This window comes from Scomber japonicus, chromosome 20 (genome assembly GCF_027409825.1).
Source record: "Scomber japonicus isolate fScoJap1 chromosome 20, fScoJap1.pri, whole genome shotgun sequence".
Lineage (NCBI taxonomy): Eukaryota > Metazoa > Chordata > Actinopteri > Scombriformes > Scombridae > Scomber > Scomber japonicus.
Genome location: NC_070597.1, coordinates 8132614 through 8252613, shown reverse-complemented (window position 1 = coordinate 8252613; position 120000 = coordinate 8132614). Strand labels below are relative to the sequence as shown.

The following is a 120000-nucleotide window of genomic DNA, read 5'->3' as shown; positions in this document are numbered from 1 at the left end:
GTGCCATTTTCTTCTTGAGTACAATATCTAAAAACTGTCTCCTGATTAAACAAGGAAACATCTCAGGGATTTCATAATGATATAAAGTGTTGATATTAGGCTATGTATTAGATTCATATTTAAATAAGGTAAACAAGTCAGAATTGTAAAAAGTGTCCCACATTACCCTAATCTAGCCTACGTATATGTACACATTTGACTCGTGTTTATTAAAATATATAAATAAAACATTTAGCATTCAAGCATGTTGTATTATTCACATCCTTTAAAATGTTCTCCTGGGCCATAAAATAGTGATTGTGAATGTCTTTTTTCCCCCATAAGATTAATCAAATTATGAAAATGAATTGGTGTCGAGACTAATTACAAGTCAGAATATGAACAGTAGGCTATGTTAAGGTTAAATAAATAAATAATACACAAAGTATTTTATACAATCTATGATCAAAGTCGTTTTGAACCTTTCATGATTGAAATAAGAAAATATTTTGAGTCTTACAACTTATAAACAATAAGAAATGTGCACATACAATTAATATGCTCCAAGATTTTTCTAAAGAGATTTTCCTATTAATTTCTGTATCTTTTGTCCCTTTGTTCTCTTACAATGCTGACTCTGTCTCCAAACTGAAAGTGAAATCATGTCCTTTATGCTGTCTTCTTTTCATTATGACTAATTGTTCTGTCATTGTATCATTGTCACACATGCTGTAAGTGACAATTTCTATTAATAAAGTGATGAGAAAAAAAAGAAAGATGTCATTTCTTCTGTCACGACCATGAATGTATAATAAGATACTAATATAATACATAATAATCTTATGATACATCCATGGTCACACCATACCAAACTAATGAACCAGCAACTAGAGGGTTTTTGAGACTTTAAAAAAAATACATGTTCTTCCAGTGTGAATCTGTGCAGGATTTTGGCTTTCATTCATTTCTGAACTGGCTTCAATCTTAGGACATACTGCTGCACCGTTTAAATGTGATGATGATTAAACGTGGAGTACCGAAGAAGCATAACATTTTATGGTTAACAACTTGATTTAATTAATTGATGTAAATATTTAAGATAAGATAAGATGTATCTTTATTGATCCCCGTTTGATATTCCAATCGACACAGCAGTATAGTGGAAAAAAAGTAGCATTATGAGGGTGAAAGTGTACCAAAAATAGAATAAACAATAAATAAGACATAATAGGATAAAATAAATAAGACACTATCAACTGGATCTTTGTGGAAATAAATCTGCAACATATAAATGTGAAATATGCAGTTCCTGAGATTATATACATGTGAACGTTCCTGAGATTTAGGCCTACACAGTAAAGCCCCACATAAAACAAAAATAACAACAATTAATAAATAGCAATAATAAATCACAATCATAATTATTATTTGTATAAAATGAATAAAAACTGAATTAGATAATAATTTTTATTTACTTCTTCTTTATGATTTTTTGTTGACACTCCTCTATTTTTACTGTCCACTCTGTTCATTTCACTAAAGGAATATCTTATCTTATTTTATCTTATCTTATGAAGATGATGATAAAGATAATTTAATAATAAAAATGAATGAAATAAAAAAAAATTAAACTGGTAAACAACTAGATTTAATTCATAGATGTAAATATTTAAAGGTTAAGCCCCATATAAACAGATGGGAGAATCAATAATAATCATAATCATAATCATCATCATAATTCATTTAAAAAATGAATGAAATTTAAAATATGGAAACGTAAACGTTCTACTGTTACCAAGACAACGGGCTCCCTCTACTGGAGGTGTGACGTCACTGCCTCCTTATGTGCAGAAGTAAAAAAAAAAAAACCAGGATATATATTTTTATTGCAGCTGCATGTTTTGAGGGAGAGGAGTGCGTGATGGAGGCTGTTCACACCGATGGCATTTGGATGGCAGAGAGTCTCCAGCAGATGACGAGCAGTTACGAGAAATTCTGGCTAGTTGTGACTCACATTGGAGACCCTAAAGCTGCTTTCCTGCTGGTGTTTCCCTTCACTTATTTCATCAGCAGACCAGCTGGAGTGACTGTTGTTTGGGCGGCAGCCATATCAGAGTGGTTTAACCTCGTGTTTAAATGGTAAGAGTCAGTTATAAACAGTTTTTAAATAAACATAGGTTTAATTCTCTGAACATTTTAGTTTTTATGGACGGTTAGCATGTAGCTAAATGTGTTGCTGACATCCAGATTAGTCAGTGTGAGTTAGACAAAATGACAGCTGCAGTATATTTTTCTTTTCAACCCTTTTTCATAACTAAAGCGTTTTGAACAGTATGTATTCTGTTGATCATGGATGTGTTACGTCCCAACTTCCGGTCCAGCTAATGCAGTCCGAGGTGAAACAAGTGATAGCGGAACCTTAAACGACAGGGTCACAATTTTTCAATGATGTCTTAAAACAACAGTCTGGTACCCAAATGAACATTAAAATAGGGTTTCCCCCTGATTATATTAACCATTAAATGATCCCTCCATAATGCACTTTGTATGTATTTTTACATAGAGTCTAGCAGTCTTATTTTGGATGTGCAAGGTGACACCCTGTCTAGAAAAACATGTCTACAGTGACAAATATCAGACCAGAATAGCTGGCAGAGCAACAGCAGGATGCATCAGATTCTGCTTAAAATGCTTACTTGAGATATCTGACCTATCTGTAAGAGTATAAGAACCTTGTACTCTGGAGCAAATCTGTGTTAGTGTCTCATGCATGCAGACATGAACCGGTTTCGAATAAACCATGTATTAATACAGAATTCCTGATTTGATTCATCTTTGCCTATCAACAGTCATCACAGACAGAACACGTATCATCACAATGCAAGTGATGCAGGCAAAAATCCACACAGCAAGGCCCCGGTTCAAAAATGTGTTTAAAAGTTGACCTGAAGCTAATATGAAGCTTCAGCTATCCAAATTAGTCAAATCAAGTAGATATATTTTTAGAGCCAAAGTCCCTCTTTTTGTGACTATATCTCCATCACAGCTTAACAGAGGAACACAAAATTGGAATTTGATATTAAAAAGACTCTAAATGTGGCAAATATCCACACAATATCCTCTTGATATGACTAACTCTGCCTACTGAAGCCTCACAGAGTTAAACACAACATAAAGTCATCATGTTATCCAGTAATATTAGGTGACAGCTCTTACAGAAGATTTCAGAAATGTGCTTTATTGTAGGTTATGTGTTGTAATATAATCATTTTTTTCCAGGATGCTGTTTGGAGAAAGGCCGTTCTGGTGGATCGGCGAATCAGGTCTCTTTGTCAACAAGCAACCCAACGTCCGCCAGTTTTCCTCCACCTGTGAAACCGGGCCAGGTGAGAAGACACACGTGCAATTAATAGTGCACTTAATCCACAGCACAGTCAGAGCTCTAAGGTTGGTGTCGGTCTTTCAGGCAGTCCGTCGGGACATGCGATGGTGACTGCGGCAGTCTGGTGGGTTGTGGTATCCTCCCTGGGGTCATATCTGTACTCCCGCACTCGAAGGTGGGACAAACTGTATTACCATTTTTTAGAGATACTAACCACATCAGTCCTGTTCTCAGTTGTTTTCACTGGCTTCCTGTGCGTCAAATAATTGATTTTTAAAATACCACTGTCGATCTGTAAATCATTAAATATTTTAGGGCCAGAATACATTTCCGTGGAACGTCCAGACCTCACAGATAATCAAGTAAAGGCTTGCTTTCCATCTCCAGAGTCAAAGCTAAACACGAAGCAGCATTTAGTTTTTATGCACCATGTATTTGGAGCAAACTCCCAGAAAATGTATGATCTGGTCCGACTCCCAGTTCTCATCAATCAAAGTTTCTCTGTTTGCCACACAATTTTAGACTATTGGTTTATATCTCATATTTAAACAGTTGTATTCTGTTGTAGATTATTTTTAGGATCTATTTCAAGTTCTGTTCAAATTGTATCTTTTTGTGTCTTTTTGTATTTCTTTGTTTTTACCTTGAATGGTGCTATACAAATAAACTTGCCTTTCCTCTCTCCAGTATGCTGTTATCTGCAGCTCCTTTCCTGCTGTATGTGGTGATGCTGGTGGCAGTGGGAATCTCCAGGATCTTCATCCTCGCCCACTTCCCTCATCAGGTCATTGCTGGCTCCATTACAGGTCTGAATACAGTGTCATGCACGAGCTGAAACATGCGTATGGATTAAATGCTCTATTATGGTATTTATGGTTTTAGGCACTAAAAGTAAAGTGAGGAAGCTTTCAAAAATAATAACATGAGTAGTTTATTTGTCAATTAACTTCATACAGAGTTGAGTAAACAGAAGAAACCTAAATTAAATCAATATTTGGTGTTAGTGCGTTTTACCTCATCATCATCACCCACTCCATGGAGATTGATTGTGTCAGCTGTAAAAAGCTGCTTTTTAAAATCCTATGTTACCACCACAGATGTTGAGTGAGAGCATACAGCATATTTTTCATTCTAAATATATCAATTGTCCCTTTCAGGGTTCATTTTGGGGGTTATTCTGAGCCGCACAGCACCTGTAGGTCGCCCCCTGCTGTTCTTCTTCAGCTTCAGCATCGGTCTGCTGCTCAGTGCTCTGATGCTGCACGCTGGACTGCAGCAGCTGGGAATCGACCTCTCCTGGTGAGTCTCTTTTATTGTATTGATGTGTGTTCAGTGCTTATAATCTCTTTTAGGTGAAGCTGAAGACATACTCTGTTTTACTCTGTAGGTCTATTCATTTGGCTAAGAAATGGTGCAGCCGTGGAGAGTGGATTCGGTTGGATCAGGCGCCTTTCTCCTCTCTGACTCGAGACTGTGGAGCCCTTCTGGGTTTGGGACTGGCCCAGTACTGGAAGCCTGGCGGATGGTCTCTGCCCTGGGCGCCACGGGCTTTGTCTCTGGCCATTTCATCCATGGGACTGTACCACGTGAATCGTCTGCCACTGCCGGTACGACCACAAGGACTCTTCTATGGCCTGGTCTTTGTCAAATTTGTCATAGTGCCTCAGATTGTAATTGTGCTCGTGCCTGGACTGGTTCACCTGTTCACAAACAAAAAGAAGAAGGACTAGAGACAGTTTCGTTCTATGTTACAGGTGTCTAACACGTCGTCAAGGATGACAGCTTCCGTCTGAGTCTATGTAAACACTTGCAATGTCTATTCAATATATTTCATGGCTTTTCTTTTAAGTATACACTATATGACGGTTATTCCAAGATGATTTTTCTTCTTCTCAACAAGAAAGATTAACAAATGGTTAAATGGTCCACAGTCTGTGATTTTTTTGTCTTTTTTTCAGAATCATGCATCAAGCCTACACATGTCAATAGGACTTTTTGATGTGCATGAACTTTGTAGGAATTGTCACCCTGGGAAAGGTTCAAATGTAAAAACATAAAATAATACTGTATAAAATTCAAGTTTAAAAACTGGATGGATATTTTATAGAAAAATAGCGCCATCTTTTGGTCAAACTGGTGTTCATAGTTGGGTTAAATGGTCAACAGACGTATGATGATGTACATCACATGAACACTTAATATAATGCAATCCAATGCAACACATCAGTATCAGCTTCACAGATGTGGTATTTTGCAAAGCAGTTGTATTGTATTGCATCATACTGTTACTATGTCGACACAGTGGAGTTGTTATATGTTTTTTGGACCAGAATGAATAAATAAAATGTCTTTATTTCCACATAATGAGTAAAATAAATGACATGCAGGGTGTTTTTCAGTTGGTAACCATTTATAAATATCTTATTTTTTTCCAATACATAGGTTTGACTGTACAGATTACAATCAGTTATCATGAGATAAAAACACATTCTTTTTTATTGTTTTTAATTAAACTTTTTATCACAGCGATCTGAAAGCTCACATTTACAGACAAGAGAACTCTGCTCAGCAAGCAAATACATTAAAAATAAAATAAAATAACCTTTCGCGTTTGTCTGGTGAGGCTGAAGGAAAATGATAAGGATAGTTCAGGGATAGCAGTCTCCTTATCTTAATCCAAATGTTATTTCACACACCAGCGTCAGGACACTGCTATACATGTTTCTGCTTGAGCTCATGGAAAGAATATAACATGCATCAGACTATTTACAGCAAACTAATATACACAGACAGCTTGAAACCATACACCCTCAAATATCTTCAATTTAGAAGTTTAAATTAAGTATAATACAGTTTATACCTTCATTTCTGTAAAGATAAGTAGGGCATCTCTCTGGTAGCAGGTGGAGCTGAGGACGAGCAGTCAGGAGGAACTGTCTCTCTTCAGATATTCTTTTATCAGAGAATCAAAATAAAGGGCTACAGACAAATGGTCTATAACTTTTTCCACATATACAAATAACTATTTTCTCATTATGATACTTTCTTTATCAGTTCAACTCCAGATATGGAGTTTCTGGGTATTGAAACCTCAGTAATCCTTTATTTTGTTGCAAAAGACTTATTTTCCAGATGTGCACAAGACCAGTGCATTAAACTGGCCACTTTGGAGTTAGAGGACTGTAACAGATTTTTTTTAAGGATGTGGAATACTGAAATATGACTTGCTTGATTTAGGGAACCCGAGCTGGACTGAGTGGAATATCCGAGCCAGTATATACAACTTGTGCTAGAAAGTCTATACATCTTCATCAGTTTAAAAACATTGTTTTCTCTTCATATTTTCATTCATCACTGCGTTGTAAATCATATAATAGTGTCTATGATAGTCTGGTATCACTGGTCAGAAGGTCTAACCGCTCACACACCCACTTTCTCCAAGTTCAACAATCATAACAACAAAGTAAGTAAAATACATAAAGTGCACCCTTAGTTAAGAACTTAACAGGCATTTTTAGTGCAGAAGTGGCGGAATAAAAATGCAGAATGGATTGAAAGAAATGGCACAAAAGAATGCAGGAGAGAGGGGGAAACGTCTGTAACAGTGGTTGTGTATGCATTTGCTTGCTTTTAGTCGCTGAGCACTATTCATGTTACCCCATCACTAGCATATGCACTGCATGTTCAACTCTCTTCTAGGAGCATACAGTGTCATTATGTACGGAGGAGGGACAGGGGCGAACTTTGATACTCATCTACCACATGATAAAAAAAAATCACCCGCCACAGGATTTTCTATTCATACATTGAACACGCATCATTCTGACTGTTCAGAGTAGAAACGAATATATTGCTCTCAAGGCCTCGGTTTGTGTCTAATGCAGCAATCTGTCCTCAAAACAAGTTTTTTATGAATTCTGCAAAACAATCATCATAATGAGCTCGATAAAAACTATAGCAACTGATGATTTTGCGTGTTTATTTAAGCAGATGGTTAAGCAAGTATTCAAAGTTGTTTATGGAGCAGGAGCTGGACAAATATCAGAAGTTGCAGCCATGTCGGTTGGTTTAACGTCACAATGTGGCACGTTATAAAGCCTGTGACAGAGTAATGAAACTGTAAAGAAACAGAGTAGATGGTAATCTATGTAAATGACTGGTTTGGAACCATGTTAAGTGTTTTAATATAAGCGTTAAGCCTGGATGTTTAAAAAGATGCATACATACACTTTCTGATATTTTGAGTAAAAGTGAAATCTATTTGTGCGTTTATTTAGTCTGTTATTTCAGATAAGAGCTAAATAATCAGTAGATTGACTGGAAAACATTTTTTAAATCATATTTTTCAACAAAAATGTCAAACATTCATTGGTCGCAGCTTCTTCCATGTGAGGATTTGCTGCTTGTCTCAGTTTTATATCACTGTTTGGGTTTTCCACTGTTTGCCGGACAAAACAAGACACTATTTTCTGACATTTTACACAATCAATGATGAATGAATGAATCGAGAAAATAATCGCAGGTTGAATACTAATGAAAATAATCTTTAGTTGCAGCCCTAGTTCATATTATTGAGGACCTATTGCAGCGTAAAAAAAGTATTTTTTTTGCATTATACCACAACAAAAACTTCTTTATTTTGACACAATGGAGGTAATCATATCATTCAAAGTTGGTCAGTGTCCCTCCTTCCTTACCCTGGTTGGTTTTCCACATCCATATGACTAGCAGTGGGACACAAAGGCAGGGTTAACAGAATACAATTCAAACGCAAACTATGTTTTGTTTTATTTCTATGTACAATATATAACTTAATTATAAATATTGTCATTTTTCTCTAAGTACTGAGTTGTTGAGCCATTTGTATTTTCTGAGCAATGTACAGTATTGAACATATAATATTGTATTACATAGAATAGAGCCTACTAGCAACCTTGGTTAAGAGCACACTTTGAAAGAACAGAAGATGGATACAGAGTCCACGAGTAGAGTCCGATGATAAGTACTTTCACTCTTTCAGTCCCACGCATTGTGTTCACCTGTGGGAACTTTGTGCCTCTCAACATTTTTGGAAGTGCACTGGTCTTTGATTTAGTATGAGATCAGAACTTAGGACCCTCCTGTTATCCTACCTGTGTGCGGAATATGATAATGAAATAATCGTTTCTCACTGTTAGTTATGTTTTTCATATAAGATAATGTCTAATTCCCTAAATGTGTCTGTGCCCGCTCTGTGAGCCGATCTGTGAGTTCTTTAGGATGAGTTTGTCTATGTCACATACACAAGAGTCAGCAGCATCTGCTGTTGAGCTAAATATTTTTCTTCTCTCACTCCCACAAACAAGCCCAGTCCAACCAACCAATCACAGACAGGCCATCACACATTTGACTCCACAAATGGTCTCTTTGGTTTGATGGGGGAAGTGGGGCCTTGGGTCCGGGAGTCACGGGAGAGCTGACGGTACATGTTGTCCTGGTAGGCTTGTGCCACGGGCAGAGTCCTCGCCACTTTCACATCTGGGTAGGTGGGCACCTGGCTGACCCGCTCCAGAATGTCCCCACTACCGCGAGAGCCGTTGGCCAGCTTGCCCAATGAGGGGGGCTGAGTCTGGGAGTAGTAGTCCTCCTCCAGCAGGTGTCCGTTTTGGGCATTGTTGGTCTTGTTGTAGTAGGCGATATTGCCCAGTGAGGTGGGGGGACTGTAGGTGGAGCCTTGCTGGACCAACTGGCCAGGCGAGGTGGGGCTGATGGCAGAATCCATGGACGTCATGCCCCTGGACCGAGAGGGCTGATGCAGGTACTGCTGAGTCCGTGCCGTCTTGTCTATTATGCCCATGAAGGGCGTGTTCCGAGAACGGGTGGTCTCGCCCTGATACAGCCCCCCGCCACCCTGGGAGGGAGAAATGGGAGAGATGTCATCACAGGTGCGCTCATACGTGGCTTGCAGGGGGATCTCCATCTGCTGAATGGAAGAGGAAGGTCTGAAGCCCGGCGCTAAATTTGAGGTGGATCCAGTTGAAATGTTGTTGCTGGAGGGGGAGAATCGAAGACCTACGCTCTGAGAGTGGATGAGAGGCCTGGGGGTGGGCACGTGCTGCTTCATCTCAGTAGTATTGGCACTGACGGGGCGTCTCACCATATGTGGGATCTCAGGAGAGCCCAGCTGGCAGGGGGGCATGGCATTGGCGCGCTCCAGCACATGCTCAGAGACAGGGTAGTAGGCGGCTGACTGGCTGCGGCTAATTTGAGGTGTCTGGCTGTAACGGATGCCCCCCGGGCCCCCACTGCTGGCGCGGTAGGCAGAGGAGGGGCGCTGGGGTAGCTCATCCTTCAACAAGCCCGACTCCATAACCCCTCCTCGGCCGCCGTGCTGACAGAGGGCCCCAGAGCTGAGGCTGGCCTGGACTTGGGACATGGACCGACCATCCAGGGAGGGTTGGTACACTAGGCGGCTCTCCACATCTACCGAGCCCCCTTGGTAACGACTGCCCATGGAGTGGCCCATCGGACCCCCGTAACTGCTGTTGCCCATCACATTGCTGGGCTGGTTTGTGCGGACTATTTGGGCTATAGAAGGCTGAAGACGAAGGCCTTGGGCTTGGTGGTGCTGGGAGGACAGAGAGGGCTGGGAGCTCAGCTGAAAGGAACGCTGGCTGCTCATCTTAGACAGGGGAGATTTGGGTCGGCCTGGGAGCTGCTCTGTCTGGTAGCGCACGGGTGAGCCGGACTGTGACCTATACAGACAAACACTCTCTACTGGCGGGCTGGCTCTATACTGAGCAGCCCGACGTAAAGGGGAAGGCGGTGGACTCTGGTGGTCCATTCCTTGTCCACCACTACCCATAGGAGGCGGGCTGAAGCGGTAGGACGGCTGGTGCACCGGGGAGGTATGAGGCGGGCTATGTCGGTAGTGGGAGTTCTGATGCGTCGGGGAGAGCGAGGGCGACGTAGGCTGGTATGTCCCGCGGGTTGGGGAGGACATGGAGGAGGAGGTGGGGTGATATTCGTAAGGCTGGCCCATGGGTAAACCTCCAGCTAAGTAGATCTGATCCGGATGTGTGGGGGACAGTGGAGGGCTCTGAATGATGGGGAGGCTGGAAGGATTGGAGTGAGACTCAGGTGGGGGTAGACCCATGGACATGGCCTCCAGCTCCTGCGCCAGGTAGTCCTCGTCCTCAAACAGGTCCTGGACGGGCTCCATGTCCTCCAGACGGGGCTCAGGTGGAGGGGGAAGAGGCATGGAAAGGGACAGGGACTCCTCCTCTTCTGGGGGAGGCGTAGGAGGAGGCGAGGGAGGAGGCTCCAGCTCCAAGTCCTGCTGTTGGTGCTCCTCCTCGTTGAGCTGGTGACACTCCTCCTCCACCCGCTGGAGCAGCCGCTGGATCTCTCGGTTGTTGGGGCACTGCTTTATGGCTTCATTCAGGTCCTCTAAGGCTTCAGGAAATTGTCTGGAAATAGAAAAAATATATTTATTTACTGGAGAAAAATCTAATCCAAATCAATCAAAAGAACTGATTAGATTTCCAGAAATGTATGGAAGAGCATATGGAAGTCCCATGCATGTATAAATGTGAATAAGGAATAAAAATGAAGGACAAACATAGAAAGTATTTCACTCTGACTATGATAGAGGGATAAAAGGAGCGTACCTGCTGCTACGCTTGGCGCGTGCTCTGGCATAGTACGCCTCATACGATTTTGGTTTCAGTTCAAGTGCCTTAGTAGCAAATTCCTCAGCCATCCCAAAGTCCTGGAGAGATAAATAAGAAGAGAGCACAACTGAATAACACCCAACAAATCAGCATTTATCCTCATTATCATCAGATACTGTTTGATTTGGTTACTTCATGCTATAAAAGGTCTCAAAATGTGAATCTAAAGCCCTTAAAACTGTGACATTGTGGCATTTTTTTCACCATTCACTGATACCAGTCCTCTCCAGACTTACGTTCATTTTCCTCCGACATCGGGACAGGTTGAGGAAGAGCGATACTTTGAGTTCCCTGAATGTCTTGAGGTCCTCGCTGAAGCCTTCGCGTGGAAACTTTTTTAGAGCATACTGATAACGCTGCGCTGCCTCCTTCACCTTCCCCTTCTGTTGGACAAACACACAAAGAAGTCTGGATTATCCTTCCTTCACAGTCACAATAATAAAGGTAATATGAAACATAATAAACTCATAATAAAAGCCTGAGCTAGACATAAAGATACATAACATCACAATATTTGTTTAATAAGAATGAACTCCATCACAAAGAGATCAAGCTTTTTTCATTATGGGTTATCTTGTATGGATCTGTTTGTTTGGAGGAACTATTCAGTTTTTATTGATTATAAAATTCTTCTAGAAGAATTCAATAATGTAATTTTCTATGTGCAGAGTCATAATTAATGATATTAATGAAAAAAGAATCATCATTTTCTATTAAAGTCAGTAGAAAGCTGTATATAATATATAGAATTTTGACCCCAAGCTAAAACTATTTTGATCCCAACAGTAACAGAAGAAAAATAAAAAAAATGTTCTGTTATATTGGTGATTTGTACTGCTTAAATCTAAAGAATGATCAGATTTATTTTTAATTCACACAATGATATCCGAGCTGCAGAGTTCACAGTGTGTCCTCTGACCTTGTAGAAGCTGTCCCCCTCCTCGATGAGTTTGCTGAGTAAGATGATCATGATGTCGGGTTTGGAGGTGGCCATGGCCCATGTGGCTGGACCTGGGTAACACAGGAAAGAGAGGATGGGAGAAAAACCCCAGTGAGAAAGACACACAGTAACAAGCACAGGAGAAAGGAAGGAAGTAAGGAAGGAAGGAGCGACTGGGAGTCACACTACACACAACGATAATAACAGGGATGAGTATCACAGCAAAAATGGGGAATGGAGGAGAAAAGACAGGCAATCCACTGCAGAGAAAATATTACAAAAACCTGCTCTGACACCTCGAGAACTGTGACCTCGCTATGGGACATCAGGCCTGGGTCAAACACTATTTGCCAAGAATTATAAGTATTTTATAAGCCAGCTGATTTAAGTGCAAAATGAGCACAATTATAAATCTGAAATTTTTATTTAAAGACATTTTGAATTGTCTTCAAACTGTAGATTTAAGATTAATAGTAGTAATTGCCTGCAAATATATTTTGGCCCAGGTAAACACACAGTGTAGATGTACAGTACGAGAAAAAAAAAGAAAGGAATTACACTTTCATGTCTTTCTGTTGAGACACATTTTCTTGTCTTGTCAAGAAGTGCAGATGTACAGTAATTCTTTGTACTACTGACTAATTCAGGGATGTGATCAAGACAGCAGAAAATCAAGAAAAACACTAATCTCCCAAAACAAATGGGAGTTAGGTAAAGAAACTTCATCCCTGCAGTTTGTTTTATGACTGGGAGAAGGAAAAAAAATCAAACACAAAATACTACAACTGATGTGTATTTTCAGTATCTGCGCAACAGCAATCCTTGACACATGTACACACACCACAGAGATGTAAAGGGAAGGGGGGAGGAGGAGGAGGAGGAGGAGGAGGAGGAGGAGGGGGGATCTTGCACAAGGAGACACAGGGCAGGTACAATAAACAAAAAAAGAGGCAAGCAGGAGGGAAATAACAAGAGCTCTGCAAGCGTTAGCTGTCCTCTGAGCTGGTGGTAGTGGTGGTGGTGGTGGTGAGGTGGTCATGTGGGGGGTAGTCGAGGGTAGGAATGCTGCTGACTGGCCTAAGCTGACACTGAGAAAACGTCTGGAAGATGAACGATGCACAGTACAGTGGTTTATCGCCTCAGTCTGTGGTGACGGTGGCACAGAGGATTAACAAATACATGCACGTCTGCTAAATCACTACCACGCAAGTGTTACTGAGGGCTTCCGTCATGCATCTGTGGGATGGAAAGTCAACACCTCGATACGATGTCACAGGCTGGAGGCCGGGCATGCTGTCATTAACAACTTGGACGTTAGCATCTACCTCTAGGCAATCCCGACTGCATCACTGTCAGTGCTAATACCTTTGCATGTTATTATTTGTCAGTTTGAGAAGGTTTTGGTAGCTAAGCTCGCCTGCCGACACTTAGGACGACACAGACAACACAGAGAGAGGAGATAGAGCTGTCAAAATGCCTGGTGGGGTGAGAAGTCGACAGCCTTGGCTTTACCTCGGGGCCGACTGGGCAGCGTCTGACATCCTGGGGCCGGAGAGAGAGGCGGGGGAAAGGGGGGCAAAAGGGGGTAAAGGGTGAGGAGGAAGGAGCGGGGGAAAGGAGGAGGAGGAAGGAGGTCATGAGCAAGGGAAGGTGTATAAGATAAGTGGAAGGGCAGAGCAAGGAGAAGAGGGGAGAGGAGGGGAGAAGAGGTAGGGGGGCAGAGTTGCCAGAGAAAACAGGGGTGTGGGAGTGCGTAGGAGCGAGAGGAAGAAAAAGAGATAGATCCAGCGGGAGGGTGAAAGAGAAAGAGAGGTGATGGCGATGGTGGTGGTGGAGGAGGAGAAGAAGAAGAAGAAGTGAGAAAAGGAACACAAAAAAAAAGCAGCAGTGAGAAGCGGAGATAAGTGCCTTTGCAAAAAAAAAAAAGGAAAGAAAAAAAAAGAAAACATAGATACTGAAAAGAAACACCACAAGCGCTAATAACAACCTGTCTCTGAGCAACCGCGGAGCAGCGGAGAAGAGAGAGAGAGAGCATGATTGAGAGAAAAACAGGGAGATAAAGTGAGCGATAGAGACAAAAAGAGGCAGAGAGAGAACATGACAGAGAGAGTGAGAGAGAGAGATAGAGAAAGATAGAGAGAGAAAGCTAAACAATACAACAGCAACAGTAGTACAATAAAAAGAAATACACATCAGAGCCATAAATAGCTGAGGAGAAGCAGCACGGTGCAGCAGTTGGGGGGCGGATGACATACAGTAGCAGGAAGTGGTTTGAACTACATGGAGACACAAACATGAATCCATGGCTTATTGCAGTACAAAGCTACAGTGTTCTATAATGACCAGCAGGAGGTGTGTATATAAAAAAGGGAGTGTGTTTTCATCTTTGGGTCCCTTCATAGACTCATGCAGCTCATGTTTTTTGAACTCCAATGCATGACCTTATCAACCAAAAATACAATCACCAAATTGTATCCCACTTCACGGCAGGCAAATAACCTTTTATTATGCTAGAGGACAACAATGCCACATTTAGAGGAGGTCCTTTGTGTGCTAAATAGTATGCTCTTTAGTCCGTCAAACATGTTCTTACCTATCTTGGCTCCTTTCTTGAGCAGAGCGACCACCACCGATGTGTTTCTGCAGCCCACCGCTCTGTCGAGAGGTCGCATCCCGCTGTAGTCTACATGCTCTATCATGGCCCCGTGGTCGACTAAGAACTGGACCTGAAAGAAAAAAAGAAATGAGGTGAGAAAAGCTTTTTTTTTTAAGAATGCACATCTGTCTTCCTAAAGGATTCACAACACATCTGTCATCTGCTCCCATTAAAATTTAGTACCGAATAATTGAAATATACTGTGTGTGTGTGTGTGTGTGTGTGTGTGTGTGTGTGTGTGTGTGTGCGTGTGTGTGTGTGTGTGTGTGTGTGTGTGTGTGTGTCATTAAAGAAAAATGTGTGGGTGCAGCCAACTGGATAACCACACACATAAACGTGAAATTATGTATTTTTGAAAATGTAATAAAGAAGAAATGTTAAAGGAAGCAGATGGCATGTCGCAAGTCCTTTAGCAGACAATTTAGATTTACTTTGAGTTTTAATGTCACAAGTAAAGGTCGTTCTTATTACCTAATCATATGATGTCAGCATTAATCATGTCAGCTAGGAAAGGAATGAATCCACCTGCATACATTTCACTTTTTAAAAAGAAGGAGGTATTGTGGCACCCATCTAAGTCTAAGGTCATCTAAGAAATCAAAGAGATCTGAGATATATAGAGTGACGGGTGGATGAAAAGATGAACAGAGGGAAACGACGACAAGCTCCACTCATATCATTAAAGGAAACATGAGAGTAGTGGTTCCTCTTTAAGACTTCAGTGATGGGAAATAAATCATTGAGAGAGCTTTATATTTAAGATTTGATATGATACCCAAAGTTCAGGGCCGTAAGTTTAGTTTGAAGAATATAAGTTCATATGTCTTTATACAAAACTCTTTTCAAATTGATTTAAAAATGAAATGAAACAAGTTTTAAAATGTTATAAGCTACACAAGAACTTCTGAATAAAATAGTCCAAATTCAGCCTTGACTTGAATAAGAAATTGCCTGATCAAAAAGGAAGTGGAGTACGAATCATAACAATAATTTGATCTTAACTTTGGGTGCTAAAGTGGAAACAGACTCATTTCACTCATAATGCCACACAAGTATTTGAATTTGAAATTTGATACCTGGCTCTATTCATTTCTGAATCCACACTCTGTTTTTCTTACTGTTCACTCACCACATCAGAGTCGCCGTAGAAGGCAGCCAGGTCGAGGGGCGTGCGTCCATTCTTGTCTGCGTGGTCGGTGGCGGCTCCGCTCTCCACCAGGCAGCGGACGACAGGTAAGTGTCCTTTCAGACAGGCCCAGCTCAGAGCGGTCAGACCCTCCTTATCCATCAGAGACAGAGAGGCTCCTGGGAAGAAAAGAAAAAGGCAGCAGTGAGACTAAGCCAGGCATGTTTCATTCTGAAAAGAAGTATGCAGCATCTGCGGGTTGCCTGTTTGTACATTTTAGCTATTTTATAACCAACTGTTTAATTTATTTTGACGCAATCTTTGAAATCTGTTGTTGATTTAATTTGGCTGTAATTATTGCAAACATCATTTGAAGACTGTAATTTACTGGTTTCTATTAGTGCAGCGGCAGTGTGTTTTGTATGACAATGGGTTTTAGACAGTGTTGATGTTGATCAGTCGCTCCGCAAGATCTGCCAAATCTGACTCCACTGTGCTGTACATCTGTCAGGTCTGAGTTTCTGTTTGCATCCATTTCCGAAAGAAAAACTACATACAAGAATAGCTTTCAGAAATCCTTGTTCAAAAGATGCCGTACCCATCCTTTAAACTGTGAACATCCATTGTATTTCTGATGTACATACTGTATTTACTGCATTATATTTACACTCTGAATACAAACTGCTATGTAAACTGATTTCCTCACCTGCTAACAAACTGAGCGTCTACTTGGTTTCAGTTGTGTCAAAAATGCTCTTTAGGCAAACGCATGAATTCTTAATTCTTAATTGACCTGGAATTTATTCTAAACCCAGGTTTTTATATCTTACCTTGAGCTAATAAAAATTCCACAGTTCCCAGGTGTCCCTCTGAGGCAGCCATCATTAGAGGAGTACGACCCTGCTTATCAGCCAGGTTGACATCTGCTCCGTGTGTGAGGAGGAGGTCGACGATCTGAAACACACCAAATACACACTCAGGTCATTACATAACGGCAAACAGATACCTTCAGTGCTTAGAGATTAAGCAAAAGGGAAATAAACCAAACATTATTTTGAACACGTTGATGCCTGTTGGAGTAAACAAAATTCAGCCTAGGTTAAGCTTTTTAAAGTGGTCTAAGGTGGCCACTGACCTGCCAGTGTCCCTGTCGGACGGCGCTGAACAGCGGGACGATGCCTCGCCTGTTGGGCTGAGCCACGGCCGCGCCTTGTTCTAGCAGCAGGCGACAAACCTCCAGCTTCCCCCGACCAGAGGCTGCGGTCAGAGCTGCAACAAACATACAGGGAACATGAGGATAAGTAGTTGGTTGATAGAAATCTGATTTTTACATTATCTGAGGCCTTCATGCATGTGTTTCAAACGGAGATTACATCGGTTGGGGCAGGCGGGCGGTACAAATTAAGTGATACTTTAAGTGAACCTAGAGCACATTTGAAAAAAAAAAAAAAAACTTGAATAAAACATGTCCAGTGGGAGAAGAGAAGAGAATACACTTGAGACTTTTTGGGAGCAAAGGCCTTTGAAAAGACATCTACTCAAATGTAATGATTATAATTGGAATAATTTAAGCACAGTGAATACATTTCTTTTCAGTGGTGTGGTTACAGCCCTGGAAGGGTGACCTCAGTTTCAGCCTATTTATCCACTGCTGGAAGAACACTTTGATATACACAGTTCAGTAACTATATCTGCACCGACGTACATGATCTCCCTTTGGCTGTTGTAAAGAATAACGCATTTTCAGTTGACCTATCTAGTAACACCGGGATTAGGAATCATCTTCCAGAACAACTGTTATCCTTGTGATCCTTTATAAACAATGAAACTACGGCTGAGTAAGTACAAGACCCCTTCTCTTCAACTGACAGCGTGAAGCAGCCTTTTCAGCGGTGCGGTGGGGGAATAAAGCTCACAATGAACTTTCATAGCTTTAGGTTACAATGATACATTACATTTCTCAACACCCTGCCACAGTGCAATCAGACTAGTCATTTCCAAGCACCCCGGAGCACACTCATCCTTCCCCTCCCCTCCCCCCCTCCATCTCCCCCTACCTCGTCTGTGTGAGCCCAGCCCTGTCTATGCTCCAATGACACCACTGCACTGCCATCAGCATCTGACGCAGCAGCAGCAGCAGCAGCAGCAAGCAGCAGACACACAAGAACGATCTCTCATATCCGCACTGCAGCGCTCTGCCTCACAGTGCCACAAAGAAAAAGCCCTCTCACAAAATACTTCATAAATCCTTTTTTAAAAAAAAGAGCATTATTTGGATTGTAGGTCTCAAGATAAGCTACTGCATATATTTCCTTTTGTGCAGGGGGGGATTTCATTACTTAAAAAAACATTTGCAATTCAGGATTAGGACATCAAGCATCACATCTATATATCAACCTGCACCATTAAGTATTGGCAGTCATCAGTTAGTTGTATCCCGGGTTTTATTGGTTTAATGTCTGGCTAGGTATGCTCACCTGTCTCTCCCCACAGAGTGTCAAAGTTATTGATTTGAGCGCGCTCCACCTCCTCTTCATCTTTCTCTGGCAGGTCCAGCAGGTAGGACACAATCTGACGGGGGAACAAGATGCAAGATGACACAGATCAATGTCTCAATGTCGACGTTTCCTTCAGCCAGACTAAGATAAAGAGGTTAAATACAAATACATCAATGCTTCTTTAAAACGTGGACTCATTTGTTGCAATTTGATCTTAAAAGGCAGACATCATTAGAAACTATATCGACTGCCAGACCTCCGTCAATCAGTCGCTGTGCAAAATTGTTTCTGCTTTGAAGCATTTAGAGCCTTAAGTAGGAATTACTACATGAGAATAATTCACACCTCCATATCCCATTTACACCTCTCAATTCCCCTAACTTATTTTCCCTTCTATCACAGTCTCCGTCTTTCCCCTCCCTTCCTTCACAAATTCAAATTAGTGCAAGTTAACTGGCTCGCAAAGTGCTGAAATAATCACATTCCTCTTTTTTCTCTCCACTTTTTTTTTCATCATCTGATTCTGTCTCTTCTGGCACTCTTAACATACACTCATTAGTGTGTTGGGAGCAGAATAAATAACATTAAAACTCATGACAAAATGAACAAAGTGTCACTAAGAAAAGCAACTCCACACTCCGCTGCAACGAGCTGAGCATTTTAATGTACGAGTAGGTGGTGTAAAAACTATTAAAGGAGTCAGTCTGCACCTTCACCTGCACTTAGCACGCAAATCATTATCTCCATTTAAAGTTTTAACATTTGAATGTGATTCTTTATTCTTCTCACGTGACCAAATGAACTACACTTTTGGCAACTATACTTTTGTTAAAACTGGATGATAAAGTATCACATAAGTATAGCTTATTTTACTGCATCATTTAATCTATATTATGATAAACTTAGTGTGGGTGTGATTGAAGAATTAGTATTTGAAGGATTAATAACTATTCATGGATGGATTAATTCAATAATTTAATTGCAGTTAGCTTTTTATTAGTTTTTTTTTAATATCAGCTTCAAAACTGAGCACAATCAAGGGACTAGTTATAGTAACAAGAAGTCATCATAAGTCCCTCAAATAAAAACCATCACACCACTTTGACCCCGGTCGACCAGCCCCTGCCATACCTCTGTGTAGCCCATGCTGGCTGCAGCGATGAGGGCCTGCTGGACGGCGTGGCTCTTTGTGAAGGGTGCCTGTTGTTGGGTCTGCGGTGACTGCTGCTGATGTGGCCCCATGCTCCAGTCACACTGAATGAGGTATTTCACCACCTCCATGTGGCCCCGCAGAGCTGCATGAACCAGAGCGCACTGGCCATTCTTATCCAAGTGGTCCACCTGTTAGCAGGGACAGAAATATGTTTGGAAAGCAGAAAAGGCTAAAAATAATCTTCTTTTATTAAGACATTCACTTGTAACCTTGATCACACACAGAAAGAAAGAAAATCCAACTCCTCACACACTCTCCATCTCCCCTCACAGTTTCTTTAACACACCTTTGCTCTCCTGCGACAAAGTGCCGTCACAATTGCCATGTGTCCCCCGGCGGCGGCGTAGCCAAGCGGCGTGAGGCCGCTCTCAGAGGGGGCGTCGACAGAGGCGCCGAACTCAAGCAGCAGAGCCACCATGTCCATGTAGCCCAAATGGGAGTGAACACACAGGACGGGGGCGTTGTTGAGCACCTCTGTACGATAGTTCACATTGGCACCACCCAGCATCAACAGCCGACTCACCTGGACACACACATCACGAATGAAGAAATAAAAAGTTAATACGGTAATGTGCAGCTTGTGAGAGTGATACTAGTTTTGTCAAGAGAGAGAAATCTATCAGTGAAGCATATTTTACAAACTACCCTTGTTTTTGTAGCCAGAACATGTCCAAATATTATTTAAGTATGACTATTTTCTGTAGAGCTTAGCGTCTGTACCTTGATGTTGGGAGTGTAGAGGTTTCGGAGTGAAGAAAGTGCAGCTGAAAGGCCCTCTGTGCTGTAGGATACCCACAGCCCTTGCAAGATAGATGAGGAAACCCCGACTTTCTTGCTGAGACCCTTGAACAGAAAGATTGAGTGTAAATATTCATTATATCAGAGCTTGAGTGCGTGTGTGTGTGTGGGTGTATGTATGTGTGTGTGGAAGACACATAATGGCATACTTTGAAGATATGTGCTTTGAGGATGTGATGGCCCAGCTCAATAGTCTGCTGCCTGTTCAGCTTGTTCTCCTGCCGAGAGAACCAGAAGGCCAGTAGGGTGTGGCCGCTCCTGCAGAGACGACAAACATAGAATCCTTCAATATTTGAGACTGACTCATCAGATCATTTCACAGTTGATGCAATCACTTAATTATAAAACAGGATATAAAATGTTCTGGATGAAAATATGACGCACAAAATTTCCTCTGCTCAAATATCATAATGTACCAGTGACTGATAGAGATTTCTATTTATATGACTGATTGATGACATAGTCTGTGGTTTTAAAAGGTACATTTCTGCATGTTATGCACAATATAGCAGCGACTGACTGAAGGAAGAATCATTCATAGTTTTTTGGTATAATAGGAAATGATAGTAACTTTGACTGGGGTTAGGTAGATTAACTTTCTCAGTCTGTAATTAATTCCTCATTTCATAACATAAATGTACCTTTTCATACTTTTAACCATTTAACTTTACTTCTTGGAAAACAGCTGAGATTGTGTGGCAGTAGATCCCATCACAGATCTTTAAATCACCTCATCCCGACGGGACACAGGTCTTTACGACACAGGACCTCACATTAGCAGAACTCAAATGTAATATTTTTTTCTATACATATGATCATCTTCAGCGTCACAGATAAAAGAGCGTCTCCTCTCATTCTTCCTCTAGCTCGTCCTCACCTCGGATCACAGAGGAACTTTGTCTTTTCTCCCTCCTCCCTCCATATCAACCACTCCCTAAAGGAGGGGTGGACAAACATCCTGGTACCGTCCCTCCTCTTCACCAGGAAGACTGACAGGTTGTCTACGCGCTGCTGGAAGTCCTCCCAATCCAGTGTGCCCTGTAACCACATACATATCTTTAATGTTATTTGATATCTACAGCTGGAACACACAGATTACTTAGCGGGAAGCAACTTAATTGCATTTGGAGGTATGATAAAGGATGAAATATTTACTATTTACACATTTACGAACACAGGAATCATCAAGAATCCAAAACAGTGTGCATATTAACAGTATCACTCTGATTAAGCAATATACATCAATGTTGCTCAGCACCTAAAAACCTCATGTTTCCTCTTGAATGCAATTACAATACAAATAATACAACTAAATATGCGTTAAATCTACTCGTGCAAAAATAATATATCAAACTGTTATACCCACATGGCTGTGTTTAATAAAAAATAACATGCTAAACAGACTCATTTATTTTTAATTCATCTCAAGGGTGGAGAAAAGTTTAGGTAAGCCAAATCTCTCTTTTCATACATCTCAAATTTCAAACATTTTCTGCTTAAATTGTGTGCTTTGGGGAGAAAGTCGGCTTTGATACTGTCTGGTTCGTCAAGGCCATTTTATTATACATTCATGCCATTAAAAGGTTTTGAGATAATAAAAAGATCTCAAGGTACGAGGTCTTGTTTATTTTTAGGACTACTACCTGCAGCGAACCAGCGTTGATGGCCTGATATATCTGCTCATCATTAAGCGGATGAAGCGAGGCCACGGCCACGTTGAGCAGAGGAAGCGCCCGCTCGAACGACGACTGTGTGGGGAAGCGCATGTTGCACTGCAGCAGGTAGACTTCTGCCAGGTTGACTGGAACCACCTGAGGACACAGAGCATCTGAATGGTAATGCTGATTTCCTTTGGATCGGCTCTACAGAACATGAATAATGCAGCGTGTTTGTACTGCACGTCTTAAAATATTCCACGTTGTCTTCCTTAGAGAGGAGAATGTGAATTTATCATTTGTCATTTTTTATGGAGTCTTGAAGCACTTCTGAATACATGAAATTAAATGAATCTGGGGGTGCGAGATAACATATTTCATTATGAAATGCACACTAAAATCATTCGATTGCATTATTTCTATTAAAAACACATCGGGCTTGGACTGTCAAAAAGAGAGACGTTATATGAATTAACCACATGACTTTACAAAACTACTTTCAGACAAAGCCCGTCAGAGTGGAGCAAAAAGACAAACTCACCTTATAGCTGGAGCTTTTGAGGACAAGGTAGCCCTTCTCAATGAGGTCAAAGGTGAGCTTGAGGTACAGATAGGAGCCCTGGCTCAGGGCCTTGAGATGGGCGCTGAGCTTCCCAAAGGTTGTGTTGTCCATCTTGCCATTGAGGGAGATGTTGTTCTGGATCTCTGGGCTGCTGTGGATGCGGTGCAGGATGTAGCCCTGCAGGTCTTGGTCTATGGCGTCGTTCTCCTCCAGGCTGTCCAGAGAGATGCGGTGGAACGGTAGCGAGTTTGTGATCTCCTGAGGAGTCAGAATGATGTCAGTGAGGAATACTAGTGACGAGATATATTGATATATTGATTAAGTACTAACAACTCATATACAGGTGAAAAAATAATGTACAATATGCTATGAATAACTAGTCAACATGGATCTCTCTCTCTGTGAATGAATGACAGAGAGCGAGGAGACACAGATAGCAGAAAAGAAACATCTATTGATATCCTCTGAAAAATGTACGTAGAGTAAACATGGAAGGGTCAGACAGAGAGGTGAAGCTGTATTCAAGGCAACTTCAATATTGTCAGTTAGAGGCCTCCAGCTGAAGTAAAACTAATCCATAGAAAATGTTGATGTGAAATCCTCTTAGCTGGCAGTGGTGAAGACAAAACAAATAAAGAGCTATTAAAGCCCTTTCACGCTGTTTCAAAGAAAAGAACAGCAAAACAGCAACAGAGTGAGTGTAGGCTACAGGAGTTATAGCTGTAAATCTGTATGCTCGAAGATTAACTCCTGACTGACTTTTCTGTGTTTTACCTGTAACGTGGTTCTGACTGTGACCACCAGTTTGAGCCAGGGAGGGAACTTGTTGATGGTTTTGGTGAGGAAGGAGACAATGGTGTCTCCGTAGTCAGGCTTGTGGAACTCCGCCTCGTTCAGACCATCAATGAGGACGATGAGGTCCTCCTCAGAGTTGATCTTCCTCTCTGTAAACAGTCGGCATTAAAACAAACGATTTAGCATTATTATATACAGTAAACATGCATTAAGCTGAATGAAAAAAGCTGTTGATAAAAATCTTTGACTTTCTGGACAACTTCACTAAATATTCAACTAGAAATACCTCCTTGTGGTCACTAACCAGTCAAGATGCAGTTTACACACATCTGTCCAGACTCATATATGACTTTGAAGGTATTTAATAAAACAATCACCACAGTGTCAAGGTGGACACCCAAGATTAGTGTCACCAATTCAGTATTCAATCGAATGTGAAATATGGTCACAACCTTGAGTTATGATGTGCAATAATGGCCAAAACTGTGTTTTTGCAGAAGATTATGATGTCACGGTGACATTGACCTTTAACCTTTTGGAAATAAAATCACCAGTTCATTTTATTTTATAGACATTTGTCATAATTAGCTAATTCATTCTCGAGCTATGGCCAAAAACATGTTTTGTCATTCACAAAAAAGGGACGGACTGACGGGCAACCCAATAACATCTGGCTATCTCCAGTGCAGTGGCATTCAAAAATTAATCATCACAGATTTTGTTTTCATCTCTAAATGAAAGCTTTGAACAGGAACACCTCTGAAGCTCAGGTCTGGTTCAATGAATAAGCAGGTCTAAGAAAAAAAATGCCAGCATTAAGATTAAGAATTTAATCTTGACTGCATTTGAGAACATTGTGCATAGGAGGCATCTAACATCATGCACCAAGGACTCCAGTCAAAAAATCTATTAGGTACTGAGGTCTGAGGAGGCATCAGTTATAAATTGTCAAAGCACTGTGTTTGAATGGGGAGCAAACACCTTTGAATTATTACAAATTCCAGTTTAATAGGAAGACTGTGAAGACATTCAGAGTAAATTAATCAAGGTTATCCAATAGAACAAGACGATGGATAACCTTGAAATGCCTTTTGAATCATTTAGAGTTATAGATTGCTATATTTTCCAACTCTAACTGAATATTAAGTCTGTAAGCATTCCTCTCTCTGCGTTGGGGTATAAACTACATCAATAAATTCAGATTTTAGAGAGCTTGAATTTGAATCACCCTGACTTTCAACCAGTATATTTGATGCAACCAATACAGACAGACACAACTATTCTCGACTAATGGGACCCAGCAAGCGTGTCACCTTTGTAAAGTGCATCCAAGGGCTCGAGGACCCCCCTCCTGAAGGAGGCCAGGGGGTCCTGGACACAGGAGCGTAGACTCAGGATGCTCTGTAGGTGTGGCTCCCTCAGCAGCTGCTCCCTGTAGGCCACGAGGTGAGGTGAGCGGCACAGCAGAGCCGCCACGTTGTGCACAAACTCCGGTACCAAGCAGGTGTAGGCATTATCTGCCTGGCAGTAGTGATACGCCACCACCTGGGGGCGACAGAGAGTTGGGAGAAGATTGCAGCCGGGTCACTAAGAGAAATACAAAGGTGAACACTTTTATATCCTTGATTATCCCTTAGGTATTGGAAAACTGACTATGAATCAGTGTCAACGAGCACTAGAGTTACAGTAGACGACACAATTTTAGAAATAACATGTTTTTTAAGGGTTCTGTCAGTGCAAAGCTGGTTTTCCCAGTGTCTACTACAGCTACAACTCATTTGGGATTGAGTCAACTTCATGGTGGATGATTGCAGTATAATGAAACATAATACTTCTCGTTTCGCTGTACGGTTTTAGCTATTAATAATTCATCGCTTCCGGCTGCCAAGAGAGACTGATTCTGAGTTAGCTCATGCATGCTCATGTGTGAGATGACTGTGGCATGAAGGAGTCAAGTGTTAAACTGTCATATTTCACAGCCACGCATTCGAAACATGTTGAAATGAATGATTAAATGAAAGAATGAATGAATGATTAAATGAATGAATGAATAAGTAAAAAAGTTATCTTTGCAAGGGCATGTAGAAAGATTTGCTGAGAGGTTAGACGACTAAACAATACCAGCAGCAGGTGCGACTGAGCGCTCCCGGGGACTGAGAGATCACAAAGAGTTTGAATTTTCAGAGGCGGTGGTAGTGATCACAGGGCAGTTAGAAAAGGGGGGGGGGGGGGGGGGGAGGTGATGGGAACTTGAATGCTAATTTTTGGTCACAATGGAAGAAAGGGGCTTTAAAACAAAAGGGGTGAAAAAGGGAGTGAGCTTAATTATTAATGCACAGAGTTAACAAGATCTAATAGCTTGGCTGGGAAATGGCTTTCTGCAGGTATACATATTTCATAAGGCTCCCTGGCAAAGTTGTTTTTTCTTTTTTAAACACATCTGCATAATGCATCAGGCTGGGACTGGGGATGCAGATGGCTAAGCAGCAGGGGAGTGGGGCTGAGGTGCAAACGCAGACAGGAAGAAGTCAGGAAAAAGAGCCGGTGTCACACATCGTGGAGGTTTACATTGGAGGCAAGCTAGATGACATTAAATACTTCAACGTCATATCTTTTAAAAAGTAAATATTTAAAAAACAAAAGAGCTGCATGTGACTATGAATGTTTTGAAGTCTGCCACCTGAGGAGCAAAAAAACCTGTGTGAGCCGATGAGAGGTCATTGGTGGCACGAAACTTTTGACTTTCTTTCAAAAGCTGGAAACCACATTACATCCTGACAGAAACCCGAGTTGTGCCCGTGCATTTTACTTTTGAAAGGGCATTTTCAAAAGAGTGTATCACTGGTTATCTTGCCACCTGTGTTGTCACTAATTGAAAAATTAAGACATAAAAAGGAGCCATTTAAAAATTATCTCGCTGTTTTTGAATTAATGATAGAGTGAGGCTGGAAAACTTCACGCTGAACCACAAACAGATGAATGGACCTTTATACTAAAATGACCATTTTAATGATGCAACACTATTTCCTCTCAATGATAATTTATGCGGTGCTACGCTATTGAAAAAAATGAAAGAATTTGTAGAAAAGAACAGTACACTAGTATGCAAATGAGACTCTTGAAACAATACTTGGCTATTTCTTTTTCTTTCTTTTTTTCATTTAACACAAATACAATAAGAGAAAAGGGGAAATGGAGGTGTGGGGAGGTGGAAATGTTCATAAGTGGTTCAAGCTTGTACATTTATCTTCTTGTAATATACAGCAATCAAATGAGAGCTGGAAATGTCATATTAAAGTTATTTTTGGAAAGAATAAAGTGTTACCTTTGTTTAAAAAAAAGGAGCCAAAGAGAGAAGAATAAGTTGAAAATGCACCAACTGACTATAACAGAGCACTTAGAGACAAACATTCCACTTTCATTCTTGTGGAAGTTTGGTCTGTAAATATGAGGCTGAGATTCAAGCGATGCAATGTGAGCAGTTTTTGTGGACACAGGTGTATACTGTACCTGAGACGCCAGCCTCCTCATGGCTTCTTCCTGGCGTCGCCTCATCTCAGGGGTCCCGGGACAGCTGCCTCCTCCCAGGGTGCCGTGCGTGGGCTGGGGCTGGGTCAGAGGGAGCCCCTCTCCATCTGGACAGGCGACAGCAGAACACACTCAGGGACCGCTCGGACACGTGTCACATTCATGCTGTCTTTATACACTGTTCTTCTCAGGGAAAAAGACCAAACTAAAATTATCCAAACTTCTTTAAAAAGCTATTTGACATTAACAACATTGTCAACGTTTCCAAAACAAAAATCTTCTCTACAAAAAAAAGACTTGATGCATAAATAAGTGGATGCTCACGTTTGGGTGAGGCCTGAGGGCTGTCGGAGGCAATCTGTCTCATGCGGGTGCCGTGGCAGCTGAGCGCTACCAGGCGAGAGATGATCGCCGTCTTGCCAAAGCCGATGTTGCCGACTACCACCACGCCACGGTTGGTGCTTGCGTTGGGGCTGTTGAGGTGAGCATCGATCTCCTGGAAGAGCCACTCACGGCCGGTGAAGACGGAGTCCATGGTGATGCTGGGCACCTCAAACAGCAGAGGTTTGAGGGCGATGTCTTGAGGCCGATAGGGTGCAAAACGCACTGCCGAACCAGGAAAATAGACAATTAGTTGGTGATATTACAGCTGTAAGCCACAGTTATGCTTGTTAATGTTTTGCAATTGATGTCTCTCCTCTTTTCTTGCAGTAATGCATCTGGAAACTGAAATAGGCTGAGTTATAGCCCGTACCAAGGCCCTATACTTGCTTGCTAACAACATTCAATCATGGGTTTACATTTACTGAATATGATAAGTTCCTTTGTGCAACCACATAAACATAAACAGGTCAATAACTATTTTTCTCATACGCAAATGCAATCAATACATGTACTTTCTAATAAGGAGATAATGTAGATTTATAGGACATTTAATCCAAATCTTCAATTTGACATTGCAGGATTATATCTATGACCTAAGCACATTTATCTACAACAAAATAAGTATGTTGTTTAGCATTAAAGATTGACATTCTGGCACATAGAAAGAATTCAAATATAGTGATGGGTCAATGATAAATAATTAACAGGTAGATTATTTTGCTCCAGGACTGACAAAATTCACCCTTAACACCTCTTAAGATATATTGAAGGGCTTGCATTAAAATATACTAGCTATGTTCAAATTGAGCACTTTTGTAAATATACTAAATACGCTAAAGATGAAACTGTTTTATAATGCTATTTTACTAATTTTACAGTGTTTAATTCACATTAATGTATTTCACTCCCACAGTTTAATAAGCTGGATTGATAATTAAAAACAATCAAAAATAAATCTGCTTTGAGGTTATAATGTAGCAAATAAAAGTTGCAAAAAGTCAAGGGAGTGACTCTTTTAATAGCCACTGCTGACTGTTGATTTTACTCAGAAGGGGGAGTCATTAAACTAAATTCCTCCAGAGGTTGGGCATCTTTTCAGCAGAACATATGGACCATTAAAGACTAATGAGGGTAAAATGAATCTGGTATGAACTTCTGAAGATGTGTGATGAATTCAGTGTAAAATTTAGTCTGCTGCTTCTGGGTGTCGTCTCATGGGTTTAGTTTTTTTTTTAAAGCAATTTTGAGCTTTGACAATAAAAAAAACATGCTCTCTTCTATCTGGTGTGTCATTTCTTTAAATGTTATACCAGTATCTGGCAATTAACGCCTGATTTGGAATGTGGGCTGTACGTGAATAATCCAAATGGTTTGCTGGCAAGAGTTTGCACCACTTGACTAAAGCACTTTGACTTGGAAAGCACTAGCAAATAAGCAGGGAAACTGCGAACAGCATGTGCAGCCTGACGCAACAAATGAAAATTAAAGTAACTTACGTGACTGGGATTGCCAGGCATGGGTGTTATTAGCGGAAGCTGAGACAAACAAAAGAGCAAGCGAGAGAGAGAGAGAGAGAGAGAGAGAGAGAGAGAGATAGAGAGACACAAGAAGAGATTGAAAGGAGAGAGAGAGGAGTGAGAGAGGAGAGAAAGCAAAGCCGTGAGGACAGGAATGAAAACTGGCAGCAGTGTGCAGTGTATCAGAGCACAAGGCAAGGTGTAGCTCAATGAAAAAAAAAAAAAAACAACACAAAAAAAAAACAGAGGAAGCAACAATAGCATCAGCACACATCATGATGTCAGAAATATGGGGAACCACCAGACCAAGGTCGATTACTAATTGAAATCCTTTGAATTACATTGAGCGTATTCTTCAGGATGTCTGGAGGGTAGGTTGGGGAAGGTTTGCACTTTTGGGAGAATCTAATTGGTTCCATTGCACCGGGCAAGATCAATCAATCCTCATAAAAAGTAATTGAATCCAGTTCCTGTAGTAATTCGACCCTGGGAGGGAGACTCCAACCTCAACTCCTCAGCTTATTGTTTGTAAGTGTGTTTGTAAGTGTGTGTGTGTGTGTATGTGTGTGTACCAGGCTGCTTAAGTTAGCCATATTCTTAACATACAGCAATCAACCTCAGCACCAGACAATTCTCAAATTTAGAGTTATTACATCAAACCTCTCTCTCGCTCTCACACACACATATAAAATTTGATTTTCACCTCAGTCTCTCCGTTGGCTTTTACTGAGTTTAAAATTGATCTCTCAGTGTCTGCGATGAGAAATAGCTGCTGGTCAGACGATAGCCAGTGCAGTAGTTCATTTCACACTCTGCAGCATATTAGTAATAAGCACACTGTGAGTCAGAGCTGTAGGAAATGTGTATCATACATTAGACTGGTGGGATAAGATGAGGAGAGTGTGCAGATTTTTTGTGTGTCGGCAGAAATGTTTGAACCGTGTGCAGGTGCAGCACTGCAAAATATGTCAGAGAAAGTGTGGGGGGGGGGGGGAGGGGGAGGGCAGGGATGGAGTGAATGTTGCATATTTGAGCTGTATGTTTTTTTGCAAATGACTTCAGTGTGCTGATTAAGAGCATGGCTACATAATATAATGAGCTGATATGGCTCTTAATGTATTCTTTTACCACACAGCACTCCAAAGTGCTGTTGCAAGCATGACTCTCTTCCAGGAATGCTAATTATAATCGCCGAATGAAAAGAAACGCGATGATCAAGCTGCTGAGAATAATCTTACTTACGCAATCAGCAAAAACTACAACAGATCAACCTGGATGTGGGTGAGAAGCTGCTCTCGGTTTATACTGACTGCACGGCCAGCGCTGCATTTTACTGCACTAAGCTCTGTGCCTGCTACATCCCAGTGTAATAAAAGACATTTCATCCATATTCCCCGGTCAGATTATTTTAGTGCACACTCAACACACACACACACACACACACACACACACACACACACACACTTAAACACACAGAGTCAGAGAGCGACTACTCTACTCTGTACTGTCTATAATGCACACACTGATGTAATATTCGTCCAATTGAGTGTCACACTGTGAAGGAATGGACCTGATGCAATGTTGGTGATGGGGAATACAAAAAGTACCCAGTGCTGCCATTTACAATACCATAGGCCGCCAAACTAAGAAGCTAAATTCCCCTACAACTACTCTGTTTTAAGTGATGCCAATCCAATTATCTTGAGGGCAACTGGATGCCAAACGTGCCTTTAAAGCTACTTCCGTCCTCATGGATTTACTAAACACACCCCCGCACTATGTGACATCGTCCTCCAAACGGCAAAGACGATTACACTTCTTCATGCGCGTCAGGTCGTGCAGCTACTACTGCTCCACTGTGTCAGGTAGTCCAGGAAAAACATGGCAGCCATGTTGTGAATGGGGGCTGGGGGAGTTGTTTCCAGTTCTAGGACGGCGAGAGCAAATGTGTGCGTGTGCATGTGCGTGTGTGTGTGTGTGAGGGATAGATGGATGGATGGCAGTTGCTCATAATCCTGCCTATAACACTCCCCCTCAGGCGTCGTCGAGCAAGGTATCACCCCCCCTCCTCCATCTCCACCCCACCGCCTCCCTTCCTCCAGCATCAAAACCTCCGTGGCCAGACGGAGTGAGAGTCTCAGACGTTTTAATTATTCACCAGGTGAGGATGATTCACGGTGGCTGAACAGCCTTGAGAAGGAGGAAGAACAGAAGCAGAGGAGGAAAGGAGCAGAGGATGGGAAGTGGAGGTGGGGGATGACAAGAGAGGGAAGAGGAGGAGGAGGAGGAGGAGGAGGAGGAGTAGAGAGTAGAGTTGGCACAGAGGTGGACGAAGAGGGGAAATGATGGGAGGAGGGAAGAGGAGGAGGAGGAGGAGGAGGAGAGGAAGTTTATACGATCAGTCTGCTTCTTTTTCTGAGGGGTCTGGGGAGTGTGGTGATGGGTTATCTTAGGTCAGGTGATGCCTGGCGTGGGTGTTTGTGGATATGTGAGTTTTTCCAAAGGATAGTGATTTTCTGCTGTCTGGTTTTATCAGACACGCAGTTAAAATTCGAGTCATTTCTTCAAACAGTCGATGTAAGGCTACAGCTAGCATATGCAATACCAAGGGGATCTTACATAATTACTGTCTAAAAAAATATTAATCTAATCTTATATAATTTGCACATCAGGCCTAAAGCAATATGAAGAGGCCAGAAACACTTGCAGTATACAGAACAGCTTTATTATTATCAATAAAGTTGTTTTATATACTACAAATGCCCCTGGAGTTTTGACCTCTTTCTCTCTTCTCGCACCTTGAAAGTAGGTAAAGTTGTGCCAGAAACCCCCTACTCTGCTAAAGCAATATAATAAACCTGGATGTGATTGAGGTTAATGCATTTCTTCAGACAAAAAAAAAAAGTGTCCTTATCTTCCTTAAGGCTGATAAATCTAATACCATTTCTTTCCTGGTAGACCATGTGTTGCAGCCAAGCAACAGAAGACAATTATTTCATTGTTACATAACATGTAAAATCCTCAAATAAACCCCAAAACAGACCTACATATCAAATCTAAAAAAAGACTATCTCAGATTAGAATTACAGATAAAGGCTGTAGATTGAGGCTAAACAGTGGTTGCTTTCAGTTGCTTTGTTGTAAACATGTTAATGCACTGTCATCACATCGAGACTTCCTTGACTAAAACAGCAATAAGGGCATCCTTTAGTCTGTTTTTGTTGTAAATAAATGCTAACTATAAACAGCTCATAATTCTAGTTCATGTAGACCCGCAGCTCCGTCTTTCTAACAATGGTCTAATAAGAGTTAGACCATTCTGTTCTTTTTCTTTTTCTCATTTTCAACAAATCTCCCAAGAAAACCAAAATCAACAAGGTGTTCGCCCATTTTTCAATCCTCACTGATTTCCCTACCCTGTGTGTGGCACTCAGCTCCAAGCCAACAGGTTCCTACTGAAGAAATATCTCAAATACATAGTTCATTTAATTAAAAAAAGGATCTGCAATTTCCTAAAATAGCTAGGCATTGTACTTGTTAGCAAATATGACTTAAACAGGAGTGAATAGAGGATTTGTTGGGGGACTATTTTCAACTGTGGACTAATACTCATTTGGTGAACTAGCGAGTATTTAGAACAGCAGGGAAATGGATGTGGGTTGAAGTAAAAAATAAACTGCATTGCCCATATTTATGGTAAAAAAGGAACATGTGATCAAGTGCCACAGTATGGCTCATTGAAGTGGTTTCAATCATTTCTGGACAACAGCAGAGGAATATGCTACATCAGGTTTTGGCTACATAAAAAACACTCAGTGGGATCAGTTCATTTTTTCTGTTTTGATATTTTCATGGCTTTTGCTGACAATATGAAAAATATAGAATATCCAGCTATACCATTTAAATGCCTAATCAATTTCTAAGAGTTATTATTTAGGTTACACGTCTGCCAGGGAATATATATGGGAGTAATAAAACCCTCTGGAGTTGAAAATGTTTTTATGATCCAAAAAGCTGCAGCCATCAGCTAATACAAAGCCTGTTTTGTATATGCGAGCAGAGGTAGAAAAACAGCGAGGAGGGGAGGGCAGAGAGTGACAAAGACAAAGAGAGGGAAAGTAAAGATAAACGAGGGAGAAAAATGTGTGTGCAGTGTACAGTTATGTGAGAGAGTTTGCACTGAATAGATAAGGTGGGTGGTAAATCTTAGAGGTAGGCAGGAACACAAGAAGGTCCATTACTGTCTGACTCACACTCCTCAAAACAGCAGCACAGCTCGAGCCCCTGATGGCCGGCATCAAAAGAAGCTTCGACAAAACCAACTGGAGAAAGAGAGAGCTGCATCTGTCAGCTGGTTACCACCTGATCAACACATAACCAGCAGTCCTCTTCTCCTCTAGTACATCTGCGACTCTACGTCTAACAAAACAAACCAAGTCTTATTCTGTGAGGCCCAATGTGTCAATGTGCTTTTTTTTTTTTAAGGCATGAGGCTGCAAATAATGTAACACATGGAATAAGACCAGTTGCTTTGTGGCAGGCAATGGTTCATGTGCCAGAAAAAGTAATGCCTGATAATCTAGAATAATCACAGGCTACAGCACATCATTGGCAATTGTACATTTTCTTTAAAAGGTGAAGTATGTAGAATTTAGTAGCATCTAGTTGTACAGACTTAGCAGATATGGAATATAGTATTGAGAAGTATGTTTTGATTAGTGTTAGTATAATCACTGAGCCCTTTTATATCCTGGATCCTTTTCCACAGAGCCTGCCAGGTTTCTACAGTAGCCCAGAAAGGACAAACCAAGCAGGTTCTCCTAATTGCTGCACCTGTAAACAACTTTATTTATCCAGTTATATATATTTATGTTTGTGATTTTCTAATATGTTATTTACTACAGCATATTATGCAGCATCTTGTGTCAAATCGGACACTTTGGTGCAGGATTAAAGGCCGTAGCAACACCACAAACATCCTATGTGCACAACGAGTATCCACGATGTATTTCAAGGCAATGCAGCCAACAGATATCTTGTGTACAAGTAGAAACTTTGAGTGGCAGTAGACAAAGGGTCGCGGCTCACTAAATCATGATTCATCATCTCGCCTGAATGCTCATGCCAAATTTCATTGCAATCTGTGCACTAGTTTTCTTGCTATAAACCAAAAGACCCACCAATGGGACGACTGACAGTGCTATTATTCCCAACACGGCCATCTTAACATTCACTGAATGTGTGACGCAAACTGGCTGGATCACACACAATCACATAAACAACTAATTCTTTATTCAGGCATTCCCTCTGTGTGTCTATTACATCTATTTTAAGGATGAAAACAATGGTAATGTGTCCTCAGATCATCTGCAGGGAAAAACCCTTTTCTTTAAGTCATTTGCCTCCACATCCTGTCTCCCTCTGTCTCATTCTCTGTCTCTCCTGGTGAACCCACAAGAGCAGTGCACTCAGGACGCCTCTGACACTGATCCGAGGAGGCAGAAAGCATGCTAGGACGCAGTTGGTTGGCTTGTAAACACACTTGGCTGCCCTTAGAGGAGGAAGGTTGAAACAAGTGGCTCTGGCAGTAACAGGGAAGCTCTGAAAGGACCTTACTCTTCCCTACCTTCTTCTGTCTTTTTTCTCTTCCTATGTGTCCATCTCCATCTCCTGACCTACCTTTCTCTTTCTTCCTAACGATCTCTCACTCTGCATTTGTCTGCAGCTAGATGCCCTCAGGCAGGAGAATCACATCGCAACTCAGCCGAGCGCACTCTCAGCTAAGTGGGGTCTTAACAGGTGTTTAAAACACACAGGGACGCATATTTGTGTTCACTTGGATGGCAGAGAGCTGCCATTATGGTGCTCATTACTGGCTAAGTGACAGAGGAAGAAGGGCGAGAGGACACATAATGTTGTGACATAAGGCCCTTCGGCCATGTGGTGAGCAGGCTGAGGAGATTTGCTTGATCAAGAAGGCGCTTGCCGTGTGCTAAACTTGAACAGTGCGCAGTGAGGCGCACACTGACTGTGATTGTTAAGCACTGGATAAGACAAACTTTGGAAAAGTAGTGATCCAACCTGACAAAATGCTCTTTGTGCACTCCAACAGTGCCTCTCACACAAAAACACAAACACATGGTCTCATCAAATAGCTGACAATGTCCAGCACCAGCAGCTCAGCAGCATCACCGCTCTGATACAGAGCAGAGACATACGTACTTGCAGAAATTTGCATCTGAAACACATTTCAAACCGCAAATCTACCATCACTGACTCTCATTTGAATTTTAAAAATAACTTGCTTGTCATGCAGCTTTGCCTTGCGATGCTCAGCTGCTTTGAGTTGTGTTATTGTTTCTGGATGAAAACAGGAGAACAGAGTCCTATTGTGTGTGTCTGCACTGTGTTGCACTGAAGCAACTAGCCAACCACAGCCATTTTTTTTTAAAATTAAAGTGAAAGTCGATGCTGGTTGATTGCTTTAACTTCAAGTCTTCAATGCTTTTCAGCTGCAAATATCTGCAGATATACTGCAGGCTCTATATCCACAGCCAGCACTTACAATGCAGTTTTTCTTGTATAGCAAAACTATTTGCCTGCAGTGTTTTGTTGCAGTTTGACATCGTGAGCAACAGATAAACTGGAATCTTCTTAAAGATAACCACTATATGTTTTTTTGATATAAAAACTAGAATTTTGGGCATCCTGAACCCTAATGGATTAAGTCATATAACTTCAACATCCCCAGTTCAAGTCCAGTTCAGGAACTCTGTTGCATATCACCCTCCTCTCTCTCGTTTGATTTCCTGTCTTTCTTTAAAAAAAGCAATAAAAATTGTAGTCTATTTTTAACAGAAAAATAAACTCAATGCTTTAGGTTTTATTGAGTGAAAGTAGAGGCACATAGGAATAAGGAGAAGATGGGAGTGACATGCAACAAATGTCTCTGTCTGGAATCAAACCAGTGACATTGTGTAAGCATCTGAACCACTGAGCTCACAGAGTGACACCAACAACTCTTGATGTTTAACTGTATTTAGCACTTCTTTATTATTCTACTACAGCAGAATATAATTTGTGTATCTTCATGTTGTATTTGAATTTTGAATGATGCCTTTAGGAAAAAACACTCCGATCTTTCTCGTACAGTATGTATTCATGAAATTTACATGTCATTATATTGTTAGCGACACAGAGGCGTGACTGTTTCACATGCAGCTCTCATGAACACTGAATAAAATTGCTCAGTGTCAGCAGCACCTCACAGACCGAACCAGAGAAGCTCTCAGTGGACATGATGGGTGAGGAGAGTCTGTGTGTGTGTGTGTGTGTGTGTGTGTGTGTGTGTGTGTGTGTGTGTATGTGTGTGTGTGTTTCTGTGTGTGCGAGCGCAGTCTTTGACACTGCCATTGACACTGCCTTCTTTCTTACCTCTCAGGTCCTGCCCGGAGCGACCCGGCCCGCAGGTGGTGCTCTGTCTGGGCATGCGCAACGAGGTGCGTAATGGAGTGTGTCTCTGCTCATCCAGGTATGCCAGATCCTCCAGGTGGGCTGAACTGGTAGCTGTTTTTGATAAAAGGAGGGGGACAGACAGGGAAAGAGACAGAGGAGAATGTTTTTTTAAGAAAGGACAAAAAAAGATACTAGTGTCAGCATGTGTAGGTACACTGAGATATACACTACATACAATACACAAGCTTGTGCAAACACACAAGGCAAGATGGCACTGGTGGAGGCCACTGTCCCGAGGCAGTTGTCAGTGTCCAGCTTTCATACTTGTTAACTCCTACAGGAAAGAGCAAGCCAGCCCCATATGGTTTTGTCCTAAAATTCCCTCCTCTCAGTGTCTGTCACGCGGCACGGAGGCAGATGCCATCCGGCCCCTCTCAGGATTAATTAGCTCAGCAGACAAATGTCTTATTCATGGAGTGAGCGCCGTCTGACGCTGGCTGCTGATTGTTCACACCACGCTGTGTCTTCAGGGCCAACGCTCAGAACCAGACACCACCAGTGTGAGTAAGCACCAGACTTGATTCTCCGTCACACCTGAACCCTGCGGTTCAGTTAGAGGTGAGGGAAATGAAAGGGAAGTAACTTTGAAAAATAAAAGCCAGGAGGGATTAAAGGACTTAACAGTCCACAGGTTGCTGGTTCCCTGACAGGCGAAAGCTGAGACAAGTAGTTAGTCATCGATTAGATCAGTTAGTTTGTCATTCATAAAAGAAGTGCTTTGACAGGCAATCTGGTTAGAATAAACTCTACTAATGCATTAGTCATGGGAAAGCTCAGTAGACAATGTTAGAGGACACAATATGAGAAAGAATATTAGAAAGAAATCATCTGAGTATCTTTTAAAACCTGTGTATTTCTTCAATTTTAACTCAGTGACAGTTCCTATTTATATCAACTTGGGTTTGATTTTTGTAGCTGTAACCATTGTTTCCATTTGAGATCAGGTAACATCGAGGTGACATTGCTACAACAAATGAGTAAAGTGAGGTAAATAAGAGCAGCCTGGTGATCATTCAGGTTTTAAATAAGCCAGCAGTTATAGACCAGATGAATTCATTACAATATTTGAGTGGTGAAACTGAAGCAGGAAATGTATATCAGTCTGTGAGCTGTGACAGGTGTTTGCAGCTGGATGTTTGGGTTATAATTTTGCAATTTATGATAATTTTCTCTCCCAAATAAGTGCAGCTGTTTAAAACCCAATTATATGATTTTCATGTTTCCTATCAGTCTAATCCTTTGCGATGTCACTGCAGTCATCCGCTGAGTAAAATGTCCAACTGAGTTAATGCACAAAGCTACAAAAATAGCATGCAAGTTGCAATAAGCTGGATTTATCCTTTATTTATCACAAATCATTAAGTATTTATTTCTGTTAGTGAGTAAAATCAGAACTGCTTCTTCTCTGACACTATACCTGAGAAGTCAAATTGAAGGAGCTGCGAGAAGGTGTGACTGCCAAAGCATGGTTCTTTTCTCTCTTTGCCTCCAGTCACTCCAAAAACTGAGGCACAGTAATCTCTCCAAGTAGCTGCTCACCTCGTCCCAGTATAAAACTTCACCGGCACCTCAACACTGATCCTGTACTGTCCTTTGATTCAAAGAGTGATTTCTGTGCCGCTGCATTTAAGCTCAGCGAAGTACTAAGCTTGTGTATATCTGTGTGTCACTCTAGCCATGGACCCAAAAATGAGCCACATGGGCTTCCCAAAATGGAGGGAAAATGGCAGCTGAGAATGCTGGAGGCTTGGCCGTGATGGGAATGGGGGTGCCGGTCATCCAACTAGGCTAAAAGTGGAGACAGAGGAGGCATTAATCTGCTGCTAAACCAAGGAAGAATGACTCAGGGCAACAGAGCTAAAAAGTCTCCTTTTTTCTCTCTTTCAACTGTGTTTGAATCTGAGGACTCAAATCTGTGCACTCATCATCTCTATCTGCAATGCAGCAGGCTGCTGGGGATCACATTCACAGTTCCTGTGCCAATGCGCTAAGACTGCACGCATAGTGAAAAGAAGTAAAGAGGGGAAAAAAGTATGGAATAAGGAGTGTGTGGAGAGAGTAAGAAAAAGAAAGTGAGAAGAAGTCTAACTGTGCAGCAGAGAACTCAGCTGCTTTGGGCAATGACAGCCACATCAGACACTTCCTGTTTGAAGGAGTGACTGACAGCATGAAAGCATGCGTCCACACGCACGCACGCACGCACACACACACACACACACACACACAAAGACCAGCTGGGCTGCTGTCCAGATCCAGTCACAGTATCAGCCAGGGAGTGAACTAGTCATCACAGATATGAGGTGGCTGCTGGTGCTCTAAACGCCTCTCCGTTCTCCTCTCATCTCCCCCAGAGATGACTGGAGATGATAAATAATGGAGGTCCTGGTAGTTAAACAATAATATTTCCGGTATTACACGGACTATGTAAGCTGAAGGTGAGACCAGGGACCTATAAGGAAATCAGTTTAAAAAAATGGATGAAAAGATAATCGATGACACTTCTCCGCCCCCGTAATTGAAAAATGTTATCTTGGGTGAGCTGTTATATTAATTTACTGAATTTAGAGACTATAGTGTGAGTTCACTAAAGAGTATCTTTTATGCTCCTTTAGTCTTCATCTAAGCAGGGAATTAAATAAGCTAGTGTTTATAGCTTCTCCAACATGGCAATGTCCTCAAGGGTCATTTCCACAAAATGATATACATATTAAAAAAAACAAACTTCTCTGATATGTAACCACAAAAATATTAACCTTTTGTCTTATTTCCTGAGTGAACCCATGTGAAAACTGTTTCTGGAAAGACATTACCTCATCCCAGCACTGTCTACATAGTTTGATATGACTAAAGGTAATTGCGAACATGTTTTGGCATTTTTGCAATTTGTATGAATCAACCCTTTAAAACCATCCAGTTTACAAGCCTATGTAGACCAAATTATGACTGCAATTTTTCAGAGTCTGAGTTGTTTCATCCTACTCTGTGACATCTCAAACTGAATTTATCATTGTTTCATTTTCATTTAACCTCATGAGGATGTTGCTGTGGCTCTGGAGGAGCTGAGTGATGTCATCAGTGTGACCGCATTGTTAAAAAAAAAAAGAAACCTGCAGAACAAGTTAAAAGGTTACCTGACTCATCCTCATCCTGCTTCCTTCCAGGATAGGTTCAACACTGTTTAACTGTGTATTAAAACAACAGTCAGGTGCCTGTGTGAACACTGAAAGAGGTTTTGCTCGCTGTAATCATTCCTTCTCTTCATACTGATCATTAGAAGATCAATTTCAAATGTGCTTACAATGGAAGAGTCTTCATTTTATGCAGAAATATATTTAAAAGTTTATCTAAAGTCAATATGAGGCTCCAGCAGTCTGAGTTAATTAAATCAAGTGGATATATTCAAGTGTTATTTTCTGTTTGTGTTTCATTATTGAGATGCAGTGAAAGGACAGTTGCAAAAAGTGGGATTTTGGCAGTAAAAAGACCACTTTAATGACTTTATTTGAAATATCTGGATGACTGAAGCTTCATATTAGCTGCATTTTTCAATTTTTTAGAAATGTGGATTTTGTCTCATTATGGTCAATACAAACAAGGAGAATGATTACAACAAGAAAAACATGTCAATATTCATCTGGGCACCTGAATAATGTTTTACGACAGACATGAAAAATTGCGAATCTTTCTTTTAAGCTGCCCCGCAAATGCCACTATTCTTAGTAGTGGCAGCCATAAATTGGTTTAAAAATAAATCACTCAGTTCATAGCATTGCTTCCCTTGGCCTGGGATGCACCATGTTTGTGTTTTAAATGCAAAGGCTCATGGGTCTGATGCCATTAGGGGCCTAAAAATCAGGAGTTCTTCTCTCTGCTGCAATCAATCGGTCTCCCAAGTTTAGTACAATGCTAAATCTCTGGAGTCCCCCTTTAATTTCCTTTTTCAGAAACATCTAACCTTTTTAGTAGACCTGATAAGTCCTATTATGGTCAGAAACCTCTTTAGCATGGCAGACCAGGGCAGATCAGGTACATGAATAAAACAACAGTATAAAGAATAAAGAAAATTACAAAAAGAGATACAAAAGCTGAAATGAGCTAAAAACATAGACAAATAATAAAGGAGTAATTAACCAGATAATTTACTATAGTCTTTAATTCAGATGGAGATTTTTAGGGATACTACTGTAGCAGTGAATAAGGATCTTTTGCTCATTTTGTCCTTACTTATTTTTCACTGGATAAAAAGCTTTACAAAAAAGCTTAATTCCTGGAGGGCAATTAAGACTTATATCTTAAAATTCAGTCTAACTCTGCTCCTCTCAGGTGAGGAGGGTTAGCTACATGAAGGGAGAGGAAACAAGGGATACTTGGTTTACTCCTTCCTCCATATCCATCGTCAGCTCTACCAACGCACTGCCTTCATTAGGTAATAGAGTAGCTGCCTCCCTCCTCGTTTTTCCTCCCCAGTCACCTCCTGCTCTCGCTCCGTATCTCTCTCTCTCCCTCTCTTTCTCTCTCTCTTTCTCTCTCTCCACACATCAAAGCGAGTCTCTCTGTCACTCTGGGGGATAGAAATGGTTAATGCCTGGGGCTTTGATGTTCCACTGCTGTGTGAGCCCAGCCAATCCTCAGCCTGTGCTTTCCTCCCATCCCTACATCATCTAATAATTCTTTGTGGAGGAGAGAGAGAGAGAGAGAGAGAGAGAGAGAGAGAGAGAGAGAGAGAGAGAGAGAGAGAGAGAGAGAGAGAGAGAGAGAGAGAGAGAGTGTGAGAGAGAGAGAGAGAGAGAGAGAGAGAGAGAGAGAGAGAGAGAGAGAGAGAGAGAGAGAGATTATGAAACTCTTTTTCACTCCTCTTCCACATGCATCCATCTCGCTCTCCTCAATATGGAATTTCTGTTTTTTACAAATGCCTTCATAAAAATCATAACGTTTAAAAAAAAAAACCCAAATCTCTCACTGCCTCCTCGATTTTTTTTTTTGCATCATCTGTCGCTTATAGCATCTCTTTCAAGCCGTCTCCAGCTCATCCAGCCTCCCTTTTTTGAATGTCTGGGTATTGAGGGGCGGAGAGGAGATCGAGAGTGAATCTCTAAAACCCAGCGGAGTCACTGTGCTGCCAGACAGCGGTGTCCAACAGCAGAACATGACCAGCATAAAGAGAGGGTCAGAGCTGCAGTGATGGGCCTTGTCAGACATATTATGGTGTTTAGTGAAATATATATCCACGTCTACAGCATGTACACACAGACCTTTTTTTTCCAGTGGGAGTGGGAGAAGTGAATAATACAGCTCATCATCTCTGAGGATGAGAACAATCATACAAATCAGGCCCATTAGAACTGTCTCAGTGTTATTAAACGGACATTTTTTCTGACATATTTACCGATTCTTTTGGGAGCCTTTTAGAGAAAGAGAGCTGTGGCCTACAATAAGAAAACACACATCAATGAAACCTCTGACAGCAACAGGAATGCCAGTTTTCTTATGTGATATTCTTCCAGCTGCAGTGAAACCATTTTTTTTTTCATTTTTCCCCAGACTGTATAATTCTGCTTTGTGGTTTGAATTCACACCAGAGGGCTGTGACGGTTTAACAAAATACCACTGCAGATTAGCCACTACCCAAAAATTTCAACATAAGCTTATGAAATATGAAAACAAGAGTGGTTTCATCCCTAGATAATTTAAAAAATGTTGTAAAAATAACAACTAATTGAATCTGGAGCGCTCTTTCTATGACCAGGCTCAGATTTTGAGGAAGTTTTGGCTAATTTATTCCAGTTTTCTCAATCTGATGAGAAATGTGGACTGGATCTTTTAAAACTGTCCCTGTTTTTGATCAATTAATATTTAATCTGTTAATAAGAGCAGTTTATTTTGTTTCATATTATTTGCATCTCCTGAAAAAAGTGATATTTGTAGGTAAAAAATGTGAGAAGGATATGAGCGGGTTTCAAAAATTAAAAAAAGTATAGCAGCAAGATGGTACATAGATTATTCTGACAGCTGATATGGAAGAAAATCTGGCTGAAAAGTGGCAATAGAAAGACAAGGTCTAATGACACTCAATCAGGGTTTTTTTTTTTTTGGCACATTAAAAATGACAGATTTAAGGTCTTATAGACAACCAGCTGCTTCTTGCTTTGAAAACCATGAAACATGAGCACATTCCTTTGCTCTTTTCCAAAATATTTCATTGTTTGTTGCATTTGCGGTCACGGGAGTCATACAAATGGAAGTCAAAGGGAGTCAGAATTGAGAGGGGAGGATCAAAGTTAATCCAGGCAGAAAACAAGCAAGGAAAGAAGGCTTGAAAGGAATGAAGAGGGTGTCAGGAGCATTAACTGAGTCAGAAATATGGTGTAATAAGCCTGAAAACTGGCTGTTAAGACTTTAAGAGTTAGACTTTCTACAACAATATGAACATGCACCATTTTAATAACCTTATTTCTGCCTCCATAGACTTTTACAGGAGTGTTTTTGGGGGAAAGAGGAAGGGACTCACCAGCCACAGAGTTAGGGCGGGGCATGAGGTACAGAGGGATGGAGTGGGCAGAGTGGGAGGACATGCTCTCCAGGTTGCGCTCAGGGATTTTGTTGAGACTGTAGGTAGAAGCGGTCATGTTTTCATCCACCCTGTACAAGAACGAATCCATGCCTGATTTCTGGGACTGCCACAGTTTCAGGTTTCCTCTGGAGCCCTCGCCGTATTTACCACCTCGCTCCATGTTCTCAGAGTAGCTGGTCAGTGTGGCTGCAAGAAAGAAAAAAACAACACTTTCTTCAATGCTGTGATATTACCGTTTTTAACTCAACACTGTGAAAAAAACCCAGTGTGTTATACTTTAAGGCTATTTTCACTTTCACACAAGGCTTGTTTGAGTTTGCCTGTCCTCCGCTCCACCTTACCCCCACCGGTCTGCTGTCACACCCATTTACTATTATTCCTAATTGATCTGCGGTACAGTGGTGTAATGCTCTCCTTGTCAAACTGCAGGTGTTCATTATTGTTGCCAGGAAACTAAAGTTGCCACCTGTTTTGACGTACACAAAGTGCTTCACATGAGTGAGCATTTTATCTCTCTCAGTTTTTCTTGCTAACAATGCAAGAACGCTGATGTTGATGTCAACATTTAGACGTGCACATGAAGTGGGAGTGTGAGTATGCATCCGACCGCGTGTGAAAAGAAAAGCGCCACGGTTCACCTGGAGACTGATCACACACACACTGTTGTTCATCAGGTGCCGTCAGCTGTGGATTTTGGTTTGGGATAAGCTTTCTCATTACCACATTTTAAGGTGAACCACACCCTTAATTCATATTAAATGGTCTATTAAAATACACTAACGCAATGAGAGAGGCACTGTGGGTTTTTAGGATGCAAACTACAACCTCATGCGTATTACAGCTGACTTTCACAGGCTTTAAGTGTCCGGATGAGGGATCTTTGACTTTGGATTAATCTGACTGAGCAGCTGTAAAATCACGTGACTTGGTTTTATTTGGTTTCTAACTGTACTTAACTGCTTTGCCTGCTTTTGCTGCATTTACTTCTACCATTAGAAAGATTTCTAGCCTCACCAGCATGATTGCATGGCTTCAAAGATGACAAGTTGAAGCTGACAGCTAAATAAATAACTAAATACAAATAAAATGCAGATGAATCATACCACACGTTATGCTCTTATTCTTCAATTATCTTTAAAGCTGGTGATATTCGACCTTTTTTTTTTGTATTTTAACAAATCTCATGAAAAGAGCAAAACCAACAATGACTGGATCCTGCTAACAAGATTTGGCTGTGTACTCAAAGCTTCATACTGTATATCTTCTTCCTCTGGTCTGTGGAGGTCAGAAACTATTAAAAACACATCAATGAGCAACATTGTTCCAGTGGGGGACATGTTTCCTCACTATAATGAACACACATACTGCAGTTTATCCATTCCCACATGTACTGTATGCCTGCTGCTGTAAATACCCACCAGCAGGCTAAATGTGTAGTAATCCATAGCTGAAAATAGTCCCGGACAAATGCACCATTTCCTCCTGTTTGAGTAGCGTTTGCTAAAAACTATCATGACCAGCTGTTTTAGGCTCAGAGTTACTGATCCATTTTATATTTTTGACCTGTTATGTCTTCCACTTCCTACATATAAGTGTGGAGAGATGGACAGAGATGGTCTTTTCACAGGATTTTATGACAATAAGGAAAATATAGAATAACATCAGCCTTTAAATTCCAACTGAAATGATCTTTACTTATCTGGTTTTGCAGTCAAAAACATCAAACTACTTTTGTTAGTAGTTTTCTTTTATCATTAAATGGGAAGAAAAGAAAATGTCTTTGGAATAAAATTTTAGAGATGGTTTTGAAGAGTAAGGACCACAACTGCATCAAAAAAGACATTTGTGGGCAGGTTTATATGCTGCTTTATGTTCTGCAGCTAATTAGCTATTAAGGCAACAAACTGATGTTAGCAGTCCACTTTTCTCTGGTGAATGTTTGCTCTGTGGTTCTTTCAACAAGCTAAGATGTAGAACAAGATGTGGGTTCATATTTACAAATTGGATAATCTGTGGCTCTTGCATTGTGCAGCAGGATGCCGTCTTGCTGTTTGAATAAGTCATTGTGACTCTCTGTCTAAAACAGAGCACAGACGTTACTGTTTTATGCAAATATGGTTTAAAATGCAGCGACCTGTTTGGAAGCCCTAAAACAATTTCTCCATCTAGATTAAGGGAAAGCTCACTGTATTCCAAAGAATAACCACAAAGATAATATTAAAGCAAATAATATACAAATACATTCTTTCTAGTAGTTCCTGGTTTTAAGTAAAGTAAATGACATGTTGGAGAAGTTTCATTTCTATTGGACTTCCAACGTATGACTTTCCAAGTGTTTGCTTGTTAGAACTGTTCTTTGTTAATCGGTGTGCAGATCTTACCGATAATCCCGCTGTCCCTGCTCTCCAGAGTTGAGGTGGGACTGGTGACAGAACCGTAGGCACAGTCCTTGTTGCCGGCCTGGCCGGGCATGGCAGGGGGAAGGGTGGAGCAGGGGCTGCCTGCAGGGGGGGAGGCAGTGCTGCTGGTCAGGGTGGAGCACGGGCTGATCCTCTGGTTCTGGCCCTAGGACAGACACACATGTACAAATGTTGTAAAGCTTTGTTTTGTTCCAACAACTCAATAAGCACACACCGGTATAAACGGCAAAGCACAATGTTTGAACTTTTAACATCTGAGTCATACACAGAGGAAAATGTCATTTCAATATTGCAGTTTTCAAAAGCTCAGCCCCCCTGCTGGGTTCACCACATGTAGTCAAGCCTTTTTAAGGGTTCTCTGTCCAACATGCACACAAACACTTAATAACCAATCATCTTTAGCATTTTTATTGAAATAAAGGTTTCAAAGAGCTTCAAAAATCAAATAATAACACAAATACAATATAATCAGTACACACACACAAACACACTCAACATCTAGTATTCTTTCAAATGATGTTAATAAAACCTATACAATGGCACTAGAAACACTAGCAATCATTTAATACATGTACAGATGTAATGCACTTTACAGCACGATCTACTGCAGCTGAGGAATAGGCAAGAATAGACCAAACATTGGAGATGTAGTACACATATCAGGGATGTGACCCGGAACATCAAAATGCAGGAAAACAGTCATTTCCCTTTTTAGAAACAAAGGGGAGTGGCGTTTCCCACATCTGATTCTGTACAGTCCCATGGCACGGCTGTGGCTGTAGAAAACTGCATGTAGTAGTGACTATTAATTAATTTAGTCTTAACATTAATACTTAATATTATAGTCTGGATTGAGCACAATAGGAACACAAATTCAGAGAGTAGGAGAGTATAGTTACCCTTACTGACTGACAAACAATATTGCACATTTTCCTCTTGATTGCCATGACTGCAATTAAGTCTTTAAAAAAAAGAAGAAGCTCAAACTGAAATCCCATACGCTTTATGAATTTATATTCTCTCCGGTCTCGGCATTGTTTTGGCACCCTGCAGTGACCCCTCTTCTGTGTCGGCTCAGGTTAGAAGACAAGAGACCACGGGGGACCAAATAAAAACACTCGTCTGCTGCGTCTAATCTGCTGCTGAGAACACCCACAGATGTACTCTCACGCGGAAACAACAAAGATACGTGCAAGCGGCATCCACATATATAGGAAGAGGCGCAAGAAAAACAGGGACACCGAGTGATTAAGTATGTGTGTCAGACACGAAAAACACATGAAGGTCTCTCCTTAACCGAGCTGCTGATGAGTTCAGTTCAACACAGGGGTGAACTCTTCGGTTCAATCTGCAGGAGGAAGACTGACACCCACACACATATCCAGTCAGGAACAAGGCTGCAACTGACAATTCTTCTCATTATTGATTAATCTGTTGATCTTCTGTTGGGGCGGCCGTGGCTAATTGCAGGGTTGGTGATCAAACCAACCCCTGAGGTCCTCCTGTCTACAGTCTGAAGTGTCCTTAAGCAAGACACTGGTCCCCAATTCCTCCTAATAGCTAAGTAAGCTTTGTATAATTATGATTACTTAATGAACCATTTCCTCCTTGCATACGAAGTGAAAATGCTTGTTTCGTCCAAACCCCAAAAATATTCAGTTTGCTACAATATACAACAGAGAAAACTGAGAAGCTGGAATAGCACATTTCTGTTTGATAAATGATCAAACTAAAAAAAACAGTCTACAGCTATGCTAGCAGCTCACTGTACTTAGACACAGCTGTGCTTTGAACTAAATCATCATGTCAGCAGGCAAAATAACTAAACTAACGCAGTTAGTGTTACGCAGACATAATGTTTACAGTTTTAACCACCTCACGTAATAGCACACAAACATCGGCTAATTAGTACATCACTGAAACTTCACTGGGAGTGCTGTAAATAATGTAATCTGTCTCAGACCTTTTTTTAATTAATCGTTAATGTAACTTACTGCAAATGTGTTGTTTTTTAATCTGACTGAATGAAGAGCAGAATAATACAAATGTGCATGTACTGTAAGGTGTGTCTGTGCAAAAGCAGTAATGTCTATTGAAATCTTAAATTGTGACATTAACTTCTGTGCGACATTCATCGGCAATCCATTTCTAATAGTAGTTGAGACATTTCACTTATAAAACCACAACTGTCAACCTCATGGTTTCACTATAAAGTCTAGAGGATCATCAAAGTCATGGGGGTTTTTATCCTCTGGGAGCCATGAATGTCTGTACAAGATTTCACGGTAATCCAACCAATAAGTGTTGAGATATTTTTGAGTCTGGAAGAAAAGTAGTACACAGACCAACTTTGACATGCATAAAGCCACAAAACATAGTTCGGCTAAAAATGAATAATATCAAGATTTCTGCTTAACACTCCATGACTAATTTTTTATTGCTTGTTGATTAGTTTTGTATTAACTGACGGATTAATCAACGTATTGATAGTTTCAACACTAGCCAGGAACTATTAAAATCTGTATGGCTAGAAGAAAAACAAGCAACTCTAACAAAACGGTAACACCTGTAAACCTGTCAACAATCCCTCCCATTAAAGGTACATGGCTTCAAGTTTGTCTTGAGTGTGTGCGTGACTGATTGAGAGAACAATTTGAACAATTTGTTGAGTTTCCAGGAGCTTCTTCACCCTGACCGAAACAAACACATAACATGAACAGACAAATCTTCAAACCTCTAACGCACCCACAGCGATATTGTGCAGATATTGAACCTCGCCTTGTGCAGAACTGACCTCAAATAGGGCACGGGGGGGGGGGATTGGGTTCAACTTGGAACAGATCGACTCTTATTCACGGAGCGAGCGCACGAGAGTAGAGAAAGGCAATTAACCGCACTCTCCGAGAGTTAAGGTCACCTTGTTCTGTCAGCTGCTGAGGTCTTGCAGAAGTGACACCAGCTATTGTAGGAATTTAACCATATCAATTGGTAGAAAGATGTTTTACTGATATGAAAAAGAAAGAGTAAAGAGCAGGTTGATATCTGCTTGGCTCCACTGTTGATTTAACCGTAAGGTGATTAGATTTCTTGGTCGTAATGACAAACATCAAGAGAGATTTTCAGCATCACCAGTGAGCTAGCAGCTAGTATCACAGGGCTGTCAACTGAAAGCTGGTAAATCCCAAGCAAATTAGAAAAATTACAACAAAAGCCCACTCTCTTATCTGCTAATAGATGGTGTCTTCGAGCAATCCTTGTCTTGTCATTTTTGTTCGTTTTTAATGAATCAAACAAACTGCGATCCCGAGAACCGTATTTGGGGCAGATATCTAAAATAATACGTTTGTACTGTGTGCACGATGCAGCGGGGTGCTAGTATGAGTCACGTCTCTAAAAAGAGCCGCTTGAATAAACCTCTCTCAATTTATACACCCCCACTGCTACAGCAGCGCTCACATCAAGCACAGGCAGTCCATCAGTCTAATCGCTTATCCACACTGCTTTAGTGCAAACCCATACCTAGGCCCGCTTTAAACTGCTTCTGCAACAGGTTTGCCCCTTTTCCCTCCTCATTTCTCCTCCTCTCTCCCTCCCTCTCCCTTTTCCCCTCTCCCCTCTCTCTCTCTCTCTGCTACTACTGTGTTTTCCTCGAAAAATTCATACCTATCAAATCAGGTTTGGGTAGTGAAACCAGGGCATCTGCTGCAGAGCTTAGAGCAGGCATGTTGTGCCAAGAGCTGTTTGTTGCACAACTGCCAAATTCACGAATAGAAAAGGTCACGGCGCAGAGAGAAGATCTTCAGGCTAACCTGTTGCATGTCAACACAAGAAACATGCTTTCAGTGCGAATAATGTGCTCTGGGAAAATAAATAATTAAGAGTATTTGTTATATAAAAATCTAATTAGACGGTGAGATATCTGATGTTTGATGGAGAGGCAGTGTTCTGAATTTGAATCCAAAGCGTTTTAGTGTCTGAGGGCAATTTTACAGAGAAGTCTTTTGATCTGGCTATCCTGATTTCCAAAGATCCGTCAAAACCCAATGTAAACAAGCTCATTATAAAGATACACGTCAAAACAGATCGAATCAGACAAGGTCACGAGCGTTCAAGTTCCCCAGCGTAATCTCTCACAATGGGAAAGTGTCAAAATCACATATGCAGTAAGACAATTAGATTAGGATAAAGCATATCAGTAGCATGAAGGGTGATAAGGAATGAAAGAAAATCGTGTTTTTTAGCGCCAATTTTTTTTATCTTAAGTCTTACAAAACCCCAAACATTTCTCGTAAACTGACTTACAGTGACATCATGGGATTTTGGGGGGGGGGGGAAGCAAACCCCCCACATAATGATATTTATAGCTTTTGTCCACAAACTTAAAAGCACTTTGAGAAAAGACACAACACAGTAATTCCTTTTCAAAGAACACCACACAGAAATGAGTCCGAGTCACTTCTTCACAGCAGATTTGGGCGTGACAAAAAAAAAAAAAAAAAATTCATTAGTGAGACCATTACCTGTCTCGCCTCGGGTTCCTCCATGCTGTACTGGGAACCGGCTGGCCCCTCACTCACTTTGTCTCCCAGAAGGAAACCCAAACGCGTCATCAATGTGTTGGCTGCCTCATCCACCGACGGAGGGGGGCCCAGCTCCTGGCTTGACTCCCCTGCAGAGGCAGAAAGAGAGAGAGAGAGAGAGAGGGAGAGAGAGAGAGACAGGAGAGAGGGAGGGAGGGAGGAGGAGGAGGGAGGAAGGCATTGCGGGGGAGAGAGAAAGAGAGAGTGAGAGTGAGAGAGAGAGAGGGGAGGGGGGTGTGTGTCAGTGGTAGGCAGACAAAGAACAGTAGCTTGTTTTGCCGTTTTCACATTAAATTAAAAAAAAAAAAAAAAAAATCCACTACTTCCTTACCTGGAAATACTACACACACACACACACACACTGCATCTGCTACAACTCGCTTTGCATAAACCACAGCAGCAATAAAAGACCCGGACACAGGATACAGAGCACCTGCGCTCAGGACAACGATATGAAAACACCCTACCTGAGCTTTCCTGTAACTCCGAACTGTGCATTAAAGACACATTCCACAACAGCTGGACATGTCGGTTGAGATGTCTTCACAGCTAAACTCCAAAAATCCCTTCGGCCGCAACTACAAGAATCCTTTCAAACTGTTTACAAAACCCTCTTTTCCATGCTGGCAACAAAAAAGACGACAGCTCCTTCCGCACCACTCATCACTGCTGCGGTTCGTGTGACGTAATAAGATACGCCCTTCACCTGTGTGGTTAGTGTGTGAGGAGTGTGTCTGTGTGTGTGTGTGTGTGTGTGTGTGTGTATGTGGTAGAGAGAGAGGGAGAGAGAGCAACAGTGTGTGACTGAATGTACAAGACAAAGTGGGTGTGTATCCACCCCTCGAATCCTGTTTACACAGACTCCTAGCTCTAAAGAGAGAAAAGAAAACACCAGGGTAAAGCTGTGTGATGATCAGATGATCAAAACACACACACACACACACACACACACACACACACACACACACACACACACACACAGAAAGCATACACACACACACCCACACCCACACAGACACACACACACACACACATACAGAAAGCATACACTTGTAGATCTGAGGGATTTCAGTTGCCAACTCTGCACCCAAAACAAAATCCCCTGATGACCTCATCATGTCGCTCTGTTGCCGGGTTATTTTCCACCTAGAACAAACCCTCACCGGTGGTACGGTATCATATTTTTCAATAACACCTGGCTATCATACCCCAGAGGTACCTACAATATCAATTTCATTTCAATTTCACTTGATTTACTCAAGTGTCACTCTTACTGCTAAAGCTTTGGTTAATTACTCACCATACTGGTTGTTAAAAGAGTAACTAATGGCTGAATACAAGAAGCTGTAATTGGATGTATAAGCCTCTGAATTGGCCAAGGCATTAATGACATTGAAGCCAATAGCATGAGATGGCTGGTGTTTAAATAAACAGTAGTGAGACAGAGACGGCTCGCCGCAGAGCCAGTTTTCTCTCCCTTCTCCCCTCTCCCCTCTCCTCTCACCCGTTTTGCTGCAGGGCAGGTTGGACCAGACTGGCAGGTAGCAACACTAAGTCCTGACTGACGACCATTAGACAGTTCCAGCCGCCGCACCATCTCTCTGAAGACAGACAGCTTGTCTAATGCCTGTGGCCTCTTGCTGTTCTGTTCAAAGTCCTGCAGACACACAGGCAATCTAAAGCTCTCCATTGGCTCATGGACGGACAGGCAGGGCACTGTCAGGGTCCTCATTAGATTGACTCCAAGTCTCTCTGAGCAAGTAAGGAACCTTCTGAGAGAGGAAAAAGAAAAGCTTTGACGCAAATGGGGATAACACGTTGCCTAGGCTGAACAAAAACACACAGCAGCAACCAATAATGAGGTAATCACCGCACACATTAGGTCCAAAACGACTAATTACCTATGAGCCTTGATGAGATGGATGTAGTTGCTCAGTAATGCGGCTGGATTCATTTTATATGGAGCAGAATACATTTACGGGGGCCTCCAAGGTCACTGAATTGCCGAGCATCCCTTGAGGAAGAGAGCCGAATGCAGTAATGGAGAAGATGTACATAGATGGAATTGCAGTCCCACTAATTTCACAGGGGAAGGCCGTGATGTGCAGCCATCATCGGGAGAAAATTACAGGCAAACAAAAGCAAAAGTGGCCTTTCTGAGCCTCGTGTGTGTGTACACAGCACTCTGCATGTGTTTGCTCATGTGTTAGCTATATGGCTGCGTGTCTGGACATGGAGGGAAGGCAAGGGGAAGGCCTCCTGCTTGACAGACTGGTAGTAGTAAGCAATGAATACATTAGCACTGATTAGTCAACTGTTCCTGAGGGGGGTTTGCGGCCATGACCGTGATCAAACAGGGGCTCAGTCTGCTTCTGTGATTTCCTTTCGCTCATCTCTTTGTCTACCTCTATCTGCCTGTACTATATCTTTTATAGTTCCTGTCTCTCTGTTCCCCCCTTTTTCTCTCTTCTTACCACTACATGTCTGTCCCAGCCAGCTGTTAGACAACTCTGCGCAAGGGGTGAGCCGTTTGTCTCAGTTTCTTTTTGATGTGGGAGCAAAATCTCTAATCTGGATGCCGCAGCCCGCAGGAACTCCCTTGAGCTAAAGATAGGCAATCCTTTTGTATAGCATCCAACTAAAAAAAAAACTAAAAAACTTCAACACAGTTAAAAGACATGACGCAAACCTAGTTTTTTTGGGCAACAATAATGGCGGAGATGTCAAATGATATTAACAACTTAACTGTTTGAGAAGCCACAAAGAAACAAAAGTATGATATCATAGCACTTGTATTGCATCTGCTTTTAAATCTTCCTCTAATGAGCTTTCAACATTTAATCATTACTTCATCTTTACACTGGCGCCCCACCAAGTTCTGGTTCTTGTTATATCACATACGGAGCCCTGCATGCTCAGACACCTGCGTATGTCTGTAACCTGCTCCACCCTTACAGCTCAGGTATTCTGACCGGGGCTTTCTGGTTGTCCTTCGCTCTTTGACAAAAAACAAAAGGGTGCCTTTTGAAGTTGTGGCTCTGACATTGTGGAATGCTCTCTTTATAGACTGTTTCTGGTGACGCCTTTATAAAGAAGCTGAAGACTCATTTATTCAAAGTGATCTTTGTCTCATCTCGTGCTGTCTTGTGTGTTTTAATGTCTTTCTGTTGCTTATAGTTTATTATTCATTTCTTTCTTTACTGTCTTATATGGTCTTATGTATTAATACTTTTACTCTTGTGAAACACTTGCTTGATGCTATGCTACATCAACTTTACTGACTTACTTACTAATGAGCTACTATCAAAAGGGGATATATATATGCATTACCATAATATATGCATGTATGGGTTGTATGTATTGATTTCTTTCAGCTCATACAGCTCTACTTTTTGTTCTTTAAATACAGATTATGGCACACGCTACCTCTTGCTGAGGCCGCTGAAGCGATCCATGTAGATCACTTCAAAGCTACATGACAGCGCCAAACACATATATGCACGCCTTCAGTGGAACTTCAAGCATTTCTCATCACAGTGACGTGACATCATGATGTCCTTAATGATAGAATTTGAATATGAATAATTTTTTTTCTTTTAATCTGGCATAAAACACATCTCTTATTTTTGTCAGTCCCCCACCACCATCACCACCACCAACACACACACGCGCGCACACACACACACACACACACTCCTCTCCATTGGATTCCTGAGCTGTGAAGAAGACAGATGGTTGCCATAGCAACTATCTTTGCGCGCAGCTAGGAATGTGTTTCTGTGCAAGCGCATCTGTTTCTCCCTGGCCGTCCACAGATCTGCCCTCGCGCGCTGAGCAGCAGAGAGAAGCATGTGTGCTGCAGGCAGGGGACTGGACGGGACAGGAGATGATATTAATAGGCCTGAGCTGCAGGTAAGATAACACAAACCATGTGGTTGCTCCTGTTTTCACCTATACCTGAGCACTTGAACTTTCACTTCAGCACACCAAATCCATCAAGAGCAAATACTTGTTCATCGCCAGGTTCCCGAAAGTAACCCACACACCTTATCTACTTCAGATTAACACATATACACATTGATTAAAAGCTGAAAATGAATTTGCAGAATAGCTGTTACAGGAAATTAAAAAGAAGGTGGATTCTCATCTATTTTAGAGCTTCAGATCAAAAGAAATAAAAATCTGAATAACAATGATCACACAAGCACAGATAATGCACAGGCGAAGACAACATCGAGAAAACCAGCGACTGGAATGCTAATCGAGAGATCAGAGGAGTGAATTTCACATTCCTCATGTGCACGGTGGTGATGTTATCGACGCCACAACACTTAGAGGACTCCGGACACCAGGTCTGGGTTAGGAGAGGGTGATAGGATGATATATGCACTGAGAGATGATATCAATTTTTAAACTGTCAAAGATTTTGTCCTTCTACACTACTAAGTATACCATAGTAGTGTTATACAGCAGGGTGTGTGAGCCCATTGTGGAGAATGCTGCAAATCAGTTGGCAGGCATGTTTTATGGCACTAATGGATTTTTTAAAAATTATTGCATCGATGTGATGACGTACCTTGTTTTGTCAGGTATTTAATTTGCTGGATTAGTCAAAAACACACATTCCTACATTCCTACATGGTTATTTTATCCATAAAATTCTCTTCTCAAGAAATTAGCTCAGATAATCAGCTTATGTGTTTCTTTGTTATTATTTGGGGTATGTTTTAATGTACATGATGGTTATATTAGCATGCTGTGTTGAACATCCTGTCTGTCCTGCACTGCCACTTATGCAGGTCCCTAATAATGTTTGTGGTAGTAGAAATAAAGTTAAATGTGCCCTGTGGAGCTTTCCTGTAAACAAACAAAAGTTTCCATTGTATTATTGTGGTCTAAAAAATGTGCCCAATCCATTTTCTTCATCATAAGCTGATTTTTCCCTTGAATCTTGCATTTGTCTACATCCAAGTTCTACAAGCTTGCAGTCTTCTTCCTTGCTGCCTTTGTTTGCACATTGCTGCATTTCTTTTTGGTGCATTAGCGCCACCTGTAGATCATTGGGATAGTGTGAAACCATTCGCAGGAGTGTGTATCATATCAACCACAAGCCTATTAGTGTACATGTGCATGAAACAAACAACCCAGGGACCCCCTGCTTCTGCAAAAAAACTGCTCCATAGTGCTACTATATGTGAAAAACTGCACAGAATACAATTTATTAAATGTAAGTCAACCCAACTATATATCAATATTGTGATATAAAATGACATAAATCATAATGGTGGGATTTTTTGCTCTATTGGTTGAGCCCTAACATCATTAGTGAAGCTTCACTCCATGATATAAAAGAATGGCTGTGGGTGAATTTTACAAGCTATAATATTCACAAACCATATTTATGAGGCCACAAATTTCTTTGTGGGCCATAAAAAAAAAGAATCACCTGATACCTGTCTTCCTCCAGGCAACAGTGTGGGCTGGCATGTGATCAGATGTTTAAGTCTGCCCTGCTGTTACTCCTGCCAGGGAGCCCTTGTTAAGAACTAAGATGTCCATCTGCCTACCTGAGAGGTCCTCATCTCTGAAAACTCATCTCAGCCCTCGGTTCATCTCCAGCTCAAGTTGTTATTGCTCAGACGGTTCCTGTTTGTAATCAACTGTTTTCCTGCCTCATCGGCGGCATAGATTTACCATTTCAAACTCGAAATGTCACATCTGCTGGAGCTCTTAACAGCTCATATCCACTGATAGGTTATTCCACAGTCTATTTCACAGGATTGATGAGAAATAAGAGTCAGGGTCAAAAAATCTTTCATCCATGAGATTCATCAGCAAGCAAGACAGAAATAAAAGCTTTTTCCTACATTAGAGGGAACTACATACTATACATGCTTTTACAGAAATATGCACTACTACTTAAATATATATTGTAGTACATCTCTACAGACAGATCACCTACTCAGAGGTCCCATCGAGCAGAAACTCAGCAGAAAAGGCTGACAGACGGAGAAGGCTGGTTTCACTCTGTCGACCATTTTCCTCTTACAGTAGGTTACACCAGTTAAGCCCTCAGACCCCCATCGCTATTTTGTCTCGTGTCTTCATCCAGCCCTAGAGTGTCGAAAGCATCGTCCCGCTCTGTTGAGAAGTCTGCACAGCCGCCAGAGGTCGAAAAACCAAACAAGACAGGTCAGGAAGCTAACGCCGCGCTTCTCAGTGGCAACAGGAAAAAGGAGAGGCGAGATGAGAAAGCAGATATAAGAGAAACCAAATCTCAGCAGATCACTATCCCCGAGTGACCCGCTTAGCTGTAGCTGTCCTCCCTGAGAGCAAAGAAGGGGAGAGAGACAGAGACAGAGGGAGGGGGCGTGGCGGTGGCAGTGGTAGTGGTGGTAGGCGAGGTTTGAGAGGGATAGATTGGGGGGGGGGGGGTGGTGGTAGAGGGAGATCCGAACTGTCTGCAGGATTACCAAGCAACCGCCGGCTGTAAAAGTTAACTGAAAACAGCGGCGGCACCTAAACAAGCTCTGCGCCCGACAAAGCAGAGCGGAGCGAGAAAGCAGCATGGGAGGATTAGAGCGACAGAGAGGGAGGAGGCAATGAGGATGGACACTGTGGGCACCGGCAAAGCTATTTCTTTAATGACCTTAGCAGTGTTTTTACAGCAGCCGGCAAAGTAACTGGCAAAGCGATAAATCCTTCCCTCAGTCTTCCTCTGTGTCCTTCTACTGCACTCTCGCTGACTGTTATTCAGACAGGAGGAACCAACATACAAAAAAGTAACACAACGAAAATGAGGGATGAGCTGGCCAAAAAAACTTACCAGGGCAGTATGTGTCCAGGTCTGGATTCTTGGCAGTGGTGGAGGTGTGTGTAGGGGAGCCAAGCTCTGATTGTGGAATGCGAGGGCTCTCCACAAACTTTGCTTTCCGCAGAGGGGCTGGGAGCAGAAAGCGCACACACACATATAGAGAGGGGAGACAACATGTACACACACACACACACACACACACACACACACACACACACACACACACACACACAGACACACACATAGATCAGGGATATGGAAGAAGACAAGGAAGAGAGGAGTGACAGGGACAGGACAGAGAGGGAGGAAGACAGAGAGCTTATGAACTTGAAGCAGCACACTGATATAAAATGAAAAACATCCTGGAGGCTTTTCTTCAGCAGCTTTACATTCGCCGTAGATCAAATAAAGCTAAAAGTATGAGTTCACAAGCAGCGAGGGGCAATCTGAGCAAACCAATACACCACCAAAAAACCTCAAGCCACAACTCGTGAAATGTAAAAACATGACCGTACTTCCCTATGTAGGAGCCGACGCGCAAAAGCTCACAAAGCAGTACACGTGATGCACCTTTAATAAAGATGGGAGTGCAAAATTATGCTCGCTGCCCAGAAGTCACAATCATACCGAGAATGCAAATGACATCCATTTTGTGAATGTCCTCACATCTGACTGGAGCACCAAGTCTGAGATATCAAACAATAAGAGATGCAGAGAAAGAGAAAGTGTTGGGATACAGCAGGTGTGGAGGTTGGTAGTTGGAGGTTGGCGGTTGTGACAAAGCACTGATACCCAAAACCAGCTTATAGTATCATGATTGCTTACATCATGGCTGCTGTGGTGGCCCGGTCTACTAGGCACGGGGATTTTACAATGCAAGAGGATTCATTATACCCAGAAGAGGAGATGCCAAAGAAAACTTAACCACACATCGAGTGGCATTCTTGAGTTGTTGTTGTTGGCTCTTGACTCTCCACTAACATAATGCTCCCTCCACGCCATCTGCCGTTTAAAGTGTTGAAGATTAACACAAAAAATGTCTGGCTTGGCTAAGACTTGTAAATAAAGAAAAAAGACTTTTGTTACCCACTTTTGTACTTTTGATTACTTGAAACTGTGTGCGTAGCTATTCTTGCTTGGCCCGTGACGTCAGATCTTCATTCATTATGATATTGATGTAAAATATGACTATATAAATCTGTGAGCTGTCCTCCTATTTCTACTTACCCAGAGATTTATTAATACTTCTGCAGCTTTACTCACAATTAACACGAAGCAGCACATATTTCTACTTCTTTTCTCTAATTCTAATAAAAGTCAGAAACAGGCTCAATTATGCAAAAAAAAAAAAAAAAAAAAAAAAAAACTTGGTTAATGTCAACTAATTCATTTGCAAGGCTAATTTGTTTTAATCTATTCTATTCCTTTATTTTTTTTTATGTGCTTGTAGGGACGAGGTTTTGGAACGGGCAGGGGCGGAACATAATTTGTTCTTAATTGACTAATCTGGTTAAATAAGGGTTTAAAATAGATTATGTATTGTGTGCTGCAACTGTTAACACTTCTTATTATGGGTGAGTGCACATGTCCAAAGCTATCTGGCGCGACAACACCAGAGTGAACCTGAGTGGGGGTGAGCGGGGGGGAAGTCATGAGCAGCAGTTGCAACATATGCTCAACGAACGACGACGACTGCAGAACGAGAACAAGCTCAGGACTTTAGTTTCATGTTACAGGTAATGCTGGTAGAACGTGTGTGTGTGTGTGTGTGTGTGTGTGTGTGATGCATAATAATATAATAGGCTGAGGCTAAGTTAATCCCATTGTCTACATACTACATGTGTGAGTGTGTTTAGATAGACAGAAACAGGATATATCTGAATAAACTGCAGCTGAACAGACTTTTGGTGAAAGGATTAGTCCATTAACACAAAATTCATAGGGAACATTTTAATGAGTCAGCTAATTGTTAGTCATTTTTAAAGCAATAACTCTTAATGCTCTCTGGTTCTAGCTTCTCCAATGTGACAAATTATATCATTATACACTTTATACCTGTAGGTTTAGGACTATTGGACACAATGACTTTGGGCTTAGTAATTATTCTCCAAAAGAAAATTGAGAAAATAATCAATAGATAAAAATCAATTGTGAAAACATCTGTTAGCTGCAGCCATAATAGATGTTGAAGCATATGCACAGTATCAGATTTCATACCCCCATCTATATTCTGAAGAATCCTCTAAACTCTAAACTCTTTGTACCTTTATTTGAAAATGAATGGACAGTACCGTAGATGGATGACAGGAAATGAGGAGGCTAACTGGGAATGTTGCGGCCCCTTAGCCATCGGTGTGACCCAATATTTGGAAATCCATCCATCCAAATCTGCACAGAAGCTCATATGGTCACTGCCCATATCACAATATCTTCAACATGTCAACTCTACAACTAAGAAAAACCACTTAGTGACACTGATTTCTGTCAAATACTGTTAATCCAGCATTTCCAGGATATAATGGGGGAAATTCTCAACCCTCAATTCATCTGAAAATGTAAAGATTACTGCACATGGAGAAAAAACTTGCACCATAGTATCTTAAATAAAATAATAAACAACCTACACAATGGTCCAAATTTGCACCAAAAACTCATCACTTGTCCTTTATGTAACTTTCGACCAAATTTTGGGGGTCAAGATTTGAGATATTCTGCTCACTAACAAACAAATAAACTGGAAAACCTTCTTGGCAGAGGAACTAAAGGAGCTCCTTCAGGTAAATGTGTATATGTGCTTAAAAAGTAAGATGCTTTCACTCGCCTCACACAGTGTTACCCTCTGTGCCAGTAATGGTCTCCTCCTCGCTGACCACATCTAGGAAGGGAGCCAGCAAAGACGCCACAGTGAGAAACTACAACTGACAGCTGTGCAGAATTATCTACGACTGGATCCGCCGCCATGACAGCGACTGACAGCAACTGACAGCGACATACGTGATATATTCTGCCTGACAAACAAGCTTACAAGGAAGTCGGAGCTCATTTTATAAAATGATTAGTTTGATAAATTGACCAGTGTTTAACAAGTTAAGACGGAGTAAATATCCATCTTAACAACTGATTTATAATTACTATTAATATAATGTATGTTTAAGTTTGATAGTATTGTTGATGATGCTGAAATCTATAATTAGCCACAATACACACCTGAGCTAGTAATGTAATTTACAAGTGAGTGAATCAATCAATCCACATTAATGCATATTCATATCCATTTATCTATACTTATCTTTCATGGTTTCCTGTGCCTGTGTAGCTGTCTGTTTCTTTTGTTTATTCATCAATATATTATGAGAGATTATGACTTCCAAAGCGTCACCCATCTTTCATTATCATGCATCTTTTGTTATGAGACACTGGTCGACTGGGTGAGTCCACATTAAATCTTCACCTGTTGGTCTACAGAGGACTTGTGTCTGCATAGTCGAGCAGAGCTTTGATCTTCTGTTTTGCATCACAGGGAATTAAGCAAGTAGGAAAGACATGCATATAGCAGTCAGTGGATGTAAATGGTGTTAGCAAGTGAAGAACCTCTGAACTTCAGTAGATAAGAAAACTAATTTGAAGATTTTATGATGAAAAAACAGTGAAATAATGCTAAGAATTCACCTGCCTTTTTTATGACTCTTGGGAGGTTCACATGGGTACATTGCATAAAAACCGAATAATACAGCAGTATGCAATGGCTGAGCCACAATCATGCAAAAAAGGGCCTAAAGTTTGATTTCTCAATTTCTCCTTTCAACCAGAGTCCTGCCTTATTTTGATAAATGTCTCTTGCAGCTGCAGTGACAAGGTTGCAACAGCTTGCACTAGCTTGATACAACCTACAAGATTTGCTGACCGAATAATCACTTCTTTTTTTTTAATTTTCACAGTCTATACAGTACACCTGTGTAACTCCAAGAGGATGCTAGCATGTTGCAGAACACAACTAAAAATGAGTTTCAAATCAATTTTCAGTTTTTTTTCCACTAGATTATCAGTTTTTGGATGTATAGTGCCACAGAGAACGTGAGATTACCATTTCTTTTGTTTTTTTGTCTCGCTGATCTCACCTCTATGAAATGCCGAAGTGAGAGTCTGTCTATTGGAGTAAATCCTCTCTATAGCACCGGCTCCAGGAGTCTAAATCCCAGGGACTTCTCTCCTGCAGTTCTGTTGTCAGTGTGTGCCAGGCTGAGGATGGGTGACAGTATGATGGATTGCAGAAGGCAAATCCACTCCTCTAATGAGCTTATGAATAAATATATCTAGTCTGTGTGTGCAGATGCACGTGGCCGTGAAATAGATATTTGTTACATGCTTTGGATGTGAGGGTGTGAATATGAATATGCATGCGGCATGTATGCAAGTGTACATGTGAGATTAGAGTGAGAAAGGGGAGGGGATGCAGAGAGATTGGTGACAATAAACAAGCTAAAGGATGATGGGAAAATTTTTAAAACGCTGATCTTTATTCCCAAGATTGAAGACAGCCTTTGGTGAAATTATATTAAAAAAAAAAGAAAGAAAGAGAGAGTCAACATTGTGATTCAAATTCTTGCAGGCAGGGTGTGCATATGAAAGAGGAAAAGCTGCTTTTCAACGTGACAGTCCCCTCAGACACAACCTGGGTTTTCAACAAACAAATGACAAGATCTGAATATGAATTAGAAACTCCAACATGCAACGTACTATTTCTCATTTACTGCAGATAAGTGAACGATAAGCAAGTGAAAGGAGACATTTCTATAGCTATGAAGAATTGTCTGCACCACTGTCTCGGTTACATACGACCTCAGGCACCCACTCAGACAAAGACATGGGCACCCACACACACACACACATATACACACATACATACAGAACAATAATGTGGGTGAGGACATACATTGCCCAGCTGTCTGCAACCCAAGCAGAGCATTACAGAAACCGAGCACGCGGCACCGGTCACCATGGCAACAGCAGAGCACGGGCAAAACAAGTCTCGTCCACCTTTCCGAGGTGGGGGGGGGGGGGGGGGAGTAACACACGGGAGGGGATGATTTCACCGGCGCTAAAAGCTTCAAGGTCCCAACACATTTTCTCAAATGTAATCAAACAACCTCTTTGTATTGACAACTCCCAGCTGCTTTGCAAGAACGAGGTCTTCCCCTTGTCACCTCAACTCAAGGAATCCAGCCTTCAAAGACGCAAGCTGCTACAACTGTGGCTCTGATCCATTGTGCTGCGGCTATCTTCGTCTACTGTGAAAGACTCAGAAAGACGTGAAGTGGTCTTGATCATGTGAGGACAACAAAGAGGTTTTTATATAACTCAGGTTCAGGGTATGGGAGGATATGATTTAATCAAGGTCACATTATTTAATAAGGATATTTCTATATTTATTAATAATCATTTATAATTGGCCTTATCTTTTCATTTATATTTTATTTGATTGTTTTAACTTCACTGTATTTTAATTGTTTAACTGTATTTATTCATTGTTTTATTTTATATTATTTTCATTTTCCTTTCTTTCTTTCTTTTCTTTTCTTTCTTTTACCATTGTTTTGTGTGTTGTTGTGTTGCTGTTAATGTTTCTTGACACCATTGGAAATGAGGATTCCTTCTCAATGGTCTTTTTGAGGTAAAATAAAGGTTAATAACAATAACAATAATAACAACAATAAGAAGAAGAATTATAGTAATAATAATATTTCATGATATGAATATATAAAGAAAAATAACAAGTTCTAGTGTTACAGTATGTCTGACATCAGATGAGTTTTCACACATGAGAAACAAAACTATTTTTTTTTAAGGTTTTTTGTTTGTTTAAAATTTCTCATCATTCATTTGGACGACAACATTTTGTAAAAAGATAGTATAATATGCTTTCATCATCAAGCTACTGTTCATAATATATAGATGCATTGCTCAACTAAACAACTGCTGAACATCTTGTTTTTGCTGCTTCACTGCTTTAACGTCTCACTTTGTTACACTGAGGTAGAAGTATACTTTAGGCTATGTCTGTACAGCGTCACTGAACACTTCCAACGATGCTGCATCAGTGAGTGTGGGTGAGGTCAGAGGTGAACAGAGGAGGCAGTGAAACTCTGCTTCTCAGCCTGTTGTAAAAGTCTGTGTTAAAACAACAGTAAGGAGTCCCAATGAACACTGAAACAGGTTTTTCATGCTGTAATCATTCCTCCTGTTCATACTGGTCATTAAGAGATACTCTCCTAACGCACTTTGATTGTAAGAGATTGGGGGAAAATCCTTCTTCAATGCAAAAAACTTTCATTTGAAGATAATATGAAGCTTCAGCCATCCGTATTAGTCAAATCAAGTCAATATCTCTCAAAGTTAGTCTTTTATGTGCCAAATTCCCTCTTTTTGTCACAGTCCTTACACTGCAGCTGAAATGACTTTGGAAGACATCCACTTTATTTGACTAACTCAGTCAGCTGAAGCCTCAAATCATTTTCAGACTAAAATAAAATGAGGACTGTGGATTTTGTGCCCCGTCGCTTACATTGGTATCTTCTAATGATCATTATGAACAGGAGGAATTATTACAGCCAGCAAAACTTGTTTCAATGTTTATTCAGGCCCCACTTCAACAATTCTTAACTTGTCCTTTACTTTTAACTTGTTCATAATGTTGTTACGTGCTCTTTTAGATGATCGTAGAAATTTTCAAGTGATTAGTGACATACATTTTTCGAGTATATTTTACGTCTTTATTAGAGATGACAGGAAATGTCAAATGGCAACATCTAACGGTTGACATCTAACAGTTCACCGTTGGCATCTTAACCCGTAAGCTACCAGGACACTCCATTATGTGACTCCATTAAGACTTTGATGTTAATCATTGAGACAGAGAAGGGGATTGTCCATGAATAGGCTTATAAAGTCAGAAGAGATGTAATAAAAATGTGAGTATAAAATCTGGGCTAAATTTTAAGCTGAATCTTTGATGTCACTTTTTTATCTTTTGCTTCTTAATCGTCTATACGGATGACTCCTTTAATATTTTATACATACACTGACATATACACACTATTAACTGATGATCTGAGGACTTTAGACATGTTGTTTTATATTAATTTCACCAGCCTTCATCTATGACCCAGAGGCGCAGTCAGTAATCCGGCTCAGAGACCACGGATGATTTTGCGTGCCTGTCTTGTTGACTTGTTAACAAAACAATGCAGACCAGATGTTGCTGTGCAACACGGCGAGCTATTCAGTCACAGCCTCGCAAACAGAGGCTTCTGACAGTCGGCAGAAAGTGCAAGTCCATTAGATAGACTGCCTCTCCCTCTTTTATGTATGCATATGTGAGTGTGTCTGCACGTACGCACATGTGTATCTATCATTACAGCCTCGGGAGGATTAACAGAGCAAGGTGAGGCAAAGGCAGAATTTTAAGAGGGTGGAGGGAGGGGCTCATTTTCTAAGAAGGCTTATTAGCCGAGCTCTCTTTTGCCCAAAAGCTGTTTAACATTTCACATAACCTTATTGGGTCGAGATTAAACCAATGGCAAAAAAAAATCGAGCGATATGAAAAGCTATACCGAGAAATGAGCATATTAATCTGGAGGACCTAAATCTATGTCTACAAAGATTGTTAGGAAGGTATTCTGAGCTGTTCATACACTGAAGTATCCAAAATCAAAGGTATTCATCATGCACATTTCCATACCTATATTTTTTTTTCTGGGGCTCTACTGGAATATCTTGATCACACAACACATAATTATCTTAAACTGGTTCTTTATGCAGCCCCTTTGTTCTGATTGGCCAACTTCAGGAAGATGCTTCTCAGCTGACTTCTGGCTACATAACAGTAGTAGTTGAAATGGAAACTTCTTAAATACATCTGCAGATGTTTGAGCTCAATTCTGATACAAAACAATCCAGCAGCCCGTGGGACAAGCTTAGCAAACGGCTGTTTTTGGACATATCTGAACAATCTGAGGTCATCACAGGAAGAAGAGGTAACTTTGCGAATGAAGGATTCAGCGCAGGTTAAAACCCTGAACCCTGACTTGAAGGATGCATTTCTACATACGTTCAAGTTTTGGATTTTGGAGCATGTTTAACATCGATATCTGACATCCTAACAGTATAAAAATAACAGAAAATCATAAAAAATGTCGCCTTTAAAAACATTTTGAAAAGAACTTGACACAATTAGCAATCCTACACAGGACTTTAATGCTGTTCTCAAAATCAGTATGGACTTGACTAAACATGATGTGGCTTTTTTCTCTCCTATAGTGCAGTGGAGCATCCTGCCTGAGCAATCAGTGCTGAAAAGTTAAAAAGAAATCCATCTTAAAAGCATATTTTACAAAAGCTTTCCTAGAGTGTTTTATTTTCTTTTGACCTACCTTGAACCTTACTTCCTTTACAGTATAATTTAATATAATTCTCATCGCCAGGCAATTTTTAACATTGTTTATGAAACCACTATGTCAACTATATTGTTTGTAATTATTGCTTAAATGAAGCCCTTCAGCTTGATGCGATTTCAAGGGGAGTACTAGGGGACTGTTTTATTAGAATTTGCTCTGTGGAGCTTCATTTTTTTTTTACCAAATCTATCTCTGATCATAATCTGTGTTGTTTATAGCCTCCTTATGTCCATACTGCAGGCTTTCTGGGTAGCTGTCGACTCCTGTGAACAAACTCTTCATTCCTGAAGGACTCTACTCTCATGACTCAGCTGTAGAAGCACAGCAGCTATTGTTAACACTGAGCAGTTCAGACACTGTTAACTTTCTTTTCTTATGGTTTCACTCCTTCAGCGGCGGGTTGACTCTGAGGTGTGACCGTGAACTTTTCTAATACCCTGTCGCAGCAGGAAACAAGGGAGGCCTGAACTCTCGAGGATACGAGTGCAGTGAAGACTTGAACGCAATAACACTTTAAGAAAGAGAGAGTCATATAATTGCCAAGGACGCTACTTGCTACAGTGGTCTAATAATAGCGAGGCTGCTTTGACCTCTACCCCATCTGAGGTTCAGCCCCTAGTGGGGATATTTATAACCTTCTAGCTACACTAAACTTCAAGACCACGCCCTCGTCATTGAGAAAGCAGGATGAGCTGGATGTTTTTTCTGCTGTTATTTAATCAAGGAATTAAATTAAACACTCAAAACAAGAGAATAATGAGGAGAAGCATTACAGAGCTGATTTTGAGGCTTCTGATTGAGTTTCTGATTAAGATGTTTCTGATAATCTCACACTATCTTCGGCATGACAAAAAAAATGTACATCAAAGCCACCCCAAAAATTCTTTCATGTTTGAAAAAAAAAAAAGCTGTAATCAATTGTCTCTCTTATGTAATCCCGTAGACATATTTAGCAGATTGATTGCAGGCATACAAAGTCGGAGCTGTGATCCAGGCAAATGCCTCAAAACGGTTCAGCACCCTGGAATGACTGAGCAAATACGTTAACAGCATTCTGACAAGTGATGAATGTTAATATTGAGGCTGGTGTCATTGTGCAGTCCTGTGCAGTAGTCCGTAAGGGTTTGGATACACATGGACACACATACACACACATACACACACACACAATATCACACTTATTTAGGCCGCCGTGTGTTTTTTGTGTGTGTATATCTCACAAAGAAATGTTTGCTCAGCTCTCTACCCTCAGCATTCACAGAAAGCAGTGAGGTGGTATATGTAACCCACTGCTCTGTTTTGTAAGCAAATCATTATCATCGCTATTAATAGCACACTGCGGGTTTCTCTTTTTCCACTCTCCAGCTTTTTTATCTAGAAGGTACTGCTAAATATCCAGAAAGAACTAAAACAAATGGAAGATAGTAACTTCATTTATATAGTAGTTCTCGTACAAAAAGATGCAGCCCTTAGCTTGACATCAAAGGCTAAAAATAAACAAAGATAAACATTCAGAAACTCTTAAAATATGCATTTTATGCATTCAACATTGGAGGATTAAGCGGAAAAAGCCCTGGACAAAACATTATTCTAAATTCAATCCTGAAGAAAAAAGGCTTTGTATTAAAAATAAAAAAATAAATAGAGAGAGCCGATTTGCTATTTTCAGATCAAGTGGCAGCTTGTTTCACAAAAGGTTGTTTTGTGGGAGGGAAAATGGGGAAGAAAGAAGTCAGTGAAGGACTTTAGTTTTGTGTTAATCGTTGATAAATGATGCAGTAGGTCATTTAAAGCATTATAAAATGAGAGAAATAACTATAAAATTAGTAATTAATAAGCAGTAGGGTAATGTGATCCCATCCTTTAGCAACTGATAAATTGAAAGGTATTTTCCTGTGCTCCTGATTCACTTAAAACATACACAAATTAAGATTCAGATCAAGTCTAAAATCCCTCTTAACCTTGTATGTGTTTTAATCTGTTTGGCCAAAGATCTGAAAATTAAGTGAGATTTATTTCTTTTTACTGAATCCTATCAGAAAAAAAGCCCCTTAAAGTTTTTCAGTTTCTTTGCCATCTGATAAAAGGCAAATATAAAATAGAGTATTATCTGCATAAGAGTGATAAATGAGATTGTGATGACATTACGAAAACAGAAAAGGGCCCAGAGCGGTTCCTTGAGGAGTGCCAAAAGTCAGTATCACAAAAAAGTATGTCAAGTGTAAAGGAAACCAAACAAGTACACTACCCAACTACACCCACCCATGTCTAATATCTGTCAATTTAACTTCCATGACCAACAGCTTTAAAGAAAATCAGCATAGCAAGATTATTAGCATCAACAGAGACTCAGTTCCTGTATTACTTTTAACGGAGCTGTTTGAGTGCCGTAGTTGTCTTTATGACCAGCCTGAAACTTCCATAATATGCTGTTGTCATTTTCTTTAGAAGTTTGCCAGGGAAAGGGAGATTAGAGATGGGCCTGTAATTGCTAAGGTCGGCACCGTCTACTGTCTCGCAGAGTGTATACGGTAGTTGTTTTGAAAGCCTTGGGGAAGATTTCTAATTGCTGGTTGTTACCTGGCATATAGACACTGGAAGCAGGGGCGCTGGGTTCATTTCTGAAGTGCGGGGGCCAAAAAGTGTATATGTGTAGTAATAGATGGACTGGAGACTCTTACTAAATTTTTGCAGAGTAAGTAAGGTGCTGGTATAACTCCAAAACAGAAAGCAGCATTTACAGGACAGTAACACCTCTGCGGCTAAGTCACAGCAAACAGCCCACAGGAACATTGTCCTTGTGTTGTAAGCAACCATGTCCCAAATCCAAATTTAACGATAAATTCAATAAAAAAACACTACTTTCCGACTGAGTCTTACCTACTTTCGACAAATTATCTACATGCCATGCTGTTGTGAAAGTCATTCATAGCCTATACAAACTTTGGGAGCATGTCGTTAATAGCTCAAACAGACCGAAAGAATTTAAATGGTTTCCAATGTGCGCTGTATGCATTTGATGTGTGTGTCCTCTGTGATTGGTTTAACATGCTCTTTCCGTGTTATGTTTGTTTATTTGACCTAGTAGAGTCGACGGGAACAACTGCAATATAGGTGCATTCACAGGGATACACTGAACTTAAAAAGAATGGGAAGAGGGTAAAGTGGGGGGAGCAATGGTTCCCTTGGACTCCTTGTTTCTGGTGCCCTTGACTGGAAGCTGACTTTAAAGTGCTTTTGACAGAGGGGGATCAAGAACAGAAGAGGATGACTTCATCTTGCTAATGGCAACACTGACTGCGTCTTCTCTCATAATAATAAAAGACTGTAATTTTAGATCCCAGGGAGTTGTTACAGAGTTGGCAACACTGGCTCTCTTGATAACTATTTGAAATTATACAATTTGAGTGGGGCTGCATGACAATAAAGGAAGTCAATTATGGGGTAAAGCTGGGGGGGGGGGGGCGGTGGGGGTGGCAAGAGTCGCTGGGTCACCTGACTGACATTAGATGAGGTGGGAACACGGCAGCCCTCCATGTAGTTTTCAACAACCCCAGTATGCAGCTCATAATTAGATTCCAGTTGTAACCTTTTGCACTGAGAAACAAAGTGAGGGATTTTAAAGGACAGTGGTGTCGTCAGCGCTTGATTTATGGCCAGGGTGTCACGCATAGTACAGACTGTGCCCACCTGCCAATGAAGTCACTCAGTATGCTGGTTTTGTAATCAAGAATGAGTGGTGAAACATGCCTGAAGCCTCATCAGAAATCCAAAGGCCACTGGTGAGCAACTTAGCATCAAGTTAATTTGCGGAGGCATTAAGCATTTGTCCAGCCACGCTACATTTTATATGGTGAGTGTCTGCTTTAAAAGATGCCAATTAACTAACCCAAGGAGGTTGGATCTCACATGTTCTGTCATATTTATTTCATAACTTATTTTAGGCTTACAGTACGGTACAAGCTATTTGTCTGACACACACTCAGGGGATTGCAAGGAAAGAAAATTGAGCAATTATATAAATCAATATCACCCTGAACCACTGCACAGGGTTTATAAGGTTTTATTTGGCTGACTTTCAGGTAAGTGGGCCACCTCAATTGAGAAGCCTGCTATTTGGAAGCTGGGTTTAAGTGACTTGTCTTTTGAATAAAAATGAGATTATGAGCACAGACGCAGACTACAAAGTACTTCAAGAACTTAAAGTAGAGATGATAGCAACATATACATACATACTATACATAGTATAGTAACATTTTCTCTGGGTTTTCTGAGACAATGCAGCCTATAATTGTTATTGCAAGTTCTATAATCATCCCAAACAAGACGTTAAGTAGCATATATATTTGTCTTTCCCTGTCAGACGGCTAACTTTAGATTTTCTTGGAATAACAACTTCTCAAACAATCGTCACTCAGCTAAAATGTCCAGATCTTATGTCATAACAATGGAGGGATGCTCTTATCACTGTGGAGACGTCATTCACTCTGCTCCATCAGGCTCAGATAACCCTCATGAGATCCTAAACCCAACAACATGAACACAATCAACTCCTGAAATTGACATTATTCTGCGACTGGTGTCATTGCTCGATACATCCTGAATGACAGCTGACAGGGTGAGCTCATCAATGCACCCTCCAGGTGGTGATACTAAGTGGTGTGAAAACCGGCTGTGGGCGCCTCATCAAAAATCATTCACCTGAGACCAGCAATAGCAGCTGCTGATGAGGTGCTTGTGTTTTGCTGGCAGACAGTGTTATTGAGACATTTTGTTCTGTTCACACACCAGCTAGCAGTCCCTGGGGATAAGGCAAGGGAGGCAGGCAGCCTGCAGCACTGGAACTGGGAGGAGGAACCACATCCCAGCACATGACGGCGTGATTCTGGTTCACAACAACAAGCTGCGGCGTGTGGGGGGGTGGGGGGGAAACTATTCCCCACCAACTTCCAACCCATTTACGCAACCATATGCTACATATGACGCTTTGCTCTGGAAGGAAAAGTGAGACACACAACAACAAGAAGAACAAGCACCATTAGCCGCCCACAGCTTGTGCTTAGACACACTCTCCAAAAGACATACCACATACATACATACACACACACACACACACACACACACACACACACACACACACACACACACACACACACACTCACACTCAAAGACAATTGAAAGCTCACCCACGCTGACGCATGAAACAGACCAGCTAGCCACGAAAAAACACTTACATTATCGCACTCTGGTTGATTCACAGGTCCTCGAGCCTACATTGTCATTAGAGTGCAGCCCTTTGACAAATGCATCATTTCATGGAGAGAAATTACTTTCCTGCACTCCTCCCATTAGCCCCCATGTCTGTACCAACGTCATTCAAACCGGTGGCCAACGCGGCCGCACCAGCTGTGAGACCAGAGAGCAGACAGACCCGGAGCAACCATCTCTGGCCAAGCAAAGGTGGAGCAGCAGGTGAAAAGAGAGGGGGGCGGGGGGACAGTTTTTTCAGGCACAGATGGAATGAAACAGGCATAAAGAGGGTGTGGCAAGGCTCACCATTCTCAAACCAGATCGCGCATTCCTGAAGGCTGGAATACGGCACCAGCTCCCCTCCTTCTCCTTCCAGCGACACGAGCAGTCCTTCCTCCCTGAGTGATGACCAGTTCATCAAAAAATAAAAAATAAATTTAAAAAAAAAAGGAGAAGAAAAAGAAAACGGGAGGGAAAAAAAAAACACCTGCAGCCAAGCAGGGGGAGGATAGGTGCGGAGCTTTCTTTCTGAGGAGATCTCCACAGGTTTCAATGCTGATGCTGCCCGCTCAGTTAAGTCGCAGTAAATGATACCAGAGTCAGGCAGATATGGCAGTGACGGGAGGAGCGAGAGGAGGAGGAGGAGGAGGAGGAAAAAGAAGAGAGGTGGAGGGAGGAAAGCGGCGAAAGGAGGAAGGAGGAACGCAGCAGTCACTGTGTCACTGGGGAAAGAGGGGGGACACAGAGGTGACACCTATGTGAAGGCAGTGCGCACACACACCAAAAGGCTGACAGGTGACTGAAACCTTCACCGCTACGAAAGAAATGAAAAAGAAGAAGAGGAGGAAGAAGAAAGAAAAAAATACAGCACACGGAGCTTTCCCTGTGAGGAACAAGTGAGCACAGATAGAAATGAGCTCCTCATTCGCCTCCGTGACTGCATTAGCGCTTAGCGTGTTATGTATAGATGTGAGAGGCGCACTCTCTGTACAGGAACAGGAGCCCAGGTCTCCAACAGATGAATGGTGCAGTGCTGCTGTTGTCATGGCAACCCGCAGAGCAAAAGGAGGGGGAGGAGAAGGGTGGGTATTGAGAGGGAGGAAAGAAAATGGCATTAAAAAAATAAAAAAAAGAAGGAAGGAGGGAGGGAAGGGAAGGGAAGGGAGGGTATTATTAAAGGGACACAGTTTTACTGTTCGTTGGACAGAGCTTTTGGGACACATCAGATCACAAGTGGGGTTAAAAAGGGGAGAGGAATTATTTGATAGAACAAGCGTTTCAATAAAACCTACACCATTTTCCTCTTGGGCTCAGGCATCCACGTCTGTCCTTGTTTTACCCTTGAAACTGTATTTGTACAGCTGCAGCCAGGTTTTACGGCTATTTAGGGGTTCAAACCCGCGGGGCCAAGGAGTTTATTGTGTACTGTCTTTGCTTTTGTCTGGGTTCATATCCGTTTGGCTGTAAGCCTGCTGGGGTTTTTTTGTTTTTTTTTAGCATTTCTTATTAATCTCCTCCAGTCACACTTATTTCCCCAGAGTGACATCTCCAAACCACCATTTGCAGGATGCTACCAACAAGCCTTAAAAAAAATGTGTTACAGTTACAGGTCAATGTTTTTTGAGTGCCGTGTACTGTGCACCACAAGTCCCTTAAATCATGAAACCTGGGTCTTTTCTAACCCTAACCATCCCTGTGGTCACATATTACTTCTGCAGGATCTTTGTGTACTATGATTTATTTTCTGCAATTTTCACTTTTTATGGGGGAAAATATAGAACTTGACATTTACATCTGTGGCACCATACAACACTGTCTATATTGTAGCCGAGTCGCATATGCAGTCAACAACATGCAACATAATCCAGAGTGGGGGTGGTTGATCACATGGTTGGCTTTGACTGTAAGACACTATTATCATTGAAATGAGCACAAAAACACAAGCTCGATTGGGGGTTGCTTAAGTGTGTGAGAAACTGAGGAGTCAAAGAATCATTAATAACCTTTTATTGTGTTGTTGTCTAGTGTTGTTTCTGAAAAATAAAAAGACTTGTAATCAGTTGGGGAATGATAGTAATCCGATCCCAGAGTTTTTGAATTTTGTTGCTTTTAAAAGTAATATGTAATCTTGTGCAAATGAGCGTTGTCATTATAGCATCTTTAAGCATCCTCACACAGTCTCTGCTCAGCTTGAAGCTCAAGAAATAAACTATAATCTGTTTTTCCATTGTCACAAAAACACAAATATTATGTGGTGTTTTGTCATTTATAACATAAAAATTCATCTTCGCTATCTCTTTTCCCTACATCTACATCTTCTCCCTATAATAACCAGGATGTGGAGCGCACTTTCAAACATACAGTATAATACACGTTAATGCTATCACCAGAATTCATTTTGACATTTAAGTCTGTCTAAGGTAGAAGAGCCTGATACTTGAGAGAGGTATTTATTTGGGAACTTGTGCCATTTTTAATTAGCAATAAAGCTCCAACGATTAGTCGATTAATCTTCTAATTTTAAAGTAAATACGTCTGACATTTTCTGGATTTAGCTTCTAAAATGTGATGATTTAATGCCTTCCTTTGTCATACATTATGGTAAAATAAATATATTTGGGTTATGAGATGTTCTTTTGACAAAATTGGACATTTTAAGATGTAAACCTTGACTTTGAGAAATAATAACAGGCAGTTTTACTATTTTCTGACTTTTAATAGACAAAACAATGAATTATATAATCAAGAAAAGAATTGGAAGATTAAATGATAATGAAAATAACTTTCATCTATTGTTCTTTTCCCAGATGTACAAAAACTTTTAACTTAATAATTTGGAAGTAGTTGTAAAAAACACTGTGTAGTTAGTAATTAAACCTTTTTTGTCCTTAAAAAACAAAAAAGCATCATTATAGATTCAACTTTTTCTGTCCTAATGTCCGAATGTGTTTGTCTTTGCAGTTTTAATCATTAAATACCTACAAGCATCTCCAACTCTAGTTTGTTTATGTGTTTTTTTTTTCATGCCTTAACTGAATTATGTAATCACAGCATACTCCCCAATAAATAAGTAAGAAATCCTGGAGTCTGCTTGCCAAGAGGAATTTAAGCTCCTTCTGTCGCCAACGGCTCTTTCACTATTCTGCAGCAGCACAACTTCCAAAGGCAGAAGTAGTAAGTTATTTTACACTGATATGTTGTGACACAAACTGTACAAGAACTGATGTTTGTACTTAATATTGAAGAAATACAACTTTGCAATGAATTTATCACCAAAAAAAAAAAAAAAGTACAGATTCTTTGGATGACAGCTAAAATAAAACAAGAATTTATCCAGCAAGTCACAGCACTTAAACCAACTGGCTTTTTAGTGCTCCTCCTAAGGGCACCATACCTCCATTTCAATTACGCTTTTCTACACTTAACCTTCACTCTTTATTTTTCACCTGTGACAGTGGAGCTGAAAGTGTCCCATTTCCTTTCAGCAGAACAAATGACTTGGAGAGTCTGTGGTGGATGGGACGGTTGAGGGAAAAGAAATAATGAGAATAATTGAGGAACAATTTTCTCAAGGTGCAGTGCTGGGTAAGGAGGCGTGGAGATTGAGATGTCCCAAATGTCAGTGTTCATTTCAGAAATTCACAGAGGATACCAGACGCAATATGAAATGTGAGGCTGGCTAAAGAGGCGTGGAGAGAGAGTTAGATTGAGACGTCCCAAATGTCAGCGTTCATTTCAAAAATACACTGAGAGGATGAGATATCTTAAAATGATCAAAGCATTGTGCTGCAGTTTTGTCTTAAGATGACAGTAAAGGAAGTTCAGATTATACTAAACAGTGTCATACATCACTGATCATCTAGATAAAACCTGAGGTATTTTCTAATAAATTGGAGACTTCAAATTTGAATTTTTACCATCAATGCAGATTGTAAATGTTTTAACTTTTAGTTTTTCTTTTTTTCCTCTTCTTATTCTTTTCGACACCATTGTAAATGAGGACTCCTTCTCAATGGTCTTTCGAGGTAAAATAAAGCTTAATAATAAACACGTATATTTAAACTGGATGAAGGATTTCAGTTATCAGACGTCTGGATATTAAGTTGATTTTTTTTTAGAGTGAAACTGCTTTATTAAGTGTTTTAACGAGTTTCCCGTAAAATCCTCCTGAACATCTGGATCTTAAGTTATCAGAGAAACATGCTGAGTAAACATTAGCAGCAGGTCGTCTAGCAACCCCTGCGGGTGTCCTGTGTCCGCTGAACAGCATCAGGAGAAACACTGATTTTTAATGTGAAACTACTTTATCAAGTGTTTTTTACTGTTCTAATCACCGGGGTCTGTTTGTTTTGGAGAGAGGGAAATCGGATCTCTGTGGATAATTTGACTACTGATAAAAACCCAACCTGGAGAAGCTGACTGCGATGACGTCACTGGTGGTAATTTAACAATGAAGAAGACAACACCTCCCATCTCACATTGATCTCACGCTACTTCACAATACTTCATCAAATCCTGTCTGTTATTGTTTTATTTGAGAGACCCCTAAATGCAGAAATTACATACTGTGCATATTTAACAGAGCTCAAGCGTTATAATGTGGATCCTTGAGGACCACCCATGCAACACAATGAGCTGCAAAAGCTGACTAAGCACTTCTACAGTACATGCTCCACCTTAACAAATACAACTAAGCATTTTCCTGCCTACAACATGTGACCATTTAAACATTAGCTTACTGTAGTCCACTGCCACTTATTCACATGATACTCTATTATTGTAAGCACCAGTAAGACAATGGATTTTAGATATACTCATATTACTGTGATGATTACAGCTGGAGTGGGAGAAAAATTAGGTGGTATAATTAAATCAAGCATATTCTCAGGTTTTGAGACCAAATGAAATTTTCTACCTTTATGTGGCAATCCATGGGGAGGCAGTAATTGTATTGATTGCTGCCATTAATTAGGAGAAAGTAGTGTAATCTAGGGAGAGATGTTGAAATAATACCCTTTAAATGTTTCAGAGTGGAGTAGAGCCAATCAATCAACTGATGCGATGTCTCTGGTGAGCCCGACACTTGAGTGAGGTGTTTATTAAGGAACAGATAAGCAATCGGTGATTACAACTCATAATAATCAGTTACTGAGATATCTCTGTAACAATGAGCAATCATGGCGACTCATACTCTAAGACAACAGCGGACTAAAAATAGAAAATAAACACAGTGGTCGGGGGAACATGCATGAAGATGAATAGTGCACACTTGAAACAAAACCCTGGTGAGAATATGTGATTTCATGAGCTCACAGTAGGAGACAGAAAAAAAAAGCCTCGTATCACGACTGGCTCTCGAAACGTTTTGCAAAATCAACATTTTCCTTCAGAAAGGCTTGTAATTATGTCAAATCACAACGCTTTAAAACAGACAGGCAATCCAGATTTCGAGCCCTGTGTTGGCAAACAATCTGCTGAAGTACACTGGAGCCAGAAAAAAGAAACCCTCCCATGACTGTTTACTCTGCCTTTTCTGGGAGGCAGAGGTTTAAAAGGTACATTCCCCTGGAGACTTAATAAAGTATGAGAATATTATTGTAAGTGCAGCTGGATTAAAGGTCAACGGTGAAAGTATTTGAGCTTAACTGATACATAAACTGGCCAATATCATCTGTTGATAATGAACTATCACAGATAAATCAGTATTGAGCCGGTGTGTATGTTTGCAGAGAATAAAGAGCTGTAAACGGCAGCATTAAATGTTTTACTGGCAGCATTTTATGTAAATTCTCAATTTAAGTTTAATGTGAAAGTTCATTCTTGACCCCTCACCCCCAAAAACGTACTCTACTCAAGGTCCACTTATGAGCTTTTTCCAGGACTTTCTACTGAAGCAGCAGAAGAAGAAGAAGAAGCAGAAGAAGAAGAAGCAGAAGCAGAAGCAGAGGCAGAAGCAGAAGAAGAAGAAGAAGAAGAAGAAGAAGAAGAAGAAGAAGAATCCTTATCCTTCAGTATCAATATCAGTATCAGCTACATAAATCCAGAAACACTCAGGCTCTATTAACTAGACTGACTCACAGGTCAGTCTCTAAAGGCTTCAACTCATTGACATTGATGATAATCTCTCAGGTTTCGTCATTGAAAGTGGGTGGAACAATTTGATTTGAGTTTTTTTTAAAAGCCTGCATTGCAGAACCAATCCAAAATCTCGAGGGCGTTCCTCTATATGAGGGAGGTGATATGTGGTTTACTACGAGGAGAAAGGAGGGAGAGCATCATGTCCTTGATAACATGTAACAGTGTAGGTTAGTTAGTAACTGTTCTCACCGCCATTCAAGCATCTACTGTACATTTAGAAATCTGCAGAATTTGGTAGGTGGAGATCTCAAATTGTCTGCTATCTTCTTACTTCTTCTACAAATACAGTAATAACCATATAACTTGTTCTATATCATTGTGATATTTACAGAAAACTAAGAGTGACCAACTTTTGATGCCACCAAGGAATAAATAAATAAATCTATGGAGAGTAAGTACACTGCAATGGCTCGGGACGTCTCCTGCCTCACAAGTTGACCCCTCGAGCATCTGAAGGCCCCCTTGAGAGTCTTCACGCAGGCGGAGGGGATTCAATCAGAAATTCAATGATTCTCTAAAAAGGTCAGAGCTTTCATAGCGTTTTCATTCTATCAGAGCCTTGAGGTTGAATAACTCGAGTCCTCGCCAACGCCACCACGATGTCTCCCTTGGGCAAATCAGGAGCAACGCGGGAGGGTAAAGAGAGGCTAGTTGGCAAAGGCCACCGGGGGGGATCAAAGTGTTGCAGTCTTTAGACCTGATGCTGTTTGCTGTCTGATGCTCTCCTCTGCCTTCACTCTGTCTCCCACCTCTGCCATCTCGGGCAGGGGGGAGGGGTTCTGGCCTCTGACGCCAGCTCGCATACACAGGCTCGGTACTGTCAAGCTGTGCAGGAAGTGGTGCTGAGTAGAATTAATTAAAGGGTGAGAACGCCGGCATGGTTGAGCCCTAGCACAATCTGGTGCTCAATGCCACTTGAGAGAAGATACAGGTCTTTAAGGACTTGAAGGACAGAGGGCTCCTTGGTGCACTTAAGGACTTTTGTGTATGTTGCTGTAGTGTCCGCCGTGTTGACGCAACATCAGTTTAGCTCTGTGTAAAGTCTTATCGACGTAATCTGAAGAACAACCCTTGATGTGAAGGCTTATCACGTACAGTGCAATGTGAAAGAGAGCCAAATCATCTTTTTTTATGACGTACAAACCTAAGTCCTGCCATGCATCATCATTTAATTATTACAACAGACTACAATATAATGAACAATAGGTGGTATGACTGAGACATAAATCTGGAAGGATTAACACACTGATGGGCTAATCCTGCCAAAATTATATCTCTCACCGTCATGCCCACAAACACACATAAACACTCAAGATGACTAATGTAACTGGACCGGTTACGCAAAGGTGAAACAAATCACACAAAGCAGAGAAATGCAGCGAGCGCACACATATGAGAAAACACTACATTTCAAACATGAGAGAACGTCTAATTCCCCCAAGTTAAAAATCGAAATCTACAAAAGCAGCCCTCACAACAACCTACAGCATCTGACTGGCATATCATAACAAGCCAAACGATGACATGTGCGACACTGCTGCATAGAAACCTCTCCATGCGTCAGCCGAGGAGTAAGAATAGCACAGATGAGACAGCACTGCACATATTTCATAATCAAGATAATTCTTAAGCAACAACTCCTTCTCCTCTGTGGCGGCAATCAAGATAACACATACATTTGCATATTTATATATATATATATATATATATATATATATATATTTACAGATTCATATACGCACACTAAAAAATTCACTTTGATTCACACACATGTGCAGACGTCAAATTAGGCCGGATCCGCCATGAAACCCGAAGATGAGAAAAAAATATGAATGAAACAAACAAACAAAGATGGCTCCTCAAAGAGCAGAGAGGAGCAGAGAGGCAAAAGTGTGATTTGGCCTGATAAGATTGGCTTGGTCTCAAATCTAATTCTCAAGCTTTGATAACTAAAAACAGTCTCTGCTGGATCTTGTCACCCACACAGAGCTGTCTGCAGCGCTGTGGCACATAAACTTGAAATGAAAGAAAATTGGTTTTAGCGTGTTTCCCCCTTTAAAAACACACAGTTTGGATGATCCAGGAGAGAACATAAATCATTCTGTATGATGTAAAAAGCACGGTCCCCTCGGCATATCAGAAATAGTTAATGATCTGAGGTAGCTGAGAGGCTGGTGCACCCTAGTGGTGACTATTGAATCAAGCTTTAAAGTCCTTCACACCCACTCTACTTCAATGTGGAGGCTGCTCTGATATTGGGTAAAGCTGCAATGTCAATATTTCATTTCTCAGTTTGAAATCCAGTACAAAGGAAAGCCTTGGATATCCACACTGTCCTGCACCAAAACCACAGCTTCCTCATAACAGGAAGGAGGGAACATGACACAGACTCATAATCCAGTTAATGGGAGAAGACAGAGGGGAGGTGATTTTTCCACACACTCTGAATGTCAGCGATGAGTGTGGAAGGAAACGATTAGTGGTGGGAGATAAAGAGCGATAAAGGAGGGCAGAGCCGACCACAGCTCACAGTCCATCAGCTGTTCTTGGCACTGTCAATTAGGTAGGACTTTGGTGATTACAAGAATTGAAAATTGCAGTGTTTGCCGCAGGCCAGAGCCAGGCCCTGCTTTATATTTCTACTCAGAATTAGTGGGTAAGTGATACGGTAAATGATTACTGCTTATCGGAAAGCATTGGGGTGAGAAGCCACTCATTCCACTTTGTCTCATAAAATCTGTTTTAATTCATTGTGCGTGACTCTCTGATGATACCCTCCTTGCACTGGTACAGTGAAGGGTTAAGGGAGGCTGTATTAGTACAATGAGTCTATGGGGGAGGACAGCTACAGGCAAGGATGTGTGTGAGACTCAAATTTGAACCAGATTAAGCCCACATCATGTTGGCTCTAACACACATTTATGAGTTTCTTCCCAAACACTGATTTTGAGAAATGTGTCAGCACTGCTTAACTATTTCAAATCTTGCACTCCACTCCAGTGTCTTTACCTGTGAGCTTCTTCACGGGCTGCAGTCTGACACTGATGGTCTGGTGTGTGAGCAGCGGGGAAGAGGGCAGCGAGCGTGACACGCCCTCCATTATGCGAATGTGTTGCATGCCCTCGGTCATGGAGAGTGGGGGCACGGCGTAGTCTCCTTCAAAGGCACAGTCGCTGTCTATGCTGCCACCTGCAGGACGGGAGGGAACATAAATCAATATGAGACATATTTCTCTGCTTTGACTGGCACATTCAAATTTCATAACACCGTTGGGACGAATGCAGAGTCCGTTTCTGCAAAGAAAACAAATAGACTTCTTGGAATAATGTATGAAGATGATGTTCTGCTGTGAAGAAAAGTAGGATAAAAATAACGTGAATCACAACCATCTCAAATGACATGCTGCCCTTTGAAGATGTGAATGATTTACTAAATGGATGTTACATGAGAGTGACTCATCTGATACTTAACACTAATGGTTCATGGAGAAGGATCATAGACTACATATACAATTAGTGGGGTGACAATGTCTTGATGCATTTTATGTCTTATGTAAGGCACTTTGCATTGCCTTGTTGTTGAAATGTGTTACACAAATACATTTGCCTTGCCATGACTATTATTTTCTATCTTTTTTTTGATGAATCTGTCAATTATATTTTATGATCAATTGTTTAATGGTGCTATTAAATGTTAGAAGATGATGAAAAATGCTTATGCTAAAGTCCAATGTGATGTCTTGCAAAACCCAAAATATATTATTGTCAGTTATATATAAACTGAAACAAGCAGCAAATCAGCAAACTTGAGAAGCTGGAATCAGCCATTGTGCAGCAGGTTTGCTTCAGAAATGACCCAAACAGTTGATCTGTTATCGAAACTGTTGTTCATAGCAGTCAATTTGTGTCAATTGACTAATGAATTGTTTCAGCAGAGTAGAATCCATTTCTAACTCTGCTCCACATAGAACAAAACTTCTGACACAGAATCATCAACTCAAACTAAGATTCACGTGGACCCGATTCTGTTCGATTGTACTGTGTTGTTTGTGTTTGTCCATCCCGTGTTGATACTGTATGACAGACACAGTACTCTAATAGTGCCCTGGTAGCCTGGTACTGGATTCTGGTATCAGAGCAAACAACAGTATTGACTGTAACAAGATTGGCCTGACCCAGAAGAGAGGACAGCCCTGCAGGCAACACGTGCCGTTTACATTCAGTGTTGTAAAAATACAGTCTGTCGACCTCTGTAAGCCCGACAGAAACACAATACCCCACAGTCTTCCTATAATAGGGGAGGATTCTTTAACCATCTGAAAAGTGTTTAAACAAACCCAAAAAAAGAGCACAGTCATTTAAAAAAAAAAAAGTCTCAGACAATAAGCAGTAATTATAGACGCAGCACAAACAGCCACTCTCCATCACTCACACACCCCCTTTTCCTCTCTTGCTTCACAAACCACAAATTATGACAGCTTATGGCTTTAAAACAAAAAACTTCACACACACACACACACACACACACACACATACACACATTCCCCAGGGAAAGAAAACCAGCCAGCTGTCTGTAAACACAACATCCATTTTGTGAATCAGTTCTGGCCCAGACTTCCCATTTCCCTGCAGACGGAGCTGTAAAACCAACTGGTCAAGCAAGAGTCTCACATCAGATAGCAGCCACCACAGTGAGACATGAAGCCATTATCAGAACAGGAGTTGGTGACAAGTCCCAGAGGAAGCCCGTATGACGGTTCTGATGGGGGCAAAAAAAAAAAAAAAGAAATCGGCTGCTGTAATGCAAACACACGAGTATCAAAACACTTGCACACATGAAAGAAATAACAAACGCACACCCGTCCTCCCTGTGTGGCTCCAGCAGCAGTGCTGGAGTCAGTCCATCCATTCACTGGGGAATGTCACTGCAAAAACAAAATCAACAGCCCGAACTGTGGTTACATCCCCCAGAATGGAAATTCTTCTCATGTACGCAGAGCCTGGTGTGAATACCAAAGGGGAACTTAGTATTCTGGTAGCAATTATCAGCAGTCAAGACTACTCAATTTAATTGCTTTCCAATATTGAAGGAAAACACACAATTACACTATTAACCAATTCTTCTCCACACAGCCAGATAAATACATAATCCCAAAAATCAACAATAACAAAAAATGGCCAACTTTAACACTTTCTGGTACACACATCTTATCCTACAGTTATTTTCTGAACAGCTTCACCCAAACAGCCAGAAACTATCATATGTTTAAGTGAAAATTGAAAGGTGTAATTTAGGGTAAAAAGAGTGAGGGTGGAAAAGCCGCTTTTCATCAGTGAGATCTACAGAACAAAAACTTCAAGGGGGCAAAATGATGGTATTTTATTTCAGACTGTAATGAGAGACATGTTTAAGGGCCACTCCATGCCTCGGAATAAACAAACACCTACTTGTCAAGGTTTTCAACTCAAAACACGCACAGTGGGAATAAAAAGGGGCGACATTAAATTATAATTGCTCAAAACGTTTCCTGCCAAGCGCTGGCGTTCCTGATATTGATAAACATTTACTGCTGTATACAGCCTATTTCCTCTCAGAATTACAGACAAAATTACGAGAATATAACATTCATACAGTTTTAGTAGTCGTTAACTTTTCTGCTATAAAGTCTAATAAAATGCAGCTCGGCACACACACACGGCCTTCATGAGTTCCTACTGTGAAAAACATTAAAGGAGCAGAAATGGAGTCGGGGAAAGAGATTGCAGAGGGAGAAATATTACAGGAAATAAGAAGGTAAAGGTGCTTTTTTTCAGAAATCCTGCTTCTCATTCACTCACATAATACACATTCACACCTCGGAGCAGCTCAGTCCACTCCTTAATAACAAAAAGGATGCACTGACAAGCTTTTCCAGGCAAAACTGTGTCTCCTGAATCTTTGAAGTCAAGGATTCAGACTCACTGTTACTTTCCTGTGATGTAGTCATTTATTTTAAAAAAACCCCGATATGATAAGTTTGTTTTTTTGTTTGCTTACCTTGGCCGACGTGGCTCAGGTGAGGGTCTAGACTGGGCGAGCGGGGGTCTGCCAAGTCCTCGCTCCCACCATCTGCAGATGAGGAGCAGAAAGAGAAAGACAAGGAGTGAGCTCGGTGGTGCTGGTAGCGTGGCAAGGAGGTGCGAGCCAGCAGCCATGCCACTTCCTCCTCTCCAATCAGCCAGGTGTGGGACCGCAAGACCCCCAGCAGGCTGCTTACACACAGGCCCTCCACACCCTTCCTCCTGAGGCCAAAATGGCCCCTAATGGTGGCGAAGGGGGAGCGCGCCGCCACGCTCCACTTTCTCTGTCTCCCCATGGTTAGACTAAACAGCCAGTGAGCCTCTATATCTTGGGCCTGCCCATGCAGATAACAAAATAGTTTACATTACATCCATTGTTGCATGCAGAAACGTTAGAGCCACAATCACCGAGCTCACTGGGCTCTACAGTTCACTGAGCAAGGACTAGCGGTAAAAGAGTGGGCGTTTCCCAGGATAGATCCACATACGGTTAATGATATGAAGATCAATTACGCCCAAGGGAGCAGGCAGGCAAAATTAGCCACAGTGGATGGAGCTGAAAAGAGGGGTGGAGGGGGGCGGCATCACTGGGAAGCACAGTCAGTGTCACCGGGGGATTGTTTCATAATCCTGTTCGAGTGCGGACGGATCTACTGTAAAGTACGACAGGCCAGCAGAGGAGGTTTGGAACAAATGACTCAGAATAAATGCATCCCACTAGAATTAAGTGAGCTATTAATAAAGTCTAAACTAAGCTACTTGTATAAAAACTAGTCTAAGCTAAAGGATTTTCGATGTGTAGATAGATCAAAGATTGCTGCATTAAGTAGAAGAAAGACAGACTTTTATCACAATGGATTGTATATCTTGGCAAGCCCCTGCATTATGCTTCACTCACGGAGCTCCCCATCAGCCCACAAAACCCAAACAAATACTCAAGTATTATCTCTCCCATCGCAGATTCACACTGTGGGCCAGTTGCCACACAGCAGGGTGGATTGGCTCGCTGGTGGAAAGATCAAGCTTGTCGATCGACAGATAGAATAAGCCTTGGGGCATGATTGTGTGAGAACTGGGCCAGCCTGAGATTGACACTGATTATGGGGGGGAAGTCCTCTGCAGGGGATTTTTTTTAGTGTCCACTTCCTGACCTGAACCACCATGCCAGGATGTGTCAAGAGTGTCAAATCAATCAGTATACCAAGAAAATGTGTTAAAAATGATATAGAAATAAGTATTTATAAAAAAAAAAAAAACAGAGATCTTGTTGCCAGCCACCAACAATAGCTTTTCATCTCATATACCTGATGAGCCATATCGTCTAGTAAAATCAATATCGTGAAAATCAATAAGGGCCTTGAAGACGATGTGCACGAGCAGCGAGCTCCTTTACGCAGCAAGCTGTGAAAAAAGGCACAGTATGTAATGTACTGTATGATGTGTGATGCTGATATACGGTAACAGATTTTGCACACTTGCGATGCTCCTGTTGAATATCTGATTAGCACCTAGGGTGACGTTTTGAACGACTTGCCTGTCATCATAAGGCGTCAGTAGCTTGAAATGTCATATATGAAGTGTTAATAATGTAAATGACCGGAGAAATGACGGCTGTAGAACTGGTTACAATGGAACAAAAAATATTTGGCGCTGTGTTCTTCCACTGTGATGTGATACTGTTTAATTTAAAAACAGATAAAGTACATATACTGAGGAACACATGGAAAGGAGCTGCAAGCTTTGTTGGAAATTAAACAACTTTTATTCAGGTTGAATTATATTCCACCCACTGAATGACAACGCCATGTTAAACCCTCAATTTAAATTACTTTGTTACTGAGGTTTTAGGAAAAAAACGTGACTCTACCCCTTTACTGCGGTCTTCTTTCCGTCTACAACCGTTTCTTTTTAGGCTTTGGAGACACATCTTTGTACCTCTTTTATTAGACAGAGAAAGCTCCTATTCTTCTTCTCAGATTGCTCTCTTGTTACAAGTGATCACAGTACAATGTGCTGCCACACAGATCAATGGCATTTTAAGTGGGGAACATGAAAGGGGAGGACCTATGGCTGACAGAAGACACAGGCATGTTTTCATTCCAACCACAGAGACAAACAGTGGACATCATTCTGGTTCTTTATATCGCGTCTGTCAACCACTTCTGTCGAAAACAACGTGAGCACAGTTCAGCCTTCAATTCACAGTCCGAACAGACAATCTGCACTCTGTAACCACATCCTATTCAGCTGTAAAATCAAAGCATTGCTCTCTAAAGGGCCGTCTCTCCTAAACCGAAGAAATAATGGTGCACTTTGCACTATTGGCTATTCTTTGCAGCTGTGAAGCCACGGTGCTGTGTTAGGATGTCAAAGGAGCAAGCCAATTTTGTACATGGACAAAGAGTCATTATGGGAGAAGTCAGGGTGACATCTGATAGAGATCCCATGGAGTACAGCCCAGAACTCTGCTATCATTATCACTCAGACTGACTTTGATGAACCTGCCCATGTTCAGAGTGTTCAATGAGACCTCAGTTTTAAAATTAGGCTTCTTTCCTAAACTACAACCTCAGAGTGATTACTTTAGATTGTGATCTTTTGTGTGAACACATTTGACAATGAAAAGAAGCAGCGTTAGACAGAAAGCAGACATACGGTCATCACTAGTTACTCGAAAGGGGTTTTGATTGGCACAACGCTACATTTCCAAAAACTTTAAGACCCTGACTTTACTAACCCCCGGAGGAGGGTAGGTGGAACAAATTAAAATTTGAAAAGGATTTGGTTCTCTTTCCGTGACCGATCGATCACGTCACACACACAACAGAAACCAATAGACTCGCCTCAAAAAAACTGCAATTGATGCCAGTCTTTCATTTGCAGGACCCTACAAAAAACTAACTATAACCAACCATGGAAAGAGAAAAAGATTGCAGCCAAGCCGTGTTAGTGAGACACATTGCGGATATTAGGAGCCCAGAGAATTACATCTTCTGCTCAATGACTTCACTCAGTGAAAGTGCAGTGATTTAGTGTGAAGTTCAGTTCCTTTTACGCTATATTTCTTACCTTAGCTTATTGTCTCCGTAGGGCTCCTAATGTTGTAGTGTTGCCAACTTGTTGTCACTCCCTTGTTTCTCACCGAGTAGCAAAGTAGGACGCTAATTAAACAGCCCTATCCTCCCCGTTACTCTCCATGTCACAGCAAATTTACCTCACCATTCATCAAAATAACATTCCAGGCTACAAATAACAGTGGCCGCAGAATATTCCATGAGAATGTTAGGGAGGGTTTCTTCACCCTATTTCATCACTATTTCTTTATAATGCACGACAGCGGGCAAAGAAATCCCCCTTGTACTTTACAATCCTTCAAAGCATGACATCTACAAAGACAGAATAATAGAGAATGGTGTAAATTTGGCCTGAAAAAGGCAAGTAAAGTGAAAGATTTTTTTTTTCATCATCTTAAGATGCATTTCTAATGCAGAGAAGTGCACGCCATCCTTACATCCTCAAATCCTATTATACACTTCTTTCTCGAGAGAGCTAAATGTTAAACTATCTTAAATCCCTATAAATCTGATGTAGAAACAGAGGGATCATGTGCGATTGACACTTATAAAACATGCTGACATTTATTCAGCACTCAGTAGCCCACACACCAATAACAATGAACGTGCATAGTACCATACAGTATATAACATGGACTTGTCTTATGTGTGAGTAGACACACCATGGGTAGTTTACCAATAGAGAGGTTAATGTAAAAAGCTGTAAATGTTTAAAAAAAATAATAATAATTCAGATGTCACCAGAGAAGAGGTTGGGATTGAATGTAATTATTTAATCTAACGAATCACAAAGTTGCATACACTGATGTCTGCATTAGGGCTCCAACCAGTGCTTCTTTTGAGTACGGTATATAATGAATTGTTCTCTCTATAAAATCCCTAATCCTAACCCAAGGTAACCTATTCAAACTACTTATTTTGTCCAACAAAGAGTCCAAAAAACAGAAGATATTTAATTCATACTGACACAAAATAGAGAAAAGCTCTTTATATTTGACAAGCCTGAAATTAGAACATTTTTGGCACTAGTTCTTGATAAATGACATGATTGATTATCAAAATTATTGTTTAGGAAGTTTCTGCCAATCATCTAATCATCTAACTAACCAAGATTCTCAGTCATCCAAGGGAGAGAGCAACTCAACTTGTAGATTATTGAAGATGTTTTGCCACGTTACTGTAAATACCTCAAATTTACCACCAGAGGAGAAACATCTTCAAGAATCTACAAGATCAGCCTCTCTTCCTGACACCTAACTGATTCATTAGCTAGTTGCTGAATCGCTTTTTGAGTTACATGTTGTAGAAGTAAACCAATCTAAACTTTTCAGCACAAGGAGGCAAAAGTGTGGCCATGTGTTTGAGCTTGTTTCATATTCCGATGTGCTCCAGACAAGACCCCCTGCACCTCAGGTTTGACATTGATTCAGGCTGGATTTAATCAGATGCACAACAAAGTGGAGCATCTTAATGAATCACAACACCACAGCGTGCTGCATTGAGCCATACGAGAGAGCAGACATCTGCTCAGTTGTAAAGTTGGCGGACATCTTCATTAGCATCAGCCTTGGTGTAAGCTAACACAAAACATGCATGTGTGCTTTGGAGGATGAACACACACACACACACACACACACACACACACACACACACACACACACAGATACACACACAGATACACACACACATACATCTTCTGTGCTTGTCAAGTGTTTTCTCTTCATCACCGCAGCGAGTCCTGGTCTACCACAGGAAGTTGAGGGTTCTGACATGCTGCCAATGTAAAACAATGAGGAATCACTTTCATCCAAACCACACACACACACACACACACACACACACACACACACACACACACACACACACACACACACACACACACACTGTACATACAAACCATACACATACAGTGCAACCATACACACATGGAAGTAGGGATGCTATACTGAATTTAGACCAAAAGTATTCTTTGCATGGGGCCTAAAGTCTTCAGTGGAGACTTGTGTTGAATGTCGTTTTCCAACTGCCCCCCCCCCCGACCTCCCCTCTCCACAACTACTGTCAACTGTCTATCAAAAAGCATAAAATGCCCTTAATACTACTTGTGTCATTTGTAATCCTGATTTCAGTGCAACGTGTCAAAAAAAGTTTCAAACAAACACAGTGTGATAAGAGACATTAAGAAGTGCGTGAGGGGGTGCGTGAGGGGGTTAAGGTTAGGGTCTATTGCAGCCTTGAAGAGTTATGTGCACTGATATATCTATCTTCTAGACTCAGAATGAAAAGAAAAGATGAAAAGATGTGATATTTATGTTTCCTTTCCTTATCCAACTATGAATCGCATAGCTGCAAAAGTCATTAAATGTAAATTTGTGGTGCAATTTAATCTGTTTTAGATTCCTGACATTGACATGCTGGGAGACCACCTCTGGTTTGGAATCAGGTATTGAGGCTTTTGTCTTGACAAACCGCAGATGAAAGAGGAAAGTGGTGATGGAAAGACAGCAGGACAGCTGAATCATAGATATAAAAGAAACAAAAATACACCAACACAATAGCAGCAGTCTGTTAGCACTCGGGGGGATGTCAGTGTTCTTTCATGAACTTTTCCATCGAGTTTTGTTACTTGTTGGACTTGAAAACCTCGACCATGCAGCACATAAAGAAGAACGGGATCAAAGTTTTCCTGTAAGAGCCCAACATAGCTTCCTGCTAGGGCTGCAAATAATGATTATTTTCATTATCGATTAATCTGCTGATCAAGTGAGATGTCTTGTTCTGTCCAACCAGATGTTGAGTTTTCCATTATCCAGTTTGTTATCTTTACTTAAAACAAACTTTTAATTGTTGCTGATTAATTTTCTGTAGATCAACTAATTAATGAATGAACTACTGCAATGACTGCACCTCTACTTTATACATTATGCATTTTTTTATCATCACTTTCTGTACAGCAGCCCCTATTTATTTTTAAATAGTTCAACCTTGGATTGATGTCAAATGAGGGGTGAGGTATGTTGAACTGATAAGCAATCATACACTGAGGCAGGACAAACTGCACCAGTTATGAGGGCTCCCAGCAGAGGGGAGGTACAGTTATAGACCTTTGTTGTTGTGAGTCTGTGGAGACAGCGTACAGTAATGCAGGTGTGCTGGAGGAAATAGTGGGAAGCAGACTGAGGAGGAAGGCCAGCCGAGGAGCCAGTAGTTTCACAAGCTGTTAACTCCGTTTAGGACAATGTTCATATCAGCTTTCATTTAATGTGTGTATCTTACTCCTGTACAAGCAAGAAGGCTGAAAATCTTAGCCAGCCAGCATGAGAGCAAAGAAATCATGAGTGCTGTGTGGGTAGCAGCCACTTCTGAATGTTTCTAATACCTACTGCCTGCTGAACAGTACAATGATATGAAGCATAAACTGAATATTAAAAGACACACTACTGACATTCTCAGCCCTTAAATGCACAAACTGGATTTGTTGAAGTCATAATATTTGAGTCTTTCCATTAGTCTGTAGTAAAACATCTATATTTAGATCAAATTGTACAAACACTAAGCGAACAACGGGACAAATCAGGGGAATAATAGTAATGTTGCTGTATTATATTGGACTGTTTTCATTCATATTTTCTCACAAGAGCCAAGAGGTTTTCTAGCAAATGAATAAAAAAGGGTATTTTGCTTCATTAGCACTCTTTATTTGTAGTCTGATCAAAAATTGGTGCTAACAAACAGAAATAATAAGATTTAATTTGTTACACTTGCATATGGGATTCAAAAATTGTGCCAGTTACAGAGCTGACACAGACAAGCATATGGTGTAGTTTATATATTTTGGCTGATTTGCATATATCCTCAATATGAAAGCAAGCTGAGCCAATACAAGCTTTACCTAGAATTTGGGGCGATGCACCTCTTTAAAGTATTTATTCTCTAGGATAATAACACTGCAAATAATATGGATGAATATTTGTTGGTGCAATCATGGCTCATTTGTTGTTTCTGCATATTGGTTTACACAAAACTAACTACAAATCAGTGGCATCTTCCAAATTACCAAGCAACAGTGTTTGCAATAAAATATCCTTATATTCCACTCATGCCGAAAGCACTACAGAGGTAACTCTATTTGTCCTGTTGTTACATAACTGTTGATTATCTGGGGGCTATAACAAATCCTAATGGAGGTCTTTTTTTAGCTCATACAGTAATGCTGTTGCTGCTCCTTTTTTTACCCAGCCTGTTTTTCAAGTTTCAATATGACCTACATTATAAAACAAGTGTCGGAGTGATACGTGTTTCTAGACTTAAATTAAAAACACTATATGCCAACTTCTAGCAACTTAATATTAGGTCAGTTTATCAAGATGAAGGCACAAAACTTCCTTAAATTATTCTTTATTAAAACCTCAGCTTACTGTACCATCTTCCCCATCAGGTTGGTTGCTCAGACAGCATTAAAACTACCTTCTGAAAACAAAGCATTTTAATCAAAGCCTGTCTATGAGTAAAACAAAGGGTTGAATCTAGTTGTTCAATGCAAAACAGCAGAGATACTTTATATTGTAGAATATCTGTTTAATTCTTTAATTTGGTCAAATGAATTGTTCAAATAACACAAATTATGACCTTAAGTCAGTCCATTTAAAAATATTAGCCTGTTTTTAGTAGAGCTACATTGAGAAATCCTCTGGGCCAGTTTAGTTGACTTGCACTATTGGTGTATTGCAGATATATTGGCATATGTAGATCAGCTGATAAATTACAGTAAAGAGTTGATCATTATTATTATTATTTGAGGTAATTTAAAAACAGTGTCTCAAATGTTGAACAAAATGGTCAGAAAAGCACTGACGAGTTTAATCTTCTGTCATAATTCTATAAAAAAACTAATTGTAATGATTCTTATGAAAATGTTTGCTATGTGGTGATGATATAAAACATTTTAAATAAGAATATTAACCAATATATCATCAAAAGTTCTTAAACACAGTGTCAACTTCAAAAATCCATTGTTCAGGCTATAAAAGCCACCAACGTTTTAAATGGATATACCTGAAATATAAACCAGTATGGTGGTGTGATTACCCTAAGCGTGACCCCTGATCTTCTCCAACAGAAAAAGAAAGTATTGCTTCAGCCTCATATAATACTTTTCCCCCTTCCCACCCTTAAGAAAAGCCCAGAGTCCGTGACCCTGGCCACCGAGGTATATCTGGAGGACAGCAAGCAGCACGCTGGCGGCATCGGGCCAGAGAGGTGACGCACATTTGAGTGGCTGAGTGCGTCAGGCTCTGGCTGACAGCACCACGACTCAGCAGTGTCCTGGATGGATGGAGGTGTTATGATGGAGGAAGTAGGGAGAGAGATAGAAAGAGAGAGAATGTGTGTGCATGTAACAGTTTGATAGAGAGAGAAAGAGAGAGAGAGAGAGAGAGAGAGAGAGAGAAAGAAAAGAGTGATATGCCCCGACACCTACACTGCCATCCGATACTGAGAAAAGCTGTGTCGCAGCACTGAGTGGGTGGTCTTCATTTAAAAAATAAATAAATAAATAAATAAAAGCTAGTGAGTAAGAGTCTGGAAAAAGACAAGAGAGAGAGAGAGAGTGAGAGAGAGAGAGAGAGAGAGAGAGAGAGAGAGAGAGAGAGAGAGGCAGCTTCAAGCATCTCCTACCTTCAGTCTGACACGCCACTGGGGTTACATCACAGAGCGGAGAAGTGAAAAGCATGCAACAAAAATAACCAAACGGAAATGGAAGCGTTATTGGGATTTTTTTTTATTTTTTTTTTTACTTTGGCTGCGTTGATACTGACAGAGAAATGAAAGAAAGAAATAAAGAGAGAGAAACGCAGAGCAGAGAAATAAAAAAAAGCTGAAATGGCTCCCGGTCTTCCTTCAGGCGTTTCAATGAAGAGCCGCGTTTTTGTTTCTATTCATTTTTAATCCTTGACAATCGCACACAGAGGGACTAAGAAAAAAAGAAAGTGAAAAGTAGATAGCAGATATCCCACCTGTACCACCTGCTACCCTACTCCCCCTCATATGTGGTCTCTCCATCCTTAAAACTCAGAAAATAACTCCCCTGTTTATATCTCCCCTGTTTTCTTTTTAATTTTAATTTTGCTTCCAAAAAAAAAGTCTAGGGCTACACCAGTGAAGGATTATTGTCATTTTCAATCAATCAGTAAATTAATTTTCTACATTTCATGTTTACAATTTGAGAAAACTGCAAAAAAAAAAAAAGTCAATCACAACTTCCCAGAGCCCAAGGTGATGTCTCTAATTGCTTGTTTTGTCCAACAAACAGTCCGAAACCCAAACAGAATTCATTCATAATGAAACAAGACAAAGAAAAGTATCAAATCTTCGCATTTGAGAAACAGGAACTAGCAAATACTTGGCCTTTTTTTGATGATAATTAACTTTAACAATTAATCTGTTCTCAATTGAACATTTGCTAAACCCCCTTCCCTTAAAAACATTTGTCAAATCGTAGCTTAGCAACCATGAATAGGCTTGTGAAGCTTTGGATTTCTTCAAAAGGTTGAAGCAGTGTGCATTTAAAGAGAGTGGAGGATAATATATATATTTTCATCCTTTCATCCCATCCAAAAAACAGATGTGTAAGTATGTCTGTTCTCCTGTGAGCTGCAAATGTAGCATGCCCACAATACTATGTAGCAACCAATAGTTACCTCCAACAGCCTTAACGCTGTGTTTCTCAAAGTGGGGTCTGGTGACCCTAAGGGGTTCTTGAGGGAGATCCAGGGGGTTGCCAGCAAGAAGGGGAATAATTCATTTTCACTACAATTTCATCCATAAGTAACACAATGACAGAATGTGTGACTATTTTGGTCACGGGTTTCATACACGCTTTCAGTAATAAAACATCTAAACGCAAAAATCTTATCTGATGAGGGACAAAATCCTATCAAATGGGGTCAGTGGTTTAATTTGTGTTGGTTTAGGGGGTCCTTGATGTGAAAATTAAACCACTGCCTTAAAGCATGTCATTAACTGCATTCATTTATGGGATTACATGCATGAAAAAAAAGTCTGTTCTGACTGTTTTTCCCCCCAGTGTGGAAACTGAGTGTTGGCTAACGTTAGCAGCTACTGACTGGCTCTACATTGTTTCATTGTTTTTGGAGAACAACCTAGCTAACGTTTCCTGAGATAGCATGACATTTGCTAAATACATCAGTTAGTCCTCATCTTCAAAGTATTTCCTTGTGTAATGTTAAAAGTGGAAATGTGGGATTTGAAAACCTGAACAACATGTAGCTAGCCAAACACAGCAATGCTAGAACATTTTTCCTTGTTAACTTTATAATACCAGGACTAACTAGCTCTTCATTATACTATAATAACTATACTGTTTCTTCATTTCCATATGTTTTACATGGACTTTTTCCATGAGACATGAAGCATTAACCTCTGTCTCAGCCTTTTTACTGCAGCACAATATCATACAGTATATGTAGCTATCAACTGCATATTTAGGACCCCCTTTTACAAGATTCCCATTTTAAAATAGGGTCAGTATAAATGTAAACATTAAAAATCAGCTGGACGACGTGCCTCCGGTAGCCTCTCGATTAAGACACATGACACAACGTCTGCGGTTTGCTTCGGCTAGCAATAAAAATCTGCCGGTGACAGCTGCCGTTTCAGCCAACAAAACTGACAACTGCCAACTAGAAATGAGAAGCAGACTTTTTGTCCATTTCTCTCTGAAATCAAGAAGCGATTATTTCAAAACTTTAGTAGACATTTCGAGAAGGTAAATCTGCCAAAAATACCAATATAAAACTGCATGTTTGCTTTGGGAGAACGAAAAAGCCTGACAACCGGCAACAGCATTTGCACTTTTTGAACCACTGGTTTTTATTTTGCACTTTATTAGGTCATGTGTTTTTATAACAGATTGTAGTATCCCTATTTACTTTTAGACATTACATATGGTTTTTATCTTGCTATTGGTTGTATTTACTCTTACACCTCTTGTCTTTTTTACTGTATTGTTATTGTCTGTTTGTTTGTTTGTTTGTTTGTTGCTTTATTACTTTCACGCTTACATTGAGCTGCTGGAAACCTATATTTCCCACTGGGTTCAATAAAGTGACTATCTATCTAACAGTAACTAGCAGGGGGAGGCCTAATGAACAGGCAATTGTTGTAGTTTTAATTTCTATCTACTGATTATTAGTTAGTCAATTTAAATTCACAACGAAGTAGAGAGAAGAAAATGTTCTAGTTGACACGTGGACAGCATGCTGAACATCATCTTACTGCGCCTACTTTCAACATAACCTGCTTTCTGGTTATTCTATTAGCTTGTGTCAGCTAATCTTCATATCACCTCTGTTCCCTTTGACCTCTGGCTGTCTGCAGTGGGAGGAGGAGGTGTGTGTGTGTGTGTGCGTGTGTGTGTGTGTGTGTGTGTGTGTGTGTGTGTGTGTGTGTGCGTGTGTGTGTGTGTGTGTGTGTGTGTGTGTGTGTGTGTGTGTGTAGTGTGACTCCTGCTACGTTTGCAGATGCCTCTCCCCGCACCGATGAAGAGTGTTTGATGAGAAGAGGTTGGGATCCTGATAAATTCACACTGGGAGGTTGAGGAAGAGATCTCCCCACTGCAGTCAGTGCTTGTCCATTAGGGTGGAAGATATTTACTGCCTTTTCAAAATAAATGCCTTGGTGAGTGACAGCACCATGCAAGCAGCTTAAAGAAGGATACTGCTAAATTTGATCCTTAGTCCTGTTACTAGGGGGACGGATCTCTGTTACTGCGGGGATTTGTAAGCTTCACAACAAAACCAGAAATGTGGGAGAAGTTTGTACCACACCCTAATCTCATCTTTACTAGCTCCACGGAGGATGAACTAATTCTTAAAAAGTATACCAAGAATTATATGTAAGGATTTTAGACATGTGTGCTCTCCTTTACAGTGCTAGCAGCAAGAACTGAAGAAAAAGAGATTTTAACAACTTGATAATTAAAAAAATAGAAGGCCATATCTCAAATGAAAATTGAGTGACTCAAAATGACAAAGTAAGGGTGCAAGGGTGAGTGTTTCACTGTAAATATACTCCGAACTGGGTAATGTTTTGATAGACATCTAACTGAATTGAAGGGTATACTGTATGCTAGCACCACAAAGACTTCAACAGAAGAAAAGGCTGAATAGAATAACACAAAATCCCATTTACTGAATAGAAGCGCCTCCAAATAACAGAATGCAATCACTAGTTTATCTATTTGTGTAATGATTTAATGATGGTAACCTTTCATTCAGGCCAAAGAGCCACAGAGTGCCCCCTCTCCTCATGGAGCACTAGCTAAATGCCAAACAAACAGCAGATAAAAGTGTCTCAAAAACAGCCAACAGCACAAAAAAAACATGGCCTTAAAATGAGTGTTTCTGACGTTGGATAGAAGGAAAAAATAGGCCAGCGGCAGACGAGAGGCGAGGTGTCATTTTTGTTTTCCTCTTCATTTCAAAATCTGAGTGCTTTCAACTTGGGAGTAACCAAATTAAGGAGAGATGAAGGTGGAAGGAGGAAGGAGGAGAAACACACAGTAAGAGATAGAGATGGAGAAAAAGAGAGGTGGCCATAGTAACAGATGAAGCATGGAGGACAAGGGGAGAGAGAGAGAAGAGAGGGGGAAAAGAGAAAGACGTCCTTGCTGATGCTGCGCCCTCTTTCATGGCGCCCCTGTTATTCTTATCCTTTGCTTGCCCACAGCGATGCAATAATTCACTTGGTTCTCAGTGTCATTGTGATGATAAGGGAGAGGGGGAAAAAAAACAACTAACTACACAACACACACACCATCTCAATTGCAATGGAGATGGGCCTACAACTGCAAACAAGCGGGCCCTGAATAATGAAATACACATTAAATATAAACTAGACTGGGGGATTGTAGAACCAGCAGTGCCACAGCAGACACCAACACCCTTCTTCTACATGGAGAGGAGAAAGTAGGCTACTGTACTCTACGTGGCTGGATATCTTATCATTAACATGACAGCTACAAGCTTTGTTTGTCTATGTGGACTATATTTAAAGTGTTCAAATGTGCACATGTCCTAACTTGACCTGTAGCTGGTGATTCTACATGATGATTCTGCTACACGATTCTTTACTGCTGCTCCATTAAACTAAATGACTCTAATGTTATATTTTAGATGAAGTGTGTGTTTAAATATAGAAAACTAATTGATTTGACACATTTTAGGAAATCAATCAAGCTGATGTGAAGATGAATTTAAACAGAAAGCACTTTTAATACAGAGTGGTAGAAGATCTGTAGTATGGATGGAGAAAAACAATGTCACATACTCCAGGATATAGGTCAGAGTGTGTGTGTGCTTGTGCGTGTATATGTGTGTGTGAGTGTGTTGGAAAGGGGGCGACGTGTATTGCTTTTGACAAATACAGCGTGCTGGTTTTGCATCAATTATTCATGTGTTGCCTTTGGACTGGCACCTAATGTTTGGGTGCAGGCCTCATTGTTTGTCACTAAACCACTCACGCTAAACTAGCAGGACATTTTCAAAATGATTAAAAGGATTTAATTTGTTAATAATAGCTAATAGTGGAGCCTGCTCTGTGTATGCTGTGATCTGAAGTAGCTCGTTGTCAAGTGGAAAAAGTGATATCAGTGTTATGGTAACAGCATGTAGTCTGAGAAGAGAAAAAAGAAGCGTCAAACAGATCATGGACCAATTTTTCTGACCGCCAGGCTACTTAACGACAGGTAAATGTGAGGTAAAAAAAAACTATAAAATAAAAGTCTGGCATTATTTGACATAATGGGGAAAAAAAGATAACCTGGTCAAACAGTTGCTTCAGTGACAATCTTCAACAAACAAGGGTAGACAATGAAAAAAGGAAGCAAACAAATAAGGTCCCACCTCTAACCTCTAATGACTACTTTCCTTATCAATTAATAAATACATTTATCCGAGCTGCTGTGTCCGTGCACGCCGCCATCTTGGAAATCTTGCACTTTTTTATTTTTATTGCACTTTTTCATGATTTTAGTCTTATGGTTGTATGGTGCCATGACAAATAAAATACTTTCTTATCTTTTAATAATCAAATAATTGTTTGGTTTATGTAAAAAGTGGAAAAGCATGTGAAAAAGGGCCCACCACAACTTCCCAGAGCCCTTTAGTAACATCTTCAAATCGCTTCATCTGAACAAACCCAAACACATTCAAATTTTAGGGATAAAACTGATCAAAGACAGAAAATCTTCACATCTGAGAAGTTGGAGCTAATGAATGATTGATTAACTGATGATGAAAAGTGTATAAGATTCATTTTATGTCAATCAGCTCATGTGTTCTATCATCTCAGTACTAGTAGGGGGAATCACTTGTTATGTTATGGTGCTTGTATATTCCATGTGTACTTGCACATGCGTGACACAATGAGCAGACCTGTCAAACCACATAAATACATCTGGAGGCCTGATAAATCCCGTCCTTCCATCCCTCCAGCAAGTGTCAGCAGCTATTGAGAGTGGCAAACATGGCTGCCCCAGACTGTAGAGGAAGAGGATGAGGAGGAGGAGGAGGAGGAGAAGGGGAGCACCAGACAGTCAGACACACAAGTACAGACTGTAGTTATGAATTCAAAGACAAGTGTGATATCTGCCGTCAAACGCCGAACACATTTGGACACGCAGCTGGCGTGGGTTTTTAAGTCCACGCCTCACTGTTGTGGTCCTCGCAATTACAAGCTCTCGTGAAGTGAACCGAAATGCCGCCGCCACCGCCGCCGCTGCTTTGCTTATGCAACATTGTGCTTCTGCTGCCTTTATCATGTGGTGCGAAGCAACACAATATCCCTCAGTATGTTCAGCTAGCAAGGGCACTTCCTGCTATTCAAAGGCACACAGCATTGAGGGCAGCAATAATGAGCCCATCCACATCAAGAGGCACAATGAAAGCCCAGTTTCCCGACTGGCAAAAACAACAGGATGCCGCGGTGGAGAGGGGGCTGATAAGTCCTGCGTGGCATCAAAAATTTAAATGGGCCACCACCGAGTTATTTCATATTTCTCACGGCCAAATGCACCATCCAGCAGGCTGGTTTTGTTTATGGGGGGGATATGGGGGTCTGTGAGTGTGTTAGAATGTTTTATGCAAGGAGGAGAAAAGATTGATGAATGGAAACATGATGCTGAAGAGAAATAGGGTGGAATGGATGAAGATATTTGGGTGAAAAAAAGGGAATTATTAAAAATAAATTGTGAGGGGGTTGTGACAAAAGGTAAGCACCTGTAATAATGAGCATAAATGGATGATGATGAACGGGTAGAATGAGTGGGACTTGACAAAAAAAGGAAAGATGAGTGGGAGTGAGGAAATAACTGCTCCAGAAGGAATTAAAAAAGAGGAGATACAGATGTAAAAAAGAAACTGTGATGACAGTGTTGGAGGGGCATGGATTGATGAAAAGAGATGAAAAGAGATGGAGGAGTAAGAACAGAAGCAGCGATGATGAATGGAAGAAGACAAAGATGAAGAGGGAAATGAGTTTTAATGGGAGAACCTGAAAGGAGTAAGGTGGACAAGTTTGGTTCGGAGACGATGTGGATAAATGGAGACGGTGGGACTTGGGGAGAAAAAGAGACAGAGACAGAGAGAGAGAGAGAGAGAGAGAGAGAGAGAGAGAGAGAGAGAGAGAGAGAGAGAGAGAGAGAGAGAGAGAGAGAGAGAGAGAGAGAGAGAGAGAGAGAGAGAGAGAGAGAGAGAGAGAGAGAGAGAGAGAGAAGGAGAATGGGAGGAAGAGAGGGGATGGAGCGGTGAAGACTCATTAGCCTACGCAGGGGCTGGTACATTAAGCCTTTCCCTGCTTTACTGTTTTATCTCCCTCTCTCTTCTCTCTCTCTCTCTCTCTCCTTTTGTTCTCCAGAAATATCCGAGTGGGTGGGTGAGAGAGTAACCGAGTGTGCAAGGAAGAAGGAAGAGAGTTACAGTAAGTGAAGTGATGACAGAGTGAGGGGGAGAGAAATGGAAGAGTGACAGAGGAGGTAGATGACTAGTGAGCAGCCTTGGCATCGTGGGAAATATTTCAGTACAACACTAATAAGGTTTTCGGTCCCAAAACAGCACTTGTTCAACACCTTCAAACCTTTTTTTCCAAAAACACCCAGTCTTCAGTATTACCCACATTCATGCCAACCATAATAACAACAAAAGTAACTAAAACACAGTATGTTATTAAAATTATACCTCTGCAGGGTTTCTAGTAGCTTTATAGGTTCCCTACTGCACCTTGCATGAAATAACATAAAATGATTCAACCTTTATTAAATATACAACCAGGCTTTATAAGCTTTTACAAGAAGCAAGCAGTGGTGCTACATCAGACTGCAAAGTATTTAATGAGCGAGGCGATTGTTAAAACAGTCATCTAGCTAGATAACGAGATGAGATGAGTCTGAGATCGAGCACTCAAACAATCAGACAGGTTTTATTTATAGCCAGGAAACACACATGAATTTGGAAGAGAGAACGAAGGGTTAATATTCAACCCCTAATATCTATCAAGAGTTAGAGAGAGATTAGAGGGATTACTAGCATCATTTAAGGTGTGCTAACTCTCGCTTTTATATGTAAATGCAGTCATTTGGATCAACCTGTCTGATTGCTCATGACCTTTGCCACCTTTAAACTTCTTTTTAGAAATGTTGCAACATTTTGAAATCTCAAAAATGAACTTTGTGAATCTTATCATAAACACTCCAAAAACTAGATCCAAGTACTAATAAATGCAACGTGTCCTTTAACAAAATTAGACTTTAAATAAGGAAATACCTGATTTAAGATTACAGTATATAAACAAGACTTAAAAAGACAGCCAAAAGCATGTGGTGCCAGCCTGATACGATGCTCTGTACAGACAAAATTTGACTTAGGGTTCAGCCTCATTAATTAATAATAAGGAAGTGAGACGAGAGCGTGGAGACATGAAGAGAAATGTCTGAGAAGGAGTGGAGAGATTTTAAGGGATGGGCAGATAGAGAGGTAGATGGATTGGGGGGGGTAAAAAAAAGAGGTGAAAAATGAGAGAGTTGACATCATTTTGAGGAAACCAATCAGCAACAGCAAGTAGGGGAAACTGTGTTATTAATAAACTTGAGGGCGTAAAGACAGACAGATATTACATGAGGAAGACAGTGCATCACGGTTAAGACTCACTTCATCTTTCCTTCCTGTCTCTCACATGTTTTTTCCCCCTTTTTCTAATAGGCATCTGTCAGCCTCTCCAGTTCCTTTACTTTAGATTTATTTTCAGTATCTCTAGTAACACACACATACACACACACACACACACATACACACACACACACCACAGAGTCCTTGGTTAAGGTGTGGCATGATGCCGGCCAAGACACTGATTGCTGTGAAAGCCCCACTACCTGGGTCAAGGTGACACCAAGCACAGCCGCCACAACAGAAAAACAAATCAGCCGGGAGTTTGACACAAGCTGCTGACACCGGTCGAAAAACAAAACAAAAAAAAAAACCCAACAGAGACAGTCAAACGCTGCTCTTAAATCAAACCCCTTTAACCCCTTCACCTTTCAAAGTACACACACTGACACACCTACACAAAGCGCACACAGATGCTTCTTTGAAATAGAGAGCTGCTCAGACTTGCGACCACAAATCCTGAGAAACAATTAACAGCTAAATCTTGATGAATAGCATCTCTTTCCCAAAGCTAGTTTCCACCACTCCCTGTATTCAAAACTGAATCCAGACATTCCCGCATCCTATACACCCCATCTGTTCAATCCGTCCATCCATCCTCAATACACCCCCCTCCAACCCACCTCCAACCCCCCCCCCTCCAACCCCTAGGATTCATCCAGCTCACCTTTGTCAGTCGAGTGCCTCGTCAGCCCAGGCTATAAAAATCCTGCATCATAGTAAAAGGGGGATCCTAAACAAAAGGAGGAGATCGTAGGGTTCACGGAGAGGGAAAAAACAACGCAGGAGAAAAAAAAAAATAGGCAGAGAGAAGAGGACAAAAGATAGAGGGAGGGAATAAAAGGGGAAAGAGAGGGAGAAAGAGAGAGAAAGAGAGAGAGGTAAAGAATTGCCCAGACAGGCAGAGAGCTCTCCACAATGTGAGCAGCGAAGGGAGGGCGAGCGCCAGGTGTCAGTACGCATACACTCACTGAGGCACGCATGTACGTACACACGCACGCACACACAATCATAGGCAGACAGGCAACTCTCTCTCTCGCTCTCATTCTCTTCACCTTCCTCCCTCCTTCTCCTCCTCCTCCTCCTCCTCCTCCTCCTCCTCCTCCTCCTCTTCTCTGGCAGCAGTAACTCTTCCTCATCCTCCCTCTCGCTCTCTTCTTTCAGCCAGGGCAGAATTCCTTAACTCTTTCAAAGCCAGCTATCTCAAATGACGACTGCTGCTCTTCCTGTTTCCACTTGTACAAATATTGTGAACATTTAACCTTTTTTTTCTGATAAATATTCAAATAGCTACTTGAAAGAATGCACATTTCCAAAGCCTATATTTAAATCATAACTTACACAATTAGCAACGTGCTAACGAGCTGTGGGAGGTGAACGTTTTAGCCGCCAACCGCTGATTTCGCTAACTGTAACAACGCTAACTATAGCAACTATAACAACGCTAACACCAGCAAATTTATTCAGTCGTAGCTAATTAACGTCAACTCTGAGAAAAAAAGTAAAAAAGTAAAAAAACTGGCTTTTCTCTTGTACATTTCTACATTGGTCAATTCTTAGCTAGCCGAGTTTAGTTAGAAGTTTATTATTATTTTCTCTATCTAGTATTTTCTCTCTCTAACCCTGACCCTATTCACTAAAACTTAATACAAGTCTCATGCTATAGTATACTAAATGAATATGGGTCTTTTAATTTACAGATAATAATCACAATTTAAACCGCTATATTACATTCCTCAAATAATTCAGCCTTAAGTTACACTATTACTCGGCCCTGAATGCAGCACTAGCATGAAAAGCAAAGCGTGGGCATTCACAGGCTGTGTTAAATTAAATATGTTTCCTTTCAACTGTATCATACAATAGTGGCGTGATAGTAGAAGAGTGAGGTGAAGGAAAGCAGCTTTAGTCACCGCTATACACTTTGTGTCAAATCACCTTTTCATTTTATTCTATTTGTATAAGTCTACATGCTATATGAATAGGAGCTACAGCGATGTATTGTACTGTAAGTGACATATTAAGAGCTCTTATATCTTAAAGAAATAATAACCCGGGATGCACAGCACTCATCAGAGAGTCACGACTGAAACACTGTGAAGATTCATGACATTGTCTTGTTGTGTTGGGAAGCAGATAGGAGGCTTCAGGGTGACAGTAGCTCATGGACGTTTGCAGAGATGCTGCGATACACACCTCCGAAATTTTTCAACTACATGTCAAAGTGTATCTGCTGCCCTGTGATTCAAACAGGAAAGGATGTCCTTCTGTGTTTATGAACAAAAATGGAACAATAGTACCTGAGCTTCACACTCCACTGCACCTTCAATCCTTTTCTGACATTAAATAAAATTGGGTATTTTTATAAAAATTGGTCATTCTTTATTGGTAATACTTTATTTCTTATTTATAGTACTGCCTTTTGGGTTGAGCCCCACAAAAGCTAACATGGTATTAAATCCAAAGACATTTACGTTCACCATTGACGTAATGTTTTTAGTCTCATTTGTTTCTGTTTGTTAGCAGCACATCTCTGTAGCTTTTTAATAGATCTAAATGAAATCTAGTGCAGAGTGGGGCCATGGGCCAAGGAACAAGTAATTACATTAGTTTTAGGTGCATTTAACAACTTTGGAGGGCACTGGAGCCTTGGCAGAGGTATGTACTTCCTGAGTGCTTTGGGGCTTTTATTTATTTTCCAAATACATTTTCACATCAAGATTAATTTTTCAGACCTTTGCATTGGTTTTCATTCTTTGGTGTCCTCTTAGTTTCCTGTGCATCAAGGTTTAATGAATGAACCTCGTTTCATTTGTTTGTTTTTAAGTTTGTTTTTTAAAGTTTGTTTCTAAGTGAGTTTGGTCCTGTTTTTTGTTTTTTTCTCAGTTAATTCAGGATTCATTTTGTACCTTCTACCTCTGAACATTATAGTGAACTTTGCTTGGAGTTACCAGCATTCCCCGCCATTCAAGTACACACACAAGTTTACAATGGAATCACCAGTCCATGGATAATCACATACACTCTTTGATGGATAAAACCGGGAAAATATTAATTGGGAATGATAATAACTTTGGAAAGTCACTTCAGGTCAAGAAACTAAGAATGAAAGGCGGCATGCCTCAAAGATTGACGAGCTACAGGAAAATGTCAACCCTCTATGCCAGGGGTATTCAATTTAAATTCACTGAGGTCCAATTTGTGAACATTTCCTCAAGGGAACATCAAATGTCTGTTATTTTTCAGTACCTTGAAGTAGCATTGTAGTTCAATCAGCATCTGTGTCTACTGGCTAGGTCGTAGACTGTAGAAAAAGAATAAGGTAAATACAATTTCTATGGTTATATCAAATAAAGATGCTATTTTTAAATAAAGTGCATTACAGAAAGCTTTTGATTTTGCTTGTTAAATAAAGTTATAAAAAATAGATCAGATACAGGTCCGGATAGGACGGCGTCTGGGTCCGGGCTGGTGACCTCTGATCTATGCGATTATTGTAATGTCTGTCTTATGTGATTCACTGATACTTGACTTACGGACTAAGACGTGGACTTAACTTTGGATATAAGTGGCTTTATGGCCGGATTGGGACAGTGAGGTGACACAGGAATCACTGGGGAAAGGGGGAGGGGGGGTGTTACGCTTGTGTATCAACTGCAGATGGTGCAGTACTGTTACTGTTAGAAAGCAGCTGTGCCTTCCTGACATAGAGCTTTTGTTTGAGTTGGTTAGGCTGTTTTACTTCCCGAGGGAGTTCCCCCAATTATTCCTTACTGTTGTTTACATTCACCTCAAGGCTGACACCAAATCTGCTGCTGACAACATTTTTTAAAGTGACACAGGAATTGCAATTCATCTCTCCTGATACTCCAAATATTATATTAGGCAATTTTAGTCACAGCAATCTTAAGTTTTTGTCAATATGTCACCTGCCCAACAACATCTCAACAAAACTCTTCATCTCTGTTAGAGCTCCAATAGAGAGGCCTGCACTGGGTTCCTCCAGTCATAAATCTGTGCACCTTCTGCCTGTGTACAGATCTGTGAAGAGGAGGGAGAAGACTATTATAAGGCAGGTCAAGGTCTGGACTGAGGGCAGTTATCTTGCCCTCCAGGGGGGGGTTTCTATTGCGCAGATTGGTCAGTGTTTCAGGAGGACTCCTCTGACAGTGATACATTTACTGATGCTGCATGCTGCTACATCTCTTTTTGCAAGGACTCTGTGATTCCTGCCACAGAAGTTAAGATTTTTCCCAACAACAAACAATGGATTTCCAAAGACATTAAGGATCTGTCACGGAAAATGGAAAAATGCTTGAACAGAATGACAGGATCTCAGGATAAGTGCGACACGTGTTTCACTGTGGATGGTTTTAATTAACATAAACACCTGGCTGACGAATTAAATGGCTTTTAATCAAAGATTCAATAATCATGATTTTACTGCACAGATGAAAGAGATAAGGGACTACAGTTTCTCCAGCCTTTGATATTGATGTGAAGAAAGTGACAAACCTCTTCAGGCATACTAAGAGCTCAGGACCTGACAACATCTGTGGCCAGGTACTGAAAACTTGTGCAGAATAGCTCCATATATTTTCACACAATCTCTTAAGATGCAGAAAGTCCCAGAGCCTTGGAAACACTCCACCGTTGTCCATTTAGCCAAAAGTAAAACCCTTAAAGCATTAAATGATTTCAGGCCAGTAGCTTTGACTTCTTTAGCTATTAAGTCATTTGAGAAGCTTACCAAGAATGAGGTTTTAATGCAGGTTGAGGAAACAACTAGATCCATTACAATTTGCGTACCGGCTTGATAGCGGTGTGGAAGATGTTGTTACAATGTCAAAGTTTCTATACCAGCATTTTGAGATTGAGATTTATTGATTGATTTCCCCTTCAACATATAATACCTTCCAGCCATTCCTGCTTGCAGAGAGGTTCGTCTATCATTTTAAACTCAATCCTAACCAGACTGGTTGGATTATGGACTTTTTAACAGATAGGTCACTGTGTGTGAGAGATAACAATGCTCTCTCCTACCAACTCTACTCATCCACCAGTTTCCCTCACGTTTGCTGTCTTGCCCTTTACATCTTGTACACTAATGAATGTCACAGTAGCTATAAGAATAGACACAAAGTTTGCCTTCAGGAGACAGGATTATGGCCCAGTGGTGGATGACTTTGTGGCTCGGTGTGATGATTTTTTTCGCCTTCTTTTCACCTGAATTTGCCAAAAACCAAATATGTGATCATTGATTTCAGAAAGTCAACACCAAGCTCACTGCCAACTGTGATAAAAGGTGTTGGCATTGACCTACTGTAGTGAATAGCTATAAATATTTGGTTACTGTTCTTGATAACAAACTGAATCCAAACAGGTCCAACAAACTACTTAAAAAAATGTATTTATTGTTTTTTCTGACTCGAGGACTCACTTTTACAGAAGTTTCATTCAATCTGTTTTAACTTTTCATACTAGTTTGAAAACCTAAATGTGTCCAATCAGAGGAAACTTGTTAAAATAGCCAGAGATATTTCAGAGAGGAGTCAGGCTGAGCTTTTGGTAATTTATAACAGATAGGTCCTTGGGAGCGGCTAATGCTATACTGGACTGCCAGAGGGAGTTTAAGCTATTGCCCTTAGGATGTCATTTTCAGGGGGCACGACTAAAAGATTTCATGTGTCTTTCATTCTTAGTACTATTAATATGCTTAATGGGAAATAGCACACGGGCTGCATTCCTTGCACTTCCCTTACACGTTAGCACTTGGTATGAATTGCCATGTCCCCTCTCTAGCTCTGTGTTGCGTTGATGTGTTGTCGCTGTTGTCTCTTTGTATTCTGTGTTTATGTGAACTCTGGCTGCAAAACAAATCCCCCCTAGTAAGACATTAAAATTAACCTTGAACCTTGAACACTGCCCTCAAGTGCACATGGTGACATTACATGAAAAGATCAAGAAAACAGATGTAGTGTGTCTGGTACCAATTTTCACTAAAAGATATTGGGTTTTTTTTAAAAAGGGATGTTTAAATTGATTTTCACCCAGTTTTTATGTCCCCAAACATTTTGAAGTTGCTGTTGTTCCACCACTAATAAGATACTTTTCACTATAATTTACAGAGACATGCCCAGCTGGTCAGAAAGCAGCAAATACATACATGAAACCTCTCACCAGTCATCACATGTTCAAGGCCTATCACTTTCCATGACCATAAAATGCTGTCAGCAATATCCCAGCTCACTTGCCACCTTAAAAAAAGGACACCATATCTAGGTCACAGTAACACCAACTGCTAAATATCAGTCACACTTCATGAACACAGCCCTTTAATCAACTTGTCAACAGGGGACATAAGAGTAGAGATTTGACACAGATCCGGGATAAAGTATCAGACGGGAAGATGCAACAGTTGCTCTCACATTACAATACACCATCAAAGTCCAATTTTCTGTACAATTTTCTGCCCAGAACCGTTGCGAGAGACCATACGGACACCTGCTATGAGGAAATGTGAAGGAGGAAAAGGCCATAGAGGGATAACAGGAAAGCGGAAAGATGGAGTGAACGAAAAAGCGAGAGTTCCCACTATTGACGTTGTGATCAGAAAGCGGAGGAGAGGTTAGACGAACGTTCTTTACCCACGCATCATGCTGCCCACTCCCTACTGTTCGAAAAAGGAATACACGGTTCCCCTTACAAAAGAGCTGCATGAGAGAGACACAGCTACGGACTCTTTCACTGGTCTCCACTTAAATGTCACTGTACTTTTACACGGCGAGTGAAATTACTCAGAACACTGCAAGAACAACATGTATTGTGCTGATTTTTAGGCATCGGGCCTTCAATACAGATGAATAATGGCAATCAAACCCAGAACTGCCGAATATCAAAAGGCAGACGGGGTGACTCGACACACCGAGACATGATTCACGCCATCTTTCACACATCAGAGTGTACTGTAGCAAAAAGCCATAAGAGGATGTGCTTCACTGTGATTATTGCGACGATGGCGATAGAAAAGGAACAATGTGCAGTTGAGTGCCATTGGCAGCAGTGAGTAGCTGCTATTACAGCAAAGAATGCACTTGAGAGTATTGTGGTTTTTATTCAGCCAATAACTGTGTGATGTCTTTAAAGCTTTCTTCAAAGTGTCACACAAAGTATACAGTAAGACTCTAATTCAATATTATCAGGTTTCCGTGGGATGATGTAAATTGATTACAGTTTTACAAAAAGATAGATTTTATGTACATTTTAATTAGAGTATACATTTATGGTCAATGCATCACACATCAATTTTATTATTTTATATTGGCTTTTGCATACAGTACATATATATTAGTTTTTCCTATATTGTCTCATTTACTCAATTATTTTTGACAATTAATCAATTAATGATTCAGTCTATGTCACAAATTGTTGATGGCTTTAAATGTCTTGTTTTGTCTGATCAACTTGAAGACATTCAACATATTTCACAACAATATAATATATGATTTTCTACAATGATATGAGAAATGAAACCAGACAAAACTCACAAATGTTCACGTTTGAAAAGCTGGAAACATCCAACGTTAAGCTTTTTTTTTTCTTGATAAGTGACTTGCTTTAGTAGTTAGTGCTCTGTCACTTTGTTGACTAGTTCTTTAAGTGCTGCTTTTGCACACATTTGCCACATCATGACACACAATATCAGAACAATACAATATGTAATACACTGAATTCCAATGTTTGTGGCTTCAGGATGAATTAAAAAAAACAGTTAACTTCTGTTTTTGTAGGTTGAATGTAATATTGACTTTTACTATATTTTGGGGGCATGGAAACCGGAATCAATTTGTAGTACAAGTGAGCGACTGCACACATGAGTTACTAACTCAAAAAAGTGGATTTAGTGTAACTCCTTCATATCATGGTATTGATTTCTACCACCCTTCCCAAACCGTGACTTTCAAAGCAAAGGATCCTAGAAGAGGTTTCAGGCTGTCACTATCCCGAGCTTTAAGGACTTAAAGGAGGTCATTCAGAAGAGGCACATGGGTGGCCATGACAAGGGCAGTATGTGCATCAAGAGGTGCCACTGAACCATAACGATGGGCCCATAAGTGCCTCCCACACTCCACAAGATACGAGAGTGCCAAAGCTGACACTTCGGGCACATCGTCTCTCGGCCTCCCGGCCCTCTCAACAGTCCGTCTGGATTGTCTTTGACCTTCAGCACACTTTCGTTTCGCTACAGCTTTGTTGCCATGGTTACCAAGTGCCTGTTGATGATGCTGGCAGCTTTGGGGACCGTGTTGCCCACCTGATCGACACCGGTTATATTGTGTCTGACCCTAATAGAGAAGCAGCTTCTCCTGTTCTCTGTGGTTTTGGGAGAAGACTGATGAGGCCACAGATGGCAGGGTGACGAGGTCTTCTGACTGAGGGCCCTTCATCGCCCGTCTTGACAAGCAAAGGAAACCAAACACAGATCATACAGAGTTTTTTAAGAGGTATTATAAATCATAAGCTTTCTGTAGAATAGAGGAACATATCCAAGACAATCTTGAGGGCAAAGGGACCAAGTGAAGAGCACTTTATGACACTTTATATTGCAAGCTCTGATAAAGAAGACTGATTATACTCTAAATGAGAAGGCTTCACATTGTTGGTGCAGATCCTTGATACAGAAATATTAGTGTGGCGGGCGGTATCTGGTACTGCAGAGGTGCTCAGTCACCGCTACATAAAGGCACCTCAGAAATAAATGTCAATAGCTGAAGATGGAAAGCTAAATGACATGTTGCGCTGAAGCTTGAAGAGGTTGTAGACATCAGACTGTTGTCCTTAGTAACCAAAGGTCAAATCTCCTCTCAGCAACTGTGCACCATATTGATTTGCCGATTCATTGTCTGCTTTGCCGGTTACCGTCTGTGTTGACACAGCTTCTTAATGTTCACATTTAAAAAGAGAATTAAGACATAGAGAGGGTTACTAATGCACAGCGTGAGTTGAAAAGAAGTTCAAATATGAGGCTACACTCGAAAATGGCCACAGAAAGACACAAATCTCAGAAGAATACAAATAAGGCATCCATTCCCCACAATGTCAGAAAGATTAAAACCAAACAAGAAAGAAAAATAATCTCTTTCCATTGACCCAAGCTTTGTCCCATCTTTGATCAACTGAAGGGCTTAATATGATATCTCTCTGCAGGAGTACAGTGTTCCCACATGACCTGGGACCACTGAAATCACTCCATTCATTTTTTTCGCCCCCTCGGTTCATTAATACAGGAAGGAAGGGGACATTCTGTGGAGCAGTAGGTGCCAATCTGTCGCTCTGTGGAGATCAGCCAGAATCAGCTCATGTTAAGCTGCTGCTGCTGCTCCTCCTGTAGCCTCTTACATCTATCTGATAATATTATACTAGGTGGAATGATTCATTTCTATGCAGTCAGTGCAGTCACTAATGTTCACTGGATATTCCATACCTTGCTTTGCATGTAAGAAGCAATATATATGTAAATTGGGAACATCTACATTTACATTTTTTCCATTTCATTTATTAGATTTTAAAATACAAAACTACCCAACAGATAAAATCCGAACTAAAAAGTACCCATAAAAATATGATAGACTAAAGTAAACATGAGAATAAACACAAATCATCCACTAACAACATCTTTATAGAACTATTTGAGTTTTGCATCAACTCCAACAGTGAGTCTACAGAGGGTTTAATCATGGTTCTTAATAGTTTCTCCTTTAACAGGATATTTCAAAAACATAGCAATGGTATGTTTGGCTTTAAATAAACTGAAATGCCATGATTTCCTTTTCAGTAGTCCATACCTTCAAGTTTCATCACAAGATATCAACTTTTAACAGTTTTAAGTGTAGCAAAAGATCAACAAAATACATAGCATTTACCCTTTTAACCGTTAAAATCTTTGGAATACAGTAATTATATGTTTGTAATATGTGAGTTGAGGAATACTTTGTTTAAATCATAGGAGTGTGTAAAACTGCAGCATCATAATGGCTGTGATAGTGGACCACTTTGGCGTCCTGTGTCCATAATGTAAGAACAAAATCTTGTTATGCTTGATTTTCCATTTTCTGGTGTGGGTGGCAGACAAACCCAAAGAATCATTTAAATCTCCTGTAAGTCATGAGAATAGAGCAATTTAGTTTTTAAAATGTTACAATGCATCCGGGAAGTTAACTCTTTGTTTGATCAACCATCAAACATGGCAAGTGAACAGGGACAGAAATCTGATCCATACTTTTTTTAAAGTAAAGGCAATGATTAGTTGATTATCCATATAGACCATAGATCTGTTGTTAAATTAATCACCAACTCTGTTCTCTGGTTCAGCTTCTCAAATATGAATATTTTCTGGTTTCTTTAATCTTTTCTGGTTTCTTCTTCTTCTTTAAACTAAATATCTTCAGGTTGTGGACATCTGAAAACATCACTGTGGTTCTCTGGGAAACACTGATTTACATTTTTGACCATTTTCTGGCATTTTATAGAAAGGAAGACTAATCAATTAATTGATAAAATAATTGATAGATCAATCAATAGTTAAAATAAGCATTAGATGCATCCATAAACTGTTATTTGACTATACTACAATTGCCAAGTGCAGGTGGGCTCATCTGCAGTTTAAGACTGACAGTAATTACGTTTTCACTGCATTAGGCCTGACTGTTGTGTCACTCCTCGTGCCTTAGAGCTCAAAGCATGTTTGCTGATCTGATGATCTCTAATTAGATTTCTCCACCACTGTGGAAAATGAGCCATCAATTAGAGTGCTGTGATTAGGGGGACCAATTTGATTTCTGTCAAGCACCTGCTGCCTTCAGACTTGTCGAGTTACTGGAACGTTCTACGTCTGACTGAAGGAGAACGAAGTGGCTTCTTCACTTGCTGTGAGATGCAATGAAAGCGCTGCATTCTGGTGTATAATAACGACTTTCTACATTTAATATGAAAAGAAAATGATGAGAGGTTTGTATATCCATTACTTTTACTCTGCTGTAAACTTAACGTAGCTGCAATCTTCAATCTAAGAAGAGTTAGGGTTAGAAGAAGGGCAGAACAAGAACATTTGACAAGAGAGTCCTCCTCAGTCTATGGAGAACAATTCTGAATTATTCAAATGAGTTGTACAACCATCAATCTCACAAATATCAGTGCATGAACAGCACAACACTGACTCACAAGTTTGTTTGCCAGCTATTAGTATGCATAAATCAAACAGATCATACATAGATTTAATGAGTCTCATTGGACAGAACATGGGTGTGGTGTCTCAGTATCCTATTAAATGTTTAAAAATAACAGTCAAGTCATAACTGTAAAAATACTTTCAACCACTGAGCTAAATCTAGTTAATCCAAATTAATTTCAACTCCCGATGTGAGTGTGTGCACATGTGCGTCAACCACATCTCGTGTGCTCAACTGCCATGCTCCAAGTCCATCTCTCCCAGTGGTAATTAGTCAGACAACAGCTCCTTGTCCAGACACTCCAACCTTTCAACCTTATTTCTCATTTTCCAATCAGCCAATGCCATAAACTATAATTGCACTGTCAGGCTGTTGACTTTGTTTCAAGTCTAGATTCCACTTCTCCACCCCTTCTGACAAGAGCGAGACAGAGATGGCGGAGTCCAAATGTACCCATGACACCACAAAAATGAAGTAAACACTGCCACATTCCCTCTGTTTTTGCTTTATAAGGCAGCTAGGGCACAATATCCGAAACCAAGAGGGGACATTTTCCATTTCATTCACATTTTGGCTTTCCAGACGGGTATAGTTGAACATGAAACTGCCGCAGGCAACAGCAACAATGGGCCGCTCTGTCACAAAGAAGGCTTACATACATACACTGGTTGAAGTCTGATCTATGTCTTTACCAAAGGTCTCTATGGTATGTCTATAGTAAATCTAAAGCGTATCTGATATCTATAATAGTGCTGCTGCAAGACATTCGTTCCTTTTGTGTAAAAAGACTGAATCTCTGGGTGTGCGATTATACACCTTCTCAAATCAACATCCCCTTCAGATCTTGAATGACGTCTGATTAATCGCAGTGTGGTTGGGCCATTCCAGAAGAATGGCAGGAAGTTACAGCGTTCAACTATTAATGATACTGTCATGGGCTAAAACAGGCAACACAATGTAGTTCCCCTGGAGATAACACCCTTTTCCCCGAGTGTGTCCCGATAGAGATATATACAATTCCGCATCGTTGCAATCACAGCAGCTTATCTGTGTTATTCAATTTTAAAAATGCCATTCATCAGCTTAGTAACTTGGGGCTCACACGTTTTCTCAAAGCTCAGATCAAGAAGCAGCAGCCTCATCTGCCGTCTGCAGATTAGTGGGTCTATTCCCCTTTGGAGCTCCAGCGTTCCTGAAGCCAGAAACTCCCTTGTAACCGCATCAAACACGGAGGACGATCACCTTATCTCATCATCTCACATTTGAACCACAGACCAATTTCAGCAGCCACACAGAGGAGCAGATTTGTCCTCTCTTTGAGCCTGGTGCTCCTCCAGTAGCAGCAGTGGGACGTGGCTTTCTAGCGCACCCTGTCTGTCAGGAGCTGATAAGTCAGGGGTGCTAGAGACAGTCCTTCCAATGTCCTTGGAAGGAATGGAGCAGCTAATTGTATGCGTGTGTGTATATTTCTTGGATTTCAATAAGTATAATTTAATTTAATTTAGTATAAAGCTTGAAAACAGTGGCAGTATGTGTGTATGTGCGTGTGTCCGCCTATTCAAGCACGTACATACGTATGTCCTACAACGGCGGGAAACTGCAGGATACAGATGTTTCAGTGGAGGAGACAGATTGTAAGAGCGGCACTCATGTGCTGGGAGGAATGGATTCCTTGCAAAGTGACAGAAACAGATATGAAAACACTGGAGGATACTACAGTCATGCGCTATTGCTTGGTCTACTCTCCACTTCATACACAAACACACTGAAGGCAGATAGGGAGGTCGGTTTGTCAGCAGCAGGTTCACTCCAGCCTTAAAGCCTTGCAGTAAAAGCCATAACAATACACATTAAGTGAATGAGCTGACAGAAGCAATACTGAATATATATATATATACAGCTTAAATTACTTTCAGTCAGTTTCTCACAGTTTAGTTTTTATTATTTCCCACCAAAATTAAATGGTTTGGAGCTGCCTGAGTGAAAAAGCAAAGTAATTTAATCTTTTTTTTTCATATTTTGCCTAAAAATATGGTAATGTTGTGACAAAATGGTGATTTCACTGACAGTTGTAATAAGCAGTTAGTGGACTGTAACAGTAAAAATCAAAAGCTTTATCACAATGTGTTTTATTCAGCTGATTCATGAGCATTCTTGTAATAACCAGTAGCTGACAGATAACAAGAGCATTCAGATGACCTGTGATCCATGAGGACAAAAGAGTTTAAGTAAAACAAGATGGATAATATGCCTGAAAGTCAAAAGCACAATGAGGGGAGGGGGGGTTTGTGCTGAAACAAAACAGGGCCTGTTGACGACAAGGCATAATTAAAGGAGCAATATAACACTCAAAAACTGAATATGGGGAAAAGTGAGGCTTATCAATGCTACTAGACACCTTATAAACACAAATGAAGGGTTAAAAAAATACATTTTGTGGCCTATTTGGTCAAATTAATTGTATCAAACTGCAAAAAAAGCCTCCTAAGCCATTATGAAAGTGTTTCTAACGTTGGCTTTTTATATGTCTTTTAAAGCAGAGAAGTCAAGAGAAGAGGGTGTGCCATGACTGAACACACAGAAGGATATTTCAAGCTTTACGAAATTAATTCATCTGCGTAAATCGAGTAGGTAGCTGGACGAAAGCCCTTAGAAGGCACATTTTCCCACTGTAATAAAGACCCTGTCCTGGAGAGACAGTTAAAAGAGTGGAGGTTGTTATACTGCCCTGGCAATAACCTGAAATTTATTAGATTAAAATAAGAGCGACTGTGCCGTTTCAAAATGAACGGTCCAGGCTTTCTTAAGCATTGCTTGTGGTTGGGATTATCGACCACATCAAAGGCCCTGTTCCTCTAAGTGAGAGCTTTATAATGCTTGAGTGACGGTAATACGTGTGTAGGAACAAAAGGTTCCATGTGGTTTTACCGGAGGACGTCAGAATAACATGACTACTGTCTTTAAATGTTTTTTTTATCTGACCTGTGCTGAAATGTGCAACAGTTTGCCATGCACAAAGGCACAAATATCTGCACCGTGCCATGCTGTTAGTAACCATAATGACAATGTATGATGCAATTAGAAAACAATGCATGGCTTCACTATGAAATCCTGAAGTGTTAGAGGTTTGAGGTTCACCCAAACTGCAAAAAAAGTGGTTCTCTTATGGGGAAACAGCTGTAGGATGTGCTGAGTTTTCATAACAAGTAGATTAATACCATAAGTTCATCACAGCGCTGATACCACAACAAAGGCAAGTTAGACAGCTGCTATCTATAAGATGGCAGAAGGCAGGAAAAGAGTAAAGCAACCCTCCAGTGACAAAAAATGGTGAAGCAGGTGCTACAGAGCCACTGAAATGGTGTGAGAGAGGTTTGAAGGAGGTTGAAACTGTCACGTTGTGGCCGTAGTGACAAGAGAGGCCTCACAATCTAGGATGGCTGAGGAACACCCTGCTGTGAGTGGATAATAGGAATTGCATGACCAAAGCATGCTAAAAGTACCAGTGAAACACTGGTGTTCTCACTACAGGAGGTGCAGCTATTCAAACAGCCGAATTGATGAGTTTGCCTGGATCTATTTTAAGCAGTTAAACAGGTTCTGAGAGATCTTTAGCAGTCATAGATTAGTCTCTGAGAGCCAAAACATGTTTTTTTATCATCCAAGCTGTGTGTTTCTGCTTCCTAAAATATACCCACTGAACTAGTGAACACCTTCTGTGTGCTGACAGGCAGATGCGTCATTGTCTGAGGCTGGCATGAGAAGACAGACTCACCACTGCTGCGACTCTTGCGGTTGGCCTTCCCCCCCGTCAGCAGCATCTTCAAGCTGTTCCTAAACATGACTGCAGCAGATGCCCTGGACTAGACTACAGAGAAATCTGTTGGGAAAAGAGAAGACAATACATATTAATATTTTCTGAAAGCACTTGCAGTCTGACCAACTGTCTGCTCTTAGATCTGACATTGTTGATGGAATTAATTGGTTAAAAGCATTATCGAGGAGATTAGAGCAACATAACAAAAGACAGACTCTTAAAAGTGAAAAGGAAACGTAACCTTCAAAAGAAATGAATGGAAGTTATCAGCAAACACCTAAATGAGGGAAATCCCATCCATGTCCTGTATATAATCGTATCTAGGTTATCACAGTACAAGATCAAAGGCTTCCTTATTATTAGGGCAGAATAAAAGGAAGCGCCAGTGCTTTTACTACTACATCCCATCATAAAAGAATCTCCTGCATTCAAGTGTTTTTGTACACAGTGTTGTCAAGGTGACCACATCATTGGAAAGTGGAAAGTAAGATGCAACTACTTTTGTGGGAATTTTTTTGTTGGTTTACATTCACCTCTCATTAACCCATTCTCACACACTGATACCAACGGCAGCAAGCTAATGTGCAAGGCACTTTTACCAGGGAGAAGTAAAGGGGTCCAGTGTCTTGCTCAAAGATATTTTGGCATGTAGACAGTCAGAGCCAGGGATTGAACCTCCAACCTTTCAATTAACAGATGATCTGCTCTACCTGCTGAGACACAACCACCGCATTCCTTATTAATAACATAAAGATATTAAATGGGTGGCTTATCTGTCCATCACAATGTATTCTGGATTATGAAAAAAGAAGAATAAGAATAAGAAAACAAAAAACCCAGTTGAATCAAATTCATAGAGCGATTCTGGCTATTTGCAGCTATGATGTGGAAGGGTAACAAATAAAAAAAGCTCAGACACAGATATTAATGCACAAAGAACAAAATATAACAAAATATTTCACAACTACTAGCATTAAAAAAACATTTGCAGTCCTGTGAGAGCTCCTGAATGGTTTTATATTCCAACTGATGCATAATCGTGTCTTCAGATGAAATGGCCAAACAGACTTGGACTGTTGTAGGTGTAGGTGGCACAAACTGAGGTAAGACTCAAAAAAGTAGAAATTTGCAAAACCTGGTGCACCTTTTTTTCTGACTGTACAGAGACAAGAGGAAAACATTGGTTTGGAGAAAAATAACAGAAAGACCTGGAGTTGGAGCAGAGGTCAGCAAGGAAACACAAACACACACGGTTGGGGCATACCTTGCTAGCTATGGCTATCTCTAATGATACAATGGCTACATGTGATAAATAAAAACATGCCAGAAATATCAACATTAAATTCGCACACATACAGTAGCAAGGCAAAACTTTGCTTTGCCTTTATGAAGTCTAGGTCAGCATTAGAGTTTGAAGAGCATGTTGGATGGAGGTTTGGTACACATAATACAAAGGATATTCTGTATTGAAAGATTATAGTCAGTGGAGGTTTGATTTTCAGCACAAAAAAGGGGTTACAATGATAACAGATAAGAACACTTTAAACCATAAGATTGTCTTCATTTTTTGACTGTAGCTTGCTCTATCCCATTAATTCCACCACTCCATCTGCCCAATCCTCCAAACTTCCCCTCCTGTACAGGCAGACATATCTCTGCTGTGATTCCTGGTAGTAAAAAGCATCAGAAGGCAGCAGATGTTCTCCATTAGTTGGGAGTGACTCAGCAAAGCCTCACAGACAAGCTCCAGCTGAGGAGTCAGCTTGGGACCCAAACAATAACAATAAAAAAAAAAAAAAAACCTCAAAGAGGCGGACATGGAAAAGCTCTCAAAAAGCCACCTCCCCAGTTTTTCATTATCCCCCCCACCCACTCCTGAACCTTTAGAGGGGGTCTGTAAGGCTTCCAGGATCATAATATAATAACACTGAGGGACACGGGGGAAATAGAAATGACAATGACGCAACACATATAAAAGTGAGGTGACACTGAGCCATACGTACAACACCTGTATTTGGCTTCACTGATTAATAAATTAGCCATTTTTCTTCAGATTTTCAGATGAATGCTCCGTCTCCACTAAATCAGGCTTAATGATTTAAGCAGAAACTCAACTGTACGAGCAGATTATCCTTATTTTTGAGTTGAATTGAACCTTTAACTTCACTAACACCTCGAAAACCTCCAAACCTAGGAAATACTTTTTTAAAGACATGTTTGGTTTCATCTGGTTCTGTCTGGCTAGCCTCTGTATAACAAAGCTGTATACAATAAGTCTCAACCAGGCTGAAAACTGAGTGCAGTCCTGGCAGTTGCCAATTTGGAGTTTGGCTCCAGTTGGAAGAAAAAAAGAGAGAACAGAAAGAGAAGTCAATTTGAACAACAACAAATATACCAGAAGAAAAATTGAGGTGAGCCACTGCAGCTGCAAAAATGAGACAAGACCCAGCTTCAAATCACTTCAGATGCTCTCTGGAGATGACCCCAGCTGTGCTGTTCATTTGTGGAGGCGATGACATTTATCCATCAATGACTACTTTGATTTCCCTCCATAATGTGCAGCTCTTATTTTTTTGCAAAAATGATGCTGTTGAGACAGGAAGCCAGGTTGTGAAGTCTTATCTCGACATTGCTATTCTGACCACAACACAGCCTAAAAAGCAGATGAATTGATTATTTTTATGACAATTTAGAGAGGAGAATGTGTAGCAGAAGAATGTTAATATAAAGTTATCTGACACTGTCCACTGTAACTATCCTTTTTATCATGATTAATATTATTTTTGCTACTGGTTGGCTAGTCAGAGAGTTGTCTGCAGGATATCAGTGAGTGAACAGTAGCTAAGGATCATGATTTTGGGACATAAACATACATCTAATAACAAATCTGAAAGCAACTCCTCTCCCAAGCCAATACCACTGTCAGATTAAGGCCAGTGCAAATGAGAGTTATGACATTTTTTTTTTTAGTGCTCTATTTTTAATGTAAGCTCAGATCTACAACTTCAGTTACTATCACAGGAGCTAATAATTCCACTGCTTATGAAACCAGTTGAAACATTTCTCAACCGCTCTCATTTAAAGGGATCACTGACGATAAATATGAATATTTTTTAACTCCGACGACAGGCAGTGCAGTGTCACCCAGCCATTTTGACAGGTTCCTTTAAATAAAAAATGAGCCCTGACATGAATCACTGGGTCTTCGAGGAAAGCCTGACATATTTCTGTGTAATGTGTGGCCCAGATCCTGATGCAACTATTATCTGCTGGAGTAGAAAGAGCCCTACGGTATCCCAACAGTATGGTATAAAGAGCATCCTACAGGGTTGTCTATTATAAATGTATTATCAGAATCTGATACAATTGTCATGGCTACTGAACTGGGGCAGTGAATTAACTAATGCTACAGGCAAATATACCCCCAAAAGATATATAATTTCTCTAATTTAGTCCACCCCATTATTATGTGTGCTAAATTGCATGTGGGATGAAGGGTAAAAAAATGTATAACCATGTAACAAAGCATGGCCACTTCCCTCATATTAACAAAGGTTTCCTGTTCAAATATCATCCTGTTAATGCAAAAGGGTCATTTTCTGATGTAATTTCACTTTTATTGGTGTAAGTATGGCAGTAATTGTATAATACTAGTATAAATAATTGCTTGTAATTGGAAATCATAGGGTTTGTCCTTTCATCGTCTTATGTCATACCTATGCCCTTCTTTATTTTCCTCACTTTTTTTTTTTTGCTATATCAACTGTCTGATTTCCAATGTCGATCTTGGCACTCCAGTCATCCTCAAATGTGAGAAAGAAACGAGTTAAAAGCCAGCTTAATCACAGCAATCATTACGGCTGCTTTATGATACATTGACACAAGTGATCCTTAACACCTACCGGGGCGGATAGATGAAAAGCATTAGTCACATCAAAGGCTGCGGTGCGAGTTCAAGGTGTCTGAACAGTGACACATGCCATGAATGGCTATATCCTGTTGTTGGCTGACGGGAAAAGTTCAGATTTTTTTTTTTTTTTTTTTTTTTACAAGCCAACTTTATTCGTTAGAAGCAGATTTGACACCGTTAGTCACCATCTATAAATATTTAAGTATACTTCCCCTACAATAACAATTTTAATCTTTCCAAATGTTCTACCATTGAGAAGTAGAGCTGCAATGATTAGTCAATTAGTTCATCAACAGAACATTTTGATGACTAAATAATAATTATTGTCACTTTTAAAAGGATTTGCTTGTTGCTGCTTCTCTTGTGGATATATTTGGATTGTAGACTGTTGATAGGATAAAACAAGACATCGCCTTGAGAAGATATTGTTCCATATAAAATATAAACACTCCAGTAATGAGGGACTTTTATCATGTGGAACTATGCAAGTCCTCCTCTCTGTCTGAAACCTCATTCATTGGTATGAATCATGCGGCCTCCCATGACAAGATGTAGACAGTGGTAAGAGTATGTAAGATGGCATCGGGTCAGATCCATTGGCATGCATGCTCATCTCCTGAGATACAGCCAAGGTTGTGCCGGGGCATCTACGCAATATCCATGCAACTCACCGCAACTTCACCTCAGCATAAAATATGAGCAGAGAGCAGCTAATTATGTCTGGTCTGGTTAGCCTATAGGCCAGAAGGCATTCTGTGATTATCATAGTAAATCACAGTCTTAAAAGTCATGACTCAGTAAGTACAGTACATACTGTAGCTTCAAGTCAGCTTTCCCCAATGCAGATGAAAGGACTAAATAAAGGATGAAATATAGAGAACTTCACAGTCTAGCCTGATAAATCAGTTTCCATATGTACAGCGGTGAGCTAACCAGGCAAGGCTATAGCCGTTCACTAACTGCCAGAGCAGAAAATAGAGAGAGATGGCTGTCTGTTTCTAGAGGAGGCAATCAATGTTTGAAATCTTAGAGGACAGGATACTGAGTAGGCAAGTGAGCACACACACATACAGGCTTGCAGGTCGCCAGATAAGAGACAGGCACGCACACAAAAATGTACCCATATACACTGCCGAAGCAGTGTTTCATCTGAGGGTGTAAGTACAGTATACACATCTCTCATTCCCAC

The 120000-nt window shown here is 40.7% G+C and overlaps 2 protein-coding genes across 2 annotated transcripts; one reads left to right on the top strand and one right to left on the bottom strand.

The window, feature by feature from the left end:
* Window positions 1-1860: 1860 nt before the first annotated feature.
* Window positions 1861-5706, top strand: g6pc3 (glucose-6-phosphatase catalytic subunit 3). Its single transcript, XM_053340764.1, has 6 exons — window positions 1861-2118; window positions 3259-3365; window positions 3446-3536; window positions 4049-4167; window positions 4519-4660; window positions 4749-5706. The coding sequence occupies exons 1-6, from the start codon at window positions 1901-1903 to the stop codon at window positions 5089-5091; spliced, it is 1020 nt and encodes a 339-aa protein (XP_053196739.1). The 5' UTR covers window positions 1861-1900; the 3' UTR covers window positions 5092-5706.
* Window positions 5707-8626: 2920 nt separating this feature from the next.
* tanc2b (tetratricopeptide repeat, ankyrin repeat and coiled-coil containing 2b) lies at window positions 8627-114926 on the bottom strand. Its single transcript, XM_053341984.1, has 30 exons — window positions 114860-114926; window positions 82523-82594; window positions 79496-79675; window positions 56658-56774; window positions 49772-49920; window positions 45213-45396; window positions 42769-43017; window positions 36180-36311; window positions 28725-28763; window positions 27169-27450; window positions 26827-26951; window positions 24630-24861; window positions 23296-23465; window positions 22501-22779; window positions 21948-22115; window positions 21182-21342; window positions 20454-20562; window positions 20227-20349; window positions 19793-20029; window positions 19425-19634; window positions 18273-18366; window positions 16931-17064; window positions 16626-16749; window positions 15799-15974; window positions 14607-14739; window positions 13526-13555; window positions 11993-12084; window positions 11310-11456; window positions 11011-11111; window positions 8627-10809 (listed from the first exon to the last, which is right to left on the bottom strand). The coding sequence occupies exons 1-30, from the start codon at window positions 114924-114926 to the stop codon at window positions 8739-8741; spliced, it is 6387 nt and encodes a 2128-aa protein (XP_053197959.1). The 3' UTR covers window positions 8627-8738.
* Window positions 114927-120000: the final 5074 nt, after the last annotated feature.

Excerpts from the sequence above, each read along its gene's own strand:
- g6pc3 (XM_053340764.1), top strand. The coding sequence starts at position 1,901 with ATGGAGGCTGTTCACACCGATGGCATTTGGATGGCAGAGAGTCTCCAG. Across the intron at positions 3,537-4,048 it reads CTGTACTCCCGCACTCGAAG|TATGCTGTTATCTGCAGCTC; the intron begins GTGGGACAAACT and ends TCCTCTCTCCAG. Across the intron at positions 4,661-4,748 it reads CTGGGAATCGACCTCTCCTG|GTCTATTCATTTGGCTAAGA; the intron begins GTGAGTCTCTTT and ends TTTACTCTGTAG.
- tanc2b (XM_053341984.1), bottom strand. The coding sequence starts at position 114,926 with ATGTTTAGGAACAGCTTGAAGATGCTGCTGACGGGGGGGAAGGCCAAC. Across the intron at positions 49,921-56,657 it reads CCTGGACACATACTGCCCTG|GGGAGTCAAGCCAGGAGCTG; the intron begins GTAAGTTTTTTT and ends CTGCCTCTGCAG. Across the intron at positions 11,457-11,992 it reads AGGGGGACAGCTTCTACAAG|AAGGGGAAGGTGAAGGAGGC; the intron begins GTCAGAGGACAC and ends TTTGTCCAACAG.